General features: G+C 49.4%; 46 protein-coding genes; 23 read left to right on the top strand and 23 right to left on the bottom strand.

Annotated features, from left to right (window-relative positions):
* Positions 1–3,491, bottom strand: part of FFUJ_08592 (related to DFFRY protein) — a gene marked incomplete at both ends in the record, with an annotated part of 8,030 nt that extends 4,539 nt beyond the window's left edge. Inside the window, 4 exons of the mRNA XM_023580689.1 lie at positions 1–113; positions 257–2,834; positions 2,883–3,048; positions 3,098–3,491. The exon at positions 1–113 is cut by the window's left edge and continues 245 nt beyond it. Coding sequence (XP_023433425.1) covers positions 1–113; positions 257–2,834; positions 2,883–3,048; positions 3,098–3,491 — 3,251 coding nt within the window.
* Positions 3,492–6,134: 2,643 nt separating this feature from the next.
* FFUJ_08593 (uncharacterized protein) lies at positions 6,135–6,992 on the top strand (the record flags this gene model as incomplete). XM_023580688.1 has 3 exons in its annotated part: positions 6,135–6,211; positions 6,261–6,311; positions 6,401–6,992. The coding sequence occupies 3 exons, from the start codon at positions 6,135–6,137 to the stop codon at positions 6,990–6,992; spliced, it is 720 nt and encodes a 239-aa protein (XP_023433424.1).
* Positions 6,993–8,440: 1,448 nt separating this feature from the next.
* Positions 8,441–10,299, top strand: FFUJ_08594 (uncharacterized protein; the record flags this gene model as incomplete). XM_023580687.1 has 2 exons in its annotated part: positions 8,441–8,558; positions 8,684–10,299. 2 exons carry the CDS (start codon positions 8,441–8,443, stop codon positions 10,297–10,299), a joined length of 1,734 nt encoding a protein of 577 aa, XP_023433423.1.
* Positions 10,300–10,572: 273 nt separating this feature from the next.
* On the bottom strand, positions 10,573–12,576 carry FFUJ_08595 (NOC3-like protein; the record flags this gene model as incomplete). The annotated part of the gene is made up of 1 exon (XM_023580686.1): positions 10,573–12,576. The coding sequence occupies one exon, from the start codon at positions 12,574–12,576 to the stop codon at positions 10,573–10,575; it is 2,004 nt and encodes a 667-aa protein (XP_023433422.1).
* Positions 12,577–12,859: 283 nt separating this feature from the next.
* On the top strand, positions 12,860–14,107 carry FFUJ_08596 (related to RNA processing factor 1; the record flags this gene model as incomplete). The annotated part of the gene is made up of 1 exon (XM_023580685.1): positions 12,860–14,107. One exon carries the CDS (start codon positions 12,860–12,862, stop codon positions 14,105–14,107), a length of 1,248 nt encoding a protein of 415 aa, XP_023433421.1.
* Positions 14,108–17,084: 2,977 nt separating this feature from the next.
* Positions 17,085–18,640, top strand: FFUJ_08597 (related to dTDP-glucose 4,6-dehydratase; the record flags this gene model as incomplete). XM_023580683.1 has 4 exons in its annotated part: positions 17,085–17,130; positions 17,216–17,342; positions 17,397–17,932; positions 17,994–18,640. 4 exons carry the CDS (start codon positions 17,085–17,087, stop codon positions 18,638–18,640), a joined length of 1,356 nt encoding a protein of 451 aa, XP_023433420.1.
* Positions 18,641–22,244: 3,604 nt separating this feature from the next.
* FFUJ_08598 (related to methyltransferase) lies at positions 22,245–23,590 on the top strand (the record flags this gene model as incomplete). XM_023580682.1 has 2 exons in its annotated part: positions 22,245–22,519; positions 22,570–23,590. 2 exons carry the CDS (start codon positions 22,245–22,247, stop codon positions 23,588–23,590), a joined length of 1,296 nt encoding a protein of 431 aa, XP_023433419.1.
* Positions 23,591–24,369: 779 nt separating this feature from the next.
* Positions 24,370–27,370, top strand: FFUJ_08599 (probable DigA protein; the record flags this gene model as incomplete). XM_023580681.1 has 3 exons in its annotated part: positions 24,370–24,577; positions 24,638–27,239; positions 27,286–27,370. The coding sequence occupies 3 exons, from the start codon at positions 24,370–24,372 to the stop codon at positions 27,368–27,370; spliced, it is 2,895 nt and encodes a 964-aa protein (XP_023433418.1).
* Positions 27,371–27,534: 164 nt separating this feature from the next.
* FFUJ_08600 (probable CUP5-H+-ATPase V0 domain 17 KD subunit, vacuolar) lies at positions 27,535–28,280 on the bottom strand (the record flags this gene model as incomplete). XM_023580680.1 has 5 exons in its annotated part: positions 27,535–27,680; positions 27,749–27,933; positions 27,984–28,117; positions 28,174–28,186; positions 28,246–28,280. 5 exons carry the CDS (start codon positions 28,278–28,280, stop codon positions 27,535–27,537), a joined length of 513 nt encoding a protein of 170 aa, XP_023433945.1.
* Positions 28,281–30,398: 2,118 nt separating this feature from the next.
* FFUJ_08601 (related to aspartic proteinase OPSB) lies at positions 30,399–31,849 on the top strand (the record flags this gene model as incomplete). XM_023580679.1 has 2 exons in its annotated part: positions 30,399–30,602; positions 30,653–31,849. 2 exons carry the CDS (start codon positions 30,399–30,401, stop codon positions 31,847–31,849), a joined length of 1,401 nt encoding a protein of 466 aa, XP_023433417.1.
* Positions 31,850–32,338: 489 nt separating this feature from the next.
* Positions 32,339–33,039, top strand: FFUJ_08602 (uncharacterized protein; the record flags this gene model as incomplete). XM_023580678.1 has 3 exons in its annotated part: positions 32,339–32,625; positions 32,671–32,837; positions 32,891–33,039. The coding sequence occupies 3 exons, from the start codon at positions 32,339–32,341 to the stop codon at positions 33,037–33,039; spliced, it is 603 nt and encodes a 200-aa protein (XP_023433416.1).
* A 116-nt stretch (positions 33,040–33,155) lies between these two features.
* On the bottom strand, positions 33,156–34,042 carry FFUJ_08603 (oxidoreductase and 2-oxoglutarate-Fe(2+) oxygenase family protein; the record flags this gene model as incomplete). XM_023580677.1 has 2 exons in its annotated part: positions 33,156–33,705; positions 33,768–34,042. The coding sequence occupies 2 exons, from the start codon at positions 34,040–34,042 to the stop codon at positions 33,156–33,158; spliced, it is 825 nt and encodes a 274-aa protein (XP_023433415.1).
* A 413-nt stretch (positions 34,043–34,455) lies between these two features.
* FFUJ_08604 (related to Zn(II)2Cys6 transcriptional activator) lies at positions 34,456–37,184 on the bottom strand (the record flags this gene model as incomplete). XM_023580676.1 has 6 exons in its annotated part: positions 34,456–35,406; positions 35,453–35,938; positions 35,986–36,288; positions 36,335–36,551; positions 36,602–36,887; positions 36,962–37,184. The coding sequence occupies 6 exons, from the start codon at positions 37,182–37,184 to the stop codon at positions 34,456–34,458; spliced, it is 2,466 nt and encodes an 821-aa protein (XP_023433414.1).
* Positions 37,185–43,671: 6,487 nt separating this feature from the next.
* FFUJ_08605 (uncharacterized protein) lies at positions 43,672–45,036 on the bottom strand (the record flags this gene model as incomplete). XM_023580675.1 has 3 exons in its annotated part: positions 43,672–43,934; positions 44,007–44,838; positions 44,893–45,036. 3 exons carry the CDS (start codon positions 45,034–45,036, stop codon positions 43,672–43,674), a joined length of 1,239 nt encoding a protein of 412 aa, XP_023433413.1.
* Positions 45,037–54,454: 9,418 nt separating this feature from the next.
* Positions 54,455–57,586, bottom strand: FFUJ_08606 (uncharacterized protein; the record flags this gene model as incomplete). XM_023580674.1 has 5 exons in its annotated part: positions 54,455–56,840; positions 56,889–56,918; positions 56,971–57,281; positions 57,331–57,438; positions 57,503–57,586. The coding sequence occupies 5 exons, from the start codon at positions 57,584–57,586 to the stop codon at positions 54,455–54,457; spliced, it is 2,919 nt and encodes a 972-aa protein (XP_023433412.1).
* A 979-nt stretch (positions 57,587–58,565) lies between these two features.
* Positions 58,566–60,156, top strand: FFUJ_08607 (related to PBN1 protein, required for post-translational processing of the protease B precursor Prb1p; the record flags this gene model as incomplete). XM_023580671.1 has 3 exons in its annotated part: positions 58,566–58,858; positions 58,912–58,969; positions 59,017–60,156. The coding sequence occupies 3 exons, from the start codon at positions 58,566–58,568 to the stop codon at positions 60,154–60,156; spliced, it is 1,491 nt and encodes a 496-aa protein (XP_023433411.1).
* Positions 60,157–60,595: 439 nt separating this feature from the next.
* FFUJ_08608 (related to transcription factor) lies at positions 60,596–62,887 on the top strand (the record flags this gene model as incomplete). XM_023580670.1 has 6 exons in its annotated part: positions 60,596–60,724; positions 60,780–60,886; positions 60,966–61,315; positions 61,408–61,753; positions 61,805–62,052; positions 62,109–62,887. 6 exons carry the CDS (start codon positions 60,596–60,598, stop codon positions 62,885–62,887), a joined length of 1,959 nt encoding a protein of 652 aa, XP_023433410.1.
* A 356-nt stretch (positions 62,888–63,243) lies between these two features.
* Positions 63,244–66,018, bottom strand: FFUJ_08609 (probable heat shock protein HSP104 (endopeptidase Clp ATP-binding chain HSP104); the record flags this gene model as incomplete). The annotated part of the gene is made up of 1 exon (XM_023580669.1): positions 63,244–66,018. One exon carries the CDS (start codon positions 66,016–66,018, stop codon positions 63,244–63,246), a length of 2,775 nt encoding a protein of 924 aa, XP_023433409.1.
* Positions 66,019–66,893: 875 nt separating this feature from the next.
* Positions 66,894–67,728, top strand: FFUJ_08610 (uncharacterized protein; the record flags this gene model as incomplete). XM_023580668.1 has 2 exons in its annotated part: positions 66,894–67,085; positions 67,147–67,728. 2 exons carry the CDS (start codon positions 66,894–66,896, stop codon positions 67,726–67,728), a joined length of 774 nt encoding a protein of 257 aa, XP_023433408.1.
* A 488-nt stretch (positions 67,729–68,216) lies between these two features.
* FFUJ_08611 (uncharacterized protein) lies at positions 68,217–69,639 on the bottom strand (the record flags this gene model as incomplete). XM_023580667.1 has 4 exons in its annotated part: positions 68,217–68,354; positions 68,486–69,013; positions 69,292–69,474; positions 69,577–69,639. The coding sequence occupies 4 exons, from the start codon at positions 69,637–69,639 to the stop codon at positions 68,217–68,219; spliced, it is 912 nt and encodes a 303-aa protein (XP_023433407.1).
* Positions 69,640–70,806: 1,167 nt separating this feature from the next.
* FFUJ_08612 (chorismate mutase-P/prephenate dehydratase-like protein) lies at positions 70,807–71,933 on the bottom strand (the record flags this gene model as incomplete). XM_023580666.1 has 3 exons in its annotated part: positions 70,807–71,678; positions 71,736–71,796; positions 71,871–71,933. The coding sequence occupies 3 exons, from the start codon at positions 71,931–71,933 to the stop codon at positions 70,807–70,809; spliced, it is 996 nt and encodes a 331-aa protein (XP_023433406.1).
* Positions 71,934–73,289: 1,356 nt separating this feature from the next.
* Positions 73,290–73,844, bottom strand: FFUJ_08613 (uncharacterized protein; the record flags this gene model as incomplete). The annotated part of the gene is made up of 1 exon (XM_023580665.1): positions 73,290–73,844. The coding sequence occupies one exon, from the start codon at positions 73,842–73,844 to the stop codon at positions 73,290–73,292; it is 555 nt and encodes a 184-aa protein (XP_023433405.1).
* Positions 73,845–74,254: 410 nt separating this feature from the next.
* Positions 74,255–75,354, bottom strand: FFUJ_08614 (uncharacterized protein; the record flags this gene model as incomplete). XM_023580664.1 has 3 exons in its annotated part: positions 74,255–74,972; positions 75,008–75,173; positions 75,300–75,354. 3 exons carry the CDS (start codon positions 75,352–75,354, stop codon positions 74,255–74,257), a joined length of 939 nt encoding a protein of 312 aa, XP_023433404.1.
* A 910-nt stretch (positions 75,355–76,264) lies between these two features.
* FFUJ_08615 (related to ornithine aminotransferase) lies at positions 76,265–77,747 on the bottom strand (the record flags this gene model as incomplete). XM_023580663.1 has 3 exons in its annotated part: positions 76,265–76,702; positions 76,756–76,950; positions 77,001–77,747. The coding sequence occupies 3 exons, from the start codon at positions 77,745–77,747 to the stop codon at positions 76,265–76,267; spliced, it is 1,380 nt and encodes a 459-aa protein (XP_023433403.1).
* A 667-nt stretch (positions 77,748–78,414) lies between these two features.
* FFUJ_08616 (probable proline-specific permease (proline transport protein)) lies at positions 78,415–79,629 on the top strand (the record flags this gene model as incomplete). The annotated part of the gene is made up of 1 exon (XM_023580662.1): positions 78,415–79,629. The coding sequence occupies one exon, from the start codon at positions 78,415–78,417 to the stop codon at positions 79,627–79,629; it is 1,215 nt and encodes a 404-aa protein (XP_023433402.1).
* A 3,582-nt stretch (positions 79,630–83,211) lies between these two features.
* On the top strand, positions 83,212–85,989 carry FFUJ_08617 (probable MAPKK kinase; the record flags this gene model as incomplete). XM_023580660.1 has 3 exons in its annotated part: positions 83,212–83,619; positions 83,680–84,711; positions 84,766–85,989. The coding sequence occupies 3 exons, from the start codon at positions 83,212–83,214 to the stop codon at positions 85,987–85,989; spliced, it is 2,664 nt and encodes an 887-aa protein (XP_023433401.1).
* Positions 85,990–86,919: 930 nt separating this feature from the next.
* FFUJ_08618 (uncharacterized protein) lies at positions 86,920–87,537 on the top strand (the record flags this gene model as incomplete). Its single annotated transcript, XM_023580659.1, has 1 exon — positions 86,920–87,537. The coding sequence occupies one exon, from the start codon at positions 86,920–86,922 to the stop codon at positions 87,535–87,537; it is 618 nt and encodes a 205-aa protein (XP_023433400.1).
* Positions 87,538–87,991: 454 nt separating this feature from the next.
* On the top strand, positions 87,992–89,116 carry FFUJ_08619 (uncharacterized protein; the record flags this gene model as incomplete). Its single annotated transcript, XM_023580658.1, has 1 exon — positions 87,992–89,116. One exon carries the CDS (start codon positions 87,992–87,994, stop codon positions 89,114–89,116), a length of 1,125 nt encoding a protein of 374 aa, XP_023433399.1.
* Positions 89,117–89,592: 476 nt separating this feature from the next.
* FFUJ_08620 (probable emopamil-binding protein (phenylalkylamine Ca2+ antagonist binding protein)) lies at positions 89,593–90,484 on the top strand (the record flags this gene model as incomplete). XM_023580657.1 has 5 exons in its annotated part: positions 89,593–89,794; positions 89,860–89,886; positions 89,943–90,079; positions 90,130–90,364; positions 90,414–90,484. The coding sequence occupies 5 exons, from the start codon at positions 89,593–89,595 to the stop codon at positions 90,482–90,484; spliced, it is 672 nt and encodes a 223-aa protein (XP_023433398.1).
* A 1,816-nt stretch (positions 90,485–92,300) lies between these two features.
* Positions 92,301–93,523, bottom strand: FFUJ_08621 (uncharacterized protein; the record flags this gene model as incomplete). XM_023580656.1 has 2 exons in its annotated part: positions 92,301–93,412; positions 93,484–93,523. 2 exons carry the CDS (start codon positions 93,521–93,523, stop codon positions 92,301–92,303), a joined length of 1,152 nt encoding a protein of 383 aa, XP_023433397.1.
* Positions 93,524–95,039: 1,516 nt separating this feature from the next.
* On the bottom strand, positions 95,040–97,765 carry FFUJ_08622 (uncharacterized protein; the record flags this gene model as incomplete). XM_023580655.1 has 2 exons in its annotated part: positions 95,040–97,367; positions 97,421–97,765. 2 exons carry the CDS (start codon positions 97,763–97,765, stop codon positions 95,040–95,042), a joined length of 2,673 nt encoding a protein of 890 aa, XP_023433396.1.
* Positions 97,766–98,205: 440 nt separating this feature from the next.
* On the top strand, positions 98,206–98,852 carry FFUJ_08623 (probable nuclear cap binding protein subunit 2; the record flags this gene model as incomplete). XM_023580654.1 has 3 exons in its annotated part: positions 98,206–98,271; positions 98,321–98,418; positions 98,495–98,852. 3 exons carry the CDS (start codon positions 98,206–98,208, stop codon positions 98,850–98,852), a joined length of 522 nt encoding a protein of 173 aa, XP_023433395.1.
* A 252-nt stretch (positions 98,853–99,104) lies between these two features.
* FFUJ_08624 (probable ribosomal protein YmL31 precursor) lies at positions 99,105–99,638 on the bottom strand (the record flags this gene model as incomplete). The annotated part of the gene is made up of 1 exon (XM_023580653.1): positions 99,105–99,638. The coding sequence occupies one exon, from the start codon at positions 99,636–99,638 to the stop codon at positions 99,105–99,107; it is 534 nt and encodes a 177-aa protein (XP_023433394.1).
* A 426-nt stretch (positions 99,639–100,064) lies between these two features.
* Positions 100,065–100,660, top strand: FFUJ_08625 (related to sedlin; the record flags this gene model as incomplete). XM_023580652.1 has 2 exons in its annotated part: positions 100,065–100,249; positions 100,357–100,660. The coding sequence occupies 2 exons, from the start codon at positions 100,065–100,067 to the stop codon at positions 100,658–100,660; spliced, it is 489 nt and encodes a 162-aa protein (XP_023433393.1).
* Positions 100,661–101,015: 355 nt separating this feature from the next.
* FFUJ_08626 (probable histone H4) lies at positions 101,016–101,519 on the bottom strand (the record flags this gene model as incomplete). XM_023580651.1 has 3 exons in its annotated part: positions 101,016–101,179; positions 101,236–101,373; positions 101,510–101,519. The coding sequence occupies 3 exons, from the start codon at positions 101,517–101,519 to the stop codon at positions 101,016–101,018; spliced, it is 312 nt and encodes a 103-aa protein (XP_023433944.1).
* Positions 101,520–102,654: 1,135 nt separating this feature from the next.
* Positions 102,655–105,189, bottom strand: FFUJ_08627 (related to nuclear protein bimA; the record flags this gene model as incomplete). XM_023580649.1 has 2 exons in its annotated part: positions 102,655–102,726; positions 102,790–105,189. The coding sequence occupies 2 exons, from the start codon at positions 105,187–105,189 to the stop codon at positions 102,655–102,657; spliced, it is 2,472 nt and encodes an 823-aa protein (XP_023433392.1).
* A 1,494-nt stretch (positions 105,190–106,683) lies between these two features.
* On the bottom strand, positions 106,684–107,143 carry FFUJ_08628 (probable RPS20-ribosomal protein; the record flags this gene model as incomplete). XM_023580648.1 has 3 exons in its annotated part: positions 106,684–106,724; positions 106,778–107,045; positions 107,102–107,143. The coding sequence occupies 3 exons, from the start codon at positions 107,141–107,143 to the stop codon at positions 106,684–106,686; spliced, it is 351 nt and encodes a 116-aa protein (XP_023433391.1).
* A 734-nt stretch (positions 107,144–107,877) lies between these two features.
* FFUJ_08629 (uncharacterized protein) lies at positions 107,878–108,366 on the top strand (the record flags this gene model as incomplete). The annotated part of the gene is made up of 1 exon (XM_023580647.1): positions 107,878–108,366. The coding sequence occupies one exon, from the start codon at positions 107,878–107,880 to the stop codon at positions 108,364–108,366; it is 489 nt and encodes a 162-aa protein (XP_023433390.1).
* Positions 108,367–108,427: 61 nt separating this feature from the next.
* FFUJ_08630 (uncharacterized protein) lies at positions 108,428–109,129 on the bottom strand (the record flags this gene model as incomplete). XM_023580646.1 has 2 exons in its annotated part: positions 108,428–108,936; positions 109,009–109,129. The coding sequence occupies 2 exons, from the start codon at positions 109,127–109,129 to the stop codon at positions 108,428–108,430; spliced, it is 630 nt and encodes a 209-aa protein (XP_023433389.1).
* A 649-nt stretch (positions 109,130–109,778) lies between these two features.
* FFUJ_08631 (related to hydrolase) lies at positions 109,779–111,199 on the top strand (the record flags this gene model as incomplete). XM_023580645.1 has 4 exons in its annotated part: positions 109,779–109,905; positions 109,956–110,212; positions 110,263–110,341; positions 110,394–111,199. 4 exons carry the CDS (start codon positions 109,779–109,781, stop codon positions 111,197–111,199), a joined length of 1,269 nt encoding a protein of 422 aa, XP_023433388.1.
* Positions 111,200–113,678: 2,479 nt separating this feature from the next.
* On the top strand, positions 113,679–114,665 carry FFUJ_08632 (related to negative regulator of transcription from Pol II promoter; the record flags this gene model as incomplete). Its single annotated transcript, XM_023580644.1, has 1 exon — positions 113,679–114,665. The coding sequence occupies one exon, from the start codon at positions 113,679–113,681 to the stop codon at positions 114,663–114,665; it is 987 nt and encodes a 328-aa protein (XP_023433387.1).
* A 1,857-nt stretch (positions 114,666–116,522) lies between these two features.
* Positions 116,523–119,829, top strand: FFUJ_08633 (related to phosphatidylinositol 4-kinase; the record flags this gene model as incomplete). XM_023580643.1 has 5 exons in its annotated part: positions 116,523–116,602; positions 116,741–116,927; positions 117,053–119,516; positions 119,575–119,737; positions 119,790–119,829. The coding sequence occupies 5 exons, from the start codon at positions 116,523–116,525 to the stop codon at positions 119,827–119,829; spliced, it is 2,934 nt and encodes a 977-aa protein (XP_023433386.1).
* A 923-nt stretch (positions 119,830–120,752) lies between these two features.
* FFUJ_08634 (uncharacterized protein) lies at positions 120,753–123,756 on the bottom strand (the record flags this gene model as incomplete). XM_023580642.1 has 5 exons in its annotated part: positions 120,753–122,647; positions 122,712–123,102; positions 123,160–123,488; positions 123,548–123,657; positions 123,716–123,756. The coding sequence occupies 5 exons, from the start codon at positions 123,754–123,756 to the stop codon at positions 120,753–120,755; spliced, it is 2,766 nt and encodes a 921-aa protein (XP_023433385.1).
* A 1,220-nt stretch (positions 123,757–124,976) lies between these two features.
* FFUJ_08635 (probable VPS21-GTP-binding protein) lies at positions 124,977–125,802 on the bottom strand (the record flags this gene model as incomplete). XM_023580641.1 has 3 exons in its annotated part: positions 124,977–125,542; positions 125,601–125,664; positions 125,725–125,802. The coding sequence occupies 3 exons, from the start codon at positions 125,800–125,802 to the stop codon at positions 124,977–124,979; spliced, it is 708 nt and encodes a 235-aa protein (XP_023433384.1).
* A 669-nt stretch (positions 125,803–126,471) lies between these two features.
* On the top strand, positions 126,472–128,538 carry FFUJ_08636 (related to protein KRI1; the record flags this gene model as incomplete). The annotated part of the gene is made up of 1 exon (XM_023580640.1): positions 126,472–128,538. The coding sequence occupies one exon, from the start codon at positions 126,472–126,474 to the stop codon at positions 128,536–128,538; it is 2,067 nt and encodes a 688-aa protein (XP_023433383.1).
* Positions 128,539–129,130: 592 nt separating this feature from the next.
* FFUJ_08637 (related to nitrate assimilation regulatory protein nirA) lies at positions 129,131–132,398 on the bottom strand (the record flags this gene model as incomplete). XM_023580638.1 has 2 exons in its annotated part: positions 129,131–131,279; positions 131,329–132,398. The coding sequence occupies 2 exons, from the start codon at positions 132,396–132,398 to the stop codon at positions 129,131–129,133; spliced, it is 3,219 nt and encodes a 1,072-aa protein (XP_023433382.1).
* Positions 132,399–134,695: the final 2,297 nt, after the last annotated feature.

The following is a 134,695-nucleotide window of genomic DNA, read 5'->3' as shown; positions in this document are numbered from 1 at the left end:
AGAGATTTGAACGGTTGCCCCGAGGGAAAGATATCTTTAGATGACGTTGTTCCACTGCTGATCAACCTCATGAAGTGGCCATCTGTGGGCAGCTTGATGAGAAAGTAGTAAATCTGGAAAGGTCAGTCGAAGTTCCGATCGCCAATTTGCAGGTACTTGCCTCTTGTGCCAGTGCTTCATCCATGCTTAAATACTCCCACATCTCGTCGAAGTGTGCGGAAATCTCAATCTCTAGTGATGAAGCGCCCGGCCTGACCCTTTTGGAGAGGGCGGGGCCACCCTCTTCACGTCTGACCAGTATAAGGCCATCATGCACACATAGATCTTCTAAGGATCTGCATATATCTTGTTCACTCGGCAGGAATGGTCGGCCTCGGTAGTATATCCGATAGTTCTCAAACCCGGTCTCTTGCCGCAAACTAGCGAGGAGTGAGGCTGCCGTGTTCGCCCTCCCAATGACAAGTGGCTTGATGTCAGTCTGCTGGTCGCCATCGAAGGACTGATACTTCAGGCCCGCAGGATCTCCTTGGACCTCGTGGAAGGCTTGTGGGATCAGTGTTCGTAGGTCAGGTGCGGACAAGGATGGCTTCGACTGGTGGGCTTCAAGAATATAGCGGAGAAACTTCAACGAACGGGTGAAAATCCTTTCTTGCTGCTGTAACTGCCGTTGCGTAATTGTGGTACCCACAACTTGGCCATCGCTGTTCGCGCCTCGGCTTGCATTTCTCAGCTCCTGGGCAGCGCTTTTCAGCTGCCCTAAGCATCGACTGGCTAGCTTCAGATGGACAGATTGTGCTCTCTGCGTTGAAATAGAGTTGAAAAATCGACTGTCGATATAGACATCAACTGCGAGGGTTCGTATGGCCCTGTCTACTAGAGTCTCATCTTCGGCCTCGAGAATGAGACGCCACAATTGTTCAATGCCACTAGTAGCAACCGCTTCTGGGTCATCGAGAGCAAGGTTGAAATTGTCGTTGAGGCGTGGGAGGATCTCAATTCTAAGAAATTCAAGCATACCCTCACAGAAGTATTCGGACGAAAGGGCTGGAAGATGGTAGGTCAGACAAGCTTGAAGGAAAGAATTACCGTTTTTGTTCTTCCGATGGGGACTGTTCAAGATTTCCCAGCCCACCCGCCTATCGTCTGGTGAAAGGGACATTGGCCCTACCAACATGTCCCATAGTTTGACGCCAAGATCCTCGGTGATTGATGGCGACTCAAGCTGGATGAGGTTGGCAATGAACTCTCTCCGAGGTTGGTTGACAGAGCAAGAGAGAACCGCCGGAATCCCTGCCGCCTGGCAAGCCCAAATAGCATGTTCCAACTCTTCAATTACGAGTCTTGTCAAGTCATGGTGTTCTACTAGCCAGCGCATCTCTTGGCTCATGTCCCTTGAGCGTAATGCGATGAATAAACACCAAAGGCTCCCCAAGGTAGTTGCAGACTTATTTGCAAGATCTTGAAGACACCCAAGGTAGAGCTGTTCCTGCCCTTCAGCATCTGGACCGCACCTCAGGAGCTCTATGAATTTCTGCATTGCTGCTTGTTGGATGTCAGGATACATGACTTGCGATCCGGATGCACAAACAGACGAATCCCTCAATAGACGCAGGCATAAATTGTACGGTTGGACAACGAGAAGACGCTCTTCCGAACATTTTTCTGCCATACTCTTCATGACACCCTCCCAGAGCATTCGGATGGCGGGCGTAAATGCGTCTATGGGAAGAGTCTGGAACTTCTCACAGAGAAGCAAAAACCCATCGTCGTCAAAAAGATGCGCGACTTGAATGACCATGCGGGCCAGAGCGTCAGCGGTACGGGGGTCTTGCCTGGAAGTAATGCCCTCCCAAAACCTATCGATATGCGTCCTTCGGTACCTTCTCGTCACAATGATGAAGCCAATGATATTAGCACCCTCAACAATAATTTCAGGATGGCAGTTGGCGCCTAATAGATAGTCGATAAATCCGGTCCGGATCAGGTATTCCGCGATGTGTTCGACATAATGGCTTCCATCATCGGCTTTGCTGTCGAAATGCTTTTTCCAGAAGGCAATAAGCTCTTTGCACATTTGTGTCATGCCTTGAAATCGAAGTTGCATTTGGCTTGACTTGATTAGTTTGATCAAGAACTGAAAGCGGTGTTCATAAGAAATCGCTTCAGAAGTGTATCTGAGAGGCACTGCTGGAAACTCTGTGCGGTGCTGTTCCAACATGCGAGTTGCAGCTGCGTGATCACCCTTGAGAGCTATGTTGATCATATTTGACAAAGCTTGAACGATCACGAGAACACTGTCTGCGACGAGATGCGTCGGACTCTTGTCAATCATGATGTCCAATCTTTCGTGTATCAGATCGAGCAATGTGTGGCCTACCAGAAGTTTCTGGTTGTTTTTGAAAGCAATTTCGGGAGTAACAAAGTTACAGGAATCTTCCATGATATCTGACGCGACTAAGCATATAGGTGCCAGTTCATTGGTCAACCGGGGATATGTAGGGATAACTTGGAATAATGCTCTTGTCAGCTGGAGAAGGCGACTGAGGCTCCCGCCTGGGCTGTCCTGGTATGCTTTAAGAAAGGCCATGGACAAGGCCCCGAAATGCTGATACTGATCATCGCTCAACAATAGCGGGTTGATGATTGAGTGGAGGTTCTGAAGATAACATGGGCAGAAAAGTTCGACGGTCTGCTGTCCCCGACCTCCCTGTTCTGCTATGAACTCTTTGATCGTTTGAATATCCTGATTGACGAACCATGCCGACAACCTGGCGTAGTCTAAAAAGATGGCCTTGGTTTGATGCCGTAACAAATCATCTGCTAGAAACGGAGGCCTGTGCAACATTAGTCTCGGTACACAGGAGCATGCGTGGTGGGCTTACTTGTGGGCAGCCATAGTGGTAACAATGCGTGGGAAGGTCACCCAGAAAACATGGTTAAGACGACATGAATCGACCACCAATTGCTGATTGGCAGTAGCGATGTAATCGAGATACCGTCCAAGCCATTGTTGGAGTTTGTAGATGACTCCTGCATCGATCGACGATTCTATACTGTTAGCGTCTAGACCCTCAAGGAATAGGAGAATGGGTCTTACGAGTTTCAATATAATTGCAGAGGCGCACCACCATTCCCTCCAGTGTCTCTGTGGGTTCCCTGAAAGGAAATTCATTGATGGGATCGATCACGACAGAATCATCATCGACTATTGAAACCCCAATGCTCTGGCGATCAGAAGCCATATCATCATCCGACTGCACAGTGATAACTTCGATAGGAGGGCTTGCTGAATGCGAGAAGCTGGACCGTGGAGTGCTGAAGTTCTGAGGAGGCGGCACCATAGCGACTTCAGTATCCTCGACGCTCTCTTTGACTTGGTCCTGGAAGACATCAGCCGTAGTCTCAGCCGCAACTGTCTGGGTCACGTTCGGTGGAGGTGGTGAGGAAGTTGAGTCATTCCCGGGCACGTTTCTCAGGTTAAGAGTAGCCATGCTAGATGGCGGCTCTGTTGACGGGTCGCAAACAGGAGACCCTGTATCTGAAGTCTTGGGCGCGGCGGAGTCTGGTTGAGAATAGGCAGTTGTCGAGCCAGGTCGAGGCAAGACAGGTTCAGTATCAAGGGTGGCAGAGCGAGAAGAGTCGTGACCAGGATTCACTGTGCTGTGAGAATTGGTGGGAGACCCAGAGAGCGAAGTTCGTTGTCGCTTGCGAGATGATATGTTGCTGTCATCAAAGGGATTCGGCCGGGTCGAGCTCGCTTCAGCGGAGGCAGCACGATCTGGGAGGGCGGGAGATCTCGAGGCTGGATCCATCGGAATCGTAGAAAGAGGCCAACGGGGACAAAGCGTGGAGGTGCAGAGACGTCACACCGTCGCGAAAGACGCCCCGGCGATAGCTGCACAGAATTAACATGTGGGTTTGATAGAAACTGTGAAATGTAGCGGGGCAAAGTAGCAAGATTCCCAAGCTCGAAGATATAGAGGATTCGAAGAGGGAATCAGAGCTAAAGCACAAGTGCGGGGGGGAGGAAAACGTAGACAAATGTGTGCGAATAAGAGGTCCTGACGTTGAAGAACGGATGAAAGCTGGTTGCCTAGAGGAAAATACTGTTTACTCTTGGGACTCGGATTGTGATGCGGATAAGAAAACAGGCGGATGGATTGGATGGATAAGACTTTTGAGATGGATCTGAGGATAGGATACCTTAGGTAGGCAAGTAGGTAGGAACCTAGCCACCTTAGTTCAGGCCAGGATATGGGGGAGCATGGATTGGCAGTGCGCGCTCGCGGTTTGCTAGTGTGGATACCCCGCTATAACACGAGCACTGGGGGTGCAGGTAGTAGACCAGAGCAAGATGGGAATGTTTTGGAAGGGAACGGGACACATTCGTTTGAGAAAGAGAAGAATGGGGTTGTGTTTACTTGCCTTGTCAAGGAAATGATACTGCTTTATCGAATGAGAAGATTGTTGAAAAAAGACAGCCTTCCGATCTTGCCAACGTGAACGGGCAAGTATATAATGGAAGTTATGGAGATTCTTAAGGAAGGTAAAGTATGACGAAGGAAGGGCGATAAGAGAACCCTCATATCCGTTGGGTAAGGGATGAAAATGGTGCGTGCCGGAGCCTTGAAACTTTCGGGGGTTTAATGGAGGGTCTCTCTGGTGCCGTCGAGCTAAGATGTACGCTGGGTACCTGGTAGATCAAGATTACCCTGGTGCCCGGTTGCCTTGCAGTTGTTTTTGGCATTGACAGTTGTTCCGCACAAACTTGAGATCCTTTTAGTGGGGAGCTCACCTCTAGATAGCTTGGGCGTGATGTCAGCTGCTGTCGGAGGGCGGGGTAAAAAGGTGTGCGGATAGTGCGATTATCCGTACATCAAGGACGCGTTCTCGATTGGCTCCATGGACGGTGCTGTAGGTTAAGGTACTAGGTTTGGCATTTATACCTAGGTAGGTATACTGCCGATTGATTCTACAGTAACATTCATTCAACGGGGAAGTATCCAATATATATATGTAGGGGTAAAATATTTTAGTAACTCAATCAAAGAAATATAGCTACAGTGATTGCCAGCCAAGCCCTGCTAACACATGAAGCGAGGGCTTGAAATGAAGTAAAACCTTGTACTCAAAGTCATTCACGCGAGAGTAGGTAGTCATGATAACGAGTGCGTCTTTGGTGGGGCATCAAACATCCCCAACTTTCAATCATGAATAAATGACGGCAGAAGCAGCTTACCTAGATCTGCGTCATTTGTTGCTTTAACTGAGGATTTGGGCATTACAATTTGGAAGAAGTAGGTAGGTAGCTTAATTTGGAAGTAAACCTGTTGTCTTCCAGGTCCAAGGTCAACTCCAATCTGTGCGCGGTTGTTTGCCGACAGATTCATGATGACCAACCATGTTTGATTTGATTTGTGACCATGTTCGGCTGTCTGCCTTAGGCTGCCTCATGTTCGACGCGTGCATGTTTCCTATCAATTGCATGCCCCAGGCAAGTGGCATTTTTTCGACCCGTTTCAAAGGAATTTGAATAAAGGGGTTGTGATTTCTTCTTTAATCCATAACTAGTACCTACAAACCTACTACATACTAGGAAGTTACCTCCCCTGGGGCACCAAGGCAAGCTGTAGATTCGTGATCCATCTACGGGCTTAACTGAATATTGCCCAGGGAGTCTCGGGCCTTTCACAGCCTTTGTCTGCCTCAGACTAGTTATGCAAGCCATATCGTCTATGTTAACCAACATCATTGATTCCATTGAGGCAATCTAACATCAACTCTTTGCAAATCTGGTAAGTAATAGACTACTCACAGCTGTCAAAAGCTTGTTTTAGCCAAAAGCCCTATTAATGATTGATCGCCATTCAGCTGGCCTTTTCAGAGTTTGTTCCTGCGGCCTCTGACATGTAATCCGGCGCTAATAAGCAACTCCCCGTCAAAAATCCTGCCCCACATAACTCGCCCATCCATTTTATTGTGAATAGCTGCAAGGCTTTTTCAGGTCTCTCATGTCATTCTTGAGCCACGCGGCCCTTCGATGAACATTCAATTTCACTTAGTGGCTTGCAATTAGAGGTTTGGTCAGAGGTCGTTTGTTGTTTCCAGTGTCTTGCACGTCACTGAGTGTCATCATGTCCGCTCCCGCTTCCCAAGGCCCCCGTAAGAAGGTTGTGCACCAGCTTGACACTCCTTTCTCTACTGTCTCATGGTATGAAAATATCTCAAGTTTCCAGGTTGTTTATGTCTCACACGAACAGGCCCTCAATCTTGATAGAAGACCAGGACACCATCCTCGAATTGCTGTGCGAGTAAGTCAGCTTATATCTTGGTCGAGTCTTACACATATCTCTCCACGAAGGCCACCAAGTTCAATGCGAAGACTTTCTAACGCCCACAGACTCCTGAGCCCCATTGGGAAGTATCGTCAGACACAAATCAAGAGATCCAAGGGAAGACGTTCATCGCAAAAGGAGAAAGCGACCAAGAAGACAGCCCATGCTTCAGAACAACCTCCAGTGCCCCCGATGCCCGAGATAGAAGCCAGCATCGATGTCGGTCTTAACTGTATTACTCGAAACCTGCAGTTGTGTTCGCGACAAGAGACTGGATCAATGGGAGACGAACCTGACCGACAATATTCCATGGTCTTTGTAACGCGGGGCGATCAAGCCTCAACATTCAACTGCCACTTCCCACAGATGATTGGGGCGGCATCTAGGAAGACCAGTTCCGAAAGGAAAACTCGCCTGATAGGCTTATCTAAACCATGCTCTGAACGCTTGAGTTCTTGTCTTGGAGTGCCAAGGGTTTCATCTATAGCTATTCGAATGGATGCCCCAGGAGCTGGAGCTTTGCAGGAGTTTGTTATGAAGAAAGTCGAGCCAATAGAAGCCTCGTGGCTTGCTGTGTTTTCGGATGCACAATATCTTGCCCCAAAGATTAATGCTATAGAAACAACGGTGGGACCCAAGCGAGCGCGTGTTGAATGAGGTAGACAGATAACCTAAGCAGGGGAGGGGGGATTATGCATGTATCCTATAGAAATCCGAATTATCTTATTAGCCTATCAGCTGTTTGTTGAACGGTATTGGTAGCTGCATAGTGTAAAGTCTCAAAAGCCAAAACCATTCAGGGGTGCGTGAGAAAAGTACTTGACAATGTAGTACAGGAAGGAGACATCTTTTGCGCAGATTCTCCTTTTATCTTTGAATACCACCTAGGTACCTAGTAGGTAAATTTTCCATTCATGGCTGTGAAGTAGAGTGAGCAGTGTCAAGCAGGATACCATCCCGCGATCCTCAATTGTCACTGTACAACCCCCTAATCCAGCACCAGACGACCGTAAGGATGCAGGCCACCCATGAGGGAGGTTTGCAGACGGACATTGAGTCACGGTTGCAGCCGAGACAGTGAGTAGGTCCTCCTATTTTAGCTAGAATTCATCCTCCCACAATATCACAGCACCAAACCCTGCAGCTCCTGAGTGCATGAACATACACACCAGCCAGGGGAGCCCAAGGACAGCGTTTGTACTCCTCCTGGGAAAGAGAGCTACAGCTCGAGCAACTGAGATCTGGTTGATAGATTTCTACTCAGTAGGTAGGGCAGCTAAGAGGTAGGTAGTGGACTCTTGGCTTAGCTGCATTGCAATACAGCACTACCCCCCTAAGGACGATGCTACAGTGACTTCACTCAACTACCTTATCACTCCTCTGTAATGCTGCCTATCAGCAATCCTTCCAACTAAAACCATCCTCATAGAGGTGCGGTTTCCTTAATTCACCAAATCTCTCTGCTCATAGCCACCCACTTGTGGCGGTTGCTGGGCTGGGTACTTCCATCGCTTTCTCTCGCCCTCCCCCACCCATCGCGTTCTTCTTTCCTCCTCCATCTCACCACCACGTACCAGAACTTTTGTTTTGATTTTATTTTTCCCTTTCACCGGTATGTCTTCATAAAACAAGATACCTTATAGACTATCAAGTAAGGTACCCCTCAAGAAGACTTGCCTTTTGTTTTCTTTCTTTCCATCTTCCCCTCTGCTGGCATCAGCCAGCAGAAGCTCAGCGCGTCCCTTCTCAAGATCCAAGGTAAGTCGCTTTTCCCTCTGAATCTTTCAGGATCACATCACTGTCGTCAAACATCCGTCTGCGTCATGATACAAGGCATGTTGATACTATGCTTCGGTCGGTTAACAGTGGATAGTTCAGAACTATCGCCTGTCCAGTATAGCCACACCCCAATCTTCACTGCACAGTGGTAACTGATTACGTCTGCAATATTAACGCCGTCGTGAGTTGCACTATCAAAGGCTTATAGTATGAACGATTGCCTCATTTCTATTATCTCTTAGCTGACACTGTCTCATTGCAGTGGCCTCTAAACCGCCTCCCTTGCACACGTCCGTAGTCTTGTTGTTACACCAGCCACAGCAACCATGAGCGACAGAGGGTATCAAGACTCTAGCAAGGTGTCAGATGCCAAGGCACTGCAACTGTTGTTCAAATCCAAGACCGGGGCCAAGAGTCAAAGCAACATCCCCAAGAAACGAGCAGGTCAGTATTTCAAACTTTGCTTCATCCTACTTAGACTCGGGAAAGCACAATCCTGAGTTGGGTGATATCCACACCAAGTGCAACAAACCGGTTCGTTAACAGATAGACTAACATACTGTTTCAAGGCCCATCAATGCAAGCTGCGCGCCCAGCACCTGCGCGCCCATCACATGTACCCCCAAGCGGTTCTACTACTCCGTCAACAACAGATCGGTTCTATACGCCTACCCTTCTACCTAACCCTCTTGATCGGAAAGCTGGAGCTATTCTGGGCTCGTCAGCTTCTGATTTTCTTGGTCGAAGAGATGTAACTCCGAAGCTGTCTTCCAATCTTGTCCAGGGTCAAGACCATAAAGGGAAGTCCGAGGTTCCATCCACTCCATCTACTGTTCCTAAGGCACAGGAGGTGTCACCCAGTCCCGCTCAGAAAGAAAGCGAGAAGCCCGTGGTAAAGCTTCCGTCTACTTTGGCCGCGATTCCGGAGGCTACCAAGCAAGATTGCAACTCTATTCAGGAGGCCGAGGCTCACGCCACATCTATCAATCCTCCCACGGTTTCTAAGACCCCTGAAAGAGTCAACAATCTTGATCTCCCCTGTGGCTTCGCCACTGATTCAGGTCAAACTTCTATCAAAGCTTCGACAGCAGGAACAGCAGCTGGTCATCCAAAGACGCCAGCTCAGACTATCAATCCTTCCGGTAAAGAGTTGAAGAAGAAGACTCTTTTGGAGCTATTCCAAAACCAAAAATCAGACGATGAATCGGACTGCGGCATTTCTGATTGCCAAGCTAAGAAGGCAGCTACACATGACTCCAAGACCGCCGAACCTTTGAAGTACTCGCCCGACAAACTTCTGGAACTGAAGGCAAATGCAAAGACGGGGGTTATTCCCCCTGACTGCATAGCCAAGCGTCACTATAACAGCCAGAAAGCGGGCATTGCTACCACATACAAATCGGCTGCCAGTTTCATTGCTCATTCGAATACCTCTGGATCTGGATCTCAGGTTGGGATGACTGAGTCTACTGTTCCTCGTCCCGCTGCTCCGCAAACTTCCCCACAGCAGGCTAAGATCGACTCTAACCAAGCTCCCACTGTGACCACTGCCCAACCTGCACAGGTGGAATGTCTTATTAACTTTGAGGAAGGCCAGGTTGAGCTTAAACCTGGGGCTGCAGATAAGGTACCTGGAACTGACTCTCTCCATCATCAACGCTGGATGTCTGGCCATACGTATGATGATCTTGTTGATCTGCAAACATCTTCGGAGCATACTAAGATTGACTCTATTCAAGCCCCCACCGAGGCCAAATCCGAATATGTGCAGGCCGAAGATCCAGTTGCCTGTAAGGAATTTCGAGGTCCAGAAGAGCCTCATGGGCTTCGCCCGCAGGCACCTGGTTTTGTGTCCAGATTGCACGCGCCGCCAGCCATTTCCATGCCAGACCAGTATGCGACTCCATCGCCAATTGATTTGGGCGGTAGTGAGGCCTCGCAGCATGCCTTGACAAAGACACTCGTCCCTGCTGACCAATTCATGGTCACCGCGATTCCAGTTGCCACTCATGCCAATGGCTTCCGGATCACCGGCCCTCCCACCAGTCAAATCATGCCCAGGTCACCTATCAATGACACCTTCTCAACCGAGCTGCCCCTGCGCACTGCTGGCGATAACGAGGAGGTAGCTCGTGCCCCGAGAAAGCCCACTAAGGGTCTCGGTGCATCCATGTGGGCTAAGTAAGGGAGGCAAGGATATAATATGCACAGGTTTCGGACAGGGTTCTCGAAGGGCACAAGAACCGACGCTTCTCAGCTGATGCTGGAGCATCTAATTCTATGTGACCATGTAATCAAGCCTATAGTTGGTTTTTGATACCGAAAGACAGTAGAAAAATACACATGAGTGTAAAACATATATTGGTTATCAACCCGTGAACTGCTCAATGATCTTAAATAGGTGGGAATCGAATTCAATATTAAGTGCACAGTACTGATGTATTCACTCACCAGCCACCTACTCGGACATCCCTTTCTCTAGTATCTTGACACCCTCTCTGACTTTCGGTGAGTAATGCTTCCTCAACAGTTCGCCCTCCCACACCGTTGCTGTAAACGGGTTGCTACCTTCAACACTATCGCTCACGGGATTGTACCGACCATCTCCCTTACGCTCCTCAGTATTCCATAGACTACGGACCTTCTTCGAGTGCGTGTGCGCTACATCGCTGAGAAGAACCAAAACAGCCTGGCACGACTTGTCAGGGAGCTGAAGTGCTGTTGTCATGAGCTGCTTAGAAAAGGCGGCTAGCCGCATAGGTGGCACGGATCGAATGTTCCAGGGCGGAAGAAGGATACCCGTCAGTGCTCGGAGGAGAAGGACTGTTGTGGTTTGGACATTGATCTTGGTGGTTGCGTTGGCTGTGTTGGTGGGGCGTGTCAGCTCGACATCGGGGTTTGTTGAGAGTGGGAGGAGGGATTTGAAGAGATGGGTTGTGAAGAAGGAGAGGTCAAGATGCAGATCGTTGCGCGAGTTGTGAGCGTCTTGGCCCTCGAGCAGAGCGTATGCTGTGACGGTACACAGAAGGGCCTCGCGGGTTAGATTGCGAATGGGGATATCGTCATCGTCGTCTTCACCCTCATTACCCTCCTCATCACCGAGACCCTCAGCGGCGTCTTCTTCGCTGTGTCGGATAAGATCCTTGAGTGCTTCCAACAAATCACCAAAGAAATCCTGGTTAATGAGATGGGCGTACTTGGCAAGACCTTCAAGAACGGCACCCATAAGATGAGGCATGCGTAGCTTGAGAATGCGGAAATAGGTTGCAAACACAAGCTTAAGCGTCTCGGACTGCATACGATCACGCTCCTCGTGACTGACTGATGCATCAGCGTTGGCCATGTCCTTATCCAAGGCCTTCTGTTCCTTGAGCGCCTTGCGATGTCGCTTGGTTCTAAATTCCTTCTTTTGCCTCTTGAGGGGTGCATCATCATTCTCGACATGGTCTCTGGATGCCTTACCCGAGAATTCGGAGAGGAGGCGTAGGCTTAGAAAGAGGTTCACAACACTCTCATCGACCTGGAACTCGCGAGCCTTCATCATCTTGGAAAGTAAAGCCACCGCATCGTTTGTCGGTCGCCCTTCTTCGTCCTCCTTGAAAAGCGTCTGAAGAGCTTCTAAACACTTGACACCGTCTTGGTTAATCTTGCGCCGGCTGAGCTTCGAGACAAGAATCTTGAGCAAATCTATGTGGAAGTTGAAGTGTGAAACCGATGTGACGAGAGTGCACGCGCAAGTGATAGCGATGGTAGCCATACTCTGCCCGCCCTTTGCAGCCCTAACCTCAAGCTTGGAGCATCGAGAAAGCTCCTTGATGTAGTTCTGGTACCCAGAAACGAGAGCTTGTTCATACTGTCGCAGTGTACGCACTTCCTTGGATAGCTTTTCCCTGGGTCCGTTGTCGGTCTGGGGACGTATACGGTATCCAGGAATGACATCTTTATAGACAGACATTTGTGTCATGAGGGCAAGCATCTGGATGGCAATAATCTTAGATTGTCCGATCTTGGCGAGGGCCTTGAATGCGCCGACGTGTTCCTCTGGGTTCTCGTTCATTTGCATAGCAATCTTTGCTAGCTCTTCCTGTGCTGCAAGGATCTGCTGAGGCTCTGGGATCTCAGGCTCCTTTTCCTCCTCCTCCTCCTCCTCCTCCTCCGGTTCCTCCTCCGCTTCATCCTCGCGGCCTTCTAGCCATTCAGCGTCGCTCTCAATTGACGCAGTCTCATCGTTTTCCGCTTCGGCTTGCTCAATTCGACCATCGGCTGTCTTGATGGGGAGCCTGTTGCTCTCTTTTTGCTTCTTGCCTTTGCGTGGGCGCGTCTCATAGTCTTGTTCGAGACTCCAATTTGAAGCGTTCTTAAAGAAAGACTTCTGAGCGCTTCTTGAGTCGTTCTGATCTTGGGTCTCATGATTGGCAGAATCATGAGCGATCTTTCTTCGTTTTGTGCTGTTTTGTGCCATTGTTGTGTCTTTCTTCCAGTTTATGGCACGAGATAAATCGCCTCTTGAAGGTTTTGTCGCCGTCTGTCTTGTCGATTTCTTCGAAGGTCGACAAGGTCTTGTGGGGCCGAAGGGAAATCGCATGTAGTGATTGGGCAAGATGATCACTCACCGCCAAAAAGTTGGACTTTTCTGCCGGGTAGAAATGCCCCTCTACCTTAGTTACCAAATTATTTCCCAGCCGCAGTGTTTCTTTCTACCGTGCCTGCTAATCAACTCGATCTACTCCGTCGAACCGCAACAAATGGGTTTCACAAAGCCGCCTGTTCAGGCGCTCAAGTCTTCCAATAAGCTCAAACGAAAGGAGCTCTTCGTCCAGTACAAGAAGCACCAGAACAAGGAGAGACATGAGGAACGACACCGCCGCCGTAGGGAAGAAGCAAAGGACCCCGAGCTCAAGGCAGCCCGTCTAGCCAAGCGCAAACCTGCAACGATCGACTCGAAGCGAGTATGGGATGATATAGACGATGACAGTCTTGGTGTGCAGGTGGACCTCGAGAAGTTGAAGCGCCGCCGCATTGAAGAGGCTGAAGCAGCAGAACAGGCGGCTCATGAGGCTGCAATGCGCGCTGAGGAAGAGCTGGACGAGGACGATGACGTTGACAGTATGCTGGCTTCGGATGAGGAGATGGACGAAGAGCGACAGGCTGCAATGGAAAAGAACCGTCAACGCCGTGCACAGCGAGATAACAGTGTTGCCCCATCCACAACAAGCACAAACCTTGACTTGACACCAACATCACTGGCCCTAAAGTTTCCGTCTCTTTTCACCGACATACCGGCTCCTGAGCCCAAGATTCTGGTCACAACCTCTATCAACTCTACTCTCCACGAACAGGCCCATGTTCTCTGCGAGTTCTTCCCCAACAGCTCTTACGTCCCTCGGTCGGCCCATCGATACGGCCATAAGTATTCGCTCCGAGAGATCTGCAAGTATGCCTCAAATCGAGAGTACACAGCCATAATTCTCCTCAAGGAGGACTCCAAGAAACCTACAGGTCTCACGGTTGTGCATCTTCCTTCCGGCCCGACCTTTCATTTCTCCATCACAAATTGGATCGAAGGCAAAAAGCTCCCAGGCCACGGCAACCCAACAAATCACTACCCTGAACTGCTTCTCAACAATTTCAAGACACCACTTGGTCTGTTGACAGCCAAGCTGTTTATGACCTTGTTTCCCCCTAAGCCTGAGTTCCAAGGTCGCCAAGTCACTACGCTCCACAACCAGCGAGATTATATCTTTGTGCGACGACATCGTTACGTGTTCCGAGAAAAGCGACAGACAGAAAAGAGCATCGTCGGTGCCGATGGAAAGGAGGTTAAAGGCGTGGAGGGTATCCGTGCTGGTCTCCAGGAACTCGGTCCCCGCTTCACCCTCAAGCTGAGGAGAGTTGACAAGGGTATTGGAAGAGCTGGAAGTGAAGGTGATGATGCGACACAGTGGGAGTGGAAGGCCAAGATGGAGAAGGACCGCAAGAGGTTCAACCTATAATTGCTTCTCTAATAGTGGGTTGGTAGTCATGGTGCTTGGCGTTCTTGAACTTGAACCGGCAATACAATGCAGTACAAAGATAACGAAGACATCTCCATATCACGCTCCAGGTCGCTGTCATTCCTTTTTCTTACCCAATATTGTATAGCATATTCTTCAACCCAAAAATTCGAGAAGAGGCGAACCTCACGGCTGATTGGCATGATCAATGAGGTGTTGCTTCGCATCAAGTGACTTCACTGTGCCCTGCTCATGATGTCCGGACTCGTCGAAGGCCTAGGGGCGTACTGCCTTAGTACTAACTCAGTAGCCTAAGTGTCCAAGGTAAGGTGGTAATACCCAGGGACAATACAAGTGATCTCGCAGAAGTAACATTCAAGGTAGGCACTTTGACGAGTACATTTTCTATCAAGGAGACAGTTGCTCAGAGTTGAACGATGGTCGACAGTGACCTCTGAGATACCCAGGATGGTAGTTTCCGTATCTCAGGCACCTTACCTAGGTAGTAGATATGAGTCTTCTCCTTCATCAACAACTCACAGAGTACTATCATATTCATGATCACTTGCTTGTCTTACTCCGAGCAGCATTTCTCTCCGTTTTTATCTTCATAGTCAGTTTCACAAAGACAGAGAAATGTCATCCGTCGACCAGCCCTACCTGCGTTCAGGGTGTTCTTTGCCTTCACCAGGAGAATTTTATGTGAAGCCCCGCCCGCGATGCGGGACCAGTTCGATGAGGATCACATCATCTTCCATTCAGGGTTAAGTTTATCTGGGTGTTAAATCCGTATCCGGCTCAGGAGGTTCTTCCTCCTTATCAAGAAACTTGTACGCAGACCCATGGACGAGCTACAGGCAGATTACGAAGAATATATACGAAGTCGCTCGCAAGACCCTGTTGAATTCCGGAATGCCGCCCATAATTCTCCAAGATCGAGAAGTCTTTCTCACGTCTATGATTCTTGAGGTGACTAACGAGGCAAAAGAGCATATATTGGATCAAAGGCCAACCCCCATGCCTTGACCTCTAACCTCTCTGAGATGTGCCGATCCTATAGCCAACACAGCCGCTGGGTCTCCCGTAGTGCCTCAAGGAGCTGAAGATAGGATTTCTGTATGAGTTTATTCCCTTCCATCATCCGAACAATAAACGCTTCCCAACCTTGGGTATTCGTGGGCTTTGAATACATATTTATGATCATGGATGTGACTTATAAGCTGCTAGGTTCGTGAACATGGGCAATAGATATGGCTACCGTTGATAGGTAATCGAATGCACCAGGTTATGTTCTCGCTGTTGGCTGAGCATGTCTACTTCTCAAGGTAATTCACCCAGACTCACGTTCCTTAGCGACACAATATTATGGGTATTCATTCTGGCTGAGACCATAAATGAAGTGACACCAGGGTTGAAAGCCGGAAGTCATGTCCCTTGGCAGTGGATGGTAGAAAGTCCTGGCCATGAGTATCAAAACGGTTATACGGATATAAGAAGGCGCTTTAGTCTTCCGACAATGCTCTTCGACTACAATGCGCCTGAGAACTAGCTGGTCAGTATCCATTGTCAATCGAGCCCATTCCTCAAGTCCACGAATGGCGGGGACTCGGAGTGGGAGCCTTGACCCCTGTTTGACGTAACCCCTTTCAGGATATCATAACTGTGACAGGTCGAGGTCTTGACGATGATAGTTGCTCCACTGCTACAGTGCATCGAGTCACTTTGAGATTATTGATGAGGGGAAATCATTCGATATGCTGGCAGGTGCGGGAACACAAGAATATCTCATTCCGTTGGGAACGATGCCTATAAAACGGAAGATCTCTCCCGGCCATTGCTACAGAAGCAAGGGTTAAGCGGAGAGTCGAAAGCCACGCCCTGCTTATGATGGTTATCAGTAACGGACCTAAAGAGTAGTAGAGGGGAAAGCCCAGCGATGCAAGTCCCCTTCAAGAGGGATCAAATCCTCTCTGTTTTCCAATGTATAAGAGACCTCAAGTTGGAGGACTTCAGCGCGCCCCTGTCAGAGGCCAATACAGTCATTTATTTTAAGAGCGTGACTACGCAAGTAACGTTACTTTTTATATTCACCTAGTTGATTATCCGAAGCAGTGGCCGAGTCGTGGTAAAGACACAATTAATAATGCTTGCCCGAAAGCTGGATAGGAATCGTTGAGGTTGTGGAGCGATATTAGTAGGCACCTTCTCCGTACTGAGGGAGCCCGTAAATCGAAGCTTGACTTTGAGTTCAGTGCTTACATCCAAGCATCTGTGGGCGCCCTACCGTCGAAAACGGTGATGGAACGTTAATCGTCGTACCGTTCGCTTCAGAGGCCGAGAACAGGAACAGCAGAGAATTAAAGCATAAACAGGACAAGTGGAGTCTTGGAGAGCATCTAATATAGTCATGGGATCTTGAGTAAGATCGGCATACATCTATCTACCTCCCACAGGTAGTAGGCAATTATCACAACATTTTTGAACTTGAGCTGTGGCGCAACGTCCTTTTCCAGGAACCAACGCCACATCCTACATACCTGACCAGCGGTTTGGCTCCATTGGTGAGGTGGCGTTACAAGTTCAACTGTGCTGCATTGGACAAACCACGCTAGAATTCAACGTCTCTTCGTGTTCTGTGTGATTTGCCCCTTTAACTCGATTGAGTTGCTGACAACTATTAACGAAAAACCTCAGCAGTGTTACACAGGATAACTTATTCGTATTCTAGACCAAATCTCTTCATCAAAGATCTCTCTTCATTGCTTCTGAGCCGAGGGATTGCCCTTTACATATCCCCTGGCCCCTGTCTACCCATGACCCATCTCCCGCGGGTGGTTTGCGACAATTAAAATCCTGGCTGTTCATGACGCAGGCAGATTTGTCTGCATAACAGCAGAGACTCTGCCACCAAAGTCACAGTCAATGCCCTGATGCACGCTGCTTCAAATAGAGCAGACTCAAATATCCTACGATGAATATGACGGCCTCCTCTGATCAACCGCGAACTAACGGTGACGCCGGTGGTAAGCCACCCCAACTTGACATCTCGTCATCTGGGGAAAGCTATATAAGCGACTGGTCGAGCTGTAGACTAACCGATATTTCTAGTTGGGACAAATAACCACAGCAAACAAAGCGACATATGGAAGCATGCCCCTGTACTCATTGGCACAACCAAATTTGAGCCTCGCTCCGATGTTAAAAACATCATGATTACGGGCGGCGCTGGCTTCATGTGAGTGACGTCCTGCAACGCCAAGCTCTGCTCCACTGACAGCCCATTTTCAAGCGCTTGCTGGGTCGTCCGCCATCTCACTTTGACTTATCCACATGCCTATAATATTGTCTCATTCGACAAGCTAGACTACTGCGCTGCTCTCAACAACACAGGCGTCCTAAGTGAATCCTCCAACTTTACCTTCTATCATGGCGATATCACCAATCCAGCCGAGGTTGTTGACTGTATGGAGCGATACAATATTGATACAGTTCTACACTTTGCCGCCCAGTCACATGTGGACTTGAGCTTTGGCAACTCTTATGGCTTCACACACACAAACGTCTACGGAACTCATGTTCTCCTTGAAAGCGCCAAGAAGGTTGGCATTGGCCGCTTCATTCATGTGTCGACTGATGAAGTTTACGGTGAAGTTAAAGAAGACGACGACGACCTTCTCGAGACGAGCATATTGGCTCCTACAAATCCATATGCCGCCAGCAAAGCGGCAGCTGAGATGTTAGTGCAGTCTTACCAGAAGAGTTTCAAATTACCTGCCATCATTGTGCGGAGTAACAACGTATACGGTCCTCATCAGTATCCGGAGAGTGAGTCGGAAAGCAGCCTACCGCGTGATGCATGTTCAAGATTCTAACCGACCGTGACTAGAAATCATCCCCAAGTTTACATGTCTTCTTAACCGTCAGCGGCCACTGGTTCTGCACGGAGACGGCACGCCTACCCGGCGATATCTCTACGCTGGCGACGCAGCTGATGCGTTTGACACGATTCTCCACAAAGGTCAAATTGGCCAGATTTACAACGTCGGTTCACATGATGAAGTATCCAATCTAGAGCTCTGCGGGATGCTGCTCGACCGAATGAGGATACCACACGATACCCCGGAGCAGCTCCGCAAGTGGATCAAGTACACTCGGGACAGACCCTTCAACGACCGTCGGTATGCAGTTGATGGCACCAAGCTAAAGAGGCTTGGTTGGGAGCAGAAAGTGTCGATTGATGAAGGCCTCAAGATCACAGTCGATTGGTTCACGCAATTCGGAGAGACCTGGTGGGGAGACATCAGCCATGTTCTCACGCCGTTTCCTACCGTGAGCGATGGCGAGATGGTTCCGGATGATGCGCGATCAATGCGCGATGAACCACTTGAGTCCCAAGATATACGACAGGGCAAGCTGCCGGAACAGCACAAAAATGATGATATGAGTGGTGGTTGTCGATCAACACAACAGAACGGTGAGGATACAAGTGGGCTACATCAAAATAACGGCGGCGGTTATCAAATTACCGCGTAACGAACAGCCATTCTTTTTGCGGGCCTTTTTTTTCTTTTCTTTTTTTGTTTCTCCCCAAGATGTATTTTGACAAATAGAACAGATAGAAGATGAAAGACATTGATACCACGTATGAGGGGGCTGATGACGAGACGAAGTCCGAAAGCCGGGGCTGCAACTTCAACCTAGATCAAAAGAATCTTGAATACATACCTAACTTACCGGGGATTGCGTTAGACCACATAGCAATCAAGATGACCGCAACAACTATCGCTGGCTTTTCTGTAAGTCAAGCTAGACGCTATGGCATTGGCTATCTATCATCAGCTTTGAGAACAACTCAACTCTGGATCATCTAACTAAGCTCTCTGAGTAACCAATAAGCCCCCCTGTAACTGCAGGAACACAATCAGGACAGAATGCAACAATGCATATCCAATGACCACAGTTAATGACGCGTTCTCCTGCATGATGCATCACTAACTGGGGCGGGCAAAAGGGAAAAAATCAAGCCAAAATCCAGGGGTTCTCTTCCCAAAGGCCCGGTATCATATGCAAATGCAGAGACAACGCCAGCACACAGACATAGACACAGACGCAAACGCAAACGCACTCTCGGGGCAGACACCAAGTCCAAACCAGCGGGTCGGGGAGAGGCTAAACTCCGCGGCGCCGGGCCGACAGTCTAATGCGTCCCGGGAAACTCTGACAGCGCATAACAAGAGGCAACAGTTTGTGTGATACGTGTTGAAGTTCTTTCATTCTACGGAGTCTCCAGCGAATGGGATCACGGCGGGACGATCCTAGACTGGGGAGGGTTTGACATTTTTTTGTCGATGCCCAATGTGAACCGACCTGCCGGATAAGGGACAAGGGAAAGGCTATCCGGGGTGTGAGGGTTTTTAGTATGTGATGGTGTGTTTTTGCATCATACATACTATTTTTTGTAACTGCCGAAATGTTGATAGGCAACCATGTACTAGACTATGAACTATGCGGAGAGCTGGAAGAGTTTCCAATTGGAATTACTGACATTTGGGTTGCACTAAAGAGTTTGTCGGGGCGGGAGGGCTTTGATTAATTGCCTCTAACCTGTTAACTTGGAGCTTGGGTCAGAGGGTAAAGGGGACGGGCCGCTTCAAGATGTGAGACCTTACTGGCTCCGTAGCAGACAGGCAATGACTAGAATTTGATGAGTCGACGATTGATAAGTGAGTTGCAGTAGGAACAAGTTTATCTGTACATCCATATGACAACGGCGAGGTCATCCTTGTCGTATCAGTTCCCAATTCCGCCTGTAAATAATTTAGTAAAAGCCAACTTGTCCAGATTGTTGCGCTTCATCGACCGTTTTCTTTTTTCTCTCCGACGATGTGGAGATATGTAACTTAGGTACACCCATGACACAAGGAAGACGCGGGTAGCCGTGGTCAAAGAGTCTTCGCTCTTTTGAGTAAAAGCAATGCCGATACATGAGTGACAAGCAATTATGCTTAACACGAATTCCCTATTGTCGTATTGTCTTGTCTTGGCATGCGATAACAGGATTGGATTTCTGTTAGACAGAGGCACAAGGTATCCGGCTCACAGTAAACATCGACTCATGAAAAGACCCGCATGGACGCTTATCTGAATCAGGTTTAAGTCTTTGTCTGGATTGTGAACCCTGAACCAACTGTGCATCCCCTGCTGTTGCATTGCTCCACCGCCGTGGGATGATGGACCACGAGCCAGGTTCCCTGAGGGGGAAACTCTTAGCACCCCGAAGAGATCAACTTTCTGTGTTGCTCATTGCTTCTAAGAGCCTAGATTGGACTGGAACTTGCCGTGGTGCTTCTGAGTACTTCCATGGGGTGACACTACTGATGAGAATACCTAATCCGCGCCTTCTTGTGAGATGAGGTCGTACAGATACTACTACATACATACCTACTGCCCATGTCAACCAGTTGAGAAACACCTACCTACACACATAGGTACCTAGGTATACCGTGGACCTTTCAATAGTGCACAGAGGCTCATGGCCCAGGCCTGCCTCTTCCAACCCCCAGTAGCCGAGGCCGTTTGACAAGCAGAGCCAAGCAGCCAAGCTCACCGGAGCAACATCAATCCGAGAGCAGGTGCAGAAACATGCATGGAGTGAGGAGTCCGTGTTTAGGATATATGCGGCGGGTTAAAGGGCCAGGTACGCTTACAGTGCCGGGAGCTGAGGAATGGATAAACCTCCACCTTGACCGTCGAATCGCATAAACGGACAGTAATGGAAAAACGGCCGTCAGAGGGATACAACGTTTCATGATTTATGTTCTCTTTGAGTTAGGGATACGGAGATACTTCACAGGGTTGCCACGGCCTTCCGTTACCAGCCAGTATTGCCAAGCTCAAGAAGGTCATAAAGCATGGGGTTACGGCTGTCATGTAGTATGTACGTTTGTATATTTGGATTTGATCTGAAAGCAGGTTGAAGTGTGAGTGCTGTATTGTTGCTGCACTGTATATGAGTGGACAACGAGCCCGCCTCATCGCTGCCTCCTCTATTGTGTACTGGGTAGGTGTAATACGTATCCAAATCTTCCAACTTCTTAACTTCAACTTCAACTTCAACTTCAACTTTGGCACCTTCTTCTCTACCTACTCCGTACCTTGCGCACTAATAAGGTAGCCAATCCCTTGTCAGGAAACAGCTAGCGTCTACCACCGTCAACTCCAAGAGCCTTGTCGTATACTAACCACAAACGTTGTCAACCGACCGGCATATCCTTGTCTCTCAGAAGCAGCACCAGAGGCAGAACCCCCCCACCCTTGCACCCGATCCTTGGATCTCTCTCTCTTCCTCCACTTTTGTTCTGTTCTGTCCATTGTATTCATCAGGAAAAGAGAATACTCGAGTTGTTTCTGTTCCTGGTTCTGTTTGGGTTTTCAACCCAACGACCATACTAATTACTAGCTCTGGCTCTAGTGTGTTCCCCCGGCTTTTCCTCTCTATCGTTGACTCAACCAGTCAACTTATCTCTTCCCTCTTCCAACTTCAGACTATTCGTAAACTGACCATATAATTCGTCTGCCTTTTTCTACGGATCCCTTCCGGTCCCCTCAGACCCTTGTCCACGTTTCTTGGTCTGTGCTCACGGGCCTTTACCAATCCCCAGGTCTTCTTCCTTCTTGAAGTCTTGGATCCTCCTCCACTCTACGGACACTTCACGATTACATATCTCGTCTTTCATCAAATAATTGCTTTGTTTGTGCTTTGATGGCTGCTACTGCCGCTCGGGCTCGTACGGAGGGTCTTTAGACAAACACTGCAACCTCGCTCTCGCGAATAGACCCGAACCTAACTAATCCGGTTTCTTCGCCTCAACCTCTCATCCACCAAACCTTGAGCCATTCTCCGTCATCGCGACAGCAACAACGAATCACACCTGGGCCCAAACTTTGTCGCCCGCGCCGCTCGTTTCAGCCTCATTCCCGATCTCAAGCCATGTCGTTAGCCAATATCACATCCATTCAATTATCCTAGCTGTCATTCTCCTTCTTTTCTTCTCTCTAGACACCCATGGCCAAAAAGCGAAGGACCAAGCAACGCAAAAGTACACGGGGACGTCACAACCAGTCTCAGACGAGCACAATGTCCTCGGAGGACTCGTACGCTGTACAGAGCGGCCGACAATCTAGCGACGGTACACCGAGCGAGCATGCCAATAGCGACGGAAATAACACAGCCATGACCAGTATCATGGGTACCGATGAGGAGCATCACCACGATGATTCCGACCTCGATGAAGATGTTGACGAAGACGACATGATCTCCATATATCCCGCTTCTCAATACCCAAGGGTCTCTGCTTCACACCGTGTAGAGACACCATTCTCTCCAGATTCCCATGCTGTAGACTCAGACATGTAAGCGACGTCTTGTGCTACATTCCTTGCCACGACTAACAACATGCTAGGGCTGCATCGACACGATCGTTGTGGGCGCAAGACCTTGACTACCGAGAAATCCACGGCCGGCGCTACTGTCGCGAATATTATATGCCAAACGACGACATCGAACAATGGAGAATGTCTCTTCAACACCAAGTATTTATGCACGTCCTAGACGGTGAACTCACTCTCGTCCCTCTCCAAAATCCCGAACATATTCTCGACATCGGCACAGGAACAGGTGAATGGGCAATCAAAATGGCCGAATTGCAACCCCAGTGTGAAGTTGTCGGAACCGATATCGCTGCGATAGCCGAGACAAAAAGCGTGCCCATGAACGTCTTCTTCGAAATTGAAGACGCCGAGGATTGGGATCGCCACCCCGATATGTACGACCTGATTCACTTCCGGCTCATGGAGGGCGCATTTCGGAACTGGAGCTTCGTCTACGACAATACCTTCTTTTCTCTCAAGCCTGGTGGTTGGATTGAGGTTCAAGATTTTGTGAGCGCTGAGGGCTTCGCACAATTCTTATCACAGTTCCCCGACAACTCTGCCATGCACGAACTCCTTCGAGACCTCTTGATTGCTTCGGAAAAGTCGGGGCGCCCACGAGGAATACATCATCTCGAGCCACGGCTGCTCATGGAGGCAGGCTTTGTCGACGTACGGGTTACGGAATACTCTATTCCAATTACCGTTGCCGAGGCATCTGCTGGCAAGATCTGGCTTATTTCGTGTCTAGACAGCTTCGAGGCATATTGCCTGCGTTTGTTGACGGAGTACATGGACTGGGACCCTGAAAAGTGCAAACAGGCTTGTGAAGCTGCTGCCCGAGACTTGGCAAACGCAGCCAAGGACCCCGAGAAGTCGAAGGGCCTTCAGATCAAGATGCGCATCATCATTGGCAGAAAGCCTCTCGATGCGCCGCCCACAGATCTTGCAGAATTTCTGGGGAGGAGTTACTCGCCAGTAACAGAACAGAATGGCGACAGTCCTGATCCTACGCTCCGTCCAGATGACCAAACAACTGCAGGTCTAAGCTGAGGCGGTGATGCCAACTCCGGTTATGGCGAGGGCACGAAGAAGCTTAATTCTGGGGCGGCTCAGTGGCTTTGCTTTGTGTGCGATGGGGTTTGGCGCATACTTTTGTTTTGGGCCGGCGTTGTAAACGGATAACGACCTTTTTTCCCCGTTCTTCTAAACATTTATCTGCACATTCTTCAGCATTCGATCTAGGGGTTGGTTATCCTTTGAAGATACTCATGGACGGCGCTCTGGTGTACACAAGACTTGTTCGTCTGATAGTTATTGAGAGCTATAGGCATGACGAGTTATGTAAAAGACACTTGGATTGGTTAGACAGACATAGGGAGAACATGTGTATCAGTGCACTGACAATAGAATCTTTTAGAGTCAAAACTTTTACTGCCTCTGATTCATCGAGCATTCCATTAAAACTGTATTGTTATAACCCAGGTGATGCCAATCCAATAGCAAAAGCGTGGTGATATAATGGGATATTTGGGGTGGGTGTTTTGCCAGGAGCTTGGAGCTAAATAGCGGCCTTAGCCCCCAACAGGAGATATGTGAGGTGCCTATCCGACCCCAGGTGGGGACCCGGAGCTGTCCAACCACCGACTTCGTCACCGTCAACACCAACTCTCATTCATTCCGATCATCAACCAGCATCAGTGAACCGACCCAACCTCCACAGCCCCTGTTTGTCGAGTTCAAACCAGACGTCTACTCCGTAGCAGTGTGCAAGACGCATAGCCACCCTCTACGCCCCCGACCGCCGAATATGCGCCTGTGAGACCGCGACTATGGCCCTGGATCTCCAAGATGGCTTCGTTGCCGCCAATGGCGTGCCAGATCTTGAAGAACCTATTTTCACCATAGAGCGCGTTCAGTTACAGTTCTCAGTGGCGGCTGATTTTGTTGCTGCGCAGGTTGCTAACAACGTCATCGTACTCGCCCTTTCCAATGGACGCATTCTCCGTATTGACCTGGAACGGCCCGAGGATATTGACGGTGAGCAGTTGAGTGATGTATCATGCAGCTAGTCATGGTGACTGATTTCTCAATGTATAGATATCGACCTTCCCAAAAAGCCATCCGAGATTGGCATGATACGGCGCATGTTCCTCGACCCTACAGCTTCACATCTAATTGTTTGCACTGCGCTTGGCGAGAATTATTACCTCCACTCCCAGTCAAAACATCCTCGGCCACTTGGGCGTCTGCGAGGAGTTTCGATCGAGAGTGTCGCATGGAACCCTTCGTTACCGACAGCGTCGACACGCGAGATATTGATTGGTGCATCAGATGGCAACATTTATGAAGCCTTCATTGAGACGTCAAAGGAGTTTTACAAGAAGGAGGTGAAGCACTTAAAGAATCTACACAAGCTTCCTGACGGACCAATCACGGGATTGTGGGTGGACAATCTTCAGAATAACAAATCAGACCTTCGGCGGGTTGTGATAGCTACTCAGACACGCTTGTTTCACCTAGTCGGAAGGATAGGTTTTGGGCATGATGGTTCAGGGTCTGTATACACCCGATTGTTCGAGTCAGAACAGCCTGTTGTTCATGAACTGTCCCGGACGACCTCAGGAGCACCTTCGAGCTTAGCGGTGTCCCCAGACCCCCCAGATTCCGGACCATACGATGACAACATTCCTGATAGAGCATATGCGTGGCTATCGTACCAAGGCGTGTTCCACGGTAAACTATTGAACCAGCCTGCAGACAGCAACCTCGGGACCAAGGTCTTTTCAGAATCACATATGCTCTCTAGAGCTCAGATCCTTTCCCCTGAGAATAGCGAAAGACGAGTCCCGACAACCGAGGCAATTGATGCAATCGCACTCACACAATGGCATATTGTCCACCTGGTCGGAGGTCGTGTCATCACAACGAATCGCCTCACGGGAAAGATGGTGTCTGAGCATGATGTTATCGGTCAGGGACAGAAGCCTCTCGGGTTCTCCGTGGATATCCAAAAGAACACATTTTGGCTATTTACATCAGACGAGATATTTGAGATTGTGGTTCGAGATGAGGAGCGCAACATCTGGGAGATTATGACAAAACTGAAAGAGTTTGAGCCAGCTCTGCAACACGCTCGAACACCACTTCAAAAGGAAATAGTCGCGGCTGCGTACGGTGATCACTTGGCCAAGAATGGACACTGGCTCGAGGCTGCTACTGTCTATGGCCGCAGCAATAAGCCTTTTGAAGATATTGCACTGAGCATAATCGACAATAATCAACCAGATGCCTTGAGAAAGTTCTTACTGACGAAATTAGCTTCGCTCAAGAAATCTGCAGTGATGCAGCGGATGATGATCGCGGGATGGTTGATCGAGGTCTTTATGTCCAAACTCAACACGCTGGATGATACGATAAACACACAAGCTGAGCCGTTGGAGCACCTCAACTCGACTGAATCACGCAAGCTACTCGAGTCTGTGAGGAAAGAATTTAAAGATTTTGTCGACAAGTATAAAAACGACCTCGACCGGAAAATGGTCTACGATGTCATCAGCAGCCACGGCCGTGAGGAAGAACTTCTGTACTTTGCTAATGCGGTTAACGACTACAATTACGTTCTTTCGTACTGGGTACAGCGAGAGAGATGGAATGAGGTACTGAATGTTCTCAAGAAACAGACGGATCCTGAAGTCTTTTACCGATATAGCAGCGTGCTTATGACATATGTCGCACCAGAGTTAGTTGAGATTTTGATGAGGCATGCTGACCTGAAGCCTCGAAATCTCATACCAGCCTTTCTTGAGTACAACCGTACATTCTCGGGAGGTCCCAATGCACAGAACCAAGCCATCAGATACCTCAACTATGCGGTTTATCAGCTGAACTCGAAAGATGCTGCTGTGCACAACACTCTCGTCTCGATTTACGCCTCTCACTCCTCCAAGGATGAATCTGGACTTTTATCCTACCTACAAGCACAAGGCGATGAGCCGCGTTACGACCCAGATTTCGCCCTTCGACTTTGCATTCAACACCACCGAACATTATCTTGCGTTCATATCTACACCAGCATGGGGCAGTATCTTCAAGCAGTCGACTTGGCGCTTTCTCATGGCGAAGTTGAACTGGCAGCAGTTATTGCAGATCGGCCCATGTCGAATCCGCAACTGCGCAAGCGGCTGTGGCTTGCGGTGGCCCGAAAAGTCATTTCTCAATCGAATGGAATCAAGGCCGCCATTGAATTCCTCAAGCGGTGCGACTTGCTCAAGATCGAGGATCTCATTCCTTTCTTCCCCGACTTTGTTGTTATCGATGACTTCAAAGAGGAGATTTGCGCCGCCCTGGAAGATTACAGCCGTAATATCGATAACTTGAAGAAAGAGATGGACGAGTCGTCGCAGACTGCAACAAATATCAAGGTTGACATTGCTGCGCTCGATCACCGATACGCAATCGTGGAACCTGGAGAGAAGTGTTATACGTGTGGGCTGCCGCTGTTGAGCAGGCAGTTCTTTGTCTTCCCCTGTCAGCATTCGTTCCATTCTGACTGCTTGGGACGCAAGGTGCTGGAGCAAGCGGGCGTTGGAAAGTCTACACGTATCAGGGAACTTCAGACACGGATACAGAAGGGCTTGGTCAGTGGCACTCAGAGGGAGACTGTGGTGGCGGAGCTGGATGCTCTTGTCGCTTCTGCTTGGTACGTTGGTGTTTCCTCCTCTAGTTTCACAGCTAACATCCTACAGTATTCTTTGCAGTGACCTTGCAATCAAGAGGATTGATGAGCCTTTCATTACGCATAACGACAACGTCGACGAATGGGCGTTGTAACAAGAGGAGGGCGGGAACAGGGCCTTTGTGCTTGTGACTGCCTTATCATTATCTTAGATCTGCATATACCCCCGCAACATTTATTCAGTACAATTGACGGCAGCCTTAATCTGAAACCTATGGTCCAGCATGGAGCCGAGCAATCGCGCCCTGGTTTGTATGTCTCAATACCTGCATTCGGTTACACCATCGGTGGAACGAGTCAACATAAGGATGGACACAATGACACCGTATAAGCCTAGGACCTCGGCAAAGATGAGGATGAGGACCATTCCGATATAGAGACGCGGTTGCTGCGAACTTGCACGAACTGGGGGTTGTTAGACATTTGTCACGGATTGTCAAGTTTGCTGCCTTTTAGTCCATGAGTGAACATACCTCCAGCATCACCAACAATGCCAATAGCAAAGCCAGCAGCCATGCCGCACAGCCCTACGGAAATGCCGGCACCGAGCTGCAAGAAGGCCGTGTGGATAGCCATCTTCTCCTTGATGTTGTTTGACATGATGACGCTTGCTACGAGACCGTAGATAGACAGGATCTGGGCCATGATGGCGCACAAGCTAAGTGTGTCAGCCACAGTTTTACCGACATTGAATTCATCTCATCGTACTTGTTTTGCATCATCATGTCAGGGCGGAGGATGCCAGATTGGAAGATTGCGCCGGCGGACTTTGCGGTGCCGTATGCTGCGCCGAATGTTGTGAAGACGATGGAACACGCGCAACCAATTGCGCCAAAGAAGGACTGACCATCGGTTATGTGATTAGAAGTGGGTTATTCGTTGGTAAAGGGCTACATACGGCGTACATGGGACTGAGAAATATCATGTCAGTTGAGTCTCGGTGATTAAGAGAGTAAGAGGGAGGTTGTACCATCGGTCCATGTTCGCAAGCAATTCGGCATCCATTTTGACGTTGTTTAGTTACTGTGGATTTTTCGGTTGGAATTAAAAGGTGTTATCACGGGTACGGATGGTCAGAAGTTTGTGGTAAGCAAGACATACGTGTATATATATATATACTCATACCAGGCTGCACACTCGGTCCAGGACATGTAAGCCTGCAGACAACATCACTTCCATGGCAACATACAGCCCCCTCGAAAGGATTGATTTCAGCCACACAGAGACAAGACTCTCAATCTTGGCAGTGCTTTGCTAGGCAACTAAAAATTGATGACTTGCACGGTTTGTGTTGGTGATGTCGACTTGCATCGTTACGTGGCTTGGTAGGCAGAAGAATAAGCAGTGTTATAAGTGGTTGATGGCGAGCATCCAAGATAAGATGCGTATCCGGGGAGAGAGGCCTCTAGCGCGGTTCATTGATGTATTCACTAAAGACATGCCCCTCTGTGCCCACACATACAGCACAATGGCTAAGGGGTAATTGACATGAATGTCCTGTCCGTCCGAAAGCGGACGTTGAGTTCAACCTGGGGGGTTGTGAAACCCAAGATGTCACTGCATGATACAATGAGAAACGGCGTAAAACTTGAACCGAGAGTAATAGTATGGGATGGAAAATAACCACAAGATGGGAAACATGCTTCTCGTGATATTTGATTCTTGGTGTTTATTTAGAGCAAGATTGATTCGAACATTCGTATGGATTATATGGAACCATTGCCTACCCTAAACATCCATGATGACTGGAGAAAGAGAAATTGGAGAGCCAATGACTCTAGAGGGACGAGATCTTGGCAGTTCCGAGTGGGAAAACATCTATTTAAAGGAATGAAACGAGAATAAGACGTCATGCCAACCAACCAACTTGGCTCTATTCTGATTACTACCAAGTTACTAGGTAACTTAGTCTATCTACCAAAGTACATGTACCTAAGTGAGTGGCCTCCGTTGTCAATCGGAAGTTCGGCACCTTTGAGCCACTTTAAGTTGTCGTAAGCATCGCCATCAGACTCTCATGCATGTGATGTCAACTGACGACCTAGCGACCCTTCCTGAATAACCTAAACTAGAATCGAATAGTTTTCTCTTACAAGAAAGACTCTGTAACACGAGGCCTCGGAGAAAGAAAGCCACGGCCGTGGTTAAGCACTGCAGGGACCAACGCCTTGCACATCATAAAGCATGCGCCAGTCAGACGCCCATGTAAACGTTTCATAGAGAGGCTTGCAATTAAGGCTCCAACGCATAATGAATATACTTACAGTCTTGCCTAGTCTACGGAATGGGGAGCAGCAGATTGACTGTACAGTTAGTAGGACGGGTACTACCTACTGACTACCTAGGTTAGTACCTAGGTTAGGTATTACTGGTATGCGAATACTACCGGTGTCCAATCCCCCGGATCTTCCGCCTTTTACGTGTCCGCTCTATCTCCCGAACAATCTCTAATAAAGGTTTCTACCGGCCGCGCGTCTACTTATTGACGCCTCAGCATCAACTCGAGTTGGGGGTGATTCTGAGTTAGGCCCGATGAGATGAGATGGGATGAGAGGCATCCCGACGGTTTTGAGGTGTTTCGAATATGCAAACTCCACTGGTTCGTGCGGCGCCTAAAGATGATTCTGTTACAGCTTAGATCGACGAAGGGGGTAAATGGCATGACTGGATTTTGGAAGTGTTATACAAAATGCATGCAAATGTCACAACGAATGAGTGTTACAGATTTCCGACATGTATGTATGCTTTCATTGCTCTCTATCTATCTATCTATCTCTCACACTCCCTCTCCTCGGGTCGTTCCTCGCTACTTACTTCGGCGTTTCCGTGCCGAAAGGTGGTGCTCTGACGTTTGCTTTCCAAGGTGACGTTTGCACATCGCGAGAGTTTAGTACTCCCGCGCGGATGTGCGGCAAGATCCTTAGTAACATCGACTATCTATGACCAAACATCGGCACTGCAACATACTAGTCAGTCTACCGAGTTCGCCTTGTGGGCGTAGTCTAACTTAAGTCGGGGCGGAGTATCCGTCTGTACATCGGGGCCAGGATATAAACACAGGGATCAATACCCTCAGTTGATGGATGAGCTCGACAGATCAGATCAACTTGCAAGGTTTCAATCATGAAGTCTACTCAACTATCCTCCTTGCTTTTGTCTTTGTTGCCACTCACTCAAGGAATTTCTTTCAACAGGAGAGACAATGGCCTCGAGCCTCGTGTTATGAGCGTCGAGATCCAGAGGCGGACAATACCTGATCCTATTTCCAATGATCGAAGACGTCTTCGCAAGCGAGACGGGACGATAGACATTGGTATTGACAATGAAGTAAGCATCTGCCACAGGGACACAGAGACGCAACCATTGACATTCTCTAGCAATCTCTATACTTCCTCAATGCATCATTGGGAACGCCACCTCAAGATTTCCGCCTCCATCTCGACACTGGAAGCAGTGATCTATGGGTCAATGCTGAAGGCTCAAAACTATGTTCTACTCACGCAAATATATGCAGCGAGTCTGGACTATATAGCCCCAACAAGTCGTCGACTTATGAGTACTTGAACAGCGACTTCAACATCTCATATGCCGATGGCTCTGGTGCTTCCGGAGACTATGCTACCGAGACATTCCGCATGGGTAGTGTAAAGCTTGAGGATTTACAGTTTGGTATCGGATATGTTACATCTGACAACGAAGGCGTCCTTGGTATTGGATACAAGAGCAATGAGGCTCAGGTCGGCCAACTCAACCGAGACGCCTACGATAACTTGCCGGCCAAGTTGGCTTCCAAGGGCCTCATTGCTTCTAATGCTTACAGCTTGTATCTGAACGACCTCGAATCTGCCACTGGAACCATCCTATTTGGAGGCGTGGACCAGGAGCAGTACACCGGCGATCTAGTCACTCTCTCTATCAACAAGATGAATGGCGAGTTTGCCGAGTTCTCCATCACACTACAGAGCGTCAGCGCAGACTCAGAAACCATCGTTGACAACCTCGACCTCGCTGTTATCCTCGACTCTGGCTCAACACTGTCATATCTCCACGCCACACTTACATCAGACATATACGACATTGTTGGCGCTCAGTACGAGGAGGGCCAGTCTGTGGCATACGTTCCCTGCGATCTTGGAAACGATTCCGGAAACTTGACGTTCAAGTTCAAAGACCCAGCAGAGATCTCAGTGCCATTGAGTGAGCTGGTTCTCGACTTCACCGACGTGACAGGGCGTCAACTATCCTTCGACAATGGCCAAGCAGCCTGTACCTTTGGGATAGCACCCACCACAGGAGACATTTCTATCTTGGGTGACACGTTTCTCAGAAGCGCCTATGTTGTTTTCGATCTTGACAATAACGAGATCTCACTAGCACAGAGCAACTTTAACGCTACAAAATCCCATATCCTCGAGATCGGTACGGGAAAGAATGCTGTTCCTACTGCCACTGGCAGTGGTTTTTCTGATAACAAGGAAAATGCCGCTGCGTCACTTTCACCATTAGGAGGCGACGCAGCTATTTCTATGGTTGCTGGGGCCTTTGCCCTCGGGTTTGCTTGGATGCTTATTTAACGTGGTATTAACGATGTGCATGATTTGGTTTATGAAGGTATCTGCAGTGAGGCATCATGATTTAGCGTCTGATTTAGCATGATGGATGTTCTGGTATTACATGGGTTATTCTGTTGGGCCATATTCAAGGAGTATTGGGTCGAGATAGACACGCGTTAAGAGAAATGATGTTCTATTGACTTTTGAATAAATTGCCTTTAAATCGAACCCATCCTACATGCAACTGAGCGATGGTAGTGATCTGATCTTCGTTTGCCGATTCGGCTCCGAAGGGTAGCATTTTACCACTCTTCACTAATATACATACCATGGCATACAAAGTTACACTACGGAGATTAGTTACACCCGATGTATACATCATATATATATATTTCGACTGTCCCTTATCCGAGTAAGCTCACGTTTTCGGCCCCAAGACTTCAGTCTGCTGTCGATGGCATGCTACAGTAAACACTGCCCCTGAAACCAATATACGTCAACCGGTACAGAATGACTGCTTATATCGAGCTTGCAGCTTCTTGGCTCTTCAAAAACTCCAAGGGCAGAGATGCGAAAGCTTTCTTCACCACTCCCGCCTTTGCTGAGCATCCAGACCCTACACTTGCTGTCACGTCTCCAGACTGTGGCCCAGATGGTGCAACATCGGGGAAAGACTACATGCACGGCGGTCAGCACAAGTTTCCAGAGTTATCCTGGGACTCTCACTCTGGTGTAAGAGAGTGGTTAATTGTGTCTGAAGACCCAGATGCTCCCCTGCCAACGCCAATTTGTCATGGGTGAGTTGACATTTTGATTTGGAGGAATGAGACTAATTGTTGTAGAATCTACTTGGGAATACCCTCTGAGAAAACAAGAGTTGTCGGGAGTGACTTTGAGTCTGTTGAAAAGAGTTCAAATCGACTCGCGGGAGGTTTCTACTATGGCGCGAGTCGCAACGGCTCGGTTTATATTGCTCCTCGGCCACTTCTGAATCATGGCATTCATCGATGTGAGTATACCTGCGTGGCTCAGGTGTAAATACATGAGTTAACATGATGCAAGACTGGTATGAAGTAATTGGTTTAAATGAGCCCTTGGACGAGAAGTTCAAGATCTCCAAACCGAACAGGGATCAAGTCGCAGAAGCCATTAACGGTAAGATAGTTGTCTGGGGGAGATGGATGGGACAGTGCGAGAGAAGATGGGAGTGAGTCAAGACAGAGACGGCATCGATCTCATTATGTTTCGACTCTTATGCACAATTGACGGCTCCAATCTCTCATCCCGTCACACATTTTGTAGTTAGTGAACATGAACACGAACTCCCTTAGATTCGTCCAAAACTCCAGATGTTCAACCCAGTCTTGGTTCCCTGCTGAACGGGCAGCCCAGCATGCCATGTCTCTTCGTACCCTCTACCATCCGCCGCAAAGTTCTCCCAGTAGACTGCATTCCCCGGAACAACCTTGAATGTCACACCCATGCCTCTATGTTCCTCCGCATTGTCAGGACACTCGATGAACCGACACCATTCCGTCTCCGCTGGCCTCTTGATAAGGGGAAACTCGGTGCCGCCGCCTTTAAGGCTATCAGAACCCTCGACCCATACCATGAGACTGCTCACACGGCCCCATCCGCGCGTGCTGGAGCTCCAGTCGAAGTGATGGTTGTAGTGACCACCGGGATCGTACCGTTGAGTCCTCAGGCGCTCGATCCAGAGATCGGGACGCCAGCCTTGAAGAGCGCGGGCACGAGACTCAATGCAGCGGACAGGGTCAGTTCTGGGAATGACCGCAACGCGAGAGTCACGGATTGAAGAGTCGCGATGGGTGGCCTCACCATTGTTGGTTATGGTTGAAGGTACAAAGATTGGTTCGCTATTGAGTATTAGCATCATATCATACATATCATGACACGATACCGGGACATGACTAGGCACCTTATATCAAGCAAATGCTTCCTCTCTTCCCCATTCAAGAAATCCTCAAGATAAATCACCAGAGGCTCTCTGCTCACGATTCTAGCAACATAACCATCTGGAGCACATTCAGGCGCCGTCGCATTGGGCAGATCAAAAGCTAGGAGCGACTCATTCAACCTAGGGCGCGGTGACGCATCGTTGATGCGGGTGACCCGGTCTGGATACAAGAAGTCACTGATGGGGTTTGAGAACACTAGAATAATAGCCAGGAGCCCAATCACGTATTGAAACATGGCTGAGGGCGACTCATAAGCAGTCAACGGCTGATAGTCTAAAGGAGGATGAGAGTTGAAGGGGGGCGGACGGTTGAGCTCAAGATGAGTGGAGCAAAACTACAAGGGCTAAAGCTTCGGATAAGACGGGGGTCACCAATGCCTGACCATATTTGAATCTCGAAGAGCAGAGTTCGGGTTATGAGTATTCCATAGGTATCTTAGTCATGTGAAGAGGCCCTTGGTTTATTTATGTCCTCTAATTGGTCCCAAAACGAGTACAAGAGTTGTGTGTCGTCATCTCCAACAATCATGGGTATGTATCGTACAAGTTCCCCTTCGTTCAACACATCAACGTCCACTAAATGAAGGACTAAAACTCTAGTCGCTACCTAGTAATACACATAACCTCAATCCAAACCCATCCATCCTTGTCAACTTCCTGCTGGAAGTCCTTCGACATCCCAGCTGAGGTCGACAGCATTCAATATCCCCCAGGGATCGCCATCACCGAGGGGAATAGTATTTGCCGCCATCTGTGCAAACAGTGTTTCTTCGGTAGACTGCCATATCGGTGTGGAAATACGTTCTTGGAATGCTCTCAGATCGACTCGATTTTCCTCTGCGCTGTTCCCGAGGCCGATTTCAGGTGAGGTATGACTACTCCCGGAGACCGTCTTCGTGTAGGAACCTTGGTTAGCTGGCGAAGATGCGGCTGATGAATTTGTTCGATCCGGTAGCGAAATAGCACCTGAGGCCATGCGGGGCGAAAATGATGCTGGCCACATACCCGTTCCTCTGAAGTTGGGATTCAAATTCAAGTTGAGAGGATCTCTGCTTCGCATATTGGCCATAACTTCAGGCCCAGGACTTTCTTTGGTTCTCTTTCGTTTGTTGGTTTCCGGATCTGGTCGATCCACAGGCTCGACATTTCTAGCAGCGGCCCCAAGCACAGCTGAATAACACGTCTTTCCCAGCGACATGGCGCTGGCCACCTTGTCCAGTCTTGACTCTTCAGCATCCATCCGTTTCTCTTGGGTGAAATTGGAAGCAAATAAGATAGGCGATGCCCCAGTATGCCCCGCAACCGAGCTTCGGGCAAGCATGGGGATGCGCGACCTGCTTGGTCCAAAAGCGTTTCGATATTTCCTCAATGATGGTACTTGAATAACAGAGCCGAGTCCGTTCTTTTCGATGTCGAGGCATGCCTGCTGTAAGAACGTTCGTGTGATGGTATGTACACGTGCGATAGCTTCCATAGATTGGATTATGAGCTGGAAATTTGACAAGTCAATTGTGCTTAAGCCGTTGACCGGGTTCTCTTTGCCTAGGTACACGTAAACCGTAGTGGTACAGTATAGCGAGAGAGCAGACAATGGACTCTTCTATACAGTGGTTAGCCAAGATAAGAAACAACCAGAATGAACATACAAAGAACAGAGTACCGTTGGCGGTCAGTCGCATGATATTGACAATCTCCTCGGCAGCCGCTCGCAGGCGAGTAACGCTGCCCTGTTTGACATGATCGGGAAGGTTGTGTTTGTCCGCTTTTTCAACGGCAGCGTGGTGCAGACATATAATCGCGGCGTGAAGATTGAGGTTCAGATGGAGTGCTGATACATCTCGCACATTCTCAGGGAGGCGGAATTTCTCGGGGAGAAACATAAAAAGGCTGGATAAGGTGTTGTCTAGATCGCGGTGTCGAGTCCAGAATGACCCATGCATTAGATCTTCGTTTCTTGAGTCGGGCTTGGATCGGTGAACATGACGGAGAATGATTTTGAATATTTCACAAGTAAGGATGGTTCCAGCAAACCCTGTGTACTGAGCACCTTGAATTGCCTCATCCAGAAAAGGAGCATCCTCTTTGCGATCTTCGACAAATGCTTCTTCTGAGGCAGGAAGCCTTGTCGCGATCTAAGTCGTGGTCAGCATTGCTCAGGAAACGGGAGAGTATGCCATACGTCTTCCGAGTTAATCAGGCTCGGCCATCCTGTAGATATACTGCAATGTGCATCTGCAGCAAACACTCCCCAAAAGATTCTCCTTCGCTCTTCCAGTTCAGCCCATGTAAGAGGAGGTCCCAGTGCCGGTGGCATGCCAAGGGGATCCCCATCGAGACGGTCAAGTCCTATCATGTGGCACAGTCGTACGGAGTTAGCTACGCTTATGGTCGACCTCGTGAAAAGCAGGTGTTTTGCCTCGTAAAAGGCTATGAGGGCCCATGTCTGCGCGTGTTGGACAGATATGAAAGCATCCCCATGTCCCTGAGCTTGTCAACATTGACCTGCCAGGCACTCTCAAATCGCTCACCTTCATCATGTCTGCCTCAATGTACGCCCGTGATCGACGGTAAAAGATATCGTGGTACTCGTCAAACTTGGTGCTGCCAGTGGCTGCCAAAGCCCATATGGCATATCGCAGACACATAGGGGGTCTTCTGAGTAGAGGTCCATAAAAAGATTGGAGATACTTTCCCGGGTGGATAATTGGTATCATCCGATATTGGTTATGAAAGAAGATGTTGTTGCTGTGTAGGTCAGCGCCCATCTTGGAAGTCCAAATACCGACCGTTCTTACAGTTCTTCCATGACATCGTCCGGCGGCAAGGGTTCGGTCATACCTAGACTCATCAACTGCGCATTGAGAGACTGGGGACTTGGTTGTGGATCTTGGACGATATTGGGCGATGTGAAAGACGAAAAATCGGGATCAGGCAGACTGTTAATTGTCTGACCTAGTCCAGGGGTAAAGTCCACGTCAAAGAAGTTAACGTTCGCCTGGGGTGGCTGAGTAGGACTCCCATCATCTGTTTTCTCCTCTGAAGAATTCTTATTGACCTCCTTGAGATAATCTTCAACTTGAGCTGAGATACATCATTAGCAACTCGTCATTCATGGTTACAGTATAACTATAACTGTTGGTTGTCGAGATACTTACCCAGGCGAGCCTCGAGTTCCTTGACATTTCTTCTCTTGAAGTTGGGCTTCCTCCGTGATTCTGGGTATACACACTCATTTGAGACCTTGACACAGCGAGTGCACGCGGGTTTCGTGCGATCGCATTTCAACTTGCGGGCTCTGCAGGAAACGCATGCTAAAGGCTCAGTCTTTGCCGACTCAGGTTGGCCGGAAGGGTCGGGCTCGCTTGTGTCAGGCGGCATCTTGATGAAAGAGTATAGTCATCCAATGAATGATAGTTCCGGTTATTCTTCCAAATCCCAAGTTTGCTGTCGCTGTAGAGTGTCGCGCGTGGTGGAAAAAGGTTGAAGATGGGGCTCAAGAGCCTTGTCAAATATGGTACAGGGTGAGAAGCAGTCGAAATAGCAATTATCGTGTTATCCCGACGAGTAACAGAATACGTATGAAGGCTCAATCACCACGGTTTTCACGATGGAGAAACGTATTACAGACATATTCACGTCGTCAAGCTTTGATGTGGTTTGCCGTTTGACAGACCAAACGTCGGAAATCTAAACTGTCCGAAGGCCGAGAGGCTTACAATAGCCCGACAAAGGTTCTGATGAGTCAGGATCGCAAAGAGCGAAGACGCGAGCAAGATGAGACCGAGACGTAACTGCCTTAATTATACTGTTGAGAGTTGAAGCAAAAGACGCAAAATGAATGAGAGGGCATGCCTTAGGAGCCTGCTACTCACCTAGGTAAAAAGAACCTTGACAAGTAATACTACTAGAGGTGTGCCTTGTTATTGAGGTATCGGTAAATGTTTCGGCTTCTTTAACCTTAACACTAAGACTCTATTAAAAAAACAAAAGGGAAAAAAGAGGCTGTTCGTTCCTGCTTCCATGTGGCGCGGATAGGAGATAGCTTCTGCATCCCTTGCGTATCAGCCACACCTAAAGGCACCTTCCCAATGGAACATATCTTGTGTCTTGATTAGGTACCTTATAGCAGGTGCATCTAAGCATCCATACCTTTGCGGGAAAGCAGAAGCGAGAAACATACCTAGTAGGTAGATAAGGTATCGTTTGCATTCTGCCATTCAATACCAATTTGACTATGTACCTAGGTACCTAAGGCACCGGGTAAGGTATCGCTAGTGTAGGTACGGACGCAATGTCTCCTACCTTATTGAACCCCTGCTAATAAACCGAGAAAAGCTCTTGTCACTCTGACCAAGCTCTATCACTCTCGCCCTCTCTCATACCCACCAGAAAACAAATTATTGTACTTTTAGCCCCTCAATAACGCTCCACTGTACCGTATGCACCATACAGTATGGAGGACAGATGCTCTGTGTGTTAGCGGCCCGGAACACCCCAGCCGACAATGTCTCGACTTTTCTCCGCTAAGGTTAACTGGATCTCTCCCTGTGGCCGATGAGCATGTCACTTGGGCCTTTCGGCAATCAGATCTTCAACACACAACAGAGCACTCACTCACCTGGATCTTCAACACCATCAGCACCGCTCCTACACCCGCCCGCCCCAGTCCAATCAGCAGCTTGCTTGGCCCTTGGACTCTTCTTTCAGGGCGAAGATCAAGGGGCAAACTCAAAACCCTCATGTTTAGTAAACGTTCTGGACCATTGTCGTCTGAGAACAGAGATCAAAGCACTTTGCTATTCTATTCTTTCCAACGAGGGTTTCAGCTCTTTCTCGTCAGTCTTCGTCATCATCACCACCACCGCTGCCAGGGGCTTCATCCGTACCATTATGCGAAAGCTGTTCGTATTTCAAGCGCTGCATAACTGATAGTCTAGAATTTGACTTTTCTCAGACCAGATTGACTTCGCAACGAAGTGTCAGGGCAGCATCATTCATCCACAACCCCAGTCACTGCGCTTCTCCATGAACAACACGCTTCTTGCCCCTTCGGTGCTGCCGCGCTACAGCCGGGATGAGACGATGTCACTGGGACATCAATGACGGTCGTATTACAGGGCTCCCACCACTTGAAAGCAGGGAAACAGTGGCTGTCATCGCCATCGCTCCCACTACCGTACAGTACATATTCAGGGACTAAGAGGGCACGGACTGACACGCCCCAGCCACATACATGCCCAAACAGATACGTACTGTGTGTGCGGCAGTGCTTTGCTGTGCTCTGTCGACGGAAAACGCGGGCTTAAAATCCGAATGATTTGTATCGTACCTGTTCCTCCCGATGCCAGCTAGTCATTCCATCATCCGAGCTAGAACTTTGACAGGGCTTCTCGAGTTGCCTCGACGGCCACCAGACCCACTCTGATGGGCAGATGTGGCACTTAGCCGTCTGCTGCCGATTCGACAAGCGCTGACGATTGACAGCTAGGCTTCAACACTATCTCTGGAGCACTGGCGGTCCTGGAAGGCCCGGCCGATCACCAAGATCGACAAAAAGCACCTGGCTTAGTGGCAGCCCTAAATTGGCTTAGACTCTACGCCATTCAGGTTTCCACACTTCCAATCAGGTGGCGGCGTTGAGGCCAACGAGGTCAGCCCTGAGCAACGGTCCTGGCAACTCCAGAATCCAGAGACACAGAATCAAGCGCGGGTGTCGCAGCCCTGAAACGAAAGGCATTGGCGATAATAGCCTTTGACCACAGCGTTAAACGCACAGATCCTGTTTCGCATGGACTTTTCTCGCTAGGAAATCTTATCCATGTCTCCTTATCTCGCGCTCTCGATTTACATCCTCTGCGTTTTTATCACCCGCCACTCATTGGGCATACGCTCCGCTGATCAACACAGTAGCCCGGGGTCTCGGGGAATAACTTGGCAGGGGACAAAATGGCGATGTGGATTACGGAGTACCGCCTCGCCCTTCTCATATCAGCCCTGCCAGTATGGGATACCGTCTAGAATGACGGTGGCTTTCACTGTTCTGTCTGCGCATCTTTACACAAGCCCCAATGACTAGAACCCAGGAGCATGAGCGGTTAGCCGCACGGGTGTCTGCTTGATCAAGCACCTGCGTCAACAGCTTGAACCCATCCAATGTGGCTTTGTTAGAAGAAACCGCTTAAATTGCACAAAATGGGATGAACGGGCACGCACGAGCCAGTGAAGAAAGTCAATTCGTCTCCCTGGAACGGCTCAAGGTAGGACTGAGAGATAACGTTGTTCATTTTGGCATAATGGAGGCGGCTCTGGAGTGATTCAGGGATTGACGGTAGAGCCCTGAGAACCCATGCGCCACAGAATTTCCATTGAAGTCGCCTGGTTTGCAGAGGTAGTGAGGCGCGCTACATCTCAAACCTAGGCTCCAGTTGACGTTGAATTTATGCTCTGCAGCTGAATACGTCAAGTTATCTTGAAGCATGCTTGACACGCGAAGAAAGATCCAGGTTGTCTCAGACCTTTCTTTAGCCTCACCGCAATGAGAGTGCTCACATGCCAAAGCTCTGTTTCGGTTCAGCGAATCCGGAAGGGGAAAAAACGGTATCAAGGATATTGTACTCTGTAGCTCGTCGTCTTTGCGGCAACTTGCGAGTTGCGCCGCTTTGTTTACTGTGGTGTCAAAGAGACGAAGAAAACCCCGTCCAGCATCATCCAGCTTATTCAAGGACCCGACCGATGCTGAAATGTGGCCCACACTCATCAGCTTGCCTTTGAGACACTCAGTTGTGATCCACCTATCATCGCCCACATGTCACTTTGGCGGGCACATCAAGGATGTTCCGGGGAGCGTCATGTCTTTCAGCCACGCCACGCGGCTCGTTTGCTCCAGTGCCATGAACAAGGAAAGAGAGGGAAACTTGGTGAGCCACTCGCTACCACTAGGTCAAGTCATTCCAACCATAACGACCCCAATTCAATGTGCCCTGGGCCAGCGAAGCAAGACATCACGTCAAACGGCCTCTCGATGAAACACAAATGAAAGAATGAGCTTCTTAGTTCAACACAGGAAATTTAAAGGGACCAGCTAAAATTGCTCAAATGATTCCTACTAGGCCTAGGGCATCATGCCAAGTTTCAAGTTGAACCAGAGTAATTTCCTCAAGAGTCCATCTGAGCCGTTGCACTATGCAGCCATAACGACTACTAGCCTCCTAGCGGTACTCACAGACGAGCATATGTACGAAAAAGGGTATGCCTCTCAGCCTAGCTGTCATCCAAGCCCGCCACAGACTGTCGCTGGCGCCCCTCATGGTCCACCAGCATCTTGCCGCGGCGAACGCCCGTTTTGTGTCATTTGCTCTTAAATCCGGAGGGAACTTATGTTGAAGAGTCTTGGTCATCAGCAATGGTCATAACATATCAACACTAGCAACGGATACCAGACATGCCGTAGCCGTACAGCCAAATGTTTGTGGGGTCTTTATCATGTGAGATTTGTTGAAACAAGCCAAAGCCCGAATGACTTTCACGGCACAATACTTCAGCGACAGGGGCAAATAGAGTGACTGCTGCACATTATGATAACCAGAGCATACCATGAAGACAAACAGACAGACAGACAGACAGACAGACAGACAGACAGACAGACAGACAGACGGGCAGACTGTTCACCTGATATCCGTTGGAGGCTCTGCAAAGCTGCCACAAAGACAAACAGTGACTGACTGGCTGTCTGTCAATTGACACAGAAAATGAGATCACGTCGCTCCGGTGTGTTATACTGATTGATGTGGAAGCTCGGCAAAACATGACTACTCGATCTATGTATGCATAGTCTGGTTGGTATTATTATCACTTTTCGTGGACAGTGCATCTGCCGTCTTGTCTAAGTTGCTTGGTTTATGCTTGTTTCCGTCTGCTCACATCTCCTGGGGGGAAGTAGTCAACTTTCAGGCCCTTTTGCATATTAGGTATTAGGCACCTGGACCGGTCACAAGTGGCCCTGTCTCCCTGTGGCCCTGTCTTCATTGCCTGGAAACACCCCCTCACCGGTCAATCTTGACATGTTTCATGCCCGCTGTGCATCCCTGTTCCCAGCTGGTCTGCATGCGTAGATCGTTCGACTGAACTTTATGTACGGAGTACAAGGAGATGGATGTCCTTGCGGCATTCACGGCTCAGGGCGCTCCCAGAAGCCCGATGTGGCCTTTGCAAGTGCCGCAATCCAAGCGCCCTTGACCCGGCCCTGACAGCAATATAGTCGCTTGCAAACCGTCACAAGCCATGAGTTACTCTTTTGGGAAGGCAGCCGCCTCATGAGGTTGTCTAGATATGCATGCAGCGGCAGAGGCGCACCTGTGGGCTTTGCTGTTGCTGTTGCTTGTGGTGGTGCTGCTGTTACTGCATATCTTCAACCATGAACTATTGCCTGCTATTGACTAGTAAACAACCTGCCTCTCCGTGCTATGGATACCGGATACTACCTCCTTTTCCTTCTCACTGTCTTTCTCGTCCAGATTCCCTTCTTGGCGCCATGCATAACTGCCATTGAATGTGTGCTCATCATTGCTAAGTCATGAAAAAACTCGTCTTTTATGCAACCATCCAGCCTCCCACCTAAGCAGCTAGGTATGTTTGTATGTATGCCACCCACACCCTACCTGCCCTTCTCCTGCTGCATCAGACTTCCAAGCATCGGAGAGTCTCCGTTGGGTGTGTCTTGCATTAACAGAGTCAGTGTCCTCGAATCCTCCGTAGCCCTGTTTAGGATGACAGAACCGGCCGACTGGCTCTTCGTTCAAAGACATTTCCAACACGGACCTCAACTTGGTCCCTGGCTCCCTTCTCGGAGCAAGGTCTCCTTTCCTCACTGAGACTTGGCAGACCTGATCGGATTTGAGGTGAGGTGGTAGTTGGTTTTATCAAACCAGTGGCCCCTAACATAGGCTAGCCGTTGCCGCTATACGTGACCAGTGGCATTCTAAATAGCCCCGGCCAAGATCATCCTCTCCATTGACTCCACATGGCTCCCCTAAATCTGCACTGGCAAACATAGGGATTTTTGGAGCGAGTAATAAGTGAGTGTTAGCGATGGTATCGGTAAGACTGGCTGACTGGCTGCCTCATGTTATTATATTGGTGGACCGGGGGTCGGGAAATTCACGACAATTGGTATTCCCACTTAAGATCAAAGCATTCTAATATGGTTAGCTATCCTTAATAGGTGAATCAACTAAAATCCTACCGTGGCCCGTCCTGCCTGGACTTACACCCACCCATGCATGCATGTACAGACGGTAGGTCACTGTCGGATGGACGCTTCCTAATAGTGTGGTCTGTAGTTGGCTCATCCCTGATTGGCAAAGTTTTCCTTGTCTTGTAATTTGACTTGATTTGACTTGATTTGATTTGATATGATTTGACAAGGAAGGCGTCTGGTTCACCTTTTGCCAAAGTCATCATGAGTCCCTAGATTATCGTAGATTGTCCGCGAGGTGTCTAATCTTCTCTGAGTCCAATGCTTATCCGGGAGACCCATCCTCTCTTTATCCTCCATGCAAACGCTGTTATCGTATATATCGCGTTTTCTTCGTAGAAATGTTGATAATCGTCCTCCATGCTTTTTGTTCCCAAAGGTTCAATGGCTGACCAAAGGGGATAAACAACATCCCCACTTTGGATGGCACAAACACCCAAGGGATATCCCGTCGCTAAACGCGTTTGGAGGCTAAAACCTCAAACATGAAGAAGAAACAGTAGCAAGAACATTAGATGCGCTATTCCCATACCAAACCCGAACAAGGGTATCGCTCCGAAAAAATAAGATCGTTCAAATAATGTCCAATGCAGACCTTCATAGTACCTGAGTTTAGACGCTGCCCCTGCCGATGGTGCCAGGCCTGCGCTGGCTCAACGCCTCAAGTTCCTCGTCATAAGTGGCGCCCTCACTGTCACTTAAGGGTCCGGCGGGCTCTCGTTTGGAGTGGTCAAAGTCACCCCGTTCTGTTGTGGCGAGGACCTTTAGGTCACCGCCTCGAGCGCCCGTCATGGCGTCAGTTTCGGCGCGAGCGTTGTTGATCATGGCTGGCAATTGGCGACGTCGAGCATTGATGAACCAGTTTGAGATTTGATCTGTTGGTGGATATGTTAGTTTTCAGTCTTGACTAGGCCTGTCCGTCCTTAGTTTAGTCCAGCCAAACTTACTCATCTGCAGTCCAGTCTGTCGCATGAGATCTTGCTTTTCGTCCTCGGTAGGGTACGGGTGTTGAAGGTGTGCGACGAACCACGCCCTGAGCTTGTCTGTAGTCTCCTTGGGCAAGTTTCCTCTTCGCTTCCGTTGTTTGTTATCACCGCTAAGACTAGCAGAGCTCATGTCTCCAAATGGAACGAAATCTTGATAAGGTGTGTTATATGTGCCTGGAGTAAAAGGTGTCCGGTCATACGAGTGAGCTGATCCTGTGGATAGTGACTGATATCGTGTTGGGTGGTGGTAAGGATACCCATAACCGTTTTCACGGTATGGTGAGACGCCAGGCTCAGATATGGGAGTTCGTGAATGTGGCATCGACTGCTGAGGTGGTCGATAGCCGTCTGCAGGTGCTGTGCCACGGCCCATGGGTAGTTCTCGTTCCAAAGAACGTGGTGGAGGAAGACTGGGTAGCGTTGACCGAAGCTCTATTCTCTCACTGACTTCCACTGAGACAGAGTGGGAATTTGACCCGTTTGTCAGAAAAGGGCTTGTCCTTGTGGAAGCGGCCCAATTCTCCTGTGACCCCCCTTGGATAGGTTGGTGTGGTGAAATCTGTCTGGGTGAAGTTCGATCCGGACTGTAGCACAAGCGTGGTACTTGGCGGACTCTCTCCATTTCAACTTCACGCTCCAATGATAGCCGCCTTCTTTTGCTAGAATTGGGTGAGTGTATATATTGAGGAGATGCTGCGGGCAATGGTGGTGCGCCCAAGGGTGGCCCTGTAGATGGCGGCTTGGTGTTAAGATCATGTGGCAACTGGGTCTGAAGCTGTAATTCGGGGAATGCCTGTGAGGTATTAGCAAAACATAATGGCTTGCTTCCCGAACCGATGTAATGTACCTGTCGAATTGAAGGAAGTGCAACTTTGTCGTTTTCGGTCCTCGGTCGAAGTGAATAGTCGGGACATCGGTTGGTTTCCCATGGACGGGGCATGCCGAAAGATGAAGGGTGAGGAGAAGGGGATGCTGTAGCAAGCATAGACATATTGGGAAGTTGAGGAGCTGAGTGTGGTGATTTCGTTTCAGACTGTTTTGACAGTGAACGCCTATCTTCCATAACAATACGGCGAACAGTGCGAGGAGTAACCGCGCAGCGGTTATCGTGATCTATTGCCCGGTATGAACGACAATTCGATTCTCGATTACGATCAATGATGAATTGTACCTTGGAGTATTACGCAATGTGAAGTCAAGGAACGCTTGAACGATCGTCCAGTCCGCAACGTTGCTGATCTAATAGACAGTTCAGGAAACAGCAGCGTTGGTGAGTAAAGAGCGAAATCAGGCAAACAGTCTTGAAGACTAAGCCTGGTCGTATTACAAGAAGATAGTGATGGAGAGAAGGAGATGGTGGTTCAAGAGAGTAACGATGAGTCGGGGGTTATTTGCCGTTGGTGGGACGCCCAAGCCTTTTGTATATCAGAGATATAATGGCGGCGTTTGGCCTTGACGGTTGTTCCAAACCCCATGTAGTGGGGGCTACTCAACCGTAGGGCAACGGAGACGAGGGAGCCAGGTTAGGAAATGCCAGAAGACACAGGGCCATAAACAGTCTGAGCGGAGAATTTCAAAGTGGTCGGGGCTGAACTGGAGAAGTCGCAGTATTAGTGAAACCAACTTATCCAAGCCACAGACAACGACGTGGGAACAAAGCGTTGTGGACTGGGATGCCAGGATCTTTAAAGTAATACAGACAGGTACCTCTCCTAGAGACTTCTTTGCCTCGAGGTGTGGAGGAAACAACCTGACGGGCAGTCTAAACCTGAAGGGCTCAGGCATGCGAGCTTGAACAGGGTACACAGGGCGATCAAGAAGCCAGGGGGAATGAAGGATGGGGCAAGATGAAGAAACAAATGGCCTGGCTTGAGAGAACCTAGCGTCGTATCGTTCAGGACAAGAGAAACGTCACCAATCCCAAAACACCCATGAACAGCTTTGACAGGCTCGTGGTGGTTGCTGGGATATGGCCGCTTCCTGGATCAGGGGTGGTTATCGACATGGAGCAGGGACTCAACAAGAGGCCAAGACCTGGCGCTCATGGCTCTTAGTTCTCAATTTAGGAACCCAGTTGGAGAAGCAGAGAAAGTTGTCCAGGTCCATAGTCCATAGTGGCTGACACACCATGGTGTGTGCGATTTGGCAGCCTTTTCGATGTGGAGTGTGGAGTGTCAGCTAGTTTTCGCCGCTTCCACCCCCATCTGCATGTCCCTTTTTATGTACATACGTTGTTTGTCAGGACGATGGAGTCAAGGCGGTTGAGAGAGAACGTGCGATGAATGGGATTGCCCTACGCGAGGACCAGACCGGAGCTTAGGGTATCATTGCATGTGCATCTGTCTTTACACGCGCATGCATACCGACACGAAAACAGACATATAAGAGTTTGTGGTCATGCTTGATAGTACCCTGTCCTGAACAGGCCAGACCACAATTTTCGACATGGGCATAAAATTTTATCCCTAACTGGATCTGCATTTCCTCAACGTTGGTAAGCCTCTGTGGCTTGGCGCTAGATTGCCGACTTTGGTTGTGGTTGTGGTTGTGAACGTTGTAAAAGTAAGAAGCCACTCATAGTCTCTCACCACTGCTTGTGAGGGGATCACGAGATTGGAGCGCTCTGACCCAGGCCGATGGGTTTCGGGCTTGTGGTGCTATTAGAGTTCAAGAATGACGGATGCTCAGCGCTGGTAGGTGCCGTTACGCTCTTGTCTGGCTTTGCCTCTGGCTGATACAGTCTAGGTGTCCGGGAAATAAACGGGACACTTTTGGTGGTAACCACACCTAAGAATTCCTGATTATTTTCCGGACCCGAAGGGACAGTCCAGCCTCGATATTTGACGGGTGTCATCTCCATAGTTGTTGTGGCTAGGGGCAGCGCTAGAGCGGCTACGGCACCCGCCACTGACAATGGCATTTGTAAGTTGTAGATATGCCATGAATCAACCGTTATCCTGGGTTCGCTACCGTCAAGCAAGCAATTACACGTCAGTACCGGGTTGTGGATCGGCGTCCAGTTTTGTAGGCATCACCATCTCAGGCACCCAAACTGTACGGTAGAGTTTTAAGTAAGTGGTCATCGTCGTACAATTGTCATTACCCGTCTGTGCTTCGAGGCTGAACCAAACGACCTCGCAATTGTGTCCGTAGGTAGGGACCATAGGCTCCCGGCATTCATTGTGTGTTCGGCAGCCAATGTGGGGTTGTTGAATGTGGTCAGGAATGCCTTGCCTGCTTGCTTGTCGTCGTGTTACGCTATGTTTGTTTCCTGGATTTTCAGCAATCCTGAAAGGGGGGGGATAAGCCCACTCATATCACTAGGATTTCTGACTGTGACGCGGCTTGAGCGGGTACATAGACGGGAGGCCCGTGGCGTCGACGGGCAGTCCAGGCCCAAGTCCCTGGGTCTTGGGCGGTCCAACAAGATCTTGGAATAAACGTCCAGACGCCGGGTTGAGTGCAAAGACACGCATATGTATGTGTGTGCGTTGATAAGTAAGAGATAGGCGACCCACACCTCAAATTCTTTAGGAGATGCTATTCCTTCGCCTTGTGCTGGTTAGACATCAGCCATGGGCCGGAGAGTTATTCGATCGTACATGAATAGATAAATTATGACAGCTTGATAGCCCTTGCACAAATCGCAGAACATAAACTCAACAACCTGTCAGCAAAAGCTTTAATGCGATTGGCTTGTCAAGTTATACGATCGTCGCGAAGATCGCACGGCGCCGGGACGTATTGGGATCACCTCCGGAGCCAGGATAGCCATTCTCGAAAGCCACGATTGGTCCCTAAGAAAACGGTTTGGAAGGGATTGCAGGGCAGCATGGCATAGGACATGTGCTGCTCGGCGTAGGTGCACTGAAACAGCAGGTATTGTAGCATCTCTAGGCTCAATACGGTCTGCCACCGACGACGGTCAAAGTCATACTTGCTCTTGGCACCTGAATGAAGCTTAAGTTATCCGTTTGAAAACATGGTATCAGTCAAAAAGGATTGAACGTTACACCGCACCGAGGCTTGCTGGCGCGTTCCTGTTGGTCCCTGGCGTGCCTGATCTCGGCAGATGAGTCTCGAGCTTAAACAGGATCATAAACTTTGTTTCTCCTTCCAAGGTGAAGTCTGAAAGGTTTGAGGTCCAGGACCGGCGGGTGAACCGATGAAGTTGCACTCACCGTTGAGGTTGGCGTTTGTTACGGAGACGACGTGATGCTATTCCAGGATGGGGAAGCTGATCAAGATTCTCCACATCATGGTCCACATCACGTTACCTTGCACGGGGTTTTGGAATGGAAGGTGCCTTGAATGCATACCGACCTTACCTCTTTCCTGGGAATACACATACGGCGGCTCCGTATACATACACACAGATAGGCAGGTACGTGCGTACGGTCAGGTAAGTACTACCTAAAATAGGGATTCTCATGATTCACTGACGGGAGGCGCCAGTAAATTGGCCGGATCGATTTCCAGCTCGTATCTTGAACATCTGTTAGTTTAGTACGTATAACCGATCATCTACGAATCTCTACGCCACCACAAGCCAGATTCATGCTTCGAGATTACCTACTGCAAGCTAACTCACTAACTGGTAACTAACAAACACTTGATTTCATGCCAAGAGGTATGCTGATCAGCACGCCGTTGAGCGGTACGTGCATCGTAACCACCCATCTCATTTCCTCAACGGTCAATCCACGGGCAAGATCACTAATCCAGGTGCATGCAGTTCAGACCACATCGGTTACAGTACCGGGGTCATCACTAGCGAAACCCTGGTTCTTAAAGTTATTTCCTTGGCATCGGCCGCCCAACTAGTCCTTCATCGGGATAAATACAGCACCTCGGGCTTGCTCGTTATTACTTCATCCTGTTCTATTATAGTCGCCATGTCCAGGGCTGCGACTCAGCATGCCTGCTAGGATCAACCCAACCGAGCCAAGCTGGATCTGTCTGTCAGAGCTGGTGTGTGCACAAGTCGTCGCCCCATTCTCAAGGCTTCAAACAAGGGTGCCGGGGTACACCTTGCCCACAGGAGTATCCCGACATCTTCAGCTGACCACTCATCTTTCATCTCGGAGTTGCGCCGGGCCTCCTCTTGCCGATCAACTTTTGCCAGACCTTCGGCTATGAATAAATCCCTACGGCAATCCTCTAGTCTATCCACATCTGTCAAACTGCACAACGGAGATGCCTCAGAATCCTTCCGAATCACAAACCGACGCACTGACAGCAATTTGGACATGCCGGAAGTGTGCAGAACACCCGCCTGATCAGTTGGGGTCCCGTTGACATACCCTTTCATTGATGGCTACTGGGAAACCACAATAGGCCTGTGATTCCGTTACGCATTAATTTGAGACATTTTGCTGGATGACCATGACGGTTTTTAAGTCATGTTCCAACAAAGTTGGGCCAAGGTGTTTCTTTATTCGCTATGCATATCATCGTTCTAAAGAAGGTTGTTTGTTCATCGACATTGATCTGACCCACATCGTTGTGCCGGCTATGCAAAGTATGCAGGCCATGCTCCAGTCACACGCATAATGCTGGGTAAGGTCATTCCCATACTGTATATACACCTTTTTGCCCATGCGAACCCTGGCTGCTGGACAAGACGTGGTGGCTGCCTCCTGTCGCACCCCGCATGGCCTTCAGGCCCCTTGATGTAGGTATCTCACTGCGGGTGAGACAACCTCAGTTCGGTTGTTTATTCAAAATCATGTATGGTACCAATCCACATACCCTCTGTTGTTCATTCAGACTTTCGGTGTCCCTCCCCATAATGGACCGGAAGAATCCCAGGGATGCATTCGCAAGATGGGCTGCACTAGGAAAAGAGTCGCCGACACGGCACCCTGGCTGTCTTGTTCATCCCGTTCTAAACCTCCCAATCACTACTCATCGATCAGTGGTCACAGCCATTGACATTTTCATCTCACGGCAGAGCCCGTTGGTCGGGAGGGGCTTTCAGGGCACCCCTGACCTACCAGCTATTGGGAGCTGGCGGGCCCGCAAAACCAACAAATCTGGCGCCGGCCAGATCTGGCTTTTGACATATTTTGCGGGACAACCCCAGTCTCATCTCTGTGTCACCATCCATCATTTATCTGTCAACGATCCATGAGAAGGCTTCGTGAGAATTAAAAAGTCTCCGTCCATGCCCACATTCAACCTCGACAAAACTCACCGCCTTGCATGAGCTCATCGGCCTTGCTCTACCAGATCTAGGACGGGATCACAGCTCACAGTACATTACACAAGTCCTGAAGTGCTCTTTCCATAACGTGGGGGCGTTCTTCATCAGATGCGCCAAGTCTCCCTAGTGGTTAATGCTCCTGACAGCAGAGGAAAAAAAAGCAATCTCTCACAACACCATAGCATGTGGACTAATATCGCCCCTTACCGCTACGGTTCAGGATCCAAAGTTGCCAGTGTCCAACCGATTGGATAGCGCTCAAGACTACGCCGTCGCTTATCTCTCTTTTTGCCAGGTTGTCCTTCGTCATAATGATTTGCATGTGCTGGCACCTATGCCATCAACGGCTTTCTGCATGCTCCAAACGATGAATGACAGCAATGCCGGTCAGATCCAATCGTCCTTCCCTTCTTGAATGTCCGAGCGAGCAAGTTTTACTTTCTCCTCTAGCGGAGGATAATATCTAAAGCCTGATATGCTTTCACCAATACGTGATTACCTGGCTAAAGACAGAAGACCGGAGTTGGTTTTTTTTTTTTTTTTGTTAGACTTTCGGAAGACGTATGTTCTTCGTAAATGGATAGCCAAGGGTCTTGCAGGTTGTGTTCCTCCCTCACCAAGTACAGGCTCAGGGGACATACACAGATCACCCAGTATACGACTTTGTTTTGTCAAACTGGTACACAAAGAAAAGCGGTGACGGTGGCATCGCCAGTCGAATAACCTGGGTGTCACTGGCCAAATCGTCGAAAACACTGGTTTTGAATCTGATTGCTTGTCTCATATGATCACGCCAACCTCGGAACTCGTTGGTGGCTGTGACCGTCAGTATCAATTGATCGCAAATTCGGGGCTACAAAGATTCCGTGCAGGTCATCGCATCTTGTTGAAAACAAAGTTCCCTCTACCTACTCGCATGACTCGTTCATGTCATATTCGCTCGATACCACGAACAGCAAGCAACATGATCCGCGGGGACACTCACCTACAGTTTAAAACATCCGGGACGGTAGAATTGTCTCTTTAACAGGGGCATCCTGGCAAGGCGGGACCCTCAGCGGCAGGCCATCTGAATCAACTGCCACATCGGATCCCCTGCATCTGGCCCCTTCAGTGATATACCTACAGTGATGAATCCATCGTGTGCCCTCAGCGGCTATTGCGTTTTCCGTTACTCTTGTACACTTCTGTGATCTTACACGAGTTCGGACAGCTTTGGTCGGACTTTGACCAGCATATGTATCATTAATGCATTTCGGAACCGTGTTGCAACACAAGCCACTTGATTACTCCTTGTTGTGCAAGCAGTATCACCCCGCCTCGATCGAACGGTGTTCGCCCCAAGGTCGCACTGAGATTCTGTTGAACGATATCAATCAGGGTATCAGTGCATGATCGGGGGAGTAATTGCCTATGGCCGAGGTCTCTTCCTTTCCGTGCATGCATATTACAAGCTGCATAATACCTGTCATGAGACCATCGTTTATGCGATAGCAATACCGATTACTTTGATCAGATGTATTATTATTATATGATGATGATTTTATGGCAAAGAAGCTCTGCCTGCCACGAAGCAGAGGGTAACATACATCGTGGGTATGTATCCACCATAAATAGCAAGCGAATTGACATTTGATTTTGACCAGGAAGTTGTGGGTGTCTTCGTCCGTCCTCTCGTGAGAGTTGCGGTAATTGTGTATTCAAAGGTCATACCCCTCCCTTCGCAGCACCATGTCTGGTTGGGATTTTATCAGATCTTTGCAAACTAATCAAGGGCCCAAGTTCCTGTCATTGTTGACATATGAGCAAGCGAACACCTGATCCTAGTCAGCATTGTTTGAGAGGAGACACCAGGTTCATGTTAACTAACGTGTAACAGAAATAGAAGCGACTCCTGAGCAGACCATTGATTGCATCCTGACAAGTTTCGTTCTCTTTTCTTTTCCCACTTATTATCCCCTCCACTTGCATTGGTCATATTCACGTTCTGTCAAAGAGTCCGGGTATTCTCGCTCGACATAGCCCCGGTCAAGAGTCGCTAGGATCTCGTTGACCTGGTTCTGTTGTATGAATCGATCAAGGTAAATTTTGTGCAATTGACTGTCAGGCACCATTCTGGGCTAGGACGATCGGGAAATGCAACGGTGTCGGCATTGTGAAACTTCAAGGCCCATGGAAAGACATATTTTGTCCCGGTTGGCCATTCAGTTAACTCCGTTTGCAACAAAGAGGTTGGTGTGTATCATGGAGGAAAGTTTGCGCCTAGCATATACTCGGCCATCTATTGTATTGGATGTTATACGATTGCTCACCAGGCCGAGCAATGCAGCCCAACAATCCCTCCAACCCACGGCCAAAAAGCAACTCTTCAGGGTCATATGTATTTCGACCCAATGGTACCCACCGCGATAGTAGCGGTAGAAAGGCGTCTCCCAAACAAAAAAGGAAGCGACTGAGAGCTACAGTCCTGTGTTTGTCTCTCATAGGCTATATGCTGTCATGCCCCATTGTGTCGTGACACGATATGTACCGTGCTTTGAAGCGGTTGGCCTGAGCGTCCTGTCAGACGGACACCAAACCCATCTTGAGCCGCCGTGGCCGGGCTTCCCTTGGCCCCAGGCCACGGACCCTTTCCCCGGTTCGGCCTCTTGGTCGGCCATTTTTCTTCTTCAGCCGGTGCTCCGTGTTCCGCGCCAGTCTCGGATGATGGTGATTGATATTGATGAATGCTACGACATCTCAGTCCTTTGCTATATGGCTCCGGTTTGTGGGCTACGTCGCCCCTGTTCCCCAAGCACTCAGCTAACTAGGCACTTGAGTTAACCTTGAGCTTATGCTGGCTTTGAAGGCTGCCTGAATACTACTGATACTACTCTGTAGTTGCATTGCTCAGATATGGGGGACCCACAGCCACTGTCTCTTCCCCCTTTATAGACCATCCCGAAATCCTACAACCGACAGATATTGCGCTATTCGTACCTGTACAGCAGTTCTACAGCATGAAGCACTACTTTTGCTGATGAAGCGTTGTTGCGTCCTGTATCTTTCCGCTTCACGACACTCCCTATATCCCCCTGACAAACTCTCCCCTTTACGATATGCCATGCACCCACTAACCCACTCGTGTTACCCTCTACCATGACCCGAGGTGTCTTTTGCATCTCCTGAGAAGGCTTCCTGGCTTCACTCCCTTGCCTGTTGTCTGCGTACCGTCACACCGAGGTTCTCAGTTTCTGGAATATCGCGACAAGCCCTCTGTTGGGTAGTCCGCTCCCGTCCAGTTCCACGCGCCCATGCAACAATTGCCTGTGACGGTTTGGCTTCGTCGGTTGGCCGCGTGAAAACGAGGTCGTCCCGCTGTACACCATGGCATCGGCTGCGGCATCTAGGCTGTTGTGATCCCATCGATCAGGAGGCGTAGAACACTAAGGAAGGCCAAGGTAACTTGGCTCGAGTATCACCACTGAATACCAACTTGGTAATTTGCTATGATCTTCAATGACATCCGGTGAAGATGTTGAAGCATCCTCCCGAATGGCGACTGCCCGGTTGTAGGATAGCTAAATTCAAGAAACTATCATTATCACAATTGGTGGTTGTTCACACAGTGTTCTTCGGAACGATGTTCATTCAAGAACAACTGCCGTATTCACATATGGCTATTGGAGTCGCTGTAAATTGTTATAGTGTTATCCAATCTCACGACAACTGTCATCCATAGATTTGTCTACTCGACTCATTTCTCACATCTCGAGCATACACTATAACGCGTGGGCACACATAGTGAACAGGGTGATCTTTTTCCATGATGAAAGCCAAAATAGGGGAGGCTAGAGGAACAGCGAAATTCCGGCGCTCATCATTAAAGGAAGATTAGCTGAGTTTAATGAGTAGGCACGAAAGAATTGCCCTTTGATTTTGTCTGTCGATGCTCAGGGACAACGAATAGAATGACGACCATTTGCTGGTGAAAGCCACGATGCAAACAAACATTAATGTCCTTGATGATTTTCTCCCACTGTAACTTAAGAAGCAGAATAAAAAGACAACTGGGAGCCTTGGATTTATGTCTCGCTCGTTATCACGAGAACTAGATATAAACTCACATCTTTATCGCTCTATGATCCCTCCAAAACAAACTCCCAGATCTAATTGGAGATCGATCTATGTATAACACCTAAATCATAACCCGTGTGCCCTCGACTTATGTCCTTCGGAACACCTTATTCAAAAGTCCGCTTCCTCGCCCTCTTCGAGTTATCTCGTCCGGGGATGACACTGTCCTTGTTTCTTTGCCCTTGCTTGTCATCTGGGGACTCCCATCTGATGCTGCCTCATCTCCACGAAGAACTTCGACATACTCGTCCGACTCTCGATTGACATTTGTCCGGTCAAAGTAACTATCAGCTGCCAATTTCGAATGACCTGGCTCATAAACAGTGGCTTCTGCTTGGGAAGCCTGGCCATCTCGAATTTTGGTCAAGCCGCGATCCAGGTACTCTACCATTTGCGCCTTGGTGACAAAGCTTTCGTCATCAGATCGTCCAACACCGTGAACGTCTTGTGCTTTCTTGAAGAGTGCAGGGAAATGATTTTGAAATTCACTTTCAAGGGCCTTTTCTTGTTCTACTAGTGCTGTGGTCCGCGCCTCACTATGTCCAGGAGATGAACTGAGATGACGTGTCTGGTCCTCTGTTTCCAATCGTGCGAAAAGGGCAGCAAGCTCCGTCTCATTGTTTGGTATGCCTTCACCGATAGGTGCCTCCTTGGGAGCCTCTTTCTCGGCATCGCGGTCTTGAGCGCGGTATACGTGTTTGTCGAATGAGTCACTGAACTCTCGATAATGTCCTTTCAAAATGAAGCATCGTCCGTGCCAGCCACATGCACAGAGCTTCTCCAGTAAGGTATCGGCTGAGGGGCACTCCCAGGGATACTCAAGCCCACGTGAGTAGAATACAATACATCTCGCTTGCTGCCAGTGTGAGAATATCCTCCGACTCTGTGCGTCGGGGAAGGCCCGCTCGATCATATCTAGAGACGCCGGGCGTAGGAAGGATTGGGGGGCACGCAAATGGATTGCGCCCCTGATGTGCGACCTCTGGAATTCTGTCGATGATCGAAGATCGAGTAAAAGACTTTGACCTGGTAGAGAGATGTCCAAAAGTTCACTTAGATTCGCTGGCAAGATCATGTGTGGCCCTTCGTGAGCACCGGCTTTTGAATCTTCGACTCTCAGGGCTGCGAATCGTTGGGAAAAGGCGTCCCTCTCTCTCCGATGGTGGAACCAGACTTCAACATGCCACGGTTCTACTCCCAGGTTTGAAGCGAAAAACGCTTTCTGCCCATCATTGGGCAATGGCCCAGTCTGGTAGTATTCCTCTAGACGTTTCTCCACATGAGGAGAGAACTTCTTGGGTTCTGGAACATCAGAACCAAAAGTGGTACGTCGCAGAGCTTGCTGTTGATTCATAATCATCTGTCTCGTCAGGTTTCCACTACCCCCCAAAGAGGACGACGACTGTTGCCTCTGTAGTGTGGTAGGAGATGTTGTGGAATGCATCGGTCTCATGGATCGCTGCGATAAGCTCTGAGGGGATGATCCGGGTTGTGATGGCATATGCAAGGGCGAGAGTTGCTGAATAGGTGGGAGAGTACTCCTGACCATGGGTCCTGTTTGCCTGCCGTACGCAGGATCCCGAAAAGCTCCCATCTGGCCAGTCAACCCCGTAAGTTCGGTAGGTACAAATGTTGTGCCCGAAACACCCGAAATGAACGATGCGCTGTCATTTTCAGTTGGATAGCGGTTTGCGGGAACCAAGGTCGGCACCGATTGATTTCGGGGCTTCTGAGTCATTAAGTTATTCGATCGGATAAAACCAACGAACGATGTTGCATGGTCTTCTGGCAGCAAGTCCCAGATAGAGACCGGCATGGAGACAAGGAGCATTGTTGAGTGACTCTTGAAAACACCCTGAACCTTGACATATTTGGCCATAGCAGGGAAGGCGCCGAGCCATTGCTCCCATGCGTTGATATCAAGCCGCTGGTCATCCTCCAACGCCAAAGAAATCATGACATGAGGAGTATCTTCGTTGGGTTCAGTGAACATGTAGTCATTCCGTGAGACAGGCGTGGTAGAATCGGCCGCTCGGCCCGTCTCATGGGCCATCGCTGGTGTCGGTAGCAACTCAGGAGATGGCAAGTGATCGCCGCGAGACATGCGAGACATTTCGATACTTGGCGCTTTGTGGTTGGAAGTCATCATGAAATGCACAGGGGTCGATCGGGCCTCAAAGTATTTGCCATTGATGGTGATGGGTCGAGGATGTTTTAATCGAGCAAGAACCTCGGCGTGGAGCATAGCAGCGGAGAAGGCTCGGACACGCCACTCCTGAAGCACTTCAATAAGGGCATTGGTGAAAGAGTAACGACCGGGATCAGGGGCAATGGCGTCCCAGCTCGAAGCTGAGATAGTCTCGGTGATACTGGCTCCACTGGGAAAAGTTGCGCTTGCAGCCCCAGCACAGCAATCTAATAGAATGAGAACATCTGATAGTGAGCGTTCGAGTAGAGTCTGAATCGCAGACCATCTTTTCTCGTTAGACGTGTGGTTGTATGCGGGCTGAGGAGGGTCTTACTGAAGCCATGGCGAATTCGCCTCACGGGTACTGACAAAAGTTAGACGATACTCATGACATGCCGGCGATTAGAACTACTTACGCACACCAGGTGCTTTGCCGAGACTCGTCGATTCTGGCATGGCCACCGTAGTAGACCACGAACAATGTATCCTGGGACTCGTGATCCTTGATCAGCTGACCTATGCGCATCATCAACTCCAGATGAGAGTTCTCTGAAGGGATGGCAAATATGTCAGTGTTAAAGCCATAGTCCTCACTCAAACACTTTTCAAGGTCTTCCAATTCAGGAATAACGAAGAGATCATCCGAGTTCCAGTGTAATAACAATGCTTGTACTTTGCTGTACCTGGCTGAGGACCGTCCACGATTAGGAAAAGCGCGGGCGGCGGACTGGAGAAGAGTTTAGAGATTGTTCTTGTGACGGATAATAGAGACTAACATCTTCAAGTCTTTGTGCGAATTGGCCGATGTGTTTGACATGATAACTAGTACGGCTTGTGTCATGAGTTGCAGACCTGGCATAGTAATCTCCCCCACTAGATGCGGCCTAGGAAGTCGCATTTTTGTAAGTCGTTGTCTTATGTTTGAACGAAGCAAAGGATCAGACACACCATAGGGGGGCCAGTGCTTCTTGAACCTGGACCTTCGACAGGTCTCCGCGAGCGTATGGTAACGTATGGTTGATGATCGGCCATGGCGTCCAATGCGCAACTTGTGAATGAATGTACGGCCTGTTTCGCGGACCGGCCGGAGAACTCAATCGCCTCTGTTGCAACTTGACTGCCGGCTCTTGGTTGTATCCACGCCCTTGGTCGCTGGATTCGAGAATTGGGCAGCTCGGATGTGGTTCTTCTATGGTCTCGCCCTCAATGTGGGTGGGTATCGTGCTCTAAAGCTATAGCGTTTGTCTGCTCACTTGGAAAAAGGCATGATCGTGCGTGTCGTACCGCTATCGTTGGTGGCATGCATGTATGTATGTATGTATCTACGGCCGAGCGTTGTTTCACGGAGGCAGCAATGAGTATGTAAGAGGTAAATCTAGATTCTGGTGTGGTATTATCATCTCGACGGCAGGAGATTATGGAAACGGAGAGGGATGATCGTTGGAGCGACTTTCTTCAATTCGCGACCGAGGCGGCGTGTGGCAGACTCACCCGTCCCTTCCTCAAGTTTGAAATGGAACGAGTGTCCCGTCGGTCCCCAAATAAGCTTAGCGCCGAGTCACTGGCGGTAACCAAAGAGGAAGAGAGTACGAGGGGCAGAAGGGCTCGGGTATTCTGTGACACTAGCCAGTGCCTGATGCCCATACAATCCACGTGTACTGGGTACTTTATTGCTTCTTTCAAGAGCTTCCATTCGGCCAACCACTTCAAGCGTCGGTCACTAAAACCAACGTCACCTTTTGGGAGGAAGCATCTGCCAACCAATTCACACACCGAGCTCAACTACAAGGCGATTCATAAACAAGGCAGAAACATAAAATCTGTTTTTTCATTGGCTAGCTCGTAGCTCATCCTCCAAACGCGATCTAAGTCTACTCCAGAACTTATCGGCACGCGACAAGCTTCCTTGAAAGCTCTCAGGTCGCTCACTTCCATACTAAGCTCTTGTATACCTACCTAGTACCTAAGCAACACACGACACAACCAGGAGCAAGCATCGACTACCGCCATCATGCGTGAGCGTGTCACGTTTATCCACAACGACTATACCCTTGATCCTGAGCAGTTGGACAACCAAGAAGCTGGATTGCTTGGGCCTCAAATCGAGTCAGTCCGTCAGGATAAACTCACTATCCCCTTCGACGAGTTGCCTAGTGAGCTCACCGACATACTCCAAGAGTATGAGGCTCTTCATATCAGATGGGCTAGCCCTGTCAGATCCGAGACACTCGACCCTTTCACTTCACGAATTTCACCCGGGCTTCATGTCTATGTGACTCCGGAATCCCCAAACTCATGTAACCCGTACGTCGTGATCTCGAGTTGTGGCCACTTGAAACACTAATCCAGCATCCTAGAACAAAACTTTGCGGTTGGCTCCAGAGGTTTGGGCCACTAGCCTGTTCAAAGCCAGAGGTCAGTTCCATAAGCCATCTGACCAACGAGATGCTCACCAGTAACAGGCTTTCACCGAGTTTAAGCAACCAGCTACCTCCACAGCCCCGGACTTCTCATTCCATCAAACACTGGAAGATCTACACTCTTTCATAACTATTAGCTCCCGGGAGTTCTGCCCTGACCTGGACACTGTTTGCAATGCCCGACTACGAAGCTTGTTGACCGCGACTAGCTTAGACTTATCCTTTGATAAGTCTGCAAAGGCTCTTGTCGCTTCTGTGCTATGGCCTCTTCGACCCCAAACCGTTGCTGTTCCTGCATCGACGGAAAGAAGGGTTGAAGTTGGCATTTTCGTTAACGACCGCTCGCAACCAAACATGAAGGAGAACGAACTTGGTGTCGCTGGCGTTCTATCCGTACTTGGCGACAAGAAAAAGCCTTCGCCAACCATCTTCACTTTCCCAGCCCGACACCGTCGAGATGAATCTGTATTTACATCTAGATTTCTCACCCCCACAGGGCTTCACCCAACTCTCCAGCTCAGCTTCAGCTCTAACAAGCCTCCAAGTGACGAGGGCGAGTGTGTGCCATACGCATTCTTGACATTACCCAAGGCTATATTTGCGGATCGTTATCAACTAGGAGACGATTTGTTCCTGGCCTCCAAGAACTTGACAGCTTTGCGATACACAACCCTACCCGTGGACTTGGAAGCACCAGCATACACCACAGAGACATGGGGGTCGAGTATTCTGCTTGAGCTCGCACCACCTACCTCTGAAGAAGGGCAGCCGTGGAATGTTGAAATCCCTCTCCACCTGCGATACCTTAAGCCTTCAGTGACTGACCAAGCCGAGGCCGATGTTCCCTACCCTGCTGTCTTCTGGGCATGCTCCTTAGGGGAGGAGACGCTGGAGAACCCATTTGATCGTCTCCATATTGGCTATGACAATCTTTTCCCTCGAGACACTGCCTTCTGGCACGTCAACCCTCAGCCAGAGGGTGGGAGCAGACTTATGCACCGTGTCACCGTCCCTGTCCTTAAGCTCGAGGGCATAGATACAATCAGGTCAGGCACGGCAATTGCTGTTTTGCTAGGTTTTGCCTGGGTACTGTGGAAGCTGGTCGGTGTTATGCTAAAGTCCGAAGAACCAGTGCTCAAGAAGACAGCCCCAAAGAGGTCTAAACAAAACAAGAAAGCTTGAGGCCAAGTTACATGCTGGTTTGTTTGGTCTCTGGTGCAATGGTATAATATAGTATGTAAGAGAGATGTAGATGAGAATTCAACACTGATTAAATCAAGAAGACCAGGATTTTCCTCCCCTACTTGACTATCGGATTTTCGCTTAACTACGGTCTGAAACCTGCCTTATTTAGCACCTACCTACCTATAGTAGGAGGGCATTCTCTATCGCCCGACGCCGACTAAACGCTGTACACGTGACGTCAGACATTCAAGATAGTTAGAACGCATTTCGACCACTGGACTAATTGATGGACTTCTTCAAATATCTCCATCTCCATCTCAAGTGACTTATCGACAACTCATAAAATTTTATTACTGTGACCCTAATTAAGTGATATAATCCAATCAAGGTTACAAGCTACCGTACCGTCCGCTCTGTGTTATCACAATGCCATTTGATGGCTCCAACACCATCATCAGACGAGTCACCCGCGTCGACGTCCGGCCCGGGCCTCACACGAGCGCCAGACTCACCGCAAAGCAAAATTAGACGAAACGTAGCCTGTATCAGTTGTCGTGACTCAAAGGTGAGTTGTCTCGACTGAGCTGAGTTGCGTATGGTCAATGCTGAATCTGGGCTAGGTGCGATGTCGAGCGAGTCCTGTCACGGGACAGCCATGTCAACGATGCGCCAAGTTGCAGATCTCGTGTGTATACGACAGATCACACAAGAGGGTGACAAGGAGAAGGTAATAGTCTGACAACACTACTACGAAAATTACTCTTAAGTTTTCTTCTGCATCAGTGAGTAATATTGACAATATGTAGTAAACTTGAGCTTCTGGAACAAGAGCTCAAGTCCATCAAAGAAGTTGTACAGCCCAAGAGTAACGCAGAGTCACCATCAGTCTCTCAAAGAAACGGAACTGTGTTTCCTACACAGCCATCTCAATTGCCTCCGGTCACAAATGGAGCCGTCTTTTCATTATCCAGCAACCTGCAAAGCCCTCAACAACCCCAGTCGTTCGTGCCATCAGCGGCGTTGCTCGAAAAGACAGAGCCTACAAAACCTCGCATGCTAGATGGTAAATTGGTGTCTGGACAGGATATTGACTGGTACTTTGAGAAGTATGACTCCCCTGGACTGATGCTAGCAGCAGTAAGGCTAACAGCTTCAGGTATTTGCAATACTATCATCCCTATCTACCCATATTGAGGAAGAAAGACCCAGATGAATGCTTCGAAGCATCAACAACTCTCTTCTGGACAGTAATATCGACAGCTTGTCGTCGATATGCTAAAGATGAACAACTTGTAACCGTACTCCTCGATTCTCTTAACCGCGACGTTTGGGGCCTGCTTCAAGCCATTACATTGGACCTCGAGTCTATTCAGACTCTCTTGATAATCTGCACTTGGCCATTCCCGACCATTAGATTTGTCACCGATCCGTCGCCTAATTTTATAAGCAGTGCCCTCAACGCTTGCATGCTTCTCGGCCTGCATACTGGCCGAGGATCTCATCCAAGCTTCTTGATTGGGGGACGCCAGCACATGACATGCACAGACTATGAGGCATCCATAACGTGGGTGTTCTGTAGTATTCTCGCTCAAAGGTTTGTCTGGTCTTATAATGGCGTGTAGCCTTGATTACTGATAATGTGCAGAGTGTCTACAGGCAATGGGCATCCGCCTCCTTTTCTCCAGCATAATGACACCAAGTGCAAGGATGCCATCAAAGATAGTCTTGCGCCGGAGTTGTTCACCTTTTTTGAGCTACAGAAGTTTTCAAATAGATTACATACAGCCATGTATGCCCAGATATCGGCAAGCAATGGGGTTCCTGAAACCATCGTCAAGATGTGGGAAGATGAGTTTGAGCTTCTAAGACCCCTCGTCACCCGTGTCGAAACAGGTAGGCTCCCGGTAACACCCTTATCCAGCGTGTCATTGCTAAAAGCCTCCATTCAGACTTCTCTCGTTTCATAATGCTAGTTGCTCAACTCGAAGTCCAGGCTTACTACTATACCTCGCTCCCTGACCAGCGCCCCAATTTCAACCTCAATACTCTCCGCACATACAATACCTCACAGAATCTTATCAACACAGCCCTCACACTCGAATCAACGTGCCAACTACTTACACACAGTCCCCACTGGGTCTATCGTGCTTTAGTCGATGCCAGCTGCATCCTCCTATCCACGCTACACTCCACTGCTGCCCCGCAACATCTCTCAACCTCAGACGCTGAGGTTGTCGCTGCGCAGGTTCTATCCCTTCTAAAAACCTGCTCAGTTCGTGATAATGACCTCCCCACACGAGGCTCCATCATTCTTGAGACTTTCTGGTCTGTAAGGCATTTACTCCCTAAGTGGGACATTCCTGTTGGTGCATGGCCGGATCGTATAGGTGCTGCCACATCGTATTGGTGTCTCACGGCCTTCAAGAATGCGTTGCAGGAGGCCAGGAATATCACAGATGGTACACAAAAAGGCATTGATGCATTTCGTAAGTCTACACTCTTGGTTAGATGGATTGGGATTGCTCACATGTGCCATCTAGAACAAAGGTTCCCGGGGACCATCAACGGTGATAATGACGAGGGCAATGGCAACACTAACACAGAAATCAATGGCCAAGAACACACTATGGACAATACCATCGATCCCCTCCAGGGAATTGACTGGTCCATGATCATCGATGACTTTGGCTGGATTGGAGAGGGTCCCATGTTTCTTGGGCCAGCATGATAGTCAAAGAAAGCTTCAGTTGAATGGCGACTTCCGGTCCATATCTCTACAGAGAGAGATATTATACTTCCTGCAGTTTTTACTCGGACACAAACCAAATAGATCAAGGGTAAGCTATCCGCGTTCCCTCAGGACAACACCGTAGAGATTAAGTTAAAGCATGTCACATCATAGATAATGAAGATAATTTGAACTTTTGTTCCCATTTGTTTATAATCCAGTAGCTAAATACATTAAGTTTCAGTACAAAACACCATTAAACCTTAACTCCGTCATGCAATCATCACATTCGTCCATGAAAACAATATCACCACTCATCAGTGCTCCTTCAATCACCGGTTTTTACATGTAAGCGCTTAGTCGTAGATGTCCTGATCCATGTCATCCAACATCTCGTCGACTGCATCATCTTCATCAACCATATCTTCATCCTCTCCAAGTTCACTGTCGGGATGGTTGGAAAGCACAACAATCTTGCCATCAATGAGCTCAACACGCGCGTATTCGCCATCGCGGATGTTGTTGCGCAGGATGAGAATAGCAAGACGATTCAGGACCTCCTTTTCGATAAGACGAGAAAGAGGTCGAGCGCCATAAGCCGGCGAGTACCCGCTGTTTCCCAGGTAATCTTTAGCTTCGTCCGACACGTCGATATGGACCTTTCGGCCATTGTCTTCGAGTCGTTTCTGGATCTCGCCAAGCCGAATATCAACAATCTTACGAATCTCCTTGCGTGTGAGACGATTAAAGATGACAACCGAGTTGATACGGTTGAGGAACTCAGGCAAGAAGTAGTTGCGTAAAGCGGTCATGACCAACTCGCGAGTACCGGGGTCGACACGACCCTCCTTGACGCCAGGTCGAACAAGGTATTCTGCACCCAGGTTAGAGGTCATAACCACGATGCAGTTCTTGGCGTCAACGACTCTGCCTTGGCCGTCAGTAATACGCCCATCGTCCATAAGCTGGAGGAGGACAGTGAGAACTTCCTTGGCAGCCTTCTCAACCTCGTCAAAGAGCAAGATTGAGAATGGCTTGCGGCGAAGAGCCTCAGTGAGCTGACCACCAGCATCATGTCCAACGTATCCAGGAGGCGCACCAATCATGCGGCTCAGTGCATGTCTCTCCTGGTATTCAGACATATCAAAGCGGATCATTGCCTTGGCGTCGTCGAACAGGAATTCGGCCAGGGCCTTGGTCAGAAGGGTCTTACCGGTACCCGATGGACCACAGAAAAGGAAGCTCGGCGGCTGATTGGGATTACTAAGACCAGAACGCTGGAGTCGAATGGCGTTGGCGACAGATTGAACAGCTTCCTTCTGGCCAACAACGACCTTGCTGAGCACCTTTTCCATGTGGATGAGCTTCTCCTTCTCAGAGGTACGTAGGCGAGTGACTGGAATGCCAGTCCATCGAGCGACAATCTCGTTGATGTTATCTGCGGTGACGATGTCGGTTACCATGGCGCCACCAGAGTCCGTGGGGGCAGTAGCGTTAAGAGCGGCGTCGGCAGCAGCTTTGCGAGCCTCAAGCTCCTTGATGACAGCTTCTTGTTCTGGAATGGCACCATACTTGAGATCGGCGGCCTTGGCATGCTCAGAGTTATTCATGGCATCCTCGAGGCGCTTCTCGAGATCATCTAGCTTGAGCTTGGCTTGGTGTATCTCCTCACTGCGCTTGATCTCGCTCTGATACTTCTCACGGAGAGGCTGCAACTCCTCTTCCACGTTCTTAGCATCCTTTTTAGCTTGTGCAAGACGAGTCTGGGACGCTTCGTCCTTTTCCTTCTCAAGAGCCGCAATCTCGATCATAAGCTGCCTGAGCTTGCGCTCGAGGGAGTCGATGATTTCGGGCTGAGACTCGCGAGCAACACGAACTGCTGCTGCAGCCTCATCGACAAGATCGATGGCCGAGTCAGGCAGTCGTCGGGATGTAAGGTAGCGCGCAGCCAGATTAGCAGCAGCTACGAGAGCGCTGTCGAGAATAGTGACTCGATGATGACGGTCATATCGCTCCTTGAGACCTCGGAGGATAGAGACCGTCTCAGGGATGCTGGGTTCCTTGACAATAACCTGCTGGAATCGACGCTCAAAGGCGGCATCCTTCTCAACGTACTTGCGGTATTCCGCAAGGGTAGTCGCACCGATACAGTGTAGCTGGCCACGGGCAAGCATGGGCTTGAGAAGGTTGGCAGCATCCATGCCTCCCTCACCGGACGAACCGGCGCCCATGAGAAGGTGGATTTCATCGACAAAAAGAATGATGACATCCTTTGACTCGGTGATTTCCTTCAAGACACCTTTCATTCTTTCCTCAAACTCTCCACGATACTTGCTGCCAGCGACAAGTGCACCCACGTCAAGTGAAAGGAGCTTGCATGACTTCAAGTTATCAGGAACGTCACGGTTGACAATTCTTTGTGCCAGTCCTTCGATGACTGTGGTCTTGCCTACACCGGGCTCACCGATAAGGACAGGGTTGTTCTTGGTTCGTCGAGAGAGAATTCTGACAACTCTACGAATCTCCTCCTCTCGACCAATGACGGGATCGATCTTCTTCTCGCGAGCCATTTCAGTCATATCAATGGTGAACTTGGCCAGGTTCTCATTCTCCTCTTCAGTATCAGCCGTCTTGCTGTCGACTCGCTTTGTTCCCCGAATAGCCTGTACTGCTTCTTGTACCAGTTTGGGCTTGGGAATGTTGGCTTCCTTGAGAGGTCCTTGGATGGTCGAATCCTCAGACAGTGCAGTGATGAGGTGATCCACGCCAATGTATGTATCCTTCTGTACCTTCTGCAGCTCCATGGCCTTTCTTAGCACATTGTGGAACTGAGGTGCCAAAGAGACATGCTCAGGTGGGGGGTCTTGACTTGGGAGTCGAACGAGGGTTTTCTTGAGGGCTCGATCGAAGAGTTGAGGATCGCCATGCGCTCGCTCAACGACTTGTCGGAAGAGTGTGCTTGTGGGAGGAGGACCGTTCTGTTGATCCTTTGAAGGGTCCGGGGGAGGGTCGAGCAGAGACACAGCGAGATGAACCGGTGCAAGCTGGGAGTGGCCGTATTGTTCAGCCAAGGCCATGGCATCCTCCACGGCCTTTTGGGCACGGTCTGTGAAGTCCATGCGGCTATTCATGATTGTGGTGTTGTAGTGAGAGTGTAAACGATGGGTATTTGAAACAAGAGAATTATTTGTGTATGTGTTAGTCGTACAGTAATGTTGCCCAGTTATTAAAGTAGTATGTAAGAGAAGGGCGATGCCAGGTTTTCTGACTTGAGAAGATTGGGTATCGTTTGATGTTGTGGGGTATAGTTGCTTGCTGTACTTTTAATGCAGAGAAGAAAGAAAGTGATCCGGAAAACCGAGGATCAAGAGGTGAATTTATTCACGAATTAGGTGGATCTCATGGAACAATCAAGTCACTCCATGGAAGCATCTGGCGGAGGATATCGTCCGACATGAAGTATCGAGATCTTGATGGCAGGATCCAGCAAGATCAAGTAACATCAATACAAGCTCATGGAAACCTCCAGCCTAACCCATCAGCTTCTGGCAGCTTCCGGATTCTTCGACGTCATTGGAGCAAGGTCAAACCTGGAAGGTCCATACTGAAAGTTTATTGGCTATATCCTTCTTATCTTATCAGCCGATGCTGTCAGTCTGATCTGCTCATACGTTTCCGAAAAGGGTAGCTAAGGCCGTTGGATACCTTAGTTGCAGTTGCCAACTTCCAGGTGAAACGGCCAGAAAGACAAAGATCTCAATGGCGTGAGAGTCGTTCGATACCACAAAGCCAAAACACAAAGTATGGATGATAGCAGCCAGGTTTGATAGTTTGACTGAAAAGTTAAAATGATTGTAGATTAAAACAGCCCCAAAATAGAAATCGACTAAATCATTCTTCCAATCTCACGTGACCCCACGCTCGTCCGTGATTGAACCGGCGATACTGGCATTTTTTCCCATCAGTCTCCAGTACCAAGGCCATCTCAACTTCACAGTGGGCGACCATGAATAAGGCACCGACATCTCGACTGGGCCAATTGCCCAGCTACGTACGGATATGGGTGCGATACGGCCATTTCGGCAAGAAGAAGGATGGCAGAGGATTCCCTCCACCTGAGGGACATGGGGAGGATATCTGGGTATTCGGCCACAGAAGAACGAACCAAATTATTTACAGCTTTGATAAGACGCTAAACGTGAGTTCAATTATATAAAGTTTGTTATAAGCTGCATAGATGTGCTAACTTGATGTCGTAGGGTTTCCACGATCTTAAGCAACTTCCATTCAATGGTAAAAAGACAAAACCCGCCAAGCTTCGAAAAGACTACTGGTCTCCCTTCGCACACATCTCCTTCCCCGCCGGGCGAGGCTCCGTCGGTCGATCTGTCTTCCAAAAATTGCGCGAGTTGAAGCACCTGCACGAGGTAGCATGGGAAGATGATTTCCGATATAAGAACCCCGAAGAGTTCAGTGAAGCCGACCGTAAGCGAGTGGCCCAGCAGAAGGAGAAGGGGAACATGAACCATCGCCCCATTCGAACCAGAGAGGAGCGCGGTATTGCTCTCAACGCCCAGAAGCCAAACTCCGTTGCCGACATAGCGTCTGTTCTGAGCGGCGCTGGCCGCGGTAACAAAATCGTTCTATCAGAAGATGCCGAGGGTGTTGAGAAGAAGCTTTTGGATGTCAAGGTAAGCTGGGCAAACGACCAGGACAGAGAGTACGCCCAGAAGTGGTCTGAAAACGTTACACATGGTCTGTTCGAAAAGCCGAGCTACATTTCGAACGAGCCCGAGAAGAAAAAGGAGGGGGAGAAGGCACCGGAGCCAGTAGCTGAATGAAGAACTCGAAGAGAGGATTCAAATGAACAAAAAGCCTCAGGAGATGGCATAAAAGTTGGTTGGGCTGGCGATTGAATCTTCTACAAACATCCAGGCCTTCCTACTTCAGTCATTATTGTATGTGTTCTACCTCCATTGTACAAAATGTGTTATTTTGGACTCCATCGGGTTGGACTACATGGAAAGGTGTGTCATCGAGTGTCTGGAGACTTTAAAAGGGCATCCCGCAGACAGTTGGCAAATGTTTGTAGATGAAGGAGCATGTATATATTCATCGGGTGGCGTGGTGCCAAATTCGCTGTACCATAATAGCTGTACTATCACTATCAACCAAATCCAAACAGTCATAAATCATTCATTACCCCGGTTCGTCACCAGGTGCAAAAGTCCAATCTGACAGAGGGCGGAAACGCCAGAACAGGTCCAAACCGTAGAGAGAGAGAGAAAGCAACCCCTGAAAAAGCAGAGCGAGCACATAGCTAACTAAGTTAGATGGGTAGCGCAAACTGCTTCAGGTACTCGTAATCAGCTACGTTGTCCTCGACCGTCTTGCGGATAACCTTTTGTGCCTCAGGACCATACTTGGCGGTCCATTCCTTATCTTCTGACTCGGTGGTCATCGTCTTCTTTAGTTAGCAATGTCAGCCTTTTTTTCACCCTACCACAAGAAGCGCGAACGAACAGTGGATGTTGTTGCAGACCAACAGGTGGAGGGATAATGGGAAGGGGGCGATTATAAGAAATCGTTTTGACGTACCTGGTGATGAGTACGGGGCCTCAGAGCCGAGCTCTTGATAGCATCATTGTGCCAGCCATTCCATTTCTGGAAGGCAATGGTCGCATAGTTGCAATCTTCGTCATTCCACTCGAGCATCTCGGGCTTGAAGTCAATGCCCGTCTTCTCGCAGTAGAGACGAATGGTCTTCTCGGGATTATCGAGGAGATCATCAGCGTCGATAACAACGAGGTTGTCCTTGTCGACGATGTTCTCCTTGATCAGGAAATCAAAGAAACGCACGAGCTCCCTGTAACCGGCCTCATTGGGCATGAAGTCATAAAAACCAGTGACTTCGTCCAGAGGCGGCACCGTGCAACGGTAGTATGAGGGGATAGCTCGGCGAGGGTGGCGGATGAGGAAGGTGAATTGGAATTGCTTCAGGACCTCTAGTGGCAAAACTGTTGGGTTGCCAGGCTCTTCCTCTCCCAGAGACGGTGCAACCTTGGTAGGCTTGTTGTCTGGGGCCATGAGGTAGTAGGCCATGTCCTTGATGAAGATTCGCTTGCCCTGGGAGGAGGTGTTAGTACATTGCATCAGTTTGATGAGGGTTCCCGCCAATGGCGATAGAATGATAAGGATACGACATGTAACATTGATAAGCACATTCATGACCATCATGTGTCAATCGAGTGTCTGCTGCAGATAAAAAACTTGGCCATGGCACATGTTTCTTGTTTGGCTTGCAGTTCCCCTCATTCGAGAAGGCGGGGAGGAGTGACGGGGAGTTCGGGGAGTTCGGGCGATCGCATGAACCATGAGGAGAATGGAGGGGAGCTTATACTAACATCTTTACCCGCATCCATGACCTCGTTGAGGACGTCTTTGTAGGTCTTTTGCGAGAAACCACTCTGCTCACGAGTGGCAGTGTCATTTCTGAAACGGTCACTGAGGATCTCAGGACCATAGTAGAAGGCATCTCCAAAGGGTTCGTGAACGCTCTCTAGGATATCGCGGCGGGCCATGAAGACCTATTAAATAACCAGACTTAGCATTATGGCAGAGTGCGCAATCATGACAATTTCAACACTGGGGAGACAGCATGATCTTGGGATCTCGGGGGCTCAACATACCCGCTCAAAGGCCGTAGAGCACGCACGTGGGTGCGTAGCAGTAAAGATAGGGCGGAGCGCCATTTTGGGATAAAGAACCAAGAGTAAAAGGGAGATATAGCAGTTAAGTGTTGTCGCTGCAACATCAAGCTGGAGGAAGAGCAGAAAGGGTGAGAAGAAGAGCAAATCTTCAAGGACAAGAAACAGCAGATCAAGCCATTAAAAGGTATTCGAGACGCCCAGCGCCCAGTAGGCAGGTAGGTACCTGAGTACTCACAGAGTTTGCTGGAGAGCTTCCGGACCATCGCCCGATGGTAATTGTTGTAGCGATGGTCCGTAGGCTATTACCAACCTGGTTAGATCCTCACACCTTGAACCTGGGCGTGTGGCCCATGAACGACCCTTAGTGGTCTCCCTCTGAGTGTTGCGCATACGGCGTGTACGTCATGTTGGTCGATAGTGGTCTCCGCTGGGGCAACTAGGACGAGATATCTCTCAAGTATCCGAGTTTTCTCGCTCCTCATTGATGCTTTTTGAGCCCATCCCACAGTCCCCCAGGGCTTTATCGGGCCCTTCGTTTTTTTAATCCCTGTCCTTAGTGACTTTGCAAGGCTTTCCCAAGGGTCAATTCCTCCGACCTGCCCCACGCGGCTGGGTCAAAGCCTGATCCAGGCCAATCCTGTGAATCTCAAAAAACGCATGTCTTTTTCCGTTGCTGTGAGTTGTGTCCTGCAAGTGCCTGAAACGGATTTGATAGCGTAAACTCAGCATTGGCAAATATGTTCGCGTATCCCGGGTAGTGGGGGAGGCGTCTCTTTTCCCATGGATGTGTGTCACCCTGCACAAGAGGGTATCGTGGTGCTGCTGGTCTTGTGCAAGCATACGTAAGGTACCTATCTGAGGTACCTAAAAGTGAGACGTTGATAAGCGACCGATGTTCCGTTTACAAAAGCATTTGTCTTTGACGTGGAACGGCCCGGTGGTGGTACAGAAAACACAGTATGATCTTCAATGCGCCCAGGCCCTGCTAAAGAAAGACCTGCACAGGGCGACACTTAGAGAGCACGCAATCAGCCCCACTGGACTCGCGGGGAGTTCTCCAGAGCTCATAGAGCAACTGCTCTGTTTCCGCGGGGAGTTCGTCGCCTTTTGCATCGCGTGTATGCAATAAGTCGGGTGTTGCTAGTCGTCAAATTGAATGCACGTATATTATGGAACTGGTGAATAATTCGTTTGTTGCTTTTGTTAAAGTTATATATATCTCTCCCAGCTTCCAAGCCACCTCCAACTCTCGGCCACACGACTGATTTTTTCTAGCGCACCGTTGACCCGGCCCTCAGGATCGACATACTTGTGACCTTCAAATTCAATGAAGAAAATGTACTGGAAGGGTTTCACGAGGCTTGGTAGAGTGTTGATGCTGGTCAAGTTGATGTCGAATGTTCGGAAGCAGCTTAACACATCTGCCAAAGCTCCAGGTGATGTGTGAGGTACTGTGAAAGAGACCAGCGACTTGCTTCCCTTCTCGGCAACAGCCTTTTTGGTTTGGTCAAGGTCCTTCGGGCCTGCAGCATTCTTACCAATCACGAAGAAACGGGTCGTGTTATCCTCTCTGTCCTCTATCGATCTTCCCAGAAAATCGAGACCATGAAGTTTAGCGGCGAGCTCGCTTGAGATGGCGGCCCAGGTACCCGTTGTGTCCTTACTGACAATTTCAGCTGCCTTGCTAGTTGAGCTGACTTCGAAAATTTCGACACCCTTGAGATATGTGGAGATGAAAGCGGTGCATTGGCCAAATGCCTGGGGGTGCGAATATAAGCGTTGAATGTGCTTGAGGCTCGCCAGGGGCCTGGACCGTGGTTTTGAAGGTGACGGGTCTGTCGCTGTCGGGGTGCAAGTACCGGACCCTTCAGCGATGTCTTCGACAGCTGGTACAGGGCTCTTGTGACCAACAAGGCAATGGTGAACGTCCACGTATGTCTCGCCATCGACAGTGATATCCGGATAATGGTTCGTTCTGTCAGCCAGGTTGTCCAAAGTGAAGCTCACAGAACCATTGGTGGAGTTCTCAAACGGCACAACACCAGCTTGCACGTGGCCACTTTGTACCTGGTCAAATACGTCTTTGCCAGGAAAGTCAGTACGGACATCCCGACTGCGGTGCATTGACTAGAACGTACCGTCAATAGTAACTGCAGGGGAGAATTCCCATGTTGACTCAGAAAAGGCCTGACGGACAGCCTATGAAGCGAGGTCAGCCAGGGCTAGTGCCATGCGGTGGTCGCTATAGGGCACAGCTATAGGATAGGCTTTACCTGATGGGTGTATGAGGCCACTGGGCCGAGGAAGCTGACAACAGGTTTGTGTTGGCTGGCCATGATACCTTGGTTATGATCGGTGTCACCGGATCAACTGAGATTTTTTGATGCGGCGTCAAACGGAATTTGGGTGCAGCGTGACTACACTTCCTGCCCCGACTCTTAGGGTTGTTCGTACACCAAGAATGGTTAGGTCTCTGATAATGTAGTGTTGCAGTGTCTTGCTTGAGGATGAGGCTGTCACCAAGCTGTGAGAATTGGGATGAGATGCGGTCAATTGGCTCAGTGACGAAACTTCTCGTGTGCCATTCCGTCTTTTTTCGTCTGTTGGTGTCTTCGAATTTACTTTTTGCCTGCTTTGACCCAATTGAACATCAAAGAAGGCGTTGGCGATGTCGTGCTAATGTCGTGATCGTGGGGGAAGAATGAATTGCCTCCCGGTTGTGTGATGAAAAGTTGCAGGGTAACTAGTACGGCACTAACATTTTTTAGGCGGTCAAATACGGGGTTTGAGATAGTGAGCCACTTGTTCATGCGGGGTTGAAATGGCCTCTACAAGCTCGGTTTAATATCGAGAAAATGTTGGTTATGGCTTGGTAAGAGAATAAAATAATCAAAGTCCTGTGAAATGAGACCATGCCTCGTATAAAACTTATACAAATAACAGAACCCGGTATTCTCATGGAGGTGAGAAAAGAAAGGAGCGAAAAGGTTAAGTCATGGCGTTTCTCTTTTCTTACAACATCTATAATTGTAATATCGGGGGGTACAGGGACACAAGCCGACATCGCTGCCTCTTTTCACCTTACAAGAGACGACCCTGGAGAATGGCAGAAAACCCAAGATTTGGATCTAATGAAGGAGGGCGATACATATGAAAGGTCTGATTGATAGTTGTAAGTACTGAAATTGTCTCCTATGAGCTCTTCTTTTCTAAGGCGGTTGGTTGAATTGACTTGACCTAGGGTAACAAAGGAAATACATAATAACATACACAAACACATATAGAAGGTTATCATAAGTAAGGAAAAGACTTAGCTGAGTTACATAAGACTTAAAGGTAACTTCCATATAGGTAACTTAGTAGGCTCCTGGGCTAATTTAGAGGTTAAAGGTCTGTCTTCTCTTGATTTAGTACTCAAGAAAAAGAATACCTGCAAGCTACTAAGTTAATCATTAATTTTATAACCCCTTGAACTAAATAATCTACTTTTAAATACATTAGATCTAACTATTTAAAAGGGCCTAACAAAGAAAGGCACTATGAAAGCCCAACCTTATTCCTGCGATGTGCTATCGATTTAAACCATGCAGCAGGCTGATAGTGCAACCCAGGACATAACAAAACCTTGGGCCCGTCATAATCGAACGGAACCGGTTGTATTGAGAACTATTCACTATTGCTCAACTGTTCTTTTATCTCACAAATTGATCTGCAAAGCTTGCCCCAAGTCCAACAGCTTCATAGTGCTTTCGTGCCTTGTCCAACTTGCTGAAAACATCTTCCACGCCAACAGGATTGCCATCAGGGTCAACATAGATATAAGCTCCCGTGACATGAAACATGGTCACCATCTCCTTCACATCCTCCGGAACCTCGAGAGTATGAATGTCTCCAGGGGGCTCAAAGACATAACCGCCCTCTGTTGCCCACCACGGATGTTCTAGATAATGCCAGCGGCCCTTGAGAACTGTTGCGTGCACGCAACCAGCGTGGCGATGACGCGAGAGGATACCAGATCTCCGGACTCGAAGAATGTTAACAAAGTAGCAGCCAGAAACGGAGAGGAGGAGAGGTCGGAACCAAACGTCTGGTGCTTGTGGGACCCAGAGACGCTCGTCACATTCAGAGTCGAAGATTCCTGGAACGACGAGGTCGTCAGGAACAGCAGCTTGATCCGCACGTTCTTTGAGCTCCTCTTTCTTCGAGGTACTTGCTATCGTGGTGATAGTTTGCGTTGTAGTAGCCATCTTGGTGACTGATAAGATTTCGTTGGGTATGAGAAGGGAGAGTCAGTTTGTACTGGTGTGGGAAGCTTAGAGACAAGCTGGTATTTTATAACCCTTTACCACCAGGCGATCAACACATTGAATGCTATGTATCTTATATGTAATTTCTAGTGCAGCAGAGGTAGTGAGGTGATAAGAGTGCAAGTCTTGAAGCCGCATGGCGCAAACTGTGGCGCAAACGGCGGCCCCAGATCGTGGGTGGAGCTTAATTGAATGAAGGCCGTATGTCGCTGACATGTCTTCGGGCAATGAATTTGTATTCAATGGGGGAGAAGGAGGAGAAGCTTTTTCTCGGGATTCGGAACTTCGTAATTACGAAATGGAAAGCTTGCAGCCCGTTGCTTCACCACATCTGGCCAGTCCACCTCATCTTAGTCTTCCCTCCTTGATCCATCCATTCTTCGCTGCCATACCTCATCAAGAACATCAAGACATACTTCAACGTTTCTGAATTTCCGCCACTTGATCATCTCGCCAAGCTTCTCTCTAATGATTACTATCTCACTTGTCTCATGGGCTTCTCCTCCCGCCATGAAAAGGGGGAAAAGGAGGGTGCATTCCACGAGGCAGCCCTCTGACACTTGTCTGCTAAGCTTACATATCGACTCTACACAAGCCTTCAGATTCGCTTTCAGAATGCTAGAATAGCTTTCGATGTAGCGAGAAAGGGTTCGGTAAAGATGAATGAGCGCCGCGTTACGGTAGGCTTCACCAAGCAGCGCTAGCGGTGAACCATCGTGGCCCGCAGGGCAAACCCAACTCTGGAGCTCACTTTCTATCTTGTGTGAGCGTTTGGCAAAACTATGGCCGCGGGTCTGTGATCCCAGTTTTGCTTCTGCGAAGTCGGCATTCAGAATGCTAGTCTCGGAGATGAGATAGAGTATCCGCGACGCAAATCCAAAGTAGGGATCTGCAAGTGTGTCATCCTCTGAGGCCCAGTAGAGCCCCCTTATTAATGGACGACAATCCATCGAGACACTCATCATGATGTCGTGATAGGCGAAATTGCGGAGAAGCCACCTCCCCTCAAAGTAGCCTGAACAGCTTGCTTCGGATCTACCACCGCGAGAGAATCCTCTGTCTGCCAAGCTAATGCAGCAGCAGCGCATTTCAAGTGAGGATACCAGGCATCGGTAGCCTCGGATATTGACTCCATAGAACAGAGGACCATGGTCACAGCAAGGCACACCTCAGTTGATAGCTCACTCTGCTTCATTGACTTTTGAAGCTGAGCCAAAGCATGTCCGCGGTGCCTTAGTGAATCCGCTCTGAACTTCTCGTCGCGTAATGCTAAGTGGGAAGAAGCCCATGCTGAGACGGCATACATCAGGGCAGGGCATTCGAACGCCATGGGAAGAATAACTTTTCAGGTAAGCTGATGAAGTTATCTAGATGCCTAGTGTTCAGTGCACATACCAGAGAGGAAACAGTTATTTTCGAGATTCGTGGTCAGTAGAAACGCAAGAGTCATGGTGTAGTAATGTAGCATCACTCGCCTGCTTCCCACAAGATCTTTCGAGTCGGCGTCACCAGGTTCCAGCGATAGTCCAAGGGGTTGACATAGTTGCGTGACCTCTTTGATTTGCTGGTCTATGCTCGGATTTCTTATAACTCTTGTCTCAGTCGCTTCAGAACCTCCCGTTGCGGCCCCAGGTGACGGTAGAACTGAGCGTGGAGGCTCAGGCTTGCATACTAGGTTGAGACGCAAACAGTGACTGCAGATAGGGTAAAGCTGATCACATTTCTTCTTTCTGGGATTGATTAGTATACCAGTAGCGACCTAACTGATGCTTGAGGCCCTCGACATGCCGTTGACGACATGTTAGACATTCACGCTTCTGTCGAGTATAGCCACCTCTCCGAGTTGAAGCCCAAGGTGGGGTTCTAAGTGATTCGTTCATGGGACTCAAAATCTCGATCCGATTCTACTCTCATAGGGGCCCGAATGAGCTTTGAAATGACCAAGAGCGCTATGGGCGGTGATATGAAAAAAGAAAATCAGAGAGGAATGTTTGAATGACTGAAAGTTTCGGGCCACATCCCGTCATCAACGATACTCATGCACGGCGCTATGAGGGGGAGGCTAATCTGAAGATGGATATCTGGTAACGTGGGGCTATGCGGGGAACCTAATCCTGGGGTAGATCGTTGCAGATATCGAACAACTTATAAACGACGAGTCAGAAAGGAGCAGACACAAGAAAAGATGTTGTAATACTGCAAGATTGATTGGAGTTGCTAGCTGTAGCCATGGGCTGCACCGATGTCTTTTCTCAAAAGGCTAGGGCTCATGGAGCTTAGACAGACTGATAGCCATTTACTTGTACAATACGGTACCTGAAAGGACATCGGCAATTAGAACTATCTATTTTGAAGGATGCTTAGAGCCACGCCCCTTGAATATCAATTACCTCAGACATTACAGTCTGAATAGATTCCCTTAGAATGCCGACCATCCGTCCCAGTTCAGACTCAGTTACCACATATGGGGGAGACATTATGACATGATCAACATGGATGTCTCCAGTTTCACCCAGGTTTCCCAAAATATTCAAGCCCAGATCAAGCGCCTTGTCCACAATCTGGTGACACAGTCTCCTATCTGCCGGGAAGGGTGTTTTGGTGCCACGATCCTGAACGAACCCAACGGCCCAAAAAAGACCACGCCCATGGATATCGCCGACATATTCCATATGTCCAAGATTTGTTCTCAGGAGCCTCTCCAAGACCTTACCCATTTCTCGGACGTTAGTGAGAATATCTTCATCACGAATGATGCGTTGAGCCTCGAGGGCTGCAGCGCAAGCGACCGGGTGAGCCTATTGAGAATGTCAGCCAGTTCCATGTTAACTTCTTGTCATATAAAGGTTACCTGGAATGTGTGTCCATGGGCTAATCCCTGAGATCCGTCTGCGAGGGCGTCGAATATCTTATTGCGAAGCAACACGCCAGACAGGGGAACAAACCCCCCACCAAGAGCTTTGCCTATCATCTGAATATCAGGCCCTGAAATGGCCTCCTGTTCCCAAGCATGCATAGTGCCTGTTTTCCCCATACCGCACATGATCTAAGATGTATTAGAAACTATGTTCATCGGCGCAATATGCAGTAACTCACTTCATCCAAGATCAAGAGGACATCATGTCTGTCGCAAATCTCTCGGACAGCTTTAAAGTATCCAGGTACAGCAGGAAGGCAACCTAGAGTAGTTCCACTGACAGTCTCAGCCACAAATGCAGAAACGTTCTCGGGTCCAATATGGAGAATCTCTGCCTCAAGTTGATCTGCCAGTCGCTTGACATAATCTTGGTCGGATTCGTTTCTCTTCAGCCTATAAGCGAAGCAGGGGTCAACAAAGTTGACATTATGAGAGAGCCAGTGGCGGTACATGGCCTTTCGAGATTTGTGGCCAGAAACGCAGAGTGCTCCAATCGTGTTTCCATGGTAGCTCTGTTTTCTTGCGATGACATGGTGTTTCTGGGGCATTCCTCGCTCGTGCCAGTATTGTGTTGCGAGCTTGATAGCAGCATCAGTGGCTTCGCTTCCAGAGTTGACGAATATGGCCTCGGACAGGCCACCGGGTTGCCCTTGCAGAAGCATCGATGCAAGCTCCTCGGTCACGTCGCAAGTGAAACGTGCGCCAGAGTAGAGGTAAGGAAGCTGGTTCATCTGGTTCGCGACCACTTCAGTAATCTCTGGACATCCAAAGCCGAGACATGAAACGGCTGTTCCGGCTGAAGCATCAAGGATTTCACGGCCAGACTCAAGAAAGAGAGATACACCTGAGGCAGAAACGACTCTGTCAGGTTGACGAGCGAATGAACGATGGAGAATGTTTGAGTTGGAGACAAAAGGGTGAGCCATCGTGGATAGTTGATGTTTATGGTCTGTTACTAGATGCCAGATCTGGATCTTTGAGACCTAGGCTAGCTAGATATATTCGACGTATCACCGACTATCTTTCAGTCTTACTTGATATCTATGATACTTAGGTGACTTTGTATCAGCCTCCGAACCAATCCCGAACTTATCTCTCATGAACCCCCCTCATGAAATCCCGCCGTTGGCGCCAAATGAGCTTCATAGCGGCGCCAACGGTGTGGAAAGGCCCAGACTATCAACTACTGATAGATAGGGTTTCTCCACACTTCTCCGCGTTGAAAGCCTCGCGCCTCCATACACCGCGGCGATAGGTAAATTGCTAGCCATCTGTGTAAGTGAAGACTACCAAGCCAAGGTGAGGAACACCCTTCGCTATCGGCTTGGCCTACCTTATGTTATTTATGAAGATACCTACCTCAGTACGTAGTAGTTTTATCAATGCATTAGAACTTTCTATTGGCCAAGGTGCCCTGCTTAAATGCCATGGCCGCTTGGAGTGACTTGTGTGGTAGTTAGTGGTATGGGTGTTCTTGTTTAATATAAAATGAGCAACAAGAACCCCCTTTTCACGTCTTTCAAGACATTCCTATTCTCTCCTTAGATCTCTATTCAACCTTGTCTCGTTGGTGCATCAATATTCATTCCAGCCATGCCAGAGTCTATCCTCACGAGTCCGGGGCCCCATTCTCTCAAAGCCAGGGATGAGCAAGAAAAGTCCCCAAGTCATCTTGGTGAAGTTGAAACCATTCGAAATGGTAGCTCCGACCCCGAAAGAAACGAAGATACACACCGTGGCTTCAAGCCTCGGCACTCTCAGATGATAGCCATAGGGGGTGCTATTGGAACTTTACTGTTCCTAGGAACCGCCCAGGTTCTTCGCATTGGCGGTCCTCTGTTCCTCCTGATTTCATATGGAGTTCTGTCTATACTGATTTACTGCATCGTCACTGGAATTGCCAAGGTTCCAACTTATCTCCCTGTTCCAGGAGGCACTATGGCCTACTACGGACACAAATATGTGTCTCGCAGCATGGGCTTTGCAATGGGATATCTCTACTGGTACTCTCTTGGCATCTTGATCCCCTACGAATTCGTCGCTTCTACACTTCTCATCAACTATTGGGGAACTGCGGTTAATGGCGCCGTGTGGATCACCATCATATATGTTATCATCGTCATTGTTAACCTCTTCCCTGTCGGAGTCTTTGGAGAGTGTGAGTTTTGGAGCGCAGGGATGAAAGTTCTCCTCATCTTAGGCCTCATCTTTCTCTCAATTGTGTTGTTTTTCGGGGGAGGTCCTGATAGAGATGCTCTCTACTTTCGATATTGGAAAGACCCTGGTTCAGTGAACACTCATATCGTGGAGGGCGATGCCGGACGACTTGTTGCACTGCTTCAGTCTTCTGTTCTAGCATCCTTTGCATTCGTCTTGGCTCCTGAACAACTCATTGTGACAGCGGGCGAGATGCAATCGCCACGCTATAACCTCCCCCGAGCCGCTCCACGATATATTTGGCGGCTGATCGTTCTTTTCATGCCCTCCGTCCTCGGGATTGGTGTAGTCTGCGCATCAAATGATCCCCGGCTTACAGCACCTGGGACTGCGCGCTCTCCTTTCATCATCGCTATCAAGAACGCCGGCATCCCTGTCCTGGATAGCATCGTCAATACATTGATCCTCCTTTCAGCGATCACGGCTGCGAACGCATTCCTCTACTCTGCCTCTCGAAATCTTTATTCACTTGCAAAGGCCGAAAATGCACCTGCGATATTCAAGAGATGCAATAGATATGGCCTTCCATATCATGCAGTCTTGATCACTGCCTCCCTTGGATGCCTAGCATACCTCAGCCTGTCAAAATAGTAGTCTGGCGGTCTTCAACTGGCTAATCAATCTCACCAATACCTCGGGCTATATTAGTTGGATCTGCTGTGGTATAATTTACGTGAGATACCGCAAAGCCATCACTCATCATAAGTTGGAGTCCCCATATCGCTCTCGTCTCCAGTCATGGGGCATGTACTTGGAAGTCATTGTGTCCATGATTCTTTTGCCCATCAACGGATTCACTGTTTTCTTTCCTTCACAATGGTCAGTGGGTGATTTTTTTTTCACGGCTTACATCGGCATTCCTGCGTTTCTGCCGATCTACTTTGGCCACCGACTGTATCATCGGGGAGATGGATGGGTTAGAAATCCTGAAGATGTTGATATGTATGAAGGGATGGATGAAGTACTGGCTGCAGAAAGACCACTGCCTGTCAGGGGCAATATCACTCGGAGACTGTGGGCCGTGGTAGAATAATCTTTGAAGATCTGCTCTGGCAAGAAAACCTCTGACCCAAAGCTTGGATACCAAAAACAAGTAGTCTGAAGGTCTACCAAGACTAATATAAGTTTATATGAGTATTCTTGCTATTTAGAAAAGAGGTCTCAAATCGGCCTGCCTCCCCTTTGATAGTCTAAAACGACATCACATTCCTGGTACAAGCTTCATCTTTGCCTATGATGTTCTATACCGAGCGTATTAGAACAGTGAGATATATTTGAGAATGAACAGTTCAGCTTCAAGGGGTGATGGAATTGATAGGCCATAGCTGATGGTTATCCTTCTCGTGATAACCAGTCCAACAGATGAGAGACTTCTTATCCCTAATTACGATACCAAAAATAGTTGGTCTAAGGCTCTACTAAGCCATCCCATACTAACTTAACTCCTATTAAATTTACCTGAGTCTTTTTATCATTTCAGTTACGAGTCTTAATTCTCTTACGGAGTACCCCCCTTAGATTTATGTATTGACCGTTTTGTCCAACTGCAAACGCACCGTATATTGAAGGACCCCCTTCAATGTTCGCAATGCTGGTGAAGATGGATATGCCGGAGGTGATATGTATGAAGGAGATGATGATATGCTGGTTCTCAATGCTAACTATATCATCGATGCTTGTGCATAGTACCCACAGGGAGGTAAACCGGCGGTGATAATGATAGCATCCAATGATACATACAAGCATTGCAAACAAATCGATCGGATCGTAGGGCCGGGTGACAATTAATATCCATGTGCGCCTGATAATCCTTGACAACCTCCTTATTACCTTGGACCCTATACGTCGCATTGACTCGTGAGGACCCAGACTTTGAGATGCCCCTATCATATTGTTGGCACATATAGGACAAAGCTCTCAGGAGTGCGTGGGTTTTGATATCAGATCGCCCACTTTCCGATCAATAGAGAGTCCAAGCGTAGAAAGCAGGCACGGATTACGAGGCCAGTTACGGTGACGGACGGAGCTCGTTTGACGACCATACTATGGATGTACTCCCTACAGACAATGGTCTTCAGCGAGCTTAGCCGAAGCGTAGATTTCCATCCGGGGGGGTAAGGCGCCTAATCAGTGGTATTGACCGAAGCAATGTGGTCACTGCAAAGGATGGATATAAGAATTAAAGTTCTAAAGCTACACTACATGTGCAATGCATACCCCGGATAACGCGAGGGACTCATCAAAGATAACAAGGAACAAACGATGCCGAAATTAGAAGTTCACGATCACTGATAGCTTGATAGGTGATTAGGTGTGGGAAGTGAATCGATTGTGGACATGGCCTGACAGCCTCCATTCCTCTGAGAGGTCGGTAAGCACGTGGTAAGCAATTAAGTTACGGCTAACTTACCATTCTTATGCAAGATGGGAAGAAGCAAGTAACCCATTTCAAGACGATCAACCACTACAATTCAATAGCTCGTTCACGGACATTTTTTCGTTCCTCAGTTGTTTCTCGAACGCATTGGGGGAAACTAGCAACACGCTGTTATTGTTTCCCTGCATCAAGCTTCATAACCAGCAAGAAAACAACTGGACAGCAAAGCACAGTATGGCACAGCGGAGAGAAATGCGCTCTTTTAACTCAGACGGCGTCATCCGAGTGGCCCTGGTCGAAACACGGTCTGTTTCATCAAGGACCAGCAACCGACCTATCAAGACAATTTACAGGCGCCTCGATCCCAGCTGCCAGGGTGTAGGCTCACTTTGTTTCATGCTCCGACGCTCCACGAATCAGCAAGCCAAGTTGGAGGTTGTGTATTTTGGTGACGGTGAGTAGTTACACTCAAAAACACAATATCTGTCGCTGCCCGTCTTTGTGCCTCGGTTTCAAGTTGTGATGATTCTCGTCATGGCGCTAATTCATGTCGTCCGTCTGTCTATCTTTGGAAGCGCTGGCACGACATGTTTCGTGGGCGGAGATTGTAGAACATACTTGAAACTCGCTCGCGCGCAACCATTGCCAGCAAAAGCCCTAGCATCATCTCTTGTGCATGAAGGTGACCAGAATTCGATCTTCTATGCACACGAGATTTTAGCGGCGGCTCTGCCCTTGTCTTTTCGTCACGATCAGCGTGGCATGTGGAGCTCTTTTTCCCTCTGGAACTCTGTAGCGACGCCGCGCGATCAGATCGCCCATCCCATCATCCCTTCCATCTGGTCTGGTCTGGTCTGGTCTAATTCCGGGGATCGCTTCGTGTTGACCTCTTTGTGCATACGTATTGTTCGCGGTGGAGTTTTACCCGACTCTCGGGCCATTCGTAGCATCAACAATTGCTCCCTGTATGTAACATGGTGTCGGGCAACTCTTCAGGTCCTTCACATTAGCGAGTCAGCAGCTCATCCAACCATCCGGCGTCTATTGATTCGTGAGTCTTCCATCCATCACAGCGTGATTGTTAGCCTACAGGGGCCACATTTGACGCTTCAGAGCTGGCCAAGCCCCCCATCCCCCCCCAAACCTGAACCAGGCTACTAAGGTAATGAAGCACCACTCCACCATTCACGGAGGTACCTGGAGGTCTTGTAGATACCTGGCTGATGCAGCTGATAGGCACTACCAATGCGCACTAAAATGTTCTAGCTCAAAGTACCCGCTGTCTTGGTGGTACCTTCGCCGCAACCACCGTCAGTCCCCTGCTCATTCTCCATTCCCCTGCACCCGAGCTGCCAAACCGTTCCATTCCCCCTCGTGCCTGGCCTCTTTGGCTAATAATTTGTATTCCACCTCACCATTGTCCGCCCATCGTCACTCTTTCTCCTCCAAACCTCACCTCACCACCAAAAGCTCAGCTTCAGCTTTGGTGGATCTGGACCTGGACCTGGATCTCTCTATACTCTTCTTCATTTCTTTATGAATTGCTTCGCGTTGATCGCAGTTTCTCCTTGTTTGGCCCCGCGTTACTAATAATACAGAATAGAGCCTCCATTGGCTCTATAACCCATCCTCCGCCACTTCGCCCATACCCCAATCACCATCGGGTGAGCGACCATCGATCGACTCAGCTGGGTCTGGGTATCCCACCTCGTTCTGGTGTCTCAGGCGCCGCCATTTGACAACGAGCCATAACTTGAATCACACCACTTGCAAACACTCTTGGCTGCGTATTCAGCATGGCCATGCTAGCTTCGAAAGCGTCGTTTCCCGCCGGCTTGGGTGCTTCGTCTCTCACTCCTGTTCCTTCTCAACCCACAATGGCCCCTCCCAGGAGAGCTCCCACGATGCCCCCTTCAGGTGCTTATGGCAGCCCGACAGAATCCGAATTCAACGAAAGCGACCCCGCTGAATCCGTCAAGAACTGGGATGAAGAGCAAGTCTGCGAATACCTGCGATCTGTAAAGTGCGGCGAGTATGAAAAGATCTTCCGGAAAAATCACATCAACGGCGAGAATCTCCTGGAAATGGATAAAGATGTGCTGAAAGAAATGGGTGTTGAGAAGGTCGGCGATCGCGTCCGCCTTTTCCTTGGCATCAAAAAGCTGAGAACCCGGGCATATGCCAACGAGAAGAAACGAAATCGGGTAGGCCACATCAGCGATGGCTATAGTTGCTGGGCTCTCAGACTGACCGTTCGTGTCTAGGATTCATTTGGCGGGCTCGATATTCACATCACTGCACCCCATGACTCGCCAAGAATGCACACATCTCGAGGTGTTCCGACATCTGCTTCCAACAAACGGTTTTCGAGGCAAATGGATTTACACGGTGCTTTAGATAATGGCATTAATTCCTCGAGACCAAACTCCCCTCTCCCTGGTACCGATCTGCGGAACCTAAGGGCCCGAGGGAAGACATATGTCACAAGCCCTGCAAATGCTCAAGGCCAAAGGATTGTCATTACCAACCCGGATCTTCCGGCAAACCGTCTGGTAACGACCCATACCAGGAATAACTCCAGTATGGACGGTTCACTGATGGCTGCCTTACCACAGGGTCAAGAAGTTATTCGTGTTATATCAACTGGCGGCGTTACGAAGGTTGTCAAGATTTCCGCGTGTAGTACTTGCGAGGAGGTGATGCGGGTGACTCTTCGAAAGTTCGCTCTGCGTGAGGACCACGAAAGAAATTACTGTTTCTGGGTTTTGGCTGGCATCGATCCTGATCCAGGCCAGTGCCGACGACTGGGCGATACGGAACTTTGGCGCATTATCAAGGACCAACGACGGCCGGAACGAAATCGACTGATATTACGGAGGGTTCCAGCAGGCGAACCAGGGGAGGCGGAACTGCAGCGCGCTGCTGCCATCGCCATGGAAGAAGAACAACAGAAACACGCTCGTGCTTTGGAAACAGTGGACAAGCGTAGTCAACTTAAGGTCCAGAAGATGCTCGGGGAGAAATGGAACGATCAACTGCAGTCCCCATTGTCGCCAATATCTTACCAGGACCGGGAACGAAATCTACATAACGCAGCCAAGGATCTGGAGCGCCCTCCGTCGGAGATCGAATCGCGGCCGGCCCGACGTGTCGGAGCCCTGCGACAGTTTGGCGGTCTTCGACCTCCCAGCGAGTTAATTGCTTCTGATCTCACCTCGTACTTCCCTGACCACACCAGAGAAGACATTGACCGCACAGCCCGACTTTCCATGCGACGGTCAACTCGCTTGAGCAAGGTCAACAGCCGGCTCAGCGTTGCTAGTAGCCTCAGCTTTGCCTCCAGTATTCAGGATGCGCCTCCCATCCCAACCATTGCTGATTCTTGGCTTAATGCCAACTCTCAGCTTGCCAAGGTGAAGTCTCGGGACTCTCACATTCGCGTTCCTCAGAATGCCTACAACCGGGATTCAGTAACATCATCGGTTCTTGACACCCTTCAAGAGGAGTCTTCTCTCGAGCCCAATCGCAAGTCTTATGTCTCCTTTACTGAGAGTGGCTCTGACTCGGCTGCTCTGAGTGTCACTGACCCTGAGGGCAACACCACGGCCACAAGCTACTATGATGGTGACAACTCAACGGGCTCCGGATCATTCCAGGAGCTTCGCCAAGCATTGACCAATGATGGCGACGACGTAGACGAGGAGCTACAAAGCTTCCTGGCTGGAGAGTCCTGGGGCGACGACAAATGGATGAAGGGTGCGCTTATCGGCCAAGGTTCGTTCGGCAGTGTGTACCTGGCCCTCCATGCTGTTACTGGAGAGCTTCTCGCTGTGAAGCAGGTCGAGACACCTGCTCCTGGAGCCAACAGCCAGGGCGACACACGCAAGAAGGGCATGATCGAAGCACTCAAGCGAGAAATAAGCCTTCTTCGCGATCTTCGACATCCTAATATTGTGCAATATCTTGGTTGCAGTTCTTCAGCTGATTATCTCAATATTTTCCTCGAGTATGTGCCTGGTGGATCAGTTCAGACGATACTCAACTCATACGGTGCGCTTCCAGAGCCGCTGGTTCGCAGTTTTGTTCGGCAGATTCTGACTGGCCTTTCATACCTACATAACCGAGACATTATCCATCGCGACATCAAGGGAGCCAACATCCTGGTGGACAACAAGGGAACCATCAAGATTTCTGATTTCGGTATTTCAAAGAAGCTGGAGGCCTCCAATATTCTAAACGGCGCCAACAACAATAAGCACCGTCCGTCACTACAAGGATCCGTTTTCTGGATGGCGCCTGAAGTTGTGAAGCAAACATCGTATACCCGCAAAGCAGACATCTGGTCGCTTGGATGTTTGGTGGTGGAGATGATGACTGGTAGTCACCCTTTCCCCGACTGCAGTCAGCTCCAGGCTATCTTCAAGATTGGGGGCGGAAAGGCGGCTCCTACAATCCCTGAACATGCGAGCGAGGCAGCCAAAGAGTTCCTTGCGCAAACCTTTGAAATTGACCACAACCTACGACCTAGCGCGGACCAGCTGATACTCAGCCCCTTCCTGATCCCAATCACCTAATTGTGATACGGGCGGGTTATCAGGCTCCATTGGGGTCCAAAGCTGAACGAATTACGAAGTGCTCAATGTTGCTATTGGTGGGATACGGAAGCTGCAAGGCTACTTATTTGTTGAAGGGGTTGAATTTGGAGGATTTGCTCAAATCATGAGTAGGAATGGAGTGGAGTGGTAATCTCAAACAAGGCCTGAGAAGCAGAATGTGTTTTTAACTTGCAAAGAAGATGATGCCTGTGCGGCGTATGCGTGATGAATGATTGGCGATACCACGTTCGCTCTGATTTAATTTACCTGAACTAGAGGATTGCATCAGGATTTGGATGGATGAAAGGCAGCATTTTCTCTTTAGACACGGGACAAGGAGTTCGGTAGATGAGAAGATGAACGAACGTACGTACCTGAGTTAGTAGTAATAGGAGTCAAAAGAGACTAAAGAATTCCAAGAGACAAGACAGCCCGAGGATTGTGACAAAGAAAAAGACAAAGACAAAGACAAGGGATTGTACCAAAGTTCCAACTTTCACGAACGTGACTTGATTTGCTCGCTCGGATTCTTTGTGGTGAACTTGAAATGCATAGATTTTCTTGGTAGTAGATGGTGCGAGGCGGAGGCTTGAAGCGCCTTGCTGCCTATTCACACACAACCCACAACCGTCAGTCGAAAGTCCCGTTTGCCTCGATGCGTCAGGCCGCCCAGATGGGAGGCGATTCAGTTGTCTACCATTCATCATACAAGAAAGTCGAGGACGACACAAGTTCACGCCGACATCTCGTGAGCTCACGCTGATTTTCTGAGTCTACGCCGAACAGTCACTTTTATTATTGGTACGTTGAAAACTGCTGGACGATAGCCTACGGGTATGCATGCTCAGTCTCGACTAACACACTGGCTTAGTTAGAGGCTATATAAACCAACCAGCGACCAGAGCAACCATGAGCTCTCAGGGCGACAGCCAACCTTCGCAGGACAGCACCATGACGCTCATGCAGGAGAATCTCTCAGAGGTTCTCTACTTTGCATACGGATCAAACCTCTCGACTAAGCAGATGCGTAGGCGCTGCCCATACTCCACACCCGTTGGCCTCGCATATCTTAAGGGCTGGAGATGGATCATCAACGAGCGCGGCTATGCCAACGTCGTGCAGCTCCCTATCGATTCAGATGACGACGGGACGCCAGAAGCTGAAGACAACCGCCAGTTGAGCACAAAGGGCAAAGGCAAGGAGCAGCAGAATCCCGAGGAGGGCGTTTATGGGCTGCTGTACCTTGTTCCGGCAGAGGACGAAGAGAGCCTCGACAGATATGAAGGCGTTCCATCGGCATATCAGAAGTTCCAGGTGGATGTCAACTGGGCGAATGCGAACAAGGAAGAGGACGAGACGCTGAGAGCCTTGGTGTATGTTGATGAGATGAGGGTTGAGGAGGACGTGCCTCAAGAGGAGTATATCGAGCGTATGGAGGATGGAATCGAGGATGCTGTTGAGAATTGGGGGATGGACGAGGACTATGCGGATCGGGCCATGAGGAGATTCTGGACTGAGAAGGACTGATAGATATCACGGCGACATTGAGATTGGTCTATTCTCCAAGGATTCATGTTTGTTGGCCGATGCATTGTCTTGCTTCCCTTTTGCCATCTTTACCTTTATGTCAGAGCAAATTTAGTTGGTGCAGTCAGATAGATATGCGCTGGGCCCAGGGCAGCATCGTCTTTTGGCTCTGACGATCTTTTAGAAGTCCAAGTTGAAGCAAAAGGTAGATGAAGTGACTGATGGTATTACAGCGTATGAACCACTAAACATTCAGCGTCTCTCGCTCCTCTAGTTCTGGTATCGGACCTCCGAGCTATCCCCGGGCAGCTTGAACCTCTATATAACATCCTCTCGACTTGTATAAACAACTTTTATAGATTTATTCGGCTGGGCTACGGCGACTATCATGGCGTCTTGCAAACAATTATCACGGCACATCATCCATTCAGTTAGGCTCTCCCAAACCCGCCTAATGACTACCTCAACACCAGCCCCAAGCTTCCCTGCATGGTTTGCGCGTGGTGGAACATCAAACGGTCTCGTCATCCACCGTAGAGATCTTCCTCCAGAATCTCAATGGCATAAGATACTCCCTTCAGCAATGGGCTCGCCCGATCCCTACGGACGCCAGCTCAATGGCATGGGCTCGGGCATCTCGTCGACCTCAAAGATCGTCATCCTTGGACCACCTTCGAGAGAAGACGTGGATGTGGACTTCACATTTGTGCAAGTTGGAATACGCGACGGAAGCCTCGATATGGCTGGGAATTGCGGTAACATGTCGTCTTTGGTTGGCCCTGCAGCGTGGGATAGTGGGCTGCTGTCGGCTCAGGCGAAGACTGTTGAGCAGGATGAGAATGGATTGCAGTGGGCCACGGTGCGGTTCTTGAATACTAATACTAACAAGGTCATGAGTTCAAAGTTCCGAGTTGAGGGCGAAACTCTCAAGTATACGCACCAGGGAGATTATGTCATGGACGGGGTCCCAGGGACAGGCTCCAAGATCATCATGAGCTTCATTGATCCTGCTGGTGCAAAGACCGGTAAAGCTCTTCCGACTGGAAACCCCGTGGATGTCCTCCAACTGCAGGACGGAACCAAGATCAAGGCATCTCTGGTCGACGTGGGCAATCCTGGTGTTTTCGTCAGTACTGAAAGCTTGGGACTTGCTGATCACCTGTCTCTCACGCCAGCTATCGTCGAGTCAACCCCCGAACTCAAGGAAAAGCTTGGAGAGATACGTCGAGCCGGTGCTGTTCTCATGGGTCTCGATCCCAACACGGAGAGCGTTCCCAAAATTGTCCTTTTGTTCCCCTCGAGTGGTTCGCCAGACGTTGATATCAGATGCCTTGCTTTGTCGATGGGCCAGGCACACAAGGCTGTGCCGTTGACTCTAGCGCTCTGCCTCGGGGCTGCTTCCCAACTCAAAGGAACACTTGCGTCAGATCTGATAGGGGGCCAGTCAAAGGAGACGATTTGTATTGGGCATCCGAGTGGCAAAGTTGACATTGGGACTGTCATTCGAGATGGGAAGATTGAGTCTGCGCAACTCTTACGCACGGCCAGGATACTCATGAAGGGGGATTTATACTACTGAGAACTTGATTGAATATGTTGCTCACAAGTTTCTGTGTATTATTGTCGTCACAATTAGGGAGGGATATTGGGGTTGGCCGGCTTTTGCAAGGGTTCAGGTGGGATTTGGATGAGTCGAAACACATGAAATGTCGCCCAACTCCGGCAGTTAGAAATACGACTCTCCAATATCTCGATTGATACTACCTCGTAGCTACATGAATATGTACTCATATGTTCCAGAGAAGAGACAGGGTGAAATTGCATGTGGTTGTTGCCATCACGTGATGAGCAAGGGGTTAATTAAACCATCACCAAACAGCTGCCGTGTGCCTGACTATTCAATACCTAGTACCTATTCTGATTACACAAGTCTATTGAGTTTACACTTTCTAGGACTCGAAGTTCTTCGGTCTCTAATAAGTCCTGCTCTTCGAGTCGACTCTTCTATCTGCTGATGATGATGATCATAATAGATTGTCAGAAAGTTGCACAATAATGGCTGACCTCAAACATCCATACTTTCCGGTTGACGCCGTCATCCCAGGATATCTCCCCAACAGCAGACCAGTGGCAGAGTTGATAGTGACCTTTGGTGCAATCGTTGGTGCTGTGATTGGCCTCACACTTTGGCAAACGACACGTACTGCAAAGCCTGTGCGGCCCATCGATAAGTTTGCTGCTGCTTTATTTGCGCTGTGTAAGTCAAGCCATGCACTTGTACAAAAGCAGAAGACGAAAAGACTAACTGGGAGTTGATGGCAGGCGGTTTCTTGCATATCACCTTTGAAGGTGAGGCAAAGAGAATGACCCCGTCACAACGTCAGGATGCTTGCTTACTTGTCAAGGATACTATCTTGTCTACCGCTATCAACTCCCTGGCATGTCGACCCTCTTCGCCCAGCTGTGGAAGGAATACACTCTATCAGACTCCCGCTACCTGACCCACGACATCTTCACCGTGAGCGTAGAGACCATCACATGTGTAAGTTGGGCATGCTTCTTTCGCTTCACTGGCTTACACAGCCTCTACAGCTCGCCTGGGGACCCCTCTCATTCCTCGCCGTGGTAGGTATACTCAGGGATTGGCACAGTCGCCACGTCGTGCAGGTCATCGTCTGTACTGCCCATGTGTACGGTGTTGCGTTATATTACCTGACCAACTGGAATGAGTCGAGAGTGCACGGCGTGGCGTACAGCCGCCCGGAGACTGTGTACTTTTGGATCTACTATGTTGGTTTCAACCTCCCTTGGGCCATTGTACCTATCGGTGAGCTAGACTGCTAACTTCAAGTACTTGGGCTAACTTGAGGATGTAGTGCTGCTGCGAGATAGTTGGCTGCAGGTTGCCAGGGCGTTTGAAGCCTTGGAAGAGAGGAAGAGGGAGTGATGGATATAAGGCTTGGAGTACAGGTTGATGCTGTCACAGGTTTCAGGTGAAAGGTCATCTGTGGTAGATAAAAGTAGTGAAGCAACACAGCATACAACAGACTGCTCTAGAACCAAGTCATGGGCTGACACTACACTACAGTGCTATGCAGTACAGTTGGCTGTGTAGACCGGGAAATGTATTGTGTTAGTTGGAGGCCCCTATACGGTTCTTACACATCGTCAAGACAAGCTAACAAGCAAGGCTTCAATTGTAGTCTTTGTGCAAAGCTAGCACGCCTTGTCACGGCTAAGGTGACATCAATGTGGTGTACTGTTTCATAATCACCAAATTCTTTTCTCCTCTCACAGCTCCTTTCCACTCAAACCTCGCCCAGACAAGGTCTTCTCTACACCGCCAGGACTTTGCCTCCCACCCTGCTTCACCCTTGTCCCCATCTACAAATTATAGCCAGTCTACTCCGTAGCTAGACCCATATCCTGTCTCGCCTCGTTTCCATAACCGCTCTTACCGTGCTGTCGGATCCCGAACGTTGTGAGCCGCGCCGACAGCACAAGCACATATCGGGGGCCTCAACTCCTCTTCAAGGCTTATTCTGTGGTGAGCCTTTTTGAACCAGTCACTTGGTCTGATAACACCCTTGCTTCCATGCCGTCCTCTCCAATTCGTGACATGACATGCCATGAGGCTATCGACATTGGCGAACTGCTTCAGGATTCTCTTTAGAGGCGGTTGCCTATAGGCTATGCCAAGTGACAGTAACACGGCATCCCGATGGGCTGGACGCTATATGCATATGCGTGCATGATATCCAGTCGGTGAAGAATATGGTCAGCCGCTACAGAGATGAGCTGTTCTCAAATCTACTGGCCATGTTTGATATTCATTTGTCCATCCATCATCATCATCAACGCGGTGGTACCCTTCGTCTTCACCCAAATTTGTGGCATATCTCACATTTTCATCTTGTGATATGGTCAGGAGTATTTATGATATTCGTCCTCACTAACTTGAAGAATCCCTGTTTCCCGTGTCAAATCCCTGCTTGAAGCTGCACTAGACTGCATATCAGCGACACGTTCTTTACCGCCTCATTCAACAACTCCCTCCTTTATCGAATGTCCTCCTAGCGTCGATTAGTTACCGTGGATTCTGCCATCTCCATGAGGCTATGATCATCAATTATAGTGCGTTGCAGTGGTAAAGCTCAAGTAACTGCCGTCATGTGCTAATAAAGTGAGGCGGGAGCTGAGCTAGGTCTTAGTCACTCAATTCATGGCTTTGAATTATCCTGCCAATAGGAGCATGGATCTAGACGCAGTGTCAGATTATCGACCTCTAATGTTACTCGTCATTATATTCGCACAGGCCTGCGGTAACACGAGTGCAAGTATCAGGGGTAACGGTTCGAATCTACAGAACGCACACTAAGGTTTCCTCTAACTAACAGGCACAGACTGTCAGATGCTTGATATGCAACCGTTTCAGTTTCCGTTGATGGTTGTAAAGTCAAGTTCAACAACGACAACTCTATTGATAAAGTACCATTCTACCTAGTGTTAACAAGTTTAGTGAAGAATGGCTGAGAAATGAAATCTCCCTGGTTCAGCAACGCGCCAGTGACCCAATGTGCACACTCTGTTAAATGGCAGACACTTGTTGTCATCCAAAACTCCCGTCTCAGTACCCTAGTTTAACACGCCTATGCAACCCGTTTCGCCTTAGCCGTATGCTCACTGATACACGATTACCCTCTGAAAAGACTGTGTGGCACTGTCCTCAGTGCTTTGTGGGTGGTGCAAAGTAACTTCATGTTCTAATCCGCTATTTCGACGCTGCTTCGCGAGGAGGCAACTGAGGCAGGACGCGGAGGAGGCATGGGGGGGAAGATGGGGACAACGTTGGCGTTGACGATTTCAATTTCGAACTTAGGGATGCTCGAACTACTGCGGAACAAGGCAGACAAGTCATTTCCAAAGGCCGCAATCTCATAAGTTTCATCCTCGTCCAGCGTGACACGGCGTACCATGGCTCTGAGAAGAGCATGACCATTGCTAGAATGATTCGGCAGGGGGAGGTACGGTGTCGAAGACGAGTTGACAAACCCGGTAGGGCGCATGTTTGCCTCGTTGACTGCTACTTGCTGTAGGTAGTGGACAGTTGGTGAGACGTTCACAAGCATGTTCCTCTTTCCATTGCCTGCCCAGGTAATGTTGAGACGTGCAGGATACGACTTGCCAACCATGGGCGGAATAGGAATAGGAATCTTTCTACCTGGTGGCGGAGGAACCATCGAGTGGCCTGGTCGGATGCCGGGAATAGGGGCAGAGACTGGTGCTGGTGCTGGTGCCTGTGTCTGTGTCTGCATTGGCATCGAATAACCCCATGGTTGAGGGGGGGGAGGATGACCGTGAGGTGGCATTCCTGTTGAACGAGGAGGAGATACCCAAAAAGGGGTACGGCGGCTAGTAGGCTCATCACTCTCGCTACCTGAATCAGCCTCTACTCGGCCTGGTCGTGTGCTGGTTGCCTCGCCCTCTGCTCGGCCACTGCGGTGGCTTCGTCGGTGGGAGCGACGGGGAGGAAGTGCAGAATCGTCAGAGTCCGAGGCGAAGGCTTCACTGTCAGAGGAACTACAAGCAATGACATCTGGTTTCACTGAACCACCACGCATACCAGATGAGCTCTTGGCAGTACCAGGAGGAAGATCGTAGCCGTGACAAGTCACATACTGATCTACCAAACGAGCCGAGGCCTCGTGAAGTAGTTCGAGCGCACGCTCAGGTCGAGGGGCCTTCTCCTCAAGATATTTGGTGCGTTTCCCGCCTTCTGTCTTGAGAACGAAAGCATGCCACTGACGACTTAGGTCGATCCGAGTCAGGACTTGGAAGTCAGCATCTGAGCTTTCGGCGGACATGTGGCAGTTCTCTTTAGTCCGGTCAAGTCAGTAACGTATTCAGAAATCAATCAGCCACAGCTAAGTTAGGGTTCAGACTCACGCTGAACGAGACCCTTGTAATCCATAGGATGATGTGCCATATCTGACTGAGGTGGAAGTGCTGGATCCTGACAGGCTCGACGCAACAAGGTCATTGATGAAGAGAGGGCTTGGTAAAGGACTGCTCAATGTGCTGAACAGATGGGATGGCGAGTTGGAGTTGAACTTTGTAAGATTGAAAGTGGAAGTGCAATCCAATACTTTTATGTAGGAACAGCAAATCCGGTGGCTGTGGTGTATGGTGTGTGGTGTGTGGTGTGGTACGCCCAGTGTCAAAAGCATCTTTGGATACCAAATACCTCACACCCAAACAAGAGCCTGCAGGGAATGTGTTTCTAGCAAGCCGATAGATGACGCCCCCATATGGAATAAGGCGGCCAGTCATGTCTATCCCCGTTTGGGAGGTATGTATAGCCGAGCAGTATAGGGGATACTTGGCACAATGGCTTGCAAAACAAACGTCGCGCAAAGGCCGTGATGCTCTGACTTTGATTCCCGTTACCGAGGCCATTTCTCGTGATTCATGCCGTGTAAGTCTGGTAGAGCCCAACAGCAGACAATTCGTAATCGTGATACCACGAAGCGCCTTGGTAGAACCTCATGGGAAGACACGTCGTGGAATATCGTGGCTATCCGTGAGAAACCAAAACAGGCATTGTTCCAAGGGCTAATGGCCAATGGCTGATACTAGGAACGGGCACTATGCATTCCGAAAGCCTGCAGGTTGCATTCAAGGCAATCCCTTTGGGCCAGTAGATACTCAAGGATCTCCCTGTATTGTTCGTGTGTGGTAAGCACCCAGCCGTGTTCAAGTTTCTGCCTTGTTGTGTTGTGTGTGTGTATGTGTCCTTCAGCATGTCACACAACCACAAAACCAAAAGCAAATAACCTTCTTCTTTCTTGTTTTCCGAGCTTTGTTCTCGTTTCTATTCTAGCAAATCATGCACAAACTAGAAAGAGAGAGAAAAAAAACAATTAGCAAGCGCTCGATAAACCAAACAAACAATCACCATGTACATAGGCACAAGAAAGCTCGGCCAAGTTGATTGATTCATGGCTGCCATTCGCCTCGTGAGAATGATTGGTCCACAGCGAACCAGCCTGTCTTAACTCAACTTCTCAACAAAGCAATATATTTCGCTGATGATAAAAAAAAAGGAAAGGAGGGCTTGTCAGCCCAATTGTGTTGCCGCGGAGTTATAGATAGGGATGCCAAAGACCTTGTTTCTTTTGTCAATCGTTTTTGCTTTTGGTCGAGTTGTCTCGGTATCCAGGATATCTGCTCGACAGAGTCGTGTATGTATGTATGTATGCAATTGTTGCTATGACGATCTCTGCCTTAACTTCGAATTGCCCCTCTCGGCTGGCTTCAATGTGTAGAGATGCCAATGAGACACAGTCTTAGCTTTGACTACTTCACTTGCCTCGCATTGCAAGGAATGCTTGTCCTGGGAAAGTTTTGTCAAGAAATGAGGGAATGGATAGAAAATCCAACGGAAGCACTTCTTCTTATTATACTCTGCAGAGTCGTAGGTATCGTACATATATATATCAGTTTCAGGCACTGGTTTGCAGCCGTTCCAGTCGTGCAGTGACAGCATCCACCAAGGCTGTTTCTCTTGATAGAAGTCCTTGGACCTGCTGCAACTTCGCCCTGCGAACCTCTTGTGGGATCCGTAACTCGGTCGAAGGTGTAGCGGGCCCGTCCGTCTCCCCTGTCGCCTTGTTCATTGCCTCCACTTCGGCAGTAAGGTTAGCCTGCAGGTGCTTAATGTCTTCCAGACGTTTCCACAACTGCTTAGCCTGTGCCGGTGTCGCCTTGGATTTGCCTGATGCCAGCTCCGCGTAATCCGGAGCCGAGACGCTGGCTTCCATGGACTTCACTTCCTCAACAAAGGCACGTTCCTTGGCACTTAAGTCACGCGTGGTCGCCTTCCCTACAATCTTGCGTAGGTTTTCAAGGCGCCCAGTCAGCCGCTCCTGGCGGTCCCTTGCTGCAGTAACTCGCCGATCGTACATGGCATTATCCGCCTCTCCATCACGGTGCGACCCGTTAATTGTGTCGATCTTACCCTTTACCTCGTTCGCCTTCATGACTTGTTGCTTAAGCTCACTCTGAAGAAGTTCACATCGCCGGAATACCTCAGCCGCAGCCATTCCAAGGCGATGCGTCTCGTCTGCCAAGACCTTATGCGCATCGGTAAAGATTTGCAACGTAAGCGGGCTTAATCTTACTTCCTGGTTGACAACCGTCTTGTGACGGGACGTGCGGAGCCGCTCAAGCAGTGTAGGCAGAGCAGAACCCTCATCAAATGTATGAGACGGGTTGAACACGGGGCGAGGCTCATAAAAGTCCAGGGGCGCCATACTAGCTTCCCGTTCATAGTTGGGGCTTTCTTGACGAATTGGAGCAAGGTCGACTTCTGGTGTGTCAAAGGTCAGGGCGATGGGCTCGTAGGGAGTCGCTGAGAGGAGAAAGTAGCCAACATCAGGGTCTCGCAGAACATTGCATGCAGCTAAGGGCACCGCAATATCTGCAGTGGGTTGCGAGTAGATGCGATCCCTTGTAGACTGAGAGTTGACAAGCAGGCCAATTCTAAAGTCAGTTCCTGCTTCGGAATCTCCATTCAACTCACTCTCTAGACGGAAGATCCAGGAAGTGAGAGAAATAAATGTGATCGCAGCATGGTGTGTGACAAAGAAGTTGTAGCGAGATGTGACGTCGTTGCTGAAAACTGGCCAGCTATCATCATTCACTTCCACGGGTGTCATGGTATCAATGGCCTGAAAGGAAAGTAGAGACGGGGTTTCAGCTTCGGCGAGCAACCGGCCAAGTTTATTCTTGTTCTTGGGTGGCAGCCATTGGGCCTGGACACCCTCGAGATCAAGATATACGCGAACTTGGCCGCTTGTTGACAAGAGGCAGAGCACAGTTAGAGACAGGCCTTCCTGATCCCCGTCATCCATATCCAAATCTTCTTCTTCGCCCATCATAAGCTGCTCCGTTTCTGTCTTCTTGCCGATGACGAGCATATCGGTAACCGACGTATCCAGCTCATCACCTGTGTCAGGATCTGACTGAAGCTCAAAAGGGCCTTGCAGGCGAGGAACGATTCCCGGTCGAGTTGGTCGCGTATAAATCTCCATCATAGGCTCGCCAATCGGCCCCTCCATGATTGTTGGCTCTTGAGAATCTAGCTCTCCCATCCATTCTAATTGCTGTTGGGCAAGTAACTTTTCCTGCTCTCCAACATCCGGATCATCCTCGATACTTGCAACAGTAGTGACGATCGATACCGACAGAGAAGGGATTAGTGTTGGGGGAGGCGCCCATTTCTGAGGAAGCAAAGGACACAAGGCGTACACATCTCCTTCTCGCATCGCCACCCACAACGTCATCGGGTTCCAACCGCCAGCCCCTTTAGTAGAGAAACTGGCAGCAGCCACCTCCATTTCGAACGAATCAGGTGAGAATGCCGTATTGGTGGTTGCTGTTGAGGCAGAAAAGTCCTGATCCAGAGTGGTACCGTCCACCAGTTTCTTCAGGTCGACAGACGTCGTAGGTGAGTCGAAGGACCATCGATCAGTGGTAGACAATTCCCATACACGTACGATAGCATCCGCGGTGGTCGTAACGATACAAGAGCCGCTGACACCCAAAGGATGCCAGAGGGCTGATACGATAGGAGAGCGAGAGGTAACGTGAGTGGTTGGACCAAGCGTGAAGATCTTTGGTTTAAGAGGGCCAGCATCTTCACTGGTAAGGTGCGAGGGGTCAGGGAGTACGCAGATATGGACAGTATGTGTGGTCAGAATGGCCAAAAAGTTCGAGTTCGGGGACATAATCAGCTGTCGAATGTCGTCGGCAACGGGAGTCTTGATTGTCTGCGGAGTGGCAAGTTAGCTACAGATTTATAAGTCATGATACTCGAACATACCCTTAATCCAGCAGCGTTCTCTAGGTTCTCGTTATCGAATGGCTGTGTAGAGTCCTCACGCTTGATGCGGATGCCTTGCGATGATCCTCTCTTTGGATAACGATTTGTCCATTCATCCTTCAAGTACGCAAGATCACCCCAACGGATTTCGCGACCAACAGCAGCAAATACTTCAGTTCCTCGATGAGCAATGGTTCGTCGCGGACCAGGAATAGTTTTCTTCTTGGAAGAATATGCTGGCTCAAGACTACGAGACTTGGACGCCTCAGATGATGGCTCAAACAGACGATGGCCGAGAGCGTTGCTGGACAGCCAAGCTGCCGAATAGCTCTTGACCTTAGGCATGGCGAGAGGTCAGTGCCAAGCTCCGTCTGTCAAGATGTTTGCAAAGTTTCGCGAAGCTGATGAGGTGAGAATGCGAGCTATATGAGCTACTCAGAGAAATTGTAGCTGAGCGCAAGTCGCGATCTTTGAATGTTTTGGAAGAAAAATAACGAGGCTGAAGGCCTGGGGCTGGCGGACGATCCGTCACTCAAAGCTTTAGCGCTTGTTACTACAGCATCAAGAGGCAGGGTATAAGTGAATGCCACATGCACCGCCACACCTGTCTGCAGGGCCCGCTCTCCAAGGCAAGGCTGCTCTTGTTACACCAACATCTATCATCTCAACTATTGAAGCTCAAGGAACATCTACGATACCTTATCGCGCACAATTACCTATTCTGATAAATCTGAGACCCTGCCGATTCATCTTCGAAGTCCGCGATAAGTGAAGGTCACAAGACAATGCGACCAGGCATCAGAAACACTGTAGAGCGCCTCGACAGGCCGAGCGCCTACTACCAGAACCGCGTATGGTATCTGCCCACGCTTTTCGAACCACTTAGTAACACCGTGCTAGAACAAGAGGAGACGCGATCGCGATGACGACCAGGACCAGCCTTCAGAGCCCCAGGCTGACCCTCTAGCCAATGCCACAACCCTCTACGTCGGCAACCTGTATGTTTCCCTCGCTACAATGCTTGTAACGCCATAGCGATGAATCGCATAAGGCTGACTTTCATCGCACCAATAGATCCTTCTACACAACCGAAGAGCAGGTCTATGAACTTTTCGCAAAGTGCGGCGAGATCAAGCGCCTTATCATGGGTCTCGACCGCTTCAACAAAACGCCTTGCGGTTTCTGCTTTGTTGAGTACTACACACACCAGGACGCCCTGGACTGCCTAAAATACATTGGCGGCACCAAGCTCGACGAGCGCGTCATCCGTACCGACCTGGATCCCGGCTTTGAAGAGGGACGTCAATTTGGCCGTGGCAAATCTGGTGGTCAAGTTCGCGACGAGTACCGTGAGGACTTCGATGAGGGCAGAGGAGGTGTTGGCAGAGCGATACAAGCTGAAGAGCGAGACGAGTACGCTGAGGGGAAGTAATTGGGACAGTAGGGAAGCGGCGGTTGTCCTTGACCGCCGATTTGGACTCGATACCCTTAGATTTTCAGACACAGAGCCTTCGATATTTGAGAAAATAACTGCATTCCCTCTTCTATGTGCATATATGGTATTTCTTTCCTTATCTTCTATCCCAACGCATACCACTGGTCTGCTCCTTCACCAGCATTTAATACCGTCTCCCAAGCCGTTTGTTTTGTATCATATCGGGAAATGCGGTCGTCACATTGCCTCTCAAGTTCGTAGGTGAAACATTGGTGTTGTACATAGATCCCAATGCGGATCTGCCAGCAATTCCCGCCATGGGATGAATACGCCGTTCTCCGTTAGATCCTCAACTCGATTGTCCTGCTTCCAATTCTGCAAAATCGACTTTTTAGTAGCCAGGAGGGTTGATTCGCTGGGAAACCCTTGTCCACTTGGGCAGTTCTGTGCAATTGTCAACATTGAAATCCGGGCAGTTGGGTAATCTGAGCAGAGTGGCATACTGTGAATGCCCTTGCGGTAACGCTTGGCCTTGCGATCGAACATGGTATATTTGTCCTTTGGTAGCATCTCGGCCTCGGTGGGCATCTCAGCCTTCCATCGGTCAAGAGCTTCGAGGGTCTGTCCTTTCTTGGCGAGAGCTGCATCAACAGTCGCTACAACATTGTCGACGGCTCGCAAGCGAAGTCGATGGCGGCGTTTCTGGAACTTGGACAACCGCCAGGGGATTTTCCAAAGAAGGCCACCTGAGAGAGGATTCGTGATGCGGAATGCGCCGAACATTGTCGAATAGCGTTGCGGGTAGGAGACACAATCAGAGGAGTCTTTTGGTGATTGTCGAATGACCGTCAACTTTTTCCCGGTAGCCGGCGGCTGTTGAGCCGCGCAGACGCTTAGCGCAGGAAGGCTGTTGGCGGGTTGCCCGCATGCCTAGGCGGAGAAGCTTAGCGGAACATTGCGAGGGCCGGATACAGTGGGTGGCGTCTCAGTGGGGGGTATCCAGTGGGGGAGCTTCCATTTAGCTGGCTTTAGACTACCGACCTAAGTAGCCCAGAGCAATGCAGACGTCGATTCATTCATCCCGTTCATTTTATAAGAAGGGTATGCGACAGTATCGACAGCATTAACACGGCGCCTTCGAATGAATCGCAACCATTCAGCGAAACCAAAGGATATTGCTGGAGCGCGGCGGACGCAACACACAGCACCATGAGTTACTACTTCGCCATTGTCGGCACTCAGGACAACCCTCTATTCGAGCATGAGTTTGGCACCTCTAAACAGGGCGGTGACGGCCAGTCGCGCTTCAGCGATCAAGTCCGTCACTTGAACCAGTTCATCTTACATTCGAGTCTTGATATTGCAGAGGAGGTCCAGTGGTCACATGGACAGATGTGAGTTGTGCCCGACGGTGGCTTTGGGGCAGGCAAGGGGTAGCCCACGGCCGACTCACAGAAAAGGACACGACGCGACATGATACTAACCTCTGGTTCTTCTACAGGTATCTCAAGTGTATTGACAAGTTCTTTAACAACTACATATCATGCTTCGTCACCGCCGGCAACGTCAAATTTCTCCTGCTCCATCAACCCATCATCCCAACAGGAACATCATCACGATCATCAACTGCCATCGGGGCTAATCCCACAAGTCCAGCTACCGAAGAAGCCATCAAAATGTTCTTTACGGAAGTTTATGAGAACTGGGTCAAGGCTATCATGAGTCCCTTCTACCGCGCCAACATGGAGGTGCGTAGCCCGGTTTTCAGAACGAGGGTAGCAGCAGCTGGGAGGAAATACCTTTGAATGTTGACAGGAAAGCTTCGCGTTCTTATGATACCATGTTTGCAACTTAATACAATGCAGTAAATCTTTGTCATCTCTTGATACAGGTGTCTAAGTTCCCTATATTGGACTAGCCGTAACATTGTGACCAATTCATAAATCACGAGTGGAGTATAGACGTCTGGAGTGATGGAAAATTATGAAGTGATCAATGTTCAATGTGGTATTCATTTGCAAGGTCGTCTTCCATGACGCCTATGGTAATATCATATCCGTTTCCCCAACGCCTTAGTCAAATACATCCATCCCAGTGCCGTATAGGCGCAACTGAATAATCCTTCTGGAGAGCGAGCCATCAAGCAAGGCAGAAAACCGTTTAACCACCGAAACCGTAGAGGGTACGTCCCTGTCGCTTGAGAGCATAGACGACGTCGAGGGAAGTAACGGTCTTGCGCTTGGCATGCTCAGTGTAGGTGACAGCATCACGAATGACACCCTCGAGGAAGGTCTTGAGAACACCACGGGTCTCCTCGTAGATCACTAAGGTAGAATGTTAGCATGTTCACAATGTAGAAATGCATTCAGGTTTAACTTACTAGCAGAAATACGTTTGACACCGCCACGACGAGCGAGACGTCGGATAGCAGGCTTGGTGATTCCTTGAATGTTGTCTCGCAAAATCTTTCGGTGACGCTTGGCACCACCCTTGCCGAGACCCTTACCGCCCTTGCCACCTAACATGAAGCGTCAGTACTTGTTGATGAGCGAAGATTGGTGTTGAATGCAGGTAATCAACGCGTCAGCATGGTCAGCACCGACGGCCATGCATCGAAGCTGAAGAATGCATCAAAAACAAGAGAAAGTACTTACGTCCAGTCATGATGATAGATGAAGGAGATAAAGTCTTGATGAAAAGAGATGAAAGTGACGCGTTGTCGCGATGTTGTAAATGACGTTGAGACGCGTTGAAGATGCGGAGTGAGAAGAGTGAAAGGGAAAAAAAACACTGCGGGGAGGGGCGAGAAGGGGAGGAATAAATACGTGTAGGCAATCAGTAAAAAACAACAACTGTAGGCGTCAGAAATCAGTGCTAAAATGCGGGCAGGATCAGTGAAAAAATGGGCACCAAATTCGCTAAAATTGAAGCGCTTTACCGCTTTCGGATACTCGCGTGAGAGATGTTGTGGTTCGATTTTTTGATTGGCTGATAACTCAGATCACTCCCGTCGTGCCAGGCAGGTCCAGCTGCAGCCAGAATTTGGAGCTGGAGGGGGAGTGGGTCAGCGGCCAGTTCTTTGAGGACAAAGTGCATTGAGTTGCGCCACTGTTGCTCTTCCATTCTCATCAGGTAGCTCAGCTGATTTAGGTAAAAAAGCGCTCGAGTCACGTTGACTCTTTTCCTTGAAACTGCTCAAATAATGTAATGTTGGAATACCTTGGGCATGCAGATACATCTATTGAAAAAACAGTATTCACTTCGACATCGTTTTACAGTTGAAGCTCTTGTTGCATAAAGTTAGTGGGTACCTAGTAGCTTTTTATACCAACCTGTACTATTCAGGTAGCCTCATCACGACACAACAAGTCTATCGAGACGCGATTTCGCAACAATGGGCTCAGCCTTTTTGTACTCTGATTATCAGGGTATCTATCCATCAACTCGCCGCCTCTCTGAATGCCTATTCTCGTAATGTACAGGTACCTCAACGCGTGAATGTATGCTGCCCATGCTACATATACATAAAAGCAAAGTCGCTTTCTCCATTTGCACAGCACGCGCAAGTCAGGCCGCTTAAGAAGCCTATTCATACCAGAAAACGCCGGTGCCATGCCCATGCTCTCGTAACAAAGTCAACAGTAGCGCCGACCGCCGGTCCTCACCCCATATATTCGACCCTCGCAATACGAATCAGTGCCACCACATCCCATATACTTCATTATGCCGATTGTCCCAAAAACCAAGGCTACCAAACGCAAGTGCAGACTCGTTAATATCGCAATGTTCATTACAATCATCACATCATCGAGTCATCCATCTCCACGTCGTCCTCGAAACTCTCAATTGCTTCTTTGATCTGTTGACTTGCCTGTTTAGTTGTCAGTATACACGGAACATAACAGCACATAGTTCTGGTATTCTACTAGCTTACCTTGGGGTCCAGGGCAAGGGCAATAGTAAAGTGACGCACTGAGAGCTGCTTTTCGCCCATGCTTCTATACAGTTTGCCGAGGAGGAAGTGAACCGTGGCCTCATCTGGTGCCAGGTCCTTAAGTATTATCAGCTCTTTTTGCGCCGCATCTAATTGACCAACAGCAAGCAGTGCTCTGGCCTTCTTGTATCGAGTTTGGGCTGCACGAGGTGCGAGGTCAACTGCTTTGCTATAAGCTTGCAGAGCAGGCATTATTTGTTTCTGCTTCTCTAGCACTGTTCCAATGCAAGTTATCAGCACTGCATTGTTGGGGTTGATGCTCTGAGCTGCATGGAAGTGCGTGTACGCCTTATCGTAAGCGCCGAGACGTTCCTGGACCCTTCCTATGCCATAGTAGGCATTGTAATGGCGTCGGTCGGCTGATATTGCTTGACGATATGCCGTCAGTGCCTTATCATATTCTTCGTTGGTAACGTGCTCGTGTCCTTGCAAGGTGAAAGCATATGCGAATTTGGGATCCAGTTGAGTAGCTCGCTTGAAACACTTGAGTGCTTGTTCATGGTCGCGGGCCAATGACCAAGCATTCCCCAACGCACACCAAGCCTGTGGTGAAAGCCATGAGGAATCTACCAACTCATGTGCCAGAAAAGAAAGGTCCGTCTCCCTTCTTAGATGCCAGAGAACTGTAGAGTATACCTCCATATCCTCGAGTCTTGAAGGTGCTTGCACACGCATCTTCCTGAAGAACTTCTCAGACTCGGCATATGAAGCTTGCTCAAAGTGAGCTCGACCCATCTGTGCCAAAACCCACGGTGTGTTTTGGTGAGACATCGGAAGCGATTGAAGATGCTGAAGGCTCTCGGTACATTGGAACTGGGATAATGAGTAGTATCCGTTTGCTAGCTTCATGACAAGGTCGAGCAGCCATCGAAGTCCTTCTTCGATCTTCTGAGCATCAAGCTCTGATGTCTTGTGCACCGGCGGTGGAGGGGGGATCTCCTTGGCTTTCGGTAGCTCGCTGTGATCCATGTCGGCTTGTGCCTCTTCGAGAGGTTTGCGATTACCACTAACCACGCGGCCAACACTAGAGCCACTTGATCCAGGTCGAACAATCCGAGAAATTGGGGGCCGAGCCTTCTTCAGCTCCCTGACGGCCGCAGTTCCCATCCCAGCCGCCCCCGAGTTTGCTTTGGACGATGGTCTAAACATGTTGAGCCTTGCACTACGTCGAGTCGTCGCTGGCTCTTCTGAGTTTGCCGTTCGCTGTGCTGGGTGCCCCGATATAGTCCGTTTTCTTTCCGCCGCCGGTATAGACGATCGCAATGATGCTGAGGGTGCGGCGTTAGACGCGTCAGTCATCACATTTTCTGTAGATTGTTCTGGTAGCCCCTTGTCTTGCGCCCTTGTGCGTCGAGATCCTATGCGATAATTCATTCGTGGGGGTGCCTCCTGCGCCTGGTCGATAGCTTGGGCATGCCGCGTCCTTCGAGGTGGAGCCTGAGGAGGCTCATTGGAATGGCCAATGCGAGATGATGTCGTAACCGAAGATATCGTACCTGGAGGCGTCTCCATACCGTCAAAACCAGAGCTGCTGTTAGTCGATGTCGCATAGCGCATGCGTCCCTCTTGGATCTTCTGCATAAATTCGCTCTTATCGACTTCCTGGCCAGAGTCGCCGTTAGCAAGCTCATGTATTGTTGGGGAATGACTGGAGCTGAAGGGATCGCCTGCAACATCCATTGTAGCATTCCGTTGGGAATTCTTCATGGGGATATCTGTAACGATTGGTACAGATCCTTCTCTTGATATCAAAGGGCTTGTTTCCACATCGAAGCCATGTACTAGCGTATCGCTGGTCTTGAAAACGTTGGGTACACGGACAGTAACGCCAAGGTCGCATAGCGCTTCGAAAGCATCCCACATGAAAGGATTCAGCTGAAGAGCGTCCTCGAAACAGGAGACAGCCTTCTTCTTGTCGTCATATGCGCGATGGAGTCGTCCTAGAAGACAAAGAACTGCAGGCGCGTCAGGAAGAGCGGTTCTGGTGGTTGCGCTATGCTTCCCTAAGCTGCATTTCGATGCCCAGAGACTTCGGGCTTTCTCCAAGGCGGAGATGCCATCCTTAAATCGTTCGAGAGCCAAGCAAGCTTGAGCAAAAACCCAGGCACACCCCAGATGAACACCACGGTATCCTATGGGCTTGCCAACGTCGTAGGCTGAGCGAAAGTCGCCGAGTCGCAAGTGGCATAGAGCATAGAGGTATGTAGACTCGCTAGATCTGGGATCCTGCGCCAGCAAGCGTTCGGCGAAGAATAGGCCGTTGTGGTAGAAGGCATTATCGAGATGATAGTATATCGTTTGTCTTAAAAGGCCACTAGTGACCGTCGGAGTGGGCGCCATACTAAATGTTGCTGTCCAGTGATGAGGTTTGAGAAGGATGTTCGGGGGTTCGGACGGTGATGGCGCTGACGGAGTTGCCTAACGATGTGTTCTGGCCATGAGATAATCGATGGACAAGATCGGAATAAAATGATTCAATGGGAATAGACCCTTCAGTCGGCGACCAACAATGGTCTTCTTAACCAAGCAGTTGTTTATTCTCGTGCTAAGCCGTTCGCGTGAATGGCAGGGACCAGCCAAATCGAAAGAAAACAAAGCAGTCGTGGGTCAGTCGCTGGGCAGTCGTAGTGGGTATCAGCGTCGTGAAACGAATTAAGGATTAAGAAAACAACAAAGAGATGCGGAACGCAAGCCAATTCTGTCGATCTAAGGTAGCCTTTGTTATGTCGCGGCCTAGGAAAGGAGCAAGAGGTCGTCACAAGTATGGAGTCGTTAAAGGCGAGCAACCTTTCGTGAACGGGAACGGTGGGTCCTAGCGAGCGAGCGAGACAGCGAGAATTGTTGATGAAGATGGGACTGAAGGAAGCTCAAAAGTATAGAAGGGACGAAGAAAGAGAAGAAATTTCCCTGCTACCAGCTAATACGGCTTCGATATGAGTTGCTCATGGTATTGGACGGGTTGCAAACTCAGCCTGACCCTAGGGATTCTGTAGGTAGTAGAAGGTGCAGAGAACGTTATGGGCGTGCTTGCGTGAAACAGGCTTTGAATGTTTGGTGGTGACGGATTGGCCAAGCGCGCGGTACCTACTGTCGTGACGGAATCGATATGATTGGCTCAGGGTTGCGCCTAGCAACCAGCCACCAAGTATATCTACTTGCTATCGCTCGTGTATCAGGCGTGGTCTCAAGTACCAAGACTACATTGTCTCGATCCTTCTAGCCACTGAGATTTCGCTCCTGGCATCCGCACCTGCAGACTGTCTCTCTTCCATAAGTTCCCAGCCAATTCGACATTTCCTTCCCTACAGTCAAAAGAGTGGCAGGTATCCTACTAAGGTACCTTGAGTCAAAAGAAATAATGCCTGGTTTGTCTCAAGAATTATTCCTTTAGCACTGACTAAAGCAAGATTATCTCTAGCAGTCTGTCCATATCTTGCTTTTACTTTATTTTATTGGTTGCTACAAACTGAATAACCATCTGCAGTGCATTGCTGCGTCCACATATAAGTGAACTACCTAGGTTGAGTTCGATTCGTACATGGATGCTTACCAAATCCACAGCTCGTGGTTAAAATCGAGTTGAATACGGAGTACTGTTCGCAAATATGCCGAGTCAAAGTTATTACATATCATACAATACAGCAATATCAATGATCTTCATAGTTTTAAATGGTAGAACACACGAGGTTCCCAGAGATTCATTAATCATAACTGAGTATCCTATATCCACCACTCTTGCTGTGAGCAAGATCTTGATGTTCCCATCATTCCCTTCCTTCACAATGTCAGGACGAAGCCGAGCAAGTCGACCACTGACTAGGACAGTAACCACATTTAAGCAGCGATGGTAACCTCAACCTCGACACCGGCCTCGACTGTAACACGGTTAGACTCTGCCCGGATCTTTTCAGGCGGCGGGATCCCTTACTGTTGACGATGACGGACTTGACAACCTCGGTGGGGGCGTGGAGGTCGATAAGGCGCTTGTGGACGCGGAGCTCGTAGGAATCCCAGGTCTTAGAACCCTCACCACAAGGGGTCTTGCGGGTGGTGATCTTGAGGTTCTTGGTGGGCAGACGGACGGGGCCCTTGATGGTGAGGCCCTTGCTGCGGGCACGCTCAATGAGCTCAGCGCTGACCTTCTCGAGAGACTGGACCTTTCGGCTGGTCAGGGTGATTCGGATGCGGTGGCTCTTCTGTTGTGGGCGTTAGTATCGTGCCAGCGGTTCACTTCACGGTTATATCGACATACGGGAGCGTCACCGACGTCCTTCTCGTTCTTCTGGTGAGACATTGTGAATGGCTGTCAAGACTCGGCAAAAGTGACTGCAACGGTAACGTGATGACGGCCTGGGAGGGATGAGAGATTGATTCCTTTTGTTGTAGAAGCGTTTAGTTGACATTTAAGCCCCAATTATCAAAAAGTTGTGCGCTTATCGCTTATCGCCAGTTCCGGCACGTGACGAGATCTAAGAGCTTCATGGGAGTGGCAAGCGGCTAGAGCTAAAATTCACCAAAAGTTTGATCAAACATAAGATCTCGGTACGCGAACTCGGAAAGTTCATACAAGTACTCGAATCCTATTCTCTGTAACTAATAAATTATTTCCAGTCCCTCAAGCTTCTCATTTCATCGGTAGACTTGTGAGCTGTAATAGAGCAACCTCATCTCATCAACCCATGACGACTAGACGAGGTAAGAAAACTTGGGACTTATGTCCCAAGTGACGAAAGTACTTAGGTAAAGTCAGTATATCTTATTGGGCATTTGAACCAGTTAATTTTGGCATGCATGTTTGATGTCTAAAGGTTTTGTTACCCCGGCAAGTGGAGGTACCAATCAGATCGGTGGAATTGCTACCTCACCTTAGTAGTTCACCCCTGTCATCAGCATCGTCATTCCACTTCTCATTTCTTCTGTGAACACTTCAGCTTGATCGGCCTAACAACTACGTGCTCTCAGCTATCACCACTGTGCAGCTACCTAGTTCTGTATCAACCTGAGCGTATTCACTAGTACTCATATACAATGGCTCAGAAAGCGAAAAAGGACCGCGCCAAATCCAACGCGGCGGCACTTAACAACTTGCACATCGGTTCTCTTATCGTCAACGCCCTCTTCCTCTTTTCTCACTTCCTCTTCCGTGCTCGCTCTATCTGGCTTTACGTTCTCCTTTCTGCGCCTGCCATCATCTGCGAGTACATTCTCGAGGCTTCCGGTCGACCGAAGTACGACCCAACTACACGCGCCCTGCGTACCTCTGGCGAAGACCTATCCTCTCCTGGCTTGACCGAATACATGTTCGACGTAATCTGGGTTACCTGGGCTGCGGTAATCTTCGTCATTATCTTCGGAAATAAAGCTTGGTTTCTGTGGCTTATTCTTCCGGCATATGGCGTGTACTTGGGAAGTGGGCTACTAGGCATGGGAAAGCAGAAGATGACCGAATTCCAAGGTGCGGGCGATGGTGCTGGTGCAGCTCCCCAAGGAAATCGCAGAGCACGTCGGGCTGCTTAAATTTCCCAACCCTGATTGGGGGCTATTAGATCTCTCCTGGGATTCTAAGTCTATTGGCTGTCTAAGGCTTCTGTTTCGGACCTTCTCCAGTCCAGCGCTCCAGGGTATCATCGTCCACATTGCGGACTAGGACATGAATATGTTCTAAGGCCCGTACACTTTGCAGGGCGACCCAATTCTTAAACCACAACACGTTGCTCTCTCCGTTTGGACCCAGAGCATCGATGAATGTCTTTTTGATGAACGACTGGACCAAAGCCCTGCTCTCGGGTGTCATATCACCAGTCTCGGAGTCCGTAGGTACAGTTGCGCGCAACCACACGACAATGTGTCTAATGTCCGGTTCCAATCCGTAAGGCCAGTCATTGATCAAGATGCGGTAGTCCGAAGGGTCCTCGAATGGGACGGTAGATCTTGGTGTGAATGGCGGGTTTCCCCATTCCTGAGGCAGGCGGTTTACAAGAAGATAATTCGTCATGGAGCCATATTCTGCTTTGGTCTCTGCAGTCCAAGCCATATATCGACGAAGGTCAGAGGGCTTGCGCTTCAGGACAGAGAGGTTGTTCGTCCCTGTCCAATGTCAATGGCTGGGCTTGAAACAGAGCAGAGAATGTTGACTAGATTTTAAATAGAGCTGCTTACTGATAATTTCCTTTAACTCCTCCCAATCATGTTTGTGAAACTCCTCATCAGTCTGAGAGAGGACCCATCTGTCGACTTCCGTCAGAGGGAAGGGCGCTTCTTCTGGAGGGTTCTCGCCCATGTCGTAGCAGGTTGTTGAGGATATGGAGAGTCTGAAAGATCTCGTCTGCCACTTGAGATGGGGGGCTGCTATTTATTTTCTGGTGCGTGTTTATAAGGTACCCGTGTTACGGGAGATATGGCGCTGAACGTTATGATTTACGGGAAATGTAGTTCTGAACTTATAGGCTCGAATAGGTAGGTACCTAGCCATCGTGTTGCTCATGCGGTGAGAAGTTGGCCCCAGTAGGCTTATGTCAGCGACTACAAACAATGGAACGAGCCATCGTCTTCACATGAATGAGGAAACCAAGATATCCTTGAATAAGTGATTGCTTAGAGATAATTCTCAAAACGGGTCATCACATGTGAAGAGTGGGTGGCCTATTATCAATCGCTAAGAAGCTACGCCAGCCCAGAGTTTCAAGTCCAGTCTATTGAACCAACGTCAGCCCCCTCCATCATCGATCTCATATCTTCTTCAACGCGTCAGGGACCATTTACGATCAACTCAAACTGGGCTAATTGGAGCCATATGATTACAATTTGTAGCCAATTGAACTTTCGATCATCGTTGCCACAAAGATATTCAATTAGAGGAGGAAACCTACCCGTAATTCCCTTTCACACCTCATGAAACGACTCTGCCATCAAGAAAAGCCGTCCTCGTCATGATCCTTGGTCCTGTAAGCCTCGTTGACTGTGGAGTATTTCTTATGTTTCTTGCACCTCAACTCATATGGCACGCTGGATTCTTTCTGACATTATTCACGGGTCTCAGGGCCCTACCATTTCTCCGTTGGTAATCCCTCACTACATATCATGCCAGTCTAACTCATTCAACATAGTGATTCGACTTCCTTATGAGTTCGTCACTGACCGCTATCTGACTCATTCAACTCGCCAACTTGCGTTTACTCAGACAGCTACTGTGTTTGAGGATCTTGTGATACGTTGTGTGCGCTATGCCTTCTCCAATATCCCCGCCAAGGTTGGGCGAGTCTTCTTCGGCAAACATGTTGCGTTACCATTTATTCACTGGCGCATGCTTCGCCATGGCTATGTCAGATCTCCAGTTCACTACAGGGAATACCACATAGGAAAAGTTGGCTTCATTTCTCGCTATGGCTGTGATGCGGTGACTAACTGCAGCAGGGAGATATCAAGTCCAAGGGCACTTGGATTATGCATCAACCGGAACATCGTCCAGATTTTGTCCTTTACTATGCACACGGTATGCTTGGAATAGTTACTAACCATGTGCTCACATTGCTGATTATCACAAGGTGGTGGATTCCTGATGGGCTCAAGTTACTTTTACCTCGAATTCCTCATGGCCTGGCATCACCTCCTTATTGAGGCTGGATTTAATAACCCAGCAATATTTGCACTCGAGTATACTTTGGTGCCTGATCAAGTTTACCCAAGGCAGGTCCTGGAGGCACTTGAAGGTTACAAGCATGTGCTTGAAGTCGTGCAAGACGCATCCAAGATCTGCGTTTCGGGAGATTCGGCTGGCGGCTCACTGATTCTCAGCTTGTTGCTCGAGCTGGGCGCTCAGGCTGGCAATCAAGACAAGAAGGGCATCAAGGTCAACATCCGGAGCGGCCTCTCGGATGCGGATCCACCTCATCTGCCTCTCCCGCGTATGGCTACACTGATTTCGCCGTGGATAACGCTGATGTCCAATTTACACTACAGCTCCAAAAGTGATTTCTTGGACAAGAGAACCTTGTGGAAATATGCACATGAGTATGCTGGAGAGAACATGGTCCAACAGCAACCGGCTTCCCCCGGTGACTGCGTCGACGAGGGGCTCTGGAGAGCAGCCAGTCCCGAACGAGGATACTTCATCGTCTTTGGAGAAGAAGAAGTATTCGCGCCGGATATTGAAGGATTTCTCAAGCGACAAGCCAAAATTGGGATTCAAGCTGAAGGACAGAAATTCGACGGAGGAATTCATGCGTGGCCAGTAGCCTCACTCTTCCTATCCAGTACAGAGGATAAGAGGCTCCAAGGACTTCGAGCTGCTGTCAAGGAGATTAGAAGACGAATGCTTGAATGGGGTACGCTGAACGAGGATAGAGTATAAAAATCAGATTAGATCAAGTAAAATTTCATAGACGAGGCCCGTAGTGGTGATTCAGGAACCATAGTACAAAACTCGGTTTCGTCCTCACCAGGCCGGCTCAGGGATTAAAGCTCAACGTGTATCATCACTAGGAAGCAAAGGCAGAAGAGGATATGCAGATGGAAAATAGTGGAACTCACTTGGTAGAGATTGATGTATCTGCCTGCTGAAGTTCAGAGGTGACGTGTCCATGAGCCAGCCCGTAGGTCACTGATGATGTTGCGGGTGCATCTCAATGATGGGAGCCTGAAGTGAGCGCCTGGGGCTGCCACAAGGCATCTTAGCCATGCCAGTCACTCTAGGATCTGAATCAGCGCTGCATTTCAGCATATTCGTTGGAGAATGGCCCAGGTATGGGCTCCACAGGCGCGCAGGTGGAACATGCGGCTGATATTAGGCATAACTTGTAAAGCAGATAGCGTCAGCCGTGTTTATGTTATGTTTGAGGCTGAACACGAAATGCCTGTGATGGGTCTCTGCTGAGGAGGATAGCTACTAAGGTAGCTCACAGTCAAAGAACCAACATTGCATCGCGAGCTTCGAGATATGTGCAAGTCGGTTAGAGAAAAGGAAGAGTGAATAATATTATAAACGAAGCGCATCTTATCCACTAATAAGACTGCCCGCAGATGGTAGGTTAGTAACGTTAGTACCCAAGTGTAGCAGTAAGTATCGTTGAGAAACGCGTAAAGTGTAAATGATACTGAATTACGGTGTGGAGCGCACGTGGTAAGCACGTACCATATCTGCATATCCAGCTCGTTCCTGCCCTGAAACTTTTAAAGTACCTACCTACGTAGTGGGTGCATGGCGTGGGAAGGATCCCCCTGGATGGTTCCTATCGATCTGAGGGATCAGCTTGAGACGCCGTCGTCTCTGATTTGGGGTTTGGGTGGAGGTCACTTTGTACCCAGGTAGAGAGCAAGTCCCCGCGTCCAGGGCAGGCTGCGTCCATGTGTGCATATAAACGCCCGGCATTCCCTCGTTTCCCCCGCCACCACCATTTGCCGCCGCTGTGTCGAATACGATTGCCAACTAACTTCTGACGCTGACGTTCAAATAACGCCCCTGATCAACATTGCGAAAGCGATTCATGACCACATTCTTGAGAAGCTTTACTTGTTTTCCGTTCCTGGGGTCCTACGCTTACTCCGCTATTCGTTGCACTCATCAAAGACTTACTTACGCCATCCTCGTCTTGAAACTCTCTGTCAACCTAAAAAAGAATTGTCGGTTCAAACAAGATAATCGATAATCTACCAACGAAGCCGCCGTTTCCATATTACCTCCTTTCAGATCTCAGCCTTTGTTCACTAAGGTGTTCAGTCTACCTCAGTGGTAATCATCAACTCAATCACTAACCGACGTGAACTTACTTACCTGAGACTCAACAATTTCTGCCTTGTCGTTTGACACGCGCACTATTATTTCCCGAGCCTCATTTCACTCGCGTATTGTACAACCTCCATCCAACAGGGGATTTTGTCGGGTGGCCATCTCAATAACAAGGGGTCTTATACACAGCCCCTGGCAACCCGCCGCCCCTCTCACTGCACTGCAACCAACCGCCTCCACTTATAGGTTAATAGTTAGTTCTTAAAAAAGGTATGTAGATTAGCTGTTTGTCTTCTTTTACTCCATACTTGTCTACCAACTTCATCGCCCTTATCCTACCAGCCTATATGTGGCAACTTTGTAGTCCACCATCACGTCAATCACATCGTCATTCCCAACCCCAGTCCGAGACGGGAGCTCGAGCTTGCTGATTCGTGAGCTAAACCTCTTCTTCTTACTCCCCCTGTTCACTTTGCGCACGGTTCTTATTGGCACCCGACAAGTGTGAGCAGGTCCGTCTTGTTCATTGGATTTGTCTGATATAATAAGAACGCGACGTTCCTTCAGTTTGATTGCTTTGTTTCTCCTTAGACACCATATTGTCTACATTTATCATACTACTCCCTGCTATTCTTGGATACCTTATACAAATACCTTTTAACTGACCAACCAACCACAAGCACAGCAACTTGCACAAAGAAACAACTCGACAAATAAAGCCAGATATTAAGCTTTTATCCATCCTCGATATCCACAACTTGGTTTTGATTGTCTTTGGTCAAACAAAGTAGCTTCTGCTACAAACATTCATCAGAGGCGCTGTACCAAACTTGTTCTGACGTTCTCTTATTCTTGGTGTTGACTACCTACCTATTCTCGAATCACCCCCGTTGTTTCATTCGACTGTACTGCCAAGCATCTACGTTATCCACAACACTACCTATCAAAGAGGACCGGCTGAGTTTGCATTGCAACGGGTCTCTATTCGTTCGCTGCTGGACAAAAACAATATTATCCCGGCCGCTTCGGCGTGCAAGCCCCACCATACCTATCTAATCCTAATCATTCCGCTACAAACACCGCGGACCAGAAAAAATTATTTATTATGTCGACTGACGACAGCTATGCCCCAAAGTCTCCGGACCTCTCTTCCTTTTATTCAAGTGGCCCCACTCAGGACGAGCTCCATCATCCACAGCCTGACAGTCACTTTAGCCCAGGCTACGAATATAAAGCAGAGTCCCCAACCTACACCAGATCTACTTCTTTTTCTTCTTATGTTCCACCATCCTTGAATTTTAACAATAACGGCGGCACATATGATTCTAAGTACCGGCCACAAGTCGACTGCCAGCAAGCATCATCACAACTAAGATCTACAAGACCGGAATATCAATCTTACCGGTCGCGACATTCTTCAATCCAAGACCCCTACGTCCATTCTTCACCAGACAAACGCCCCTCTTCTGGTAACGGATTCGAGGATAATTTTGCCTCTTCACACACACGGTCACTACAGCACACTCCGGCGCGACCTGCGCCGTACGGCCAACCCTATCCAGAGCAAACTCCGCTTTCCAATGCGGCTGCGTACGATACATCCTACGCACCACTAGTGGGAACTGGCACAACAGAACTCGCTTCGACATTCGGTGCTATACCTTTTGATACAGATATGCCTCCGCGCAAAGCCGCGGCGCCTGCGGCGCCTGCTATCGACCCATCCCCCGTTCGAACCAAGTTTCCAACTGCCAGGATCAAACGAATTATGCAGGCTGATGAGGAGGTTGGAAAGGTTGCACAGCAGACCCCGATCGCTGTGGGCAAGGCTCTTGAACTTTTTATGATCCAACTCGTTACGAAGAGCGCCGACGTGGCCAAGGAGAAGGGTTCCAAGAGAGTCACAGCACCAATGCTCAAACATGTGGTCGAGGCCGATGAGCAGTGGGATTTCCTTCGTGACATTGTCAGTCGCGTCGAGAATGAGAAGGAGGGTAGTAGATCAAAGACCAAGCAGGAGAGCTCAAGTGATGAGGAGATTGAAGAGCCCAAGAAGAGAACACGTGGCGGCAGAAGAAAGAAGACTCAGTGATATGCTTTCAATATGGAGTATTATATGTTGTCTTGGCAAGGTTTGGGATGCGTCATGAGGGATAATGATCAAATGGCAGGCGTTTAGGGGGACTCGCATCGAGCCGGAGTTTGGCGCATTGAAGACAATTCATCGCATGGACTTTTGGCATACTGGGTATTTTAAACGCTTGCGCGCACTGGCGCGCTTGCGGACTGGTGCAATATCAACTGCTGGTGCTGCAAAGCATCTCGGCGAGTACGTTAGCATGATTACATGGCAATTTAAACAGAGGGACAACGGCTAAAGCTGTCACCTTGTCACTTACAGGCTACTAAATTATGAATTCCCTGTGTGGTTTGACTCTTGCTTCCTGTCTCTAAGTTCAACTTTGTTCACGATCTAACCTTACGTTCCCGATATATAGGCTGCAATTAGGGGTGAAGTTTGGCATATTGTGATTTCAGTGTCTATCTCTCTAGGACTTGGTTTCTTTGCCGATATCCTCCCTTTTAGCGTTATAGTTACGACTGTGTCAACTGGTCTTGGATCTCAATCATGTCAACACTTTCCCGTGGCTGAATTGTAACTATATGTGGTTTACTTGTCCTATGATTAAAGTTAACGACGCTGGATGGCTTTCGCCGTGAGAGCTCAAATCACATTTAGCATACCATCTCCAACATAGAGGAACAATCCATATCGAATTTCACACAGACCATATTGTTGACTCAACAGAAACTGATAATGGAACTCCAGATGAAGGGGATTATGTTCCCAGCATGCTTACCCTAGAGCCTAGTGTAATACCGCAACCACTGACGTAGGTGGAACTGACGTCAGTACACTTCTCATTGAAATATAATACCATTTAATACGAGCTGGAAATTGAGCATACATAATGGCTACAGAGATCCCTATAGGTAAGAAGACTCGAGACCTTAACATTCAGTACATATTAAAACAAAATTAATAAAAACGGCTTCAAAGTTTATAGTAACCCGCCCAAGATTGTAGCAACTCACTTTAGTCTCATTATCACGTAGAATCGAAGGCCCTGGTTTTCTTACCTCCTCAAGAGAGCCTCATGACGGAGTACATCATAACCACATACCTAACGTTAGTAGGTAGAAGGGAGGTCTCTGGACTCAAGCGTGGGTTAACGAGTCATTGACGTCTCAAAAGGAACATACAGAGAAGGAGGATAACATTCCGAATTGCTCAAAAGGGTTCAGGCCCGCGCCCAGAGACTAAGACCATCCAAAGATTATAAGGAGTCGAATTTGATGTCTGCCCAATGAACTGTCTAGTAGTCAAAATAACAGCACGGGATTATAAATCAGTCAATAAACGCAAAATCTAGGTATAGTTCTACTCAAGAGGATTTACAAGTTTCTCCAGAGTGCTAATAGAAATCAATATACAAAATTGCAACCCCTGTACCTCCTGCTCGTGGTCCTGGTACTCAGGGGTTCAATGAGCTTTCTGATTGGGCTATCGATCGTTCGCCATTACTTCTCTGCCCATGGAAGGTAAGAGCTCCCAGGTAGCTTGCAATCCACTGCCAAGGCCTGAGCTGTTCGTTCCGGCTCCCTAATATTATCCACTAGTATCCGCAACGACTCCTGTAAATCTTCTGAAGAACAAATCATCCTCCACTGACTTTGGGCTTGGACGGTTTCGTCAACCTCGAACATCAACCAGCTTGAAACCGTCGTCACTCTTGCGGATGAACTCTTGATTGACTCTCCCTTCCGTCACGCCCGTTCTCCTGCCACGATATCCTGTATTTCTTCCTTCATTCTTAGCCCAGACCCTAGATGACGAACCGCCAGCTGTCACTTACAGGCGCTCGCTCCCCCGCGTAAACCAAAACCAATGTCGTGGGACTTGCTTCAGAGGTTCCTCGAGTCCGACGTCTTCAACTCCAACCCCTTTCTCCCCGTCTCATACCTCTCGTGAGTCTCCTACAAACTCCTGCACGTCCTACAGAAGCCGGCGATACTGGCCGCCGTATACTTTTGCTATGCCTCTTCATTCTCGCTTCTTCCGCCCTCTCCGACGTCGCCAATCGCTAATGCCACCTGTCGCAACAGCCGGTATGCCGACCACGTGGGGATTCACTATGTTCTCTGCCAGAAGCTCCGCCAGTTTCCCTACGAGGATATTGAGTTCTTTCTGCCGCAATTATGCCACCTCATAATCAGCGTGCATAATGAGTCAATGGCTTTGGAAGAGTTTTTGATGGACTTGTGTGAAGAATCCGTCACAGCAGCGCTGCTGGTACGTTTTGATGGTGATGATATTCGACCGACAACCCTTTGGGGTGAAATGCGCGAGCTACCGCGTCATGGGAACGATGATCGACTGGGATATGGCGAAAAGAGAACTGACAATTGAGTGCGCAGACTTTCTGGCTCTTTCAAACATATCTTCACGATCTCTCCTCGAATCCGCAATCCGACTCGTTTCAGACATGTCGCCGTGTCTACAACAAGGTTCAGCACATTGTCTTTGGACTTGCTGATACCGCTCGTCATGAAAAGATCACGGAAAATGTCTTACCAGTCACGGTACTTTCTAGTTTTGTTCTTGCTAGTATTGCGCTGCCCATGTTCCCTCAATGGGCTGGCCCTCTCGCAGTCGCCCAAGCTCGCAAACCTCAACCCATCACCAATGAAACGCAGGAACCGAAGGAGAACCCCAAGCCCACGAGGGCTCGCACAGTTACCGTCGGAAACTCGCGATCGCGGCGTGTCCGAGATAATGGACGGACCTTTAGTGCACCAGATCCTAAAGGGTCAAGAGACTCTTCGCCCAAGCCTGCGCGCAGTCCTCGACCGCCTTCGGTGATTATTCCGCCCCAAAGGTCAAAGACACAAGCTGGGACGACTCGGCCATCCGCTCTTGAGCTGAGATCACTGGAAGCGAAGCTCAGCACGTCATCTCTTCCACTGCCATCAGCTCAACCTACTACCAGACCAACGACCCCAAACTCAGCAGGCAATGCGCAACGCCCGGTCGAGAACGCAACCCGACGGCATTCGCACCACGCAAAAGTAGTCCTTACTGTTAGCGACATGTCGCCAGTGCAGAAGACGAGACTTTTGAGACAACATTATTTCAGGTCAGAAACACAATTCTTGACGGCCCTGGAAGGCATCTCGAACCGATTAGTACTGGTCCCTAAACCCGCTCGAATGAGCGCATTGCGAGCCGAATTGGCTTTAATATCACAGGATTTACCTGCTGAGATTGACATTCCCGTCATTTGCCCCCCAACTCTGGTTAATGGATCGCCTGGGAAGAGCCGCCATCATCGTATCGTTCGTGTGAACCCTGCTGAAGCAACAGTGCTCAATAGTGCCGAGAAGGTCCCTTATCTGATCATGGTAGAGGTTTTGAGAGATGACTTCTCTTTTGACCCTGACCAACCCGAAAATGACCGACTCCTTAACAGCTTACTGGGAGGTAGCGCTCGCGCAAGGCGTATATTCGATCTTTCTGACTCACCTCGCCTCTCCCCCACTGTAAAGGCGCCAGAGCCTCTTCTAGACAGTGTCTTTGAACCTGCTTCCGGCGATCTGGGTAGTTCGCCACTTTTGAAGGGTATAGATGAGTCGCCGGTTAGAGTCTCTTCGAGACCAGCGCAGAACCATACTGCTCAGCGTCTGCCAAGCGGAGCTACAACATCTTCCTCGACATTGGATTTGACAACGCCGCGATCATCGGGCACAGGGACTTCGCGATCTAACAGCCCAGGACCCGTTTCACGAAGAATGACCATGCCCATTCAGCGAAGTGCACCAGCTGACCAGCCTGACTTCGGTGCCTTAGCCACGCACATGCGAACTGCTTCTCAGATGCTTGCACAGCTGGAAGCCACCAGCGGAAAGCGCCCAAAGCAGGAAGTAGCTGCTATCAGAGCTAAGATCATCGCGAGCATGCAGAGCCTTGAGGAGAAGAGCTTCGATGTTGACGAGCAAGGCCCAACCTTCGACACAATCATGGCCAAAGCTAGCACAACGCCGATCCCTGTACACAACCCTGACCTGGAGGAAGACGTGCAGATCGACCCGAACCTGAACGCTAGTGCAGGGCGTGAGCGTATGGAGAACGATATCAAGACTGGTGGTGTCCAACGGCGTGGAGATCGTGATGACCCTAGTGCGGCCGTCTTTGGTGAAGCTTGGGAAGCTAAGAAGGAACGAATTCGCAAATCATCGCCTTATGGTTGGATGAAGAATTGGGATCTCGTCAGTGTCATCGTCAAGACAGGAGCTGATCTTCGACAAGAGGCATTTGCTTGCCAGCTGATCGATGTGTGTCATAAAATTTGGGTTGATGCCGGCACTGATGTCTGGGTCAAACGTATGCGAATACTAGTGACTGGGGAGTCGTCGGGTCTGATCGAAACCATCACGAGTGGTGTGTCCCTCCACTCGCTGAAGCGAAGTCTAACGCTGGCCTCCGTTGAGTCTGGTCAGAACCCTCGTAACCGCATTGCGACACTGAGAGACCATTTTCTCAAAGCCTTTGGCAAACCTGATAGCAAAGAGTTCCAGGCTGGTGTAGATGCGTTCAAAAAGTCACTGGCAGCATACAGTATCATCTCTTACGTCCTCCAACTCAAGGACAGACACAACGGTAATGTCTTGGTGGACAGCGAGGGCCATATTATCCATATCGACTTTGGCTTTATGCTTTCCAACTCGCCTGGCTCAGTTGGGTTTGAGGCGGCGCCGTTCAAGTTAACGCATGAGTATGTCGATGTTTTGGGTGGACCACTTTCTCCCGATTTTGAAGACTACAAGAGACTTTGCAAGCAAGCATTTCAAGGCAAGTTACACCAGAAATACGATGTTAAGAACTGTGCTAATACTGCGTTAAGCTTTGCGTCGCTCGGCAGACAACATCATTGACCTGGTAGCGATGATGGGACATGATTCCAGGATGCCCTGCTTTGCAGTTGGCATCGCTCAAGTGACGAATACCCTTCGACAGAGGTTCCAGCTTCACCTGAGCGCCGAGGAAGCGGAACATTTTGTCGATGATCTCGTTGCCAAATCATTTGGCAGTTACTACACTCGACTGTAAGTCAAACCTCATTCTGAGTTTCAAATACCGCGTATTGACCTGTCTCAGCTATGACACATTCCAATATCGTACACAGGGTATCTACTAGACAAGTTCAACACAGAAAAGACTCGATAGGCAGGGGATAACTAGTTGATTTCAAATGCATAAGAGAAAAATTCAAGAGCCAGGAGTAGCATTGGTATAATTCCGGGGGCATATGAGACGGCGCTGCGGATGATATAGATATGGCCGAATAGCCGAAACACTTACTGATGTGAGTTTTATACGACAACTGATGACTGCGCATGGTGAGGAGGATAGGAAGCAGTGTGGGATTTTTCATTACGTGGTAGAATGGAGGGAGGGACGTAGAATTAGGGGATGAATATATACTGCAAGACTTCTTAAGGCAGTGCTGGCATCCATACGCATCCAAGACTTTTCTTATTATGTCCCAGTGACGGCTATACTGACAACTGCCTTGCTTGTCGTTATGCAATACACACAAGGTTGATTCCACGCATAACTCGTGGATAGACTTATCACCTAGGTACTGATCTCACTTCAAAGCTGACTTTATATAATGACTCCAAGAGCGCCTTTCATTTCAAGACAGGATTCGATTCACGATACCTGCAAAACTGTCAAGCAAGACCCTGCTGCCTCTAACCTGCAAACATATTTTCAAGTCTCTTGCTCCTTGGTCCTCGCTCCTCGCTCCTCGCTCCCCGTCGCTCAGCTTAACCTAAGCTGGTATCCCGATGAAAACTCGTGTAAGTGATTCTGATTTTAATGCCACAACACTTTCCCCCTTCTTTTCTTTTTTAGCTACTCATACATGAAAGATTTAGTTCCGCATAATGCATCAGCCGCCAACACCTGATAGTGAAGAAACAAAAGGAGAGTAAATGTTGCTCCCATCTTGTAAGTAAAGCGTAAAGATCAAGGTGGAATGAGAAATGATCAGAACATGCCTTTCATTGTCTTATCAAACTTAGAGGCACGTTTCTTGGAAGACCGTTTGAGTTTCTAACCCCATCGATCACCCTCCCTTTCAGCCTCGAGTCTTCTCATTCTCTCCTCTTCGTCGCCACCATTGATGGCTTCGCTTCGACGTGATGCAGCAGCAGACGTTGACGAGCCCGTCCGACGGCCTTTGCGCGATCCTGCATCGTCGCCGTCATCGCCCCGGCTGCGTTTCCAACCCGCCATACCTGCGATACGTTGCGCTTCTTTAAGCAAACGCTCGCGATCTCGGGCCTCGCGCTCGAGCGTGTGAGGGTCCTTTCCCAATTGCTCGGTGCGATTCGACGAGCTAGTTTTCACTTTCGTGTCGTGTCCGCGAGGACCAGAGATAGGCTTCGAGTCTCCAGCATCGATCGACTCGCGTCTGCTGCTGTATCTCGAACTTCGATCCCGTTCTCTGTCTCGGTCCCTGCCACTTTCCCTGTCCCTATCCTTCCCCCTCTCTCTGTCGCGGTCGCGATCGCGTCGGTCCCTATCCCGATGTCGATCTTTGCGATCCTTATCTTTCCGATCTTTGTCACTGCGATCTCTGTCCTTTTCCCGACGCCGGTCGCGGTCGTAGTCTCTATCCCGGTGCGAGGGGCGGTGGCTGGACCTTTTGCGATCGTCATCTTTGTCCTTTTCTCGATCCCTCCGCTTGTCTGAGTCTCTATCTCGACGGCTGCGGTGGCTGGATCTTTTGGATTCAGCTGGCGATGCGGAACGGTTTCGGTCAGTATATTTTTCATCCTTATCCTTATCCTTGGACCGTGAAGACTCTTCATCATCGTGAAAGTGACGCCGGCTTCTATGCTTCTTGCGTCGCGAATCGTCATCATAGCCTTCATCCTCAACAGACTCTGAGCGATGACGCCTACGCCGACGGGAGCTTCGATGTCCCCTGCTGCGACTACGACTTCTGCTGACGGTTCGAGATGCTGATCCTGTTTGGTCATGGTCTCGGTCCCGGTCGCGTTTGTCCTGATCGCGAGGTCGCTCTTTGCTCTGCCCATGACGGGACTCACGATCCTTGTCCTCTTCACGAGCGTCAGCAGGAACTGGAGCCGGAGAACTACTCCTGGACCGTGACCGGGATCGGCCTCGGTCTGCTGGGCTATCCCTCACTCCAATCGGTTTAGAGGGAGGGACTTCACTTCCCACCTGGTAACCGCGTGCTCGAAGATGATGTAGACTTGTGTTAGGGAGCCCCTGTCTCATAGCTTTGGGCCCAGTAGGCGCATTCAAAGGAACATCAGCGGCTGCAACTGGACGAACAGCACCGGAAACATTACCCTGAGAAGGGTCTGAGTTTCCAGGTCCCGTATTACGTGTTGTAGAGGAAGCATCACCGGTAGCGGCATCCACATTGCCTATGGCCTCACTGAATCCATCAGCTTGTCCAGCATCAGCAGGCCCTTCAGTGCTATCGCCCTGAATAGGTTGGCCACTTTCATCAACTTGCTGCTGGCCATCACCCTGACCGACACCGTTCTGACCATTCTGACCGGGCCCAACCTGCGGGACTTGGCTTTGGCCTTGGGTCTGATCGTGGTAGTTTGGGTTGCCTCCGAACTGGTAACCTCCACGGCCATATCCTCCGTAGTACCCACGGCCACGGCCTCGACCACGTCCGAAAGTGTTGCGGCGATAGTCATTGAATTGACCATAATTACCTTGATTGTATCCTGTCTGGAATCCTGAGTTAAAGCCTCCAAAGTCACCAGTTCCCATGCCAGGACCATTTTGATTGTAATTATTCTGGTCGAAATTCCACGACTGTGAACCGTTCCAGTTATTATTGGAGCCTTGGCCAAATCCACCTCCAAAACCGCCCATGCCGTTCATTGCCATGCCTTGAAAGCCACCGTTCATGTACATGTTCTGCATCGTCATTGGGTCCATGCCCATGCCCGGCATACCTGCAGACATACACGTCAGTATTTACCGTCACGTGTGCGCTGATTCATTTCACTGTAAACTTACCCATCATGGGAAAGCCACCGAAAGAGTTTGGCGTCATTCCGTTCTGCATGGCCATCATCATCTGCATCTGGTTGAAGTCACCACCAGAGTTAGAGAATGAGCCACTCGGAAAGTTGCCATTCATTGAATCGGAGTCAGGCTTCTCTTGGTCGTGGTCGTGGTCATGGTCTCGATCTTCGTCGTTTTCTGCCTCCATTTGTTGTTGTTCGTGTTCTTCGCCGGCGCCGTTGATTCCTCCTTCACCATTTTGTGTCGCAAGAGTTTGCTCGTCAGAGTGTTCGATGGGCACGTTCTCTGTGCTGCCCTCGGCAGGTGCGCCCTGAGCATCACCTGCCTCAACTTGCCGTGGACTCTCAGCAGCAGGAGTGTCGTCATGATGAGTAATATTCTCCTTTGGAAGAAAGATGTTAGTGGAAGGCCCTTGACGAGAACCAGAAAATTCAAGTACCTGGACTCCGCGTGGAGCAGGGGCGCCTTCATTAACTTTGTCGGCGCTATGGACCTGTACTAAGGATGGCGCGTCGCCCCCCGAAATCTGTTCTATGGGTGTCTCGATGGCAGATGTTTCGGCTGTAGCGAGATTCTGTTTAGGCGCCTCAACTGGCGTCACTAGTTCCGAGTCCTTGTCTTCCTTCGGTCGGCTTGCCTCGCGTTTCTTCTCCGCAGTGCGCAGGAAGACCCTGATTGTGGTTCTCAATGATTTGTTGGGATTGCAGTCCTCGGCGGACAAGGGTGAGTGTTCGCAAACAGGACACGACGCGGGTAGATTGGATTGACCTTGACGCAGTGTTAGCACGAGGATGTAGTGGGCGAGCTTGTAGGGACCAATCGCGTACATGATTCGCATATTGCCTGTTCGCAACAAGGAAGACGGTAGGCGTTGACCGCGAGCTTACTACAGATCGCGCATCGCAGCTTGATTGGAATATCGTCGGGCGCAAGTGACCTGCAAAAGGGGCATTAGCTTGCGCGTTGGCGCGGTCTTTCAAGGCTGTGTAACATACCGAACCAGCTCCGCCTGAGCTTCCGTGATCGTTGATGCCATGGCGAAGTGTTGCTGATCTGTGACGAAGCAGCCCCCAAACCAAGGACAGAGCCTAAGATAGCAGAAGAAGCGTCATGGGAAGGTCGAGTGTTGTAAGAAATGATGGGAGAAAGACAAGAGGAGAGCAGAGGAGGAAGAGGTTTTGCTCAGGCAGATATGCAGCAAGGCCGATCCTTTTCAATGGTCCTGGTGCAACGAAATCACAGTCACTGTGATCAATTGGCGCGACGTTAGGGAATTACTAGGTGAGCTAAGTAAAGGTAGATACTTATGCAGTAATTCAACTCGGTCAAAGAACAGTGAAGAAAAGAAAATGATTAGTATAAAGAGAGAAGCTAGACCTGTTTGCTTCTGACGCAAAGGCCAACAGCAACTGGGCTGCTCAAGGGCTCTGATGAGGTTCAAAATCGTGTAAAAAGGAGTGGGTCACAGGCACACGCCAAGCCCAACACGTAGAGGCGGCATAATCCGATAATGATCACGTGATGACCAATAAGATCATTGATATGCCTGCCTGGTACGTGACCATAGTAGTAAGAAATGAATAAGTATCGAATACTTGTACATATCAAGGAGGAGGATAGGATTTAGTGGGCTAACGGGCAAAGACCGGATCACAAAGAGTGCTGAATTGCGGATTGGTCGAGTAATTATCGCAACCCATACTGAGACGTGAGATGAGCTGAAATAATCGATAACTACTAACAAAGCGCTCAGATACAATAATAATACTGAATCATAGAGACTTAATTTACTGTGTTTGCAGAGGACTTGAATAAGTGAAAACCGATTAATGAGTCATTGTTTGGGTTAGGCTAGCGACTGATATTGTTAGGTAGAGCACACATAAGAGCATACAAAAGGTACACAGGCACCTTAGTAGTAGTTCCTGATACAGAAACTCTTTCCCAGGCCCTTTTGAAAGTGATATATGCTCAGTCCATCAGTTTTGCTATTACGAGAAAGAGATAGACAAGACCACGAATTGTCCATACATGCCGCAACGAAAAAAAAACTCAGCTAGGTAGTAACAGGAAAAGAAATATAAAAAACCGCAGAGTCAACCCCCATGCTCTCCTCAGTATCAATCCCAAGCAAACGGTTCGCAGGAAAAGGGCAGCATAACGCGCAACAAAATAAATTGTCGTGTGCACCTCCAATTCATCCTCTCATCCTCTCATCCTCTCACCCTCATTGACCCATAAACCACTCGACGACGTCTAGCAAGCACAGCTGTCCTTAGCGCCAACATCCTTGGGACCACCCAGATTCACTCTTTGCTCCTCGCCTGCCCGGCTGGCAGCATTCGATGCGCCAGCTCCTCTGGCACTCTTCAATGACGTCTCGGGTATGGCGTTTGCGATGGCTGTGAAAACCTCGGTGACGTTATGCCCGCTCTTGGCACTGGTCTCAAAGAATAGTAAACCTTCCTCTTCCGCGTATGCCTGAGCCTCTTCTGTTGGAACCTTGCGTGCGTCGCCAGAGTCGTCACCTTCCTCACCATCTTCACCATCAGCAGCAGCGCCAGAGTCACCCGTAAGATCCAACTTGTTGCCAACCAGTGCGATAACGATGCCGGGAGATGCTTGGCGCTGCAACTCTGCGACCCAGTGCTTGGCTTTAATCAGGGATGTAGGTTTGGTGAGATCATAAACGACGAGAGCGGCCTGAGCATTTCGGTAGTACATTGGAGCCAGTGAGGCGAAGCGCTCCTGGCCGGCGGTATCCCAAATCTCAAACTTGATTGTCCTTGTGGGAAGATTACATTTTTGGGTCAAGAAAGCGGCTGTTGACGCAACTGTGAGCGACGTAATAGAAGGACTGGGGAGGTCCAAGATACATACCACCAATAGTGGGCTCCTTGTTTTCTTGGAAGTCGTTGTTAACGAAGCGCAAAACGAGAGACGACTATCAGCTCAATTAGTATACCAGGAGATGCTTTCGCAGCATGTGGTTATTCAAGCGCACCTTTCCGACGGCGGCTTCACCAAGAAGCACCAACTTGACGCTGCTGCTGGGCTTCGGGGCGTTGGCAGAGTCGGCCATGATTGCGGGATCGCTCGGAGATGAGGTCAAGTTGGACGAAGTAGCTTCTTTATGGTTGAGGCAAGTCGGAAGTTCGATGTCGTCGTAAAAAGGCGGACACGTAGCGTAGACGGGGTTATTAAAGACAGAGCGATTATCAGGAGGCTAATGGATTTGATGAAAGTCGCCTGGGACAGAGGAGGTAGTTAATAAGTAAAGGTCGAGTTACCGCAAGCTTTAGTAGTGGAGGTCAGTCGAGTCGGTACTGGCCTGTAGAAGCACCCGCATGGAGTGTACCTAAGGAGGTAGCAGCCGTAGTGGCCAAGGGCCCAATTCCAGGCGCTCTTCTAGAGGCTTTCAGTGGCCGGGGTTGGTCAGTTCGGTTCCCTGATGACGAAGCCACATGCAGCCGTCTCTAGCGCTCAAGGCAGCTCAGAAAAGAACAGCCTTTCATTGGCCGATGTCAATGCTCCATCGGTTTAATATTTCACCATATTCCGACTCCCCGCCAACTTTCCAAGTCGGCAGAAAAAAAAAAAGTTGATACAAGCGCATGGAAGTTCTAATTGGATCTTATTGATAAAGATAGCGTCGCTTGTTGCAGTCTTTTTCTTACACTCATTTATCTCAACGCATGATCAATTGCTTCTTTAGTTAATCCCTTGCTTGCTCCCAAGAACTATCTACACTATGGGGAAGTCCACTGAGGATCCCAAAAACAATAAGCGCACCCTCCTTGATGATAGCGACTCCGAACCAGAAGATGGAGGCGCCGCTATTGCCACGACCGGCTTCAAGGTGAACGAGGACTTTGCCCGTCGTTTCGAGCACAACAAGAAACGGGAAGAGAGACATAGACTAGAAGAGAAGTTCAAGAATACAGGGAAGCAGCCAGACAATGACGACGACGGCGAGTCGTCCTCGTCTGACGAGGAGGAGGATGAAGATGGCTTTCTTGCGACTGAAGATCTCGACGCCCAGATCTCTGCCACTCTCCAAGCCATTCGAAACAAGGATCCCAAGGTCTACGATAAGGAAGTGACCTTCTACAAGCCCGATGACCCCACCGCCACAGCAACCGAGAAGGAAAAGAAGGAAAAGCCGATCTACTTGAAGGATTACCACCGAGAAAAGTACATGCGGGGTGACACTGGTGCCGAGGATGCCGGCGAGGATGTGCCCATGACCTACAACCAGGAACAAGATGTTCTCAAGAATTCAATCGTGGCTGAGATGCATGCTGCCGCCAATGACAACTCTGACGACGAGGACGGCGGTTTCATGAAGCGAAAGGAGGCGGACAGGGCGGACTCAAATGGTGTGCACCCCTCGCGCAAAGCAGCCATGGCCATCACCGAGGTAGATGTTGCCAACGCCGACAAGAACCCTGAGACTTTCTTGTCAAATTTCATGAGCGCGCGTGCCTGGGTCCCTCCAGATGGTTCGAACTGGAAAGCGTTTGAGTCGGATGAAGGAGAGGATGACGATGACCGCGCCGATCAGTTTGAACAGGCTTATAACTTGCGATTCGAGGACCCGGAGCGGAGCAACGAATTCCTTCGATCATATGCTCGTGATGTTGCCGCAGCCAAGTCAGTCAGACGTGAGGAGAAGACTGGCCGCAAGCGTCAACGTGAACTTGAACGTGAGCGTAAGGAGGCCGAGAAGAAGGAGAGGCGTGAGGAGAAGGCTCGTCTAAAGAAGCTCAAGCTTGATGAGGCCCAGGAAAGGCTGCGCAAGATCAAGCGCACAGCTGGCAATGCGGGCAAGGATCTCACCGATGAGGACTGGATCAAGTTCCTCGACGACGCATGGGAGGATGACAAGTGGGAAGAGGAGATGAAGAAGAGATTTGGTGACGATTACTATGCTCAACAAGACGATGCTGTAGCATCAGAGGACGAGGAACAAGAAGGCGGAAAGAACAAGTCCAAGCATCCCAAGAAGCCAAAATGGGATGATGATATCGACATCAAGGATATCATTCCAGATTTCGAGGACGATGAAAAGAAGCCAAACATTAGCCTGAGTGATGTCGAAGACGACGCCCAGGAGGGTGAGGGTGAGGGTGAGGGTGAGGGTGAGGGTGAGGGTGAGGGTGAGGGTGAGGGTGAGGGTGAGGGTGAGGGTGAGGGTGAGGGTGAGGGTGACGAGGACGAGGACGAGGGCGAGGATGGCCGGGCCTCAAAGAAGCGCAAGACAGATCACAAGAAGGCCCGTAAGGAGTCACAGAAGCAAGCTCGTCAAGAGCGCGCCAAGCTTGAGGCTCTTGTAGACTCCAAACTTGAGCTTACCGACCATGCCATCTTCAAGCAATCATCTCATGCTCCTTTCCGCTACCGCGAGACCTCCCCCCAATCTTTTGGAATGACCGCGCGCGATATTCTCCTCGCTCCCTCCGACGCTGCCCTCAACGACTATGCTGGGCTCAAGAAACTTGCCACCTTCCGCGACCAGGAAAAGAAGCGCAAAGACAAGAAGCGTCTCGGTAAGAAGGCTCGTCTACGCCAGTGGCGTCGTGAGATCTTTGGAAAGGAGTATGAGCGCGACGGTCCTACATATGGCTTCGAGCGCTTGATCTCTGCTGATGAAGACGCTGGTGGCGCCGTGATCGAGCCCGCGAGTGATAAGAAGAGGAAGCACAAGAAAGAAGATGGCGAGGAGGATAACGTGGTAGGCGATGTTGGTGAGAGGAAGAAGAAGCGAAAGAGATCCAAGAGCAAGAAGAATGCTTCTACCACCACAGCTGAGGAATAGAAGGGTGTTGGGGGGATCAATCAAGATACCACTGCGATAGCATAATGAAAACCAGGCGTTCCATATTGTATTTCTAGTTACCTCAGGCTGTTTTTTCAAGTAGAAGAGTTGGGCCCATCCCATCACAAAAGCAAGGTGCACATTTCAATAAGAGTTTTAGAAATTTTGATTTCTTGGCGAATTATCTCATCTCTTGGCAAACGAATGTCAACTCATCTCTAAATGAGCATGACGGGTATGATGGTATCTCAAGTACTTAAAACACAATTTTCCTTCCCCCCACGGTTAAGATGGACACGTCCGACAATGTTCGCCGTACAAACTTCAATATGCCTCTTCGCCAATACCCAACCAAATCCAGCCTTATCTCTGGCACAAATTCCCATGTGGAAAGTTACAGCCAACAAAAAAAAGAAGAAGAAAAATATAAGACATCACCCAAGGCTCCTGGCGTTCTTCAGGTTCAAGTCCTGGCTGACAATGTCTTCTGGCCACACTGCCTATGTCAATATCGGGGCCCAGTGAACTTGGATGGCCGCGAAGACCTCAGGGAATATGGTGTTACCCAGGCTAACCACTCTGACAGTCCCTCCTAAGGACCCTGTTGCTGTAGCCCACCCAATGCATTCGGCGTTGCCAAACCACTACCCCCTCCCCCAAACACTCCCGTAAACGGGTCAATTCCACCCATGTTGAAGCCGGGATCTTGGCCCATCTCTGGAGGCTCCATGTTGAATGGCATGAACCATGCGGATGATGCTTCCGGTCCGCTAAGCCCTGCTCCATCAGCCATACCAGCTGCTTGCCCATTCATGCCCGCCTTAGCAGTAGACCGCCGGCCTTGTAAGCCTCCATCGGGGTGAGCTCCTGAAGCAACAGCGTCCCAGTCAAGGCCGCTCATTATATCCTGACCACCACCCAACCCCGTGCTGGCGTCCAAAGAATATCCGCCAAAGACAAGCTGACGATCAAGCGGGTCAATATTTCCATTGGCGCCCTGTCCAAAGTTCATGGCTAGCAACTCAGGAGGGAAGAATGTGGGGGTGTGAGCATGATGGGAGAACGCCGTCATGTTGGCCGGACTCATAGGTGACATAGCTGTGCTGTAAGCTGGATTTTGCGCGTTCGATACTGCGAGAGGGTTGTAACTGTTTGATGGCAGCCCCAGCCCACCCGAGAACCTACGTTCCTGAGCCCCAGAGACCGAGTCTGCGTCTGTCCCTTGCATGGACTCCAGATGCTGACCGGACTGTGTCGGCAAACCAGCTTGTTTCTTGGCGCTCTGCTTCCTCTTAGGTCCCACAGCGCGAATGGTATCCTTATGTTCGACACTCTGGGGTGTTGGAAGTGTGGAGAAGTATTCTTCCACTGATTGCAGCTCGGGCTTTGCTTCAAGAACGCCATCTGCTCCCGAATCCTTCCGTTTATGGGTGGCAGGATCCATGAATTCAGCATCAGAGAGACCATGCGGGTACCGGTTGAACCAGTCTCCATATTGAAGGAAAGACGATTGTGCAGCGCGGTCTTGCAGATTTGCACCGGCTCTCATGGCGTCCAGGGCATTTCGATACTGAGTGCGCACATTCTCCACCATCCAGTGAAACATGCCCCAGTACTTCTTCATCTTGTGAAGATACTTGACGTTGGTGGTCAAATTGGCTTCGGCTGTTGGCTTCATGTTGGGATTTCCAGATATGACACCCAGTATGTGGACTGTTGTGGAGGAAAAGGCGCAGTATCCTGCAAAGGGTGCCGAAACAAAGCATCGTGATTGTTCAGCTTCACGAAGGAGCTCAGATATCTGGTTCGCAGCGCTGAAAGTCCTCTTACTCGCTTCGGAGAAAAAGTCATCATGAACACCTTGCTGCTTTCGCGCTGACATCGCTGCTCGACTCACAAAAAGGATGTTATGCTGCAGGCAGATATGCATGAAAAGAAATTGACTTGCCGTGTTTTCTGTCTTGTGGACGTCGAGATTCTCAGCAGAGTACTTGAGTGACGAAGGTAAACTGGCTTCGAGATTCACGACATCGTTGAGATGCTTTACATATTGAAATTCGTCCTCCCACATGGGGTTTGGGTCCAGATCTTTTCCGCCTTGGCTAAGGTAGGTAATGATCCGTCCCCAAAGGGCGATGGCTCGGATCAGAAATGCTGCAACTCCCATGTTCTCTCGTGCATCAGCAAGTTGCCCATCATTGGGTGATGCTGGGTGAGGAACTTGACCATCGAGCATCTCGGTTGGAGCGGGCATATCGAATTGGAAGTACTTCTCCTTCACCGGCAGAGGAATCTGGATCGTGTCCTCTCTGATGAACATGGGCCGATCTGTCCCCGAAGAATTGAAACGGTCCATGAGAAAGCACGCCCACATTATACGTCGTCGAATTTCTCGGTCGATGAAGCTAAGCTGTTTTTTAGGGCCAGTGCGACCGGAGGGGTCATACTCAAGGTCTTTATGCAGCTGAAGGGCGAAGGCCATGCGAATTGCTTGACCGCCCAAGGCCCAGCTACGGCCACCCTGGCATGTTCCAAATTCGTGAAGGCCCAAAATGAGGAGACAGGTCAAGATTGTGAGATTCGGCCATTCGTATCGCCTGGTACAGATATCTCGAGCATGTGACGCCCATTCTTCGCCGCGTAGGAACTCAGGTCCCGAAGAATTCACCAACGGGCTCGAGGTGAAACGAGCAGCTACAGCGCACACTGTGAGGACAAGCACTGGGGGCAGCGTACCATTTCTGTGGACCATTAGCAATACACACATGTTTTAATCTTGAAAGAACTCACTTCAGCTTTCGCATATAGCTGGGTTTGTGGAGAAGATGATAAGATTGACCATAAATGTTGTCGAAAAACACCTCTGCCAGGTGCTCCTGAATTTCTTTGGAGGGTAGTGCCTCAGTGCCTTCGTGCTGCAGCTTATTCTCCTCGGCTTCCTGTACTTGTAGGCTACTGGGCCTATCATCGCCATCGATCTTGGGCTTCGAGGGCGCCTTGGCCCACGCTTCTAGATCAGGTCCAAAGGCTTCCTCAGCGCCACGCTTTTTGGTTGGCTTGTTTGAAGGTACGGTTCCTGGTATCGCTGGTTTAACAACGGCCCGAGTCACAGACGAAGCTACTTCCTGATCGGACTTGGGAATGACCTTTATAATGCGTTCTTCCATACGCTTCAATCGCTTATCGAGCATGGCCATGTAGTCTGTCCGTGGTGCCGCCTTCCGAGTGGTGACCTTATACACACATGGTATACGAGAGCGTAAACAGTGCTTGCAGGCGGGTTCCTCGCCTGAGCAGCGGATCTTCTTTCGGCGACATGCAATGCACGCGAGCGGGAGGCGTTTTCTTTTCTTCCCGGCTTTCGTCTTCAGTTCACTCCACGCCGGTGTGGCATCGGCTTTATCTTCCTTAGGTTTACCGCCCAAATCCGTGGCATCTGCACGACTACGGGAAGCCAATCCAAACTCATCAGTAGTCGAGTCTTCGAGGGCGTTGGATGCGGGAGACGTCCTATCTGGAGGAGCATCGGAACCATCCATGCTCTGGCTCCGGTTGCCTCCAGAAAGGGTGCCGAATGGTAAACCGTTGTGTGCAAGCCCAGACATCGCCTGGTGCTGAGGAAATGCAGTGGGTGATTGTGAGGTATGGGCGTGGGCGTGATCGGCCAGAGAAACGAGAGAAGGTTGGTCAGGAAGACCTTGGTAAGCAAACGCGAAATCGTCAAAATGTGAGTGATCCATTAAGGCGCCGTGAGAGGGAGATGGCACAGCGTGCAATTCAGCGACGTCGCGATAGAGTTGAGGACCGGAACCGAAGGACTGCTGGGCATGTTGAGAATTCGAAACGGCACGACCGGACATGGCTCTGCCAGAAACAGAGTTGCGACGCGGGCCTTCCGAGGCCAATAATCCGGTACGGTAAAACAAAATCTGCCGGACCGGTGTGGTTGCGGTGATGAAGCGAAACAACAGGATTGAGCAGGGGGTTCAAGCTTGCGAAGCCCAGCTGTGCGAGATGAAATCTTTATAGCGGTTGGCGGCGGCAGCTGTTGTGCAGGTTAAAACGCTGCAGCGCAAGAGCGTTGAGATTTGAGGTAACCCGAAGTCGTCCGGGGAGTTTATGGAGAACCAACGGGTACGTATGTAGTCAGTGGCTCCCCGCACTGGAAGCTGGGGACTGGTCGGCGCCCCGGCTGGGGCGAAGGAACTGGCGGAAGTGAATTGAGAACCGTTACGAAGGTCAATTCAACAGTGATGCAATGGGTATCGGATCAGGCCGCGCGGGTCGACGTTCCGTGAGGAAGAAAATCCGTCTCTTCGGAAAGCTACGAACTGAGATCTCGGTGGTGTTTGAGAGAAGTGCAAGAAGGAGGATCGGAGACAAGTTAACCGGGTCCTTGGTCTTTGGGTGGAAGAGATTGAGTCGTGGAAGCTGGGGGTTTAAGGCCCAGAATCACAGAAGGGTGGGGACCTTAAGTGGTAGAAAATCAAATAGCAGCGATCACGATAGGTTAGAGAGGTTGTCGTGCACGGCCCTGGTGTGCGACTGTGGGGTAGAGAAACAGCAGTGTCTGTCTGGCTCTTGGGACTTGATAACTTTGGTGGTTTTGGTTCAGGGTTGGGCCGCTTTTGGACTCATCTCTTCTCTTGTCTCCCTTCCATGGCGATGCTAGCCATGTAATCCATGTTCACAACCATGCCCTGCCCTGCGAGAAAGACAAGGAATCGGTGGAGACGTCGGCCGTCGACAACGCGCGTGGTGGAGGCGGGTGGTGGGTGTGGAAGTCCCCTAAACGTTTAGTACAGTCGTAGCAGCTGTAGGGGGTGACGTGATGTGATTGATTGATGGTCTGTGTAGTGTTGTTGTGTTTGAGCTCATGTCATGTTTAAACCATTCGTGCATACAAACGGGACAGAAGATTGTGGTCGCCATTCATGTTTGACAGACAGACTGATTCACTGACAGTGTCTATAAGTTGATGTTGATGATGATGATGTTGTATAGAAACAAATTGGTAAGATCGGAGAAACGTGGATATAGGTAGATAAACGAATGCCCATCTCCTTCCTTCCTCGCTTCACATCACATCCAAACAACAGACAACTATTACCAGGAAGGACCAACAGATATTGCCCAAGAAGGAATCTCCGCCCAGGGTCTTTTCTACTCCTAACATCGCATATCCCAAAACAAATTTTACATGCTCTACGTGACGACTTTATGAGCGGTACTAAAAGGCAACGGTTCCTGACGATGGGTTTGAAGCTGCCCTAAGTCGGTGACTACTAAGGTATGACACTGCAACTTACTACCTATCCACAGATCTACCTACAGAGTCTCTCTACCTCATTATGATGTTCATGTGAAAAGCCTTCTTCCTTGAATGTTACTGGGGGGAAAACTCAGCATCTCCTGGTCAGATCAAGCAAGAGGCATTGCTCCTGCTATTAATTTTAGTTTGATACGAACACGTACGTACGTAGTTATTGCGGCTCGTTCGGCTTAATCTGTGGCCTAGTCGCTTGTATTAACTCTACAAGGCATCGCGATCTTCCTCATGTTGTCGTCTTTGGTTTGGCTTGGGTTGTCACTGTCAAGTCAAGGTTCACTGAGACAAGGCGCGCTAGGGGAGACAAGAAAACACAGGACCTCAATTCTAAGTGACAAAAAGACTTAGGTAGTATAGCCTAAGCTTAGGATGACTTTTGCTAAGTTTATTTTGACACCCCACAGTAAGGTTCGCTGTATTCTTGCCCCCCGAGGGGCGCGGCAGGATATCAGAGGGCTAGCAAGGTGAACTAAGGCGGGCCAGGGGACCCTTGGACCTGTCTTGGCTTGGGTTGTCTGGCCTGCTTGTCGAGGACCCCAGGCTATCAAGGCGATGCAAGCATAAAAGCGGCGAAAAGCAGGGCGTGAGTTCGCCCAACAAGAGACCGTCTCAGCTCGATCTTGGTCTGCAGGTGCACATGGCATGAACTAGTCGAGAAATGCCGGAGCTGGCCAGGGTCTAAACCGCTCGACTACCGACCCGTGTCGTGGGCATCACGTCTCGTATTGTAGCATTCTGTTCCCCTGCATTAAGACGCGGTGTTATTCTCAACGGTTATTTCCCTCTTGATGGTTCTTCCCTGCAGAAGCGACGATGCATGGTGCCAAG

This window comes from Fusarium fujikuroi, chromosome FFUJ_chr07 (assembly GCF_900079805.1).
Source record: "Fusarium fujikuroi IMI 58289 draft genome, chromosome FFUJ_chr07".
Classification (NCBI taxonomy): domain Eukaryota; kingdom Fungi; phylum Ascomycota; class Sordariomycetes; order Hypocreales; family Nectriaceae; genus Fusarium; species Fusarium fujikuroi.
This window is presented reverse-complemented; position numbering and strand designations above follow the sequence as displayed.